Below are 133,144 nucleotides of genomic sequence, written 5' to 3'. Positions count from 1 at the left end.
TATTGCTATGATCAGAGAAATGAAGCGATACAGATGTCTTCTTTTAATCACCGCATTTAGCCCTGAGATTTTTCTGATGCTGGCAGAGCCATCCCTTTTCTCTTTTGGGATCTTAGCTTCCCTGGGTTAATCTTTTTTTTTTTTTTTTTTTTGGTTAATGTTTATTTCTGAGACAGAGAGAGACAGAGCATGAGTGGGGGAGGGGCAGAGAGAGGGAGACACAGAATCCGGAACAGGCTCCAGGCTCTGAGCCGTCAGCACAGAGCCTGATGCGGGGCTCAAACCCACAAACCACGAGATCATGACGTGAGCCGAAGTCATTCACTCAACCGACTGAGCCATCCTGGTGCCCCATGGGTTAATCTTGACTGTGGAGTGGGAGCACTATGGACGTCTGGCCTGACTCTCGAGTGGGAACTGTGTGTATGCGTGCCCTGAACTGTATGGACTTACGATCTTTTCTTTCTTCCCAGGTTGGTCCTGTACTTTGGCGGTGGCGGCTTCCTGGCATTTTATAATTGTCAGATGGCTTGGAGCCCTTCCCCGGTGGTCATACCCGCTTCTGACATCTTGTCCGAAAAGTTCCATCGAGCACGAGCCTTGGAAGCTCTGAGCCAGGAGCAGCCTGTCTGCTATACACTGCTGGACCAAAGATACTTCTCTGGTTTAGGTATGACTGATGGGAGAGGGAGGACACCACCCGCCCCTGCCCCACCCCCCCCCCCCCCCCCCCCCCCCCGCCGAAGCGTGCCAGTACTGCTGGTCTTGAGGCGGTCATTTAATCTCTTCAGCTTCACTTCCCTCATCTTTAAACTGAGGGAGTTAGATTAGGCAATTTCTAGCTTCTCTCCTAGCTGAAGAATTCGTATCCTAATTATATTATAAGCTGGAGTCTGCCGGTGGCCACAGTCCAGTGTAACTTCCTAAGGGGCAGGAGCCCTGTCTTCTTCCTCCTTGAACGCTCCACTGCCTGGTGCGGTGCCTGGCACGCGGCAGGTACTCGATCACCTGATCGGTATCTGCTGGGAACTGAGAGCTGTACAGTTTGCTGAGGGAGAGCACCACGTTCGCTGGTGGGGCCTCTCTTGGGCAGGTGGAGCTACCTGCTGGCCAAAGCACACAAGCCTCAGGCCTCCTCTGGGAGCTTAAAAGACATGACCGAGGAAGCAGGTTCCCTCTCTCTGTGCAAGGGTCATGAGCAATGAAACTGTGAGCGTTTTGAGGCGGGGAGAGCTGAGCACTGTGAAAACTAGAACAGCCTGAACTAGAAAAACTTACTGCTCTTCCTGCTTTAGCAGAAGAATAAGTGCACCTGTGATTGGCTGCTGAGGCAATCGAGCAAGCCGGTGATGACAAAATCACCTCATAGCCCAGGCCTCGTGTTGCCTGCCGCAGCCACAGCTCACCTCATGAGCAGGGAGGAGCCCCAGGGGCTCACCAGACAGCGGCCTCGCATTTTCACAGTAAGACTGTGGGAGTCCCTGAGCCCTGAGGAATAAAGAGACCCTTACAAGTAGCCTTTGGGATATTTATAGCGGGAGCTAATGCTCTACTAACTAGTCATTATTACTAACCACAGTAATAACAGCCAACATTTTTTCAAGTGACTCTAATATGCCAGGCACGTGCTTTCATTCTTACTGTTTCTCTGTAGGATAGTTACTTTTTACTTTTCCCTTTATTCAGATGAAGCAACTAAAGCAGAGGACACATTGCAGATAAATGGTACAGCTGAGCCGTGAAACCGGTTTGCCAGTGAATTGGTCATCCATCCAGTCCACACATGCTGAACACTTGCCTTCCGCCACGCTCAGCTTCCCCTCTTAAGGAGGTTATTAATGGCCCGGTAGGCATGGACTCAGGTCACCACAACTTAAGACAGATTGTGGCAAATGCCTAGTAGAGATTAAAGAAAGTGCGCTGCTGGGACATTTTGAAGAGAATCAGTTAACTGATTCTGGAAGGAGGGCTCAAGGCTGACTTCAGAGAATGTGGCAGCAGTAGAAAAATAATGAAATAATATCTCTTAAACACTTTCTCCTTCAGGCATTATGCTTGACATTTTAAATAATAACCGCTAATATTTATTGAGTATTTTCTGTGTACCAGCCACAGTGCTCGGCATTTGTGCTTGTATGTGTGAGAGAGAGAGAGAGAGAAAGAGAGAATTCTTGTTTACTGCTCACAAAAGCAGGTAACCAAGCCCCATTTTACAGCTGAGGAAAGTGAAGCTTACAGAAGTTAAGGAACTTGCCAGAGTTACATAGCTAGGATCTGGTTGAGCAGGGGTTCAAAGGCAGATGGTCAGGTTCCATAGCCTGTTCTGGTAACCTCTTTGCTGTAACATGGACCATGCCTAAGTTTACTTCATTCCGTCTTCACAGCAACCTTAAAGGTAAGTATTAGCAAACCCGCTTGGCAGACAGGAAGTTGACTCAGGATATGTGACTTGCCCAAGAGCCTCCAGTCCATGGTAGAGCTTGCTCCAGATTTCCTAGAGGAGCCCCCTGCCGCCGTCCGACCAGCTTCAGTTTGCTCTGCTAACTTTGCGGACCGGGCTCCTCATGGATGTGTTCTTTTTCCTTCCCTTGCCCTCTCCCTGCCTCCTCCCAGGGAACATCATTAAGAACGAAGCCTTGTACAGAGCTGGGATCCATCCCCTTTCTCTTGGTTCCCTCCTCAGTCCTCCGCATCTGGAGGCCCTGGTGGATCACGTGGTGGAGTTCAGTGCCGACTGGCTTCGGGGCAAGTTCCAGGGCAAACAGCAGCACACGCAGGTCTACCAGAAGGAGCAGTGCCCCGTCGGGCACCAGGTTATGAAAGAGGCATTTGGGCCTCCAGGCGGCTTCCAGAGGCTCACCTGGTGGTGCCCGCAGTGCCAGCCCAGGCTGCCACCTGATGAGCAAGAGCAGGGCCGGCTCTCCTAAGGCTCTCTAGCCCCTTCTTCATAACACTTTGCCCTACAGGGGCTGATTCCTGAGTGTCAGGAAAACGGGCACTGTCAGTATTTGGGACTGGGCACAGGAAGTAGAGGGCAGCGTGGGTCGGGGTGGGGGGCGGGTGTCAGTACCATTGCTGTCCATCTCTCTGGTGTTCTAAGGCACTTTCTACAGGGTTAGATTTTTTTCTTTTCTCTAGTTTTGGTTAATTCTTCTTATCTAATTCTGCCATTGTGAAAGATGAGAAAACTCATGACAACGGTAAAGGGAGAAACCTCCCAGTGGGGCATTGAAAGTGATAGCATATGGAGAACAGCTATGCCTCCACATTGCTTTGCAGGCCTTTGGTTTTGTTTTTGAAAGCTTGGTTGGTTTTCAGGCCTTCCATTTGGAAAAAGGAGTTGTCTCTCTTTGTTCCCCTAGAGGGATCCAGGGATGAGGATGCAGTAGCACATGAGGGTAGTGACCCACCTGGATCCTTTCCTGTGGGATGGAGACCCCAAGAGAAGGGTGGGAGGAAGAGAGGGACCGGGAATTGGCCACCTTTCTGCCATGCCCAGTGGGCTTAAGAGAAAAGCTGCTTATTTCCTCCTTAAGGTGTTGATATGTTGAACAGTGCAGGAATCGAGGATTGTAGAGACATGTTGTCAGGTTGTTAGCAACATGTCCAAGAAACGAGGACAGTGACGCGAAAATAAAGCTCTTTGTTCTTTTCCGTTGTTGTCTTTATTTGGTAGTCAGGGCTCTTAGGCTGTAAATACCTGAGCTCTCGTGAAGGCGGCTGTGTAGGACTGGCTGAGTTGGTCCGACGGGTCCACTGAAAAGGAGCAGGGCAGGGAGGGGGTGAATACACACCTGCTCTTCTGCCCATAGGTGTGCTGCATTGCCATGAAACATGGCAGAGCACAGATGGATTTACTTCCATTGCACCAACCTCTGGCCTGTAGAAGACAGTGATTTGCATGAGCAAAATGGGAAAATGGTAAATATTTTAAGGCTTTCCTTTACATTCATCTCTTATGTCATCAAGAGTTGTTAACACTGGGGAAAGCCACTTTATGGCAGACCTGTAACCCATAGCACAGTTAACATATACTGAGTACTTTATGAGGAAAGCTATTAGCCCAGTTATTGCCATATAATCTGCAAAAAAACCTTTCATGGAGATAAGTACTCACTGTTACAGTCTTTGTTTTATAGATGAGGAAACAGAACTCTAGACTAGAGGCTGAGGAAGTTGCTTAAGATCACACAGTTAACAGAGTTCAAGGGCACACACATATCACTCACAACTTTGTGGTTCCTTCTGTACAGGCCTCTATAACTGTGCCCCCGTACTGACCCAGGTGATGACTGACATCATTAGGGGTATGTCTCTGAAAGTAGCCAAGTTTTCTTCGATGCAGCACCTCTGAAAATATGACCTTAGGAAGAAGCATCACCCCTGATGTCTCGCAAATGAAGGGTTCTGTCATCAGATAATGCCTTATTCCCCTCGTGGTGATTTGTGGAGCTCATAAAAGGCTCCCAGAAATTCTGCAATGAAGCAAAGTACTCTTACTTTGCTCTGCCCACTGTTTCCAAACCTTATTTTACCATGAGACCCATTTCACCTTTACTCCTCCTTGAAACAGAGTGTGGAAAAGGCAAACTTCTGCAAGCACCATTTGAATCTGCTCTCACATGTGCCTCTCCACTGTCTGTTTTTCCTTTGGATCATTGCCTGCAACCAATATCAACAACCCCATTCAGTCATGACTTTTTTTTAAAGTTTATTTTGAGAGAGCACACAGGCAAGTGGGGGAGGGGCAGAGAGAGAGAGAGAATCCCAAGCAGGCTCCCCACTGTCAGTGCAGAGCCCAATGTGGGGCTCAATCTCGTGAACCGTGAGATCCTGACCTGAGCTAAAATCAAGAGTTGGATGCTTAACCGACTGAGCCACCTAGGTGCCCCTCAGTCATGACATTCTTCTATCCAATCTAAATCATTTCTGCTTTCTTTGTGTTTCTTTCATAAATATCTTACACAATTGTACCTTAGTTACCTTTTATACTTTACAGAAGTGCCATTCTTTCGGCCTTAGTCTGTATACGAGTCAGCTAGGGTTGCCTGACAAAATAGTACGGCGTGGGAAACTTAACAGAAATTTGTGCTCTCATGGTTCCAGAGCCTGAAGTCTACCGTCAAGGTGCCAGCATGTCAGTTTCTCCTGAGGTGTCTCTCCTTGGCTTACAGCTGCCTTCTTGGTGTCCCCACAGGGACTTTTCTCTATGTGCAGGTACTAACTGGGGTCTCTTGCTCTCCTTAGAAGGATACCAGTCCTATATATAGGTTAGGGCCCCACACTTACGACCGCATTTAACCTTAGTAACCTCTTTAAAGGTCCTATCCTAATATCCCACATGGCAGGTTAAGACTTCAATGTAAGAGTTGACTGGGGAGAGAAATGGGGGTATTTAACTTAAATTAGTTTGTAAAACCCAACTTCCAGACTGGATACTGTGAAAATACTATTTGAGTAATAGACTGCTTTTTGTATCTATAAGAATTATTTATCTACTCTTGCATGTATGTGTGTGCATGTATATATATTATATGAAAATGTTATGTGTGTGTGTGTGTATATACATATGCATATACGTATATATATGTTTCCTGAATTCAAATTTATCTTTCTAACTCACATGGGAAAACCTAAGTGTAAAATGTTAGGTATAAGCTAGGGCAGTGACGATGTCCAGACAGACTGTTTCCTCTAAGTCAACATCTTATCAGTACACTTGGTCCAGAGTACAAGAAGGGGAATGGCCTGGGAAGGTTCTAGAGACACGGGAGGGTTGGGCACTGTGGCCTGTGTGTGGGTCTACCTCATTGTGATTGGTAGAAAAGGAAGGAGGAAAACGCTGTGGCTGCTGTTGATAAAAGAAGTGACAGAACTGGAAACAGCAATGGGAATGGAACGGAGGGGAATGTCACGGGGTCAAGCTCCTAGGTGTCTAGATGTGGAGACTCGAGGCCGGGGTTGGAGAGGGAGAGCTGAAGATAGCTCAAGCCTGGCGCCTGAGCTAGAGGAGCTTCCCCGCTGACCGATAAGGAAAATCAGCGAGGAGGTGAGCAGGTTCTGGGGAGAAGATCAGACTTGAGGCATGTTGAGCTGGAGGCACCTGTACGGCACTGGAGCTGGGGAGGACAGCATAGTTTGGAAGTAGATCTGGCCCTCCACAAGTGCGGGCCGGGCTGGGAGGCACGGATGTGAGAGCTTTCCTCGTAGCATGATGCTCAGTTAGAGAAGGTTAACAAGGGCCATCATATATCATGAGAAAAGATGGCAGTCACAGTGGGACCTTAGAGAATGTCTTGTGTTTAAGCGGCAAGAGCAGAAAGAGAAGCCAGTCAATGAAAGATCAAGTATAACAGGAGGAAAAGTCAACTTCAAGTAGAAGCTGATAGTCAACTGGCTCATGCCAAGTTGAAGGAGGAGAATGAGAAGAGGCCTTTGGATTTGCCAATCAAATGTGAGGTCATGAGAGCTTTCAAGAGAACAGTTGCACAGGGTGGCAGCCAGTCTAAAGGGGCTCAGAACTGCACGGGAGCTGAGGAAGTAGAAGTGATGAGGATGGTGTGCCCTTCAAGAAGGTTAGTCTTGAAGGAAATGAGAACAAAGAGGTCAGGGAGGAGATATTAAAGGCTGGATATTGGGGCACCTGGGTACTTCAGTCGATTAAGCATCTGACGTCGACTCAGGTCATGATCTCATGATTCATGGGTTCGAACCCCGCGTTGGGCTGTGTGCTGACAGCTTGGGGCCTGGAGCCAGCTTTGGATTCTGTGTCTCCTTCCCTCTCTCTATCCCTCACTTGCTCATGCTCTGTCTCTCTCAAAAATAAATTTAAAGAAATAAAACATTTAAAAAATTAAAATAAATAAAAGGTGGATATGGTGTGAGGATTTGTACATAATTAGTTGAGAGGAAAAACTAGACAGCACACTAGCGCTGGCACTTAAAGATGACCAGGCAAGGATAGGAAGAGAAAAATAGATCTGGAGGAAATTTGCTGAAGGTGAGATCTCTTTAAGTACAAAGGAGGAGGGGGCGAGTTTTGTAATATCTGTTCTGGGAATTTAGAGCCACTTAGGGTTCAAGGGAAGGGTTGTAGAGCCACACTGAACACGCAGGGTGAATTGCTCTACCTCCCAACTTTCTCCAGCAGTATCCAGTAGCCAAGGCTCCAAAACAATGAAATGGATGTTGTATTAACCCACATCTGAAAGTGGTCTGGGTAAGAATGGTAGAAGGCCAAGAAGGCGAATGAGAATCTTTATTATTTAAAGTGTTTTTGGGGCGCCTGGGTGGCTCAGTCGGTTGAGCGACCGACTTCGGCTCAGGTCATGATCTCACGGTTTGTGAGTTCGAGCCCCGCGTCGGGCTCTGTGCTGACAGCTCGGAGCCCAGAGCCTGTTTCACCTTCTGTGTCTCCCTCTCTTTCTGCCCCTCCCCCTCTCATGCTCTATCTCTCTGTGTCTCGGAAATAAATTAACATTAAAAAAAAATTAAAAAAAAAATAAAGTGTTTTTATTATCTTTTAAATTACAGATATCAAAAGATTCAAGTGATAAAGTTTACAAAATAGGGACACTTCTTCGATGGCTCAGTTGGTTGCATATCTGACTCTTGATTTTCGCTCAGGTCATGATCTGTTTGCTAGATCAAGCCCCCGGGTCAGGCTCTTTGCTTGCTGATAGTGCAGAACCTGCTTGGGATACTCTCTCCCTCTGCCTCTCCACCCCCCCACCCCACCCCCACTCTCATTCTCTCCCTCTCTGAAATAAAATAAAATAATATAAACTAAAATAAGATAAAATAATAAAGTTTATAGAAAAACATGGAAGAATCATCCTTACACCTGCTCTGTCCTCTCAGGAGGACTTCTTATTTCTCTGACTTCACTGACTTACCTAAAGTCTGTAGAATGGGGAAGATACAGCACCTACCAACAGGTGAGTTGTAGGTGTTGCTGTTGGCACCATCAGAACTTCATCAGAATTACACGGGCGGGGGGGAGGGCGCCTGGGTGGCTCAGTTGGTTGAGCATCCGACTTCAGCTCAGGTCATGATCTCGCGGTTCATGGGTTTGAGCCCCATGTTGGGCTCTGTGCTGACAGCACAAAACCTGGAGCCTGCTTTGGATTCTGTGTCTCCCTCTCTCTGCCCCTGCTCTGCTGTGTTCTCTCTCCTTCTCTCTCAAAGAGTACATAAACATTAAAAAAAAAAAAAAAAAAAAAAAACACAGACTGGGTTCTGCATGGAAGAAATGTGGAAGCAGAAACGTGGAGAGCTGACAAACCACAGCTACCATGCTCCCCTCTAAGATTTTATTCATCATGGCAGGAGGGTGTCAGAAAGTTTTATTTGGTCCTGAAAGGAGGGAGGAAGGTGTGGCATAAGTGGAGTGAATGGGAGCTAGAAAAGAGGTGATGGTGGTACAGAAACAACAGCAGGGGTGGGGGTGGGGGGTAGAACAGTGAAATTACTCTTATCCTGTGCCTTTTGGATGGAAGGAGAGGCTTTTGCTTGACAGAATTGCAGGTGAGGGATGGGATTCATAGAGACCAGGTTTCACTTAGAAGTAAGGAGAGGTGAGATTTGTATTCAACAGATTTAGGGGAAAGATTTATTTATCTCATGAGCTGGAGTTATGTGATGACTGACATTGTGAAAAACTTGGTATTTAATGTTGGGTTTCAGTGGCCCTAGCCATTCAATAAATTCTTTTTTTCTTTTTCTTTTTCTTTTTCTTTTTCTTTTTCTTTTTCTTTTCCTCTCCTCTCCTCCTCTCTCTCTCTCTCTTTTTTAAAAATGTTTGTTTATTTTTGAGATAGAACACGAGTGGGGTAGGGGCAGAGAGCAAGGGAAACAGAGAGTCGCAACCAGGCTCCAAGCTGACAGCAGAGAGCCCGATGCAGGGCAAACTCACAAGCTGTGAAATGTGACCTGAGCTGAAGTCGGACACTTAACCAACTGAGCCACCCAGGTGCCCTGTAATAAAGATGTCTTAAATGGCTTCTAAGTGCTGGGTCTGGGAACACAAGGATAAAAAAGACAAGAAAACCCCTACGTTAGTAGCAGGAGGCTGGCTTATTACAAAAAGCATTAAAAGTGTTTCAGTAGGTTATGGAAAAAAATGTTGTGTTGAGGGTGGGGAGGATAAGTGAGTGCTGATCTTGTGTTCTAAAAGTTCCAGTACAGAGGCGCCTGGTAGTCTTAGTGGAGCATTTGACTCTTGATCTTGGGGTTGGGAGTTCAAGCCCCAAGTTGGGTTTGGGATTGCTTAAAAATAAAATCTTTTAAAGGGGTGCCTGGCTGGGTCAGCCAGTGAAGTGTCTGACTCTTGATTTAAGCTCAGGTCATGATCTCACGGTTCACAGGTTTGAGCCCAAAGTTGGGCTCTGTGCTGACAGCGTGGAGCCTGCTTAGGATTCTCTCTCTCCCTCTCTCTGCCTCTTCCCAACTCCTGCACTCTAGCACACACACTCTCTCTCTCCCAAAGTAAATAAATTTTAAGCCGTATATATAAAATATAAAATCTTAAGTAAATAAAAAAAATGAAAATAAAAGTTCTAGTACAGTCCCAATTTCAAGCATTTTTATTCCACAGAAAGTAGTGGAGGTTTTGTTATGTGGCAAGCACTGTGCCAGGTGTTACATTTCGACATGGTCTCTGGCCTTGAGTTCACAGTGAAGAGACAGAAAAGAGATTTTGGACCACACCAATTTCAAGATGAGAGCATCCGATGAACATGATCCAAGTACTAAGGTTTATGGAAATAAAGACTACTGAGATAAGAACAAATGAGGCCCTTTATTCAGAGCTTGCTATATAGCAAGGGCATCAGCCACTGTCACTTGTCATCCGCATTTGGCAGAGACTCAGGCAGGGGAGTGGGAAAGCTTTATAATGAACAAAAAGGAAGGACTCAGGTGTGCTGATTGGAGGAGGTTGGCATAGAGAAGCTGGAAGCAGGCTACCTGGCAGCTGGGTATCTTATGCGATTTCTTTGGCTTTCTGTGGTTGTTCTTGAGTTGAAAGGAAGCGCAATAGAGAAGTTACTGACCTGGTCCTGACTATTCTGGGCCTGCTGCTGCAGAGGTTGTGGGTCAGAGTGTTGCTATGGTATATGGTCTGGCCATTGACTATTTGTATACTTAGTCTCTGGTTGGGCACACAGGTCAGACTCGGGGAGCTGGATTAGGATTCAACCATGTCTCTCATAAATACCAGCACCATTATGCAACCGTGTCTGGTGTGGTGCCTCTGGAAGCTCTTTGGGGTGAAAGCTCATCTTGCTCATCTTTGTTTTTTTCAGTGCCTGCCACATTGCTGATGTTCGGTGGATGCCTGTTGAATCTAAAGAACAGATAATGGTGAGGCCAGGGAACTTCAGAAAAGGATTTCCGAAGGAGGGGATTCCATTTAAGCTGTAATGAACGTGAGGTGGGTGGCTAGGTGAGGAGCAAGGGAGAGCATGCTAGAGGTGAATTACTGGGGCCGAGACTGGGGTATACTGTGGCCTGTTTGGGGTCTGCAGGTGCTGCCAGGGCTGGTTCAGGGCTAGAAGTTAGGGTAGTGATGGGATAGAAGGTGGCTAAAATCCAAAAAAAGGAATGGAGGTGCCAAATGATGAGAGAACTTTCTTTCTTTTTTAAAGTTTATTTATTTTGAGAGAGACAGAGAGCGGGGCAGAGGATCGGAAGTGGGCTCTCGTGAACCTCGAGATCATGACCTGAGCCGAAGCTGGACGCTTAACCGACTGAGCCACCCAGGCACCCCGAGAGAGTTTTTATTTTATGCCAGAATCATTAATATTATTGAAAGGCATTTCCTTTGAGGAATTTAAAATTGAAGAATTGTAGGCAAGAGGGTAATATAATCAAGTGTGTGTTTTAAATAAATTACTCAAGCTGTCACTAGGCATGCATGGAGAGAGAGAGATGCGAAGTTGATTTCAAAATAGTTTGGGAGAGAAGATGGGACTTAAACCAAGATGGATCAGAGAGGAGAGATTAAGACGAGAGATGTTTGTTTCTTGGACTCTAGACTTGATGAATGATTTCAAAGGGGACAAGTTTAGGGAGAGAAAGGAGGAGTTAGGGATGACATCTGGATTTGATAATTTGGCAGCTGAGAGGTTGTTAGTGCTATTCACCAGAAAAACAGTTTCAGTGGGAGATTTCAGTTATGGACATGTTAAGCTCTCACTGTTTGGGGAACACCAAAGAGGGGGTCCGGCTTAGTTCAGTAAACGTTCATTGTGCAACTAGTATGTGTCGGGCACTGTTCTAGATACTTGGTGTGTTAGTGAACAAAACAAAGATCTATCTATCATCTTCCTCCAGCAAGAGGAAACAGACACTAATCATAAGTAAACCTTGTATTAGCACATGATAAATTCTATGGAGAAAACTAGAGCAGGATGGGGATCAGCAGTGCGGTGGGCGTGGGGGGACAAACGCCGTCTAAAATAGAATGATCCGGGTGGGCCTAAATGAGAAGGTGAGATTTCATCAAGGACATGAAGGAGCTGGGTATCTGGCGGTAAGATATTGCAGGAAGGGTGAAGTGAACAGCTATACAAAAAGGCCCTAGGGCCAGAGAAGGGGAGAGAGAAAAGATGGAGGCCAAAGAGGTAATGGGGGTGGAGGGGTAATGATACAGGCCTTTGGACACTTGTAGGGACTTAGGCTTTTACTAAACAGGATAGAGGTTTCGGGGTTTTAGGCAGTGATTGCATCTGGCTTAAATTCAAAGTGATTGCTGGTTGCTGTGTTAAAATAGATTGGGTGTGGGAGTGTGCAAGTCGTTTCTAGGACTGGAGAGATCTCAGATGGAGATACAAATTTCCACATCCCTGTAACAGAGGTTATAGAAACGCCTCAGATTCATTTTGGGGACAAAGTGGGGTCTAAAACACTTATTTAAAGAGGCCCTGTTGTTTAATTTCCAGGAGTGAGTGATATCAGCCAGAAAGAAGTGAAAGGCTTTGTGAAGCGGGCAAAGAAGGGCTGTTACTGCTGGGGGCAGGTGCCCGGGATTCCATGGGGTTGTAAGGGCCGCGGATGACTCTGCCAAGCTTTTGCTCTCCTGTGTTGCAGTAAGCACCTACACCTTGGTGGTGGGCCCACTTGCCTTTTGCTTTGCGCGGATCCAGCACAGGAGGTGCGCGGCGGCGCCCAGAGCGCGGCACTGAAGAGCTAATCTAGCCGACAGGACAAACACGAATAAACAGGTGGAGGGATTACTGACGAAATCATAGCGGACTGTCGCCCTCTGGGCTCTTCTCTGCTTGGTTCTCACCAAACACCCGCGCCTGAGCCAGAATCCACTGCACCTAGGCCGCAGCGTCCTAGTTTGGTTCCCTCTGTGCTCGAGCCCCAAGCTCCACCTAGAGAGAGGGAAAAGGCCCGCCCCCATAGAAGCACCAATCCCGTTCGCCTGTTTCTTTCTCATCTCCAATTAGCTTAGAGGGTGTGGTCGTCACGCCAGCCTCATCCTACCGTCGATTGGCCGGCGTCTGCCTGGTGCGAGTGGTCCTAGCCAATCAGAGACCGTCAGTCCACCCCGCGAGCCCACGAGAAGCGGCGCGAGAGCCAGGGACCCGTTGAGATGGGCGGGATGTGGGCGTGGCATCATGAACTGGGCCCGCCTACGCCCCGCCCCACCCGCCGCGCCTCTTGGCTTTAATCTTTTGCTGTGTGCGGGCGGGTGTCCACCGGAGGTATACCGGGAGGTGAGCACCGATCCCCCGGACCCGCCGCCCGCCGCCAGAATGGAGTTCGTGAAGTGCTTGGGGCGCCCCGAGGAGTTCTACAACCTATTGCGCTTCCAGATGGGGGGCCGGCGGAAGGTGATACCCAAGATGGACCAGGTGGGCCGAGCATCCCTGCATCCTGGCTGGGGCGGGGCGGCTGCGCGCGGCGCCGGGCCTGAGGCCTGGCCGACCCGGCCCAAAATCCTGGGCGGAGGGTGCGGCGAGCGGGTGCCAAACGCCTCAGGCGCCCTTCTTCCCTCGGGGCGGCAGACCCCCGCCCCTTCTGGCGGCCCCACCGGCCCAGCCTAACTCTGCTTTCCTAACCCCAAATGGGGCCCAGGTGGTAGGCCTCCTCTTCCCTCTCCAACCCTACCCCAGGTTGTCTTGATGTTTCTGCTCTTTCAAGACATTGCTTGCCAGGTCGTTTTTCTTCACTTTTCCGTCTGTCCTTGAGCATTGATGTTATCTGTGTCTTAACTGGTGATTGCAAAATTGAGATTGTGTGGGTAGATTAAGTGGGGGAGGACCTGTGAGAGAATTTGGTGAATGTAAAAAGCTATGCAGATATTGTCCCAGTACCTTTTCTGGAATGAAACCTTGCTCATCCTTCCAGTTTTCGGTTACATCACTTCTATAAGCTTCCCTCACTTTCCTCGGGTCTGATCAATCCCTTATTCTCCAGTGCTTCTTAGGGTTTTTTTTATAACACATATTTACTCTTCCAAGCTCTTTAGTTACCTGCATGTCTGTCGTTTAGCAACATTGTTGGTTGCTTGAAGGCCAGACTTGGTTTTATTTATTTATATTTCATCTGCCTCATTCTTGTATCCTTTGTTAACTGAATGCTTACAAAGGTATTTATTCCAACAAGAAACTTACTCTTAAGTGATTAGTGGATGAATAAATACATTCAGCCGAATTAGTGGGTTGTATCAAAAGTTTTAAATTCTTTTTGCCAATGGAAACATCACACATACTATTTTTTGCTTAAATGCACTCTTAATTGGTGTCCTTTATTAAGTAAACACTTTAAATTTCCCATCAGAAAAATTTTTTTCATAACTCAGGATCCATGTCATCCTTCAGGGTCTAGCTTCAGTCAGTGCCACCCCTAGTGACCATTCAGCAGACATTTTTAAACACCTGTTTTGTGCTAGATGTTATGGTGGGTGCACCGTGGCAGGATGTCATGCACAGACAAATAGGACACACAAAATGCTCCCCATCTTGTCAAGTGAATAAGACTTTGGAAGACTGTTCACAGAAAATTTAGAAAAGCACCATAACAGTTACCTGTGAAACTCCCTCAACCATTTTCTCTAGTACTGCTTACCTTATATCGGCCCCACGGTCTTGTATGGTGGCCCCCAAATCCCTTTCAGATCCAAGATTCTATATTTGATTCTGGATTTTTAAGCTATTTGGATGTAGAAATCTTGTTCGATGTACCTTTGGTGAATTAATGAATAAAAGGTGGGTACACTACCCCCAAGAAACCTCTAGTGTTTTAAACAAGATAAACTTAAGTAAATGTGGCAGAATATAGTAAATGCATAAGGACATTTATAAAAGGGAAAAATCACTTCTGGCTGGGACAGGGGAGTCCTTTTTTGAGGGATGCTCCCGTGCCTTGTTCAGTAGGTATTTAATTAGAGATTCTTACTGAGAGTTTTTGGAGCTTTCCTGAAATTATTTGCAAATATTTGTTATTGTACATTTGTGTGTTTTGAGAGAACAGTGTCCACTATTATCCTATCCTTCTGGGATCTGTGACCCAAAACGCATAGTCACTGCTTTACAAACCAGTTTGTACAGTCTCCTGGGCACTACCTGTGACAAGTAGTTCACTGCCTCTGGAGACTTGCCCACTTCACCCCCCAGACATTTTTCGATTTTAGGAAGTGCTACCTTCTAGTACAGTAAGCGGGATTGTTTTCACTCTGTTCTCCCCCTGGAGCCAGGGTCTAATCCATGTTTGTAATCCAGCACTTGACATATTTTAAGAGAACTCTCCTGTTCTTAGTAGGAACACTGATAGCCAGGCCAAATATTCTATGTTCTTCCTTTAGTTATTCATTATATGTTTTTCTTTCCAGATCATTTACCAGCCTGTTCTCTCTCCCTTTAAAGTCTAGTGTCCAAAGTTGAACAGTACTCTTTCGGGTTGGTCTGCGCATTTCAGAACTTTAAATTCCTTCTTTATGGATGCAGTATTTCTATGTAACATAGTTGAAGACTGCTTTCACTTTAAAAAATGTATTTTAATTATAAAATATTTCAAGCAAGTAGAAAAATACTGAAAAAACTCTAACAAACCATTTTCTATTTCCAAGATTAACTATATCGTATAGTAAGTGTTTGCTATATTTGCTTCATCTTTTTTTTCTTAAGAAATAAAAGGGCCATATACAACTAAAGTCCTTTTCTCCATCTTACCTCCCTGTCACATTCACTGTCTTTTTTAGGCAGTCTCATCATGCTGTGGGCTTAGAATTGGGGTCAGTCAGATTCCTAATTGCACTTGTTCAAGACCTTTTATTCCATCTTGATGCCCTGATGAAACACTTCAAAAAAAATACATATATATACACGTGTATGTATATATATATATACGTGTATATATATATATATGTGTGTATATATATATATATATATATACGTATATATGTATATATATACGTGTATATATATATATATGTATATATATATAATGTTTTATTTATTCATTTTTGAGAGGTGGTGAAGGAGCAGAGAGAGAGGGAGACACAGAATCTGTAGTGGGCTCTGTGCTGACAGCAGAGAGCCCAATATGGGGCTCGCGACCTGAGCTGGAGTCCGATGCTTAACCGACTGAGCCACCCAGGTGCCCCTGTGCTGAAACACTTTTTAAACCTCGATCTTTACCTTTTAGATAAAGGGTTTCATAATAATGACTAACGTTTATTGAGCTCTTTGTGTGTGCCAAGCATTATTTTATACACCTCCTTGCATCTATTTTTTAAACCTTCCAGTAATCTTATGAGGAAGGTACTGTTATTTTTACTGTTTTATAGATGAAGAGCAGAGACATAGAGAGGTTAATTAATTGCCCGAGGTCTAGTTATTCAGGGGTGGAGCCTGTCTTTGACTCTGGCTGTCTGACTGCAGAGCTCATTCTCTAAACCCCACCATGCTGCTTATCAGTCAGGTGTTGGACCACAGAGACGCCTCAAACAGAGGATTATCCAGATTCAGCTAAAATTGACCCACTTGAGTGTGATGGACACAGGGTGGAAAATGCCCACTCTGATGTGTTCACAATCTAATGGAGAATAGGTGTACAAAAGTAAGATAGCCTAGGGAGTGCCAAGTATTCTTAAGTACATTTTGATTTCAGGAAATTTTAGTGAAATTAGAAATGTTTTAGAGGGAAAAGTTTTCAGAAAACACAGGAAAAGTACTTTGTAAACCGTTAGATTTAGTTTAGTGGGGAGGATCTTCAGTAAAAGCTACCATGGGCCAGGTTATATAGGACTAAGCATGATGTGTGTGGGATGATGAGGAAACCAACTTGGCTGAAATGAAAGAGTGAAAGCTAGAAGTATAAAATTCATTAAGTGCATGTGGGAGTCCAAAAGCTGAGCTGTGATCAGTAAAGCAGGTGATGGTTAAGAGCAGAACTGTGACACAATGAAAGCAACATTTTTGGAACACAAATTCGACGTGGGTGGGATTGGGAAGAAATTATATTGTGAGTTAGAATAATCAAATTAATAATGATAATAATTACCTAATAATAACAATGGACATCATTTATTGTGTTCTTATGTTTGCCAGGCACTACGCTGAGCTCTTCAAGTCTGTTATCTCAGTGTATTAGGTTAGCTTTTGCTGAGTAACAAACCATTCCAAAACTGAGGGATTTAATTCTGGAGACTGGTTACACACCAATGTGAATGTATTTAACACTGCTGAACTGAACACTTAAAAATGGTTAAGGTGATAAACTTTATGTATATTTTACCACAATTTACAAAAAAACTCAGTGACTCAAAATATCAACAACTTTAGTTTATAGTCATCTGGGAGAGCTCGGGAGTTCTACTAGTCCGGGCCAGTTTGGTTGATTTCTTCTGGGCTTGCTCAGCTGGCTGGCTGGCTTATGGCTGGGCCATCTGGTGGTTAGTAGGCTGTAGGCTGCAGTGTTAAGGGGAGACCAGGCCATATGCGTCTCATCATCCAGCAGGCTAGCCCTTGGCTTCCGCATGGCAGCTGGAGTTTTCAAGCCTCTGTTGGAATCACATTTGCTACTGTTTTATTGACCAAAAATAGTCACAAGGGAACCCAGATTCAAGGATGTGGAGAAAAACCGTATCCCCTGATGGAAAGAGCCATAAACTCCTGTGGCCAGTTTGTAACTCATCACACTTAGTCAATCTTGACAACAGCCCTAAAGTGAGAAGTATTATTATTACTGCTATTTTACAGATTAGGAAACAGTGGCATAAAGCAATCAGATAAATTCAAAGTCACCTGGCTTGCAAGAAGTGGATCCAGGATGCCAACTCAGGCTAGTCTGAAAACCTCCATGCTTCTAGTTTGCCCTGGATGAAGAGCTTAGGTTTGACTGGCCTCAGATAGCTGATTAGATCCCACCACTGTCACTCCTGGCACGTCCCAGATACTCTATAATTCCTAGTTCCTTTCTTCCCTTCTTAATCTGATGTAGATTAGCTTCCTTTCCTTTCCTTTCCTTTCCTTTCCTTTCCTTTCCTTTCCTTTCCTCCCCCCTCCCTTTCCTTCTGTCCCTCTCTCTTTCCCTCTCTCCCTCTCTCCCTCTCTCCCTTCCTCTCTTCCTTCCCAAATATGTGACCACCAATTGCATGTCAGATATCATTTTAGGTGCTGAAGATATAACAGCAAACAAGATAGGTGAAGACCTTGCTTTTATGAGCCTTACTTACATGCTAGAGGAAGAGAGAGAGAATGAAAAAAAGCAAATACAGTTCACCCTTGAACTACATGAGTTTGAACTGCACAGATTTACTTATTCATGGATTTTTTTAATAAATGCAGTACAGTACTATAAATGTATTTTCTTATGATTTCCTTTATTTATTTATTTTACACGTTTATTTATTATTGAGAGACAGAGAGACACAGAGCATGAGCAGGGGAGGGGCCAAGAGATGGAGAGACACAGAATCCGAAGCAGGCTCCAGGCTCCGAGCTGTCAGCACAGAGGCCAAAGCTGGGCTCGAACTCACAAACCATGAGATCATGACCTGAGCCGAAGTCGGACGCTTAACTGACTGAGCCACCCAGGCGCCCCATTAAGTTTGTTTATTTTTGAGAGAGAGAGAGAGATAGTGCTAGTGGAGGAGGGGCAGAGAGGGGGACAGAGGATCTCAAGCAGGCTCTGCTGTGCCGACAGCAGAGAGTCCAGTGTGGGGCTCGAACTCACAAACTGAGGTCATGACCTGAGCTGAAGTCCGATGCTTAACCAACTGAGCCACTCAGGTGTCCCCCCCGACCTTAGGATTTTCTTAATAACATTTTCTTTTCTCAAACTTACACATATGACATACGAAATTATTTGTTAACTGACTTTATGCTATCAGTAAGGCTTTTGGTCATCAGTAGGTTAATAGTAGTTAAGATTTTGGGGAATCAAAAGTTATATGCAGATTTTCTACAATGTGGGGGTTAGCACCCCTTACCCCAGAGTCTAGAGACTTGACTTCTCTCATTCTCAAGTCTCCTCTATAAAATAAGAGTGTTGGAGAAAATGGTAGCCTTGGTTATTCCTAGAGAGAGAAGTGATAAGGAGGTAGGAGAAAGACCTTCCACGCTATTATCTCTTGATTTTCTTTTTAAGTGAGACTCTTCTAGCTCCAAGATTTGATGAACAATACAGTATAATATTATTTGTTTTGTTGCCTGCAGCTTTTCTGAGTCCTTTTTAAGCCCAAAGAGCCATTAAAAAAGAAAATAGTTAAATAGAGGAAACATAGGACCATACGTTTTCCTTAGCTTAACATGATCTTAGTTTCTCTCTTAATTAACAAAGAAACTGGGGGGAAATGTACACTTCATAGATATTGAAGGCTGACTATTTCTGTCACAAAAGGATTTGGCTGTAGGATTCAGGGTTCAGTAAACTTAATTTATACTGAATTTTTAGGAGCATTTCAGTAAATAGGGACTTGCTGCCACCTGCAAGTTGTATGACATCACTCAGAGGGGCACATAGTAGAAAAAGCAGATGTTTCATAATGATTCATTTCTGGCTTCTATCAAGTCTAAATCCTGACTCTTAGCTAAATAACTTTTGGTAACTTAAGCTCCAGGCAGCAGTTTCTTCATCTATAAAGTAGAAATATTGATCATAGGCCGTTGGCCACAATTTCCCAACTGGCAAATGATCTGAAAATGAGGAGCGTTTTCATAAATGTGGCTCAAAATCATTTGGCAGCAAACCTGCCCTGAATCAAAATGATCCTGGCTTAGTATATTCACACTGCTGTGCAGAAGAAATATTAACAATTAATTATGGGACGTTACTCCATAACAACCGAGGCTGTATATGCGTCTTATTGCCTGCTTTCTACAACACTAAAAATTCTGAATTCTGCACACATCTGGCCATGAAGATTCGATGTAGGTGGGTGTAGGTCTGTAATATCTTCCTTAAAGCGTTTTGTACGGGTAAAAGGTAATGTCTGTATTGTGCTTAGCACGTAGTATCTGCCCAACATATGGTAGTTATTAATCTTATTGTTACATAAATTTGGCTCCGTGTGTAGGGTTTCTCCCTATTCTGAGCGATCTGTGTTAAAGTCTTAAGGAAAGCTGTCAGAAAGGTTGGTAGCTTGTGGAACTTGAGGAGGCTGGAGCCCCAGTCCTGGAAGCTCAGTCTTGCACTTCTGGCCACTGCACACTCTTCCTCCAAATGCCCTTCATCCCTGTTTTCTCTTACTTGAGAGTTCTCTGGAGTGTACTTCATCTCAGACAGCAATGGACAATGTCAGGAGGCTCTAGGGACAGGCAGCAGTTAGCCCTAGACTTTTTTCCCACCCTCCCCTGCCTGCCAACTCATGCGAATCAAGCAGTGGAAATTTTTATAGTGAGCAGAGTTTTTTCCAGTGTTTAGTAGTTAGAGCTTCCTATATCTTCTTGATAATTTGAAGAACTTACTGTTCAGAGCGAGGAACTGAAACAAATAGGTGGCCAAAAAAGAGTGATGGAAGGAGATAGGGAAGGGAGTTATTGACTTTGTTATAAGAGTGGAGGAGGTGTTGGTAAGGAGGGGTGGGTAGTATTCTTTAAGGTTGCTGCTGTCTAGCTTTTTAATGGAACTCATGGTTGGAAATCAGCCCCAAAGCCATTAGGTATAGCTGAGGATTAAAACATTTGGCAGTGCGGAGAAAGGCATCATTGTGGCCTGGTAACAACAGTTTATGTGGAGAGCTTGCCATGGAGATCAGTAATAGCTGTTGTTCTGTTTCTTTTGTTTCATTGTGAAGCCTTGCCTCTCCACACTTGAGAGGGAAGGAGTTGGTGAATGGTTTTTAAATACTCTGAATGTATTCATTTATTCATCAAACCTTCACTGAGTATTTTTATATGCCAGACACTGCACTAAATGATTTTACTAATATACAGTACTCAGTAAATATTAATTTTTATTAATAATTAAAGTTTTAAAAAAATGTTTATTTATTTTTGAGAGAAAGAGAGACAGAGAGTGTGAGCAGGGGAGGGGCATAGAGAGAGAGGGAGACACAGAATCCAAAGCAGGCTCCAGGCTCTGAGCCATCAGCACAGAGCCCCACACAGGGCTCAAACCACAAACCACCTGAGCCAAAGTCAGAGGCCTAACCAATTGAGCCACCCAGGCACCCCTTTACTAATAATTTTTTTAATTGAACATTTTTTTAATTGAACTGAAATGAAATTCTCATGAGTATATGACTTTTTTTTAAAGGTTAACTCTCTTGACAGTATGATATGCATCCATGATAGGAAATTTAGTTAATATACACATATGAAAAGGACATGGGTCCGCTGGGGTTCAGGGTTCATTGTTAACATTCCAAAGTGGTATATCCAACTAGTGATATGCCATATGTATATTTTTAACCACTGTCCTGTTTGATATTTCAAATGTTTCCTTCTCTTACAAAGACAGTGAGGAGACTGGGGTTGGGGGGAGAGTAAGTACATGGAAACTCTGTACTTCGCACTGAATTCTCTTGTGAACGTAAAATAGCTCTAAAATTAAAGTCTGTAAAACACACACATACACACACAGTCAGCAATTCTTTGAGATGTGCTTGAATTGAAAACATGGCTTTTTTTTTTTTTTCCTGGAGAAATGATTCTCGTTTTTCTTAGGGAAGAGTAAAGTTCAGGAAGCAGCTCATTACAGCTCACTAGTTTGAAAGAGAAAGAGGATTAGAAATATTAAAAGTAACAGCTAGCTTTCCAGGGGATAGAAGACGTTCAACAGGTGTTAAAAGCCAGAGGTGGACAGTAAAGTGGGAGAAACAGGTTTTATTCAGAAAAACTAAAGGGGAAAAGAGACCCCAGTATAGACTTGGGCTCAATTTTGAATACGACAAGGAAGAGTGGGAATTTCTAGCCAAGGAGCAGAGTGAAGGGGTCGGTGGATGGAAAATGACTGAGATGAAACATCTGGGGTGAGGGGCGTTCTAGCTAAAGGATCTAACCTAAAGGGATTCTTGCTGGAGGCAGGCCAGGGCGATGGGATGATGGGAGATGAGGAACCCTGCAGGACGGTCAAGGTGATCGGTAGCAGGATTATTGCTAAAATTGGGCGTTGCGGCGATAGGCACAAGCACAGAAATGTAAGGTTCAGAGCCCGACTTAAGTTTGGTCAAGGAGAGGTTCTGTCATCAGGAGGAAAAGCCAGCTTGGCAGAGGGGACAGGGCTCCGCCCGCCATCAGAGGGTTCTGCGGACTCGGGGAAGACCGGGAGGAAGGTGGGGGTGGTGGAGGGGTCTCCCGCCTGGGGCCTCGGGGGGGCGGGGCTGACCTCAGGTGGGCGGTGCCCCCCCCCCCCCTCCCCGACTGGGTGGGCGGGGCGGGCGGAGGCGCGCAGCCGCTGGGCCTACCGCTGGCCTGGTGGGGTGGAGGGAGAGCCCGCCCCGCCCTCTGGGGCGCGCCTCCCGGATCGGCTCGGGTCTATGGAGGAAAAATTCTACGCCAGCCCTGCGATTTCCATGGCCGCAGCCGCCTGCGGCACCAAGGCCATGTCCCTGTTCAAGCGGACCTTGGTGCTGAGCCCCGCCGCGGCGCCCCGGGGTACGGGCGCGGGCTCCCCGCCACGCGGCTGCCCCTTGCCTCCCGCCGCCTGGCCCTCCAAGGACTGGCCGCGCGGAGAGGGCGTCTGCGGCAGGCTGCGGAGCCCGCCGGTGGCCGGCCGCCTGCCCCATTCCCACTCCTGCTCCGCCGCGTCTCCCACCGCCGTGTGTCTTCTCTGCCCGCAGGATTCGCTCAGCAGCAGCTTGAAAACTTGCTACAAGTATCTCAATCAGACTAGTCGCAGTTTCGCAGCTGTCATCGAGGCGCTGGATGGGGAAATGCGGTGAGTGGCCAGACAGCTCCTTTTTGCTTGGGGCAAGAAGGCTTTTCCAGGGGACTTTGAGCCACTCGAAGCTACTTTCTGACAGTCCCTATCATTGCAGTCTCCGCTTGTGGCTCAGCTAGAACGTGCCCCACTCATGCCCCACCTGAGTGAAGGCAGTGTCTCGTTGGAACACCCATGTATTTACTTTAGAATGCCCTTCCAGGCAGTTAGCCATCCAGTAGTTGCCCCGTGGGCCCAGCTTCAGGGAAGCGGGGAGGAAGGGGGGGGGGGAGTGGATGGTGGTGTTTATTAACTTTTTTTAGTCCTGGCAGCCGAACCTGTCTCTGAGGAGGTCATGCATTTTTTTTTCTTGGCTTCCCTTATGCTGCTTTGCAATTCTAGTATATGGGATTAATTCTTCCCAAGTTGCTGCTGTGCAGGCTGCATACATGAACCTAGACCAATTGCCTTGGTGTATGATAGCATTTATACCTAGAAGTTACAGCGTCTTTTGACATTTTAATCTGCAAAATATTTGCTCCATGTAAACACTTGGTTTGCTGATCTTTGTATGGTTGTTCTACAGTAGTTAAATGTAACTCATTCTGGGAGTAGTTGTGACATCCAGCTGCTAGGTTTTTTATTTCGTGTTTTATAAATAAACCACTGAAGTCCATTGCTCCCATCTAAGAAAAGAAAGCTGAGATGGCTCATTAAGTACAAAAGGGTTTGGCTCTCCTTTCAGAGTTCTTTAGAGGTAAGGCTATAGGAGGTTTGCATTCATGACATGTTATTTTAAAATACGTATCTTTGGATGTTTATCTGTTACATTAATAGTTCTTCCATTTTTTACAGCCATGCGGTATGCATATTTTACCTGGTCCTCCGGGCTCTGGACACTCTGGAAGATGACATGACCATCAGTGTAGAAAAAAAGGTCCCACTGTTGCACAACTTCCACTCTTACCTTTATGAACCAGACTGGCGGTATATGGAGAGCAAGGAGAAGGATCGACAAGTGCTAGAGGACTTCCCAACGGTAGTGGAATTACAAATGTCTTCTGCCTATGGTTGTGTTGATAACTGATGATATAGTTGGCTGCTAGCCCCCATACCTGGAGAGAGCAGTGAAATAAGCAGTCTGAGGACAGTGTCATATACTGTGCTGGGTAAGAACTCTGGTAGCCAAGACTCTGAAGCCAGACTGCCACCTCTTCCACTTAGTATCCGGTGCTTAGTGATGTAGCCTGTCTAAACGTCAGTGTCTTCATCTATAGAGATAATAATACTACCTACCCATAGTATTGCTGTGAGATTTCTAAGATTTAACACAGGTTAGAATGGTGTTAGCTTCTATTATTGTTACCAGTATGTTGCTCGGAAGTCCAGTATTTCCTTCTTCAGAAAGGTACATTCTAAATCCAGTGTGGTAAAAGATGGATTCTCAGGCTCGTTCACAAAACCCGTTGCCATGTAATACAGCCGAAGGCTTCTGGTACCCTTAACCTGGTAGTGTGGATGTGTTGTTCTTGATGTTGTTCTTGATGGGTAGTCGCCATGGGGTAGGGAGCAGGCTCTTAGCAGCTGGGGTGAGGACTGACAAGCACAATGATGCCCTGCCACTTATGGCCTTTGTCTGTGCCTTGGTTTCCTCATTTGTAAAGTTAAGAGCTCTCAGAATTGATAAGTTCATATGTATAAAGTACTTAGGGACACCCGGATGGCTCAGTTGGTTGAGTGTCCACCTCTTGGTTTCAGCTCAGGTCATGATCCCAGGGTCATGAGACAGAGCCCAGCATTGGGCTCCATGCTGAGGGTGGAGCCTACTTCAGATTGTCTCTCTCTATCTGTCTATCTCTCCTACTCTCCCTCTGCCCCTGTCTCCCACTCACGCTCCCTCTCTAAAATAAAATAAATAAATGAAAATAAAGTACTTAGAAGATTGCTTGCTGCATACTAAGTATTCTATAAATACTAGGTGTTTAGTCCATTCTGTTGGAGTAAAGTGGGTTATAATTAAACTCTTGAGCTTTAGAAAATTGACAAGTTTATGTTACACGTGTCATTAGGTCTTTTCTGGAATTTGCATGTCTTATCACACAAATAAGTGTTTCTTTCATATCTTATAAATAAAGGTTTGATTTAGCGAAGTCTCATGTTCTCTAAGAGCCCAAAGAAGCCCTTCTTTTTATGCACAATTTCTAGAATCTGGGGGGAAGAATAGTCCTCACGTGGCTGTTGCCACTGAAACAGGTCTATATTCCAGTGGGGAGGCGAGGAATCCACCCATTACAGAAGAATGTTTGAGACACTCCTTGGGTGAGGAAGGGCTATTTCAGAGTACTGAGATCATACCTTCACTGTCAAAGACAAAAATAAAATACGGTATGATTCAAACCAAAAGAGAAAGTCTGTGAGGAATTATTAGGTGGAGCTGATCCAGTGCACTGCTATGATACAAGAGAGGAAGAAGAACCTGGGACGCATAATTAGGTGAGGAATTAGAGCTCTCACCTAGAGAGGGTACCAGTGATTTGACTCTCCCAGGATACCTCTCACATGAGCAGAGCTTGGGTTTCCTCTGACTGGAAATCCACAGACATTCACTGATGAGCTTGTGACACTCCACTAATGCAGAGAAAGTGCTGCAGACAGAGTCCCAGAGCCTTTATTTATTTATTTGTTTATTTTTGAGAGAGAGAGAGAGAGAGTGCGAGCGGGGAAGGGGCAGAGAGAGAGGGAGACACAGAATCCGAAGCAGGCTCCAGGCCCCGAGCTGTCAGCACAGAACCTGATGTGGGGCTCAAACCCACAAACTATGAGATCATGACCTGAGCCGAAGTCAGATGCTTAACCAACTGAACCACCCAGGTGCCCTGCTCCCAGAGCCTTTATTATTGATGTGTATTCTCACTTTAAAAAGTGATATTCTAGCTAGAGCCTCCAAAACCAAAAAAACCTTCCAAACTACTTTTGACTTGAGTAAATTCATAACAAATAATTTCTAGTCATGGGAAAATGTCATAGGTATTTTAAAAATCAAGGTGCCCCTATCCACTCAGCAAAAATGGATATGAAAATGTGTGAATGCTAGAATAATTTTGGGGGGGGTAGAGCTGATAAATGTTTAGATAATTCCAATATGCTTAGAAAACCAAAATCTTCTCCTTTATAAATACTGCATTGCAATGGAAAAACGACAGTTTGTTCAAGAAAATTGCACCATTAAATCTATCTTTTCCTGTGTTGGGGAGTAGAGTGAGAGCTGACAGGCACTACTGTCCTGAAAGCAGAGACTAGCCCTGGAAGAGGAGAAGGGAGCAGAGAGTACAGGCCAGGCATCATTATTTTGCTGTTGTTAACCCTTTATATCCTTATGAATGTGAAATCTATGGGAGCTAGGTGTTTTGTGAGAGTGTAACTGTGTTTTGTTTTGTTTTTTAATTTTTTTTTGGTTTATTTATTTTGAGAGAAAGAGAGGGAGTGAACAGGGGAGGGGCAGAGAGAGAGAATCCCAAGCAAGCTCCGTGCTGTCAACCTAGAGCCTGATGCGGGACTCGAACTCATGAACCATGAGATCGTGACCTAAGCTGAAACCAAGAGTCAGACGCTTAACCGACTGAGCCGCCCAGGCGCCCTGTGAGAGTGTAATTTTGAATTGGAGGTCCTTTCAGCCTTTTGTTCGATTGAGATAGAAATATATGGAAATCCACGGTGCCTTACTTTCTTAAGGAAAGGTTTGTGCACATGCTGATCTCTCCCACCATCTCCTTGAAATAAGATGCACAATTTGAAAGGTAAAGCCGTCTGGTTAGGCGGACAGTCAGTTTTGGGCAAGGGCCTAAAGGCAGAATAGATAACTTGGCCTCACTCACACAGTACTGCTCTTTCTTAGACATGGCACACAGCCATTTCTTTTTTTATGTTTTATTATTTACTTTTGAGAGAGAGGGTGTAGGGGAGGGGTAGAGAGAGAGGGAGACAGAGGATCTCAAGCGGGCTCCAAGTTGATAGCAGAGAGCCGGATGCGGGGCTCAAACTCACAAACTGTGGGATCATGACCTGAGCCAAAGTCGGACGCTTAACCGACTGAGGCACCCAGGTTCCCCGTACAGTACTGCTCTTAGACTGAAGCAAGGAGGGCCCTACTCTGAGGCAAAGGGGGGGCTCCTCACTCTCAAAGGGGTGGAGGGGGTGCCAAGAACTGATGCAGCTCCCCTTCTAGACTATGCTCTGAGTATCTGGAATTCCCTACCCTCAATTCCCTGAGCCACCGCACCCCTAGGCCTCCTAGTGCTGGGCAGAGTGGGTGCAGCCTGGGAGTGGGATCAGTGGTCTGCCCTGCTGCATTTGGGAACCAAGTCCTGAGGGAATTGTAAATTCACACCTGAGGCCTTCAGGCTGTTGTGGAGGTATCTCTGTCAAGGCAGGAGAACAGAACGTACTGTTTCACAAGTTACTCGTTTAACAAGCGACTGATAATTTTAAGATAACTTTCATCCCAGGCCGTGTGGATTTTAGGCATAAGCCTAGACAGTTCTAAGTGCACACTTCCTCAGTGTGTGTGCCTTGAGATTGAACCCGGTATTTTATGCTTTAGTGGTCAATATTTGAAAGTCAGGCTTTCTAGAACTCTCATTGTACATTATGGATGAGATATCTTTTTCACCTGGTACTAGTGGAAACTAGCAGTCTTCAAGATAACATGGGGTTATTTTTAAATGATAATAGCAATAATAATATTTATTGAGCTGTGAATTAGTTACAAAGTATATTTCATTAGTGATTTACTATTTGTATGATTTTGTGTTAATGTAGTTTTAATATTTAATCACTGGCATATTTCACTGCCCTTTTATTTTTTTATTATATATTTTAATATTTATTTTATTTTTGAGAGAGAGAGAAAACATGCAAGAGAGGGGAGGGGCAGAGAGAGGGAGACAGAGGATCCGAAGCAGGCTCTGGGCTGATAGCGGAGAGCCCGATGTGGGGCTCAAACTCAGTGATCCGTGAGATCCTGACCTGAGCTGAAGTCAGACGCTTAACCGACTGAGCCACCAGGCGCCCCATTTACTGCCTTTTTAAAAATTGGTCAAAAACAGGACTTGGCAAATAAGCGAAGGTAGAATTACCCGGTGTTTTGATCATAACATCCTGAAATTTATAGGGAATTTTTAGTATAGGTTAATGGAAATGTCTTGCTACCCTTGACCCCTACTTTGGTGTTTGGCCTTTCTCCATTATACTAGCGGATTCACCATGCTATCCTTCCTTCGTGTACTTGAATCACCAGAGTGTGACTCAAGGACCTAGAAATCTGTAGTTGTGAAACACAGTTACCTGGAGGGACAGTAAAAAGTCCTCATGGCTCAGGGCGCCTGGGTGGCTCATTCGGGTGAGTGTCTCAATTCATCTCAGGTCATGATCTCACAGTTCATGAGTTCGAGCCCCGTCTCGAGCTCTGTGCTGTCAGCGCAGAGCCTGCTTCAAATCTTCTGACCGCCTCTCTGCCCTTCCCCGGCTTGTGCTCTCCCAGAAATGAATAAATATTTAAACAAAAACCGTCCTTGTGGCTCATTTCACTCAACAGCTTGCTGTTGCTCCTAGAGAGTATGTGAAACTGGGTGCCAAGCACGGAGGAGCCCCTCAGTGCTCTCCCTCCCTCAGGTGTCTGGGAAAACATAGGGCTCTTCACTATCACCCTTTTTTTTTGTTGTCGTTAATGTTTGTTTATTTTTGAGAGAGAGAGAGAGAGAGAGAGAGACAGACCACGCATGAGCAGGGGAGGGGCAGGGACAGAGAGGGAGACACAGAATCCGGAGCAGGCTCTAGGCTCTGAGCTGTCAGCACAGAGCCGGAAAGCGGGGCTTGAACTCATGAACTGTGCGATCATGACCTGAGCTGAAGTTGTACCCTTAACCCACTGAGCCACCCATGCGCCTCCTAGATATTTTTGTTTTCATTTTTTGAATTCTATAATTAGATAATGATAAGTCCCAAAAAGTTGTTGAAGGGGATGGTTCACAGTCAGCAGTGAAGTGTTTCTTTTGGTGTGCTTGATTTTAAGAATCTAAGCCGCTCCTCTTTCCTCACCTCACTGGTCTTTGTTCTCATAAACAGAATGACTTGGTCAAGGATCTGTTGAAAGAATGGGGTCCCAAGGAGATTCAGGGATTCAAATGCCCTTTGATAGAGTTGCTCATTTGTTTCAGTCCGTAATAGAAATGACTTTTTGGCTTTGTCTTCCAGCTGTTCTGGAAAGAACAGTGTTCTGGAAAGATTGGATTGATTTTATGGACTTTTGGGATTGTTTTTAATTTCAATTTTTATTTTTGGGGGGGAGCGGGAGGTTTTTTTGCACTGACAGTGGCGAGCCTGATGTGGGGCTTGAACTCACAAACCGAGAGATGATGACCTGAGCTCAACCGACTGAGCCACCCAGGCACCCCGGACTTAAGGGGTTTAACAGTTTATGTTATTCAGAGTAATGGTAAAATATCTTAGGCCTCTGAATCCCGTGCTGTGCCACCAGCTGGTTTTCCCTCAGGTCCTTACGTATAGGTGTTTCTTGAACAAGTTTTTCTAACGTTTCTGCAAACGCAGACCAAGTCATTCTCACACTTCTGATGATTAATAAAGTCTGTTAACTGTTTTCAGTATTGTGTGTTGCCTCTATTAATATTTTGTAGCATTTTATGAAGTTTCATGGTGTTTCCATATTGTGTTTTGATCACCTATAAACACTTCTTTGAACTTAGGATGTTTGTATAATAGCAATGAATTTAAAAAATATCAGTATGATTTCTACATTAGAGTTTGGGCTATGGAAAAAATTGTTGGGTAGCATGCCTCAGGTTGGGCTAAATTGAGTTGTTTGAGGAATTAAAATGTATAGCCTTCTAGAGGGGAGACACTATAACTTCAAGATAGAAATTTGGGAATTGATGATAGAAAATGATTGGCTGATCTCCTCAGTAAACTGTACAGGGGCATGAGTTTCTGGTCCTTTCCAAGGCTGTGTATCCCCATTGCCTAGAACAATGCTTGTTGTGGGGGAAGTGCTTGATACATGTTTGCAGGAATGAGTCTCCCATCCCATGAGGTTTGTCTAAAATGGGGCATTCTTCCTAAAATTCTTATGTTTATGCCTACTCTATGTTGAGGCATCTTATCTATTATATATTGGAAAGATGAGCATATTGTGAGATTTTGAATTTTCTTTTGAGTGTAGAAATCTTAGCATTTTTAGACCCTTCTATTTTAATAATTATAAAATTTCTGAGTTTATTATTCAGTATATAGACTAGCATAACCTAGATGTTAGGCTTATAGATGAATCATTTGGGAGCCTTAATGGGTTCCACTATTGCTTTGTTTTACAATCTATAGGTAACCATGTTGGTTCCCAATATACCTACATGTTTCATATTTTCTCTGTTTTTTGTGTGATTTCTATTTCAGATCTCCCTCGAGTTTAGAAATCTGGCTGAGAAATATCAAACGGTGATTGTTGACATTTGCCGGAAAATGGGATTTGGGATGGCGGAGTTTTTGGATAAACACGTGACATCCGAACAGGAGTGGGACAAGGTGAGTGGTTACAAAGCAGTGTTGGTGTGTGGTACGTGAGACAGAGCTGAGGGTGTTCACTGTCAAGTTAGAAAGAGGGATAAAGTTGTCTACCCGTTCCAGGTTTTCTGCTTTTACAACCCATCTGTTTAGTTTGAATGGCTCATCATAAACACTTAATATAGGGGCTTATCCTTGAATACTTGAACTAATCCATGCCCTAGAAGGAGTTTACCAGTAAGTCAGGCCAAAGTAGATAGAACTTGCCCCAGGGGTACAGATGTTAAGCTTCTAAAAGTGTCTCTGACTCGCTGTGATATTTTAGATAAATGGCCAAATTGCTTCATGTAGTATAAAGATATCAGTGATTTTCATATCTTAAAAATGTTTTTTTTTATTATTTTCTTTTTTTCCGTTTCTGAGTACATGTGTATGTGTACACACCTTAGTATCTGAATCCTTTCTCCAGTTCCATCTTAACACAAGATTACATTTATTTGTTTATTTATTTATTCATTCATTTATTTAAAGTTTATGTATTTTGAGAGAGAGAGCATGAGGAGGGGAGGGATGGGGGCGGGGAGAGAATCCCAAGCAGGCTCTATGCTGATACCCAGAGGCTCGATCTCACGAACTGTGGGGCTCAATCTCGCAAACTGTGAGCTTATGACCTGAACCGAAATCCAGAGTCAGATGCTTCACGGACTGAGTCTTCCAAGTGCCCCTACCCAAGATTACTTTTAAACTCGGTGCCAGCTTGATCCCATTTGTTTGGGAGAAGTAGGCATCCCTCAAACTGTTAACTTTGTATGTGTGTTTCCTTAGAAACAAAAACAAGTTTAATGAGAAACCAAAGATAGTGACTTTGGATCTTGGGTGTGTTGTGCTGAGGAGTGAGCACCTCTCCAACACCTTACCTTTTTCTTTCCCATCATCTCCTTACAGAATTAACACAGTATGAGATGTTCCAAGTTTCTTGACCTCCCTCCCCCAATTCCTATGGCGGTTATAAATGGGTATGTGCGGGGATTAGCGGTGGGAGACCTCACATGGATGAGGTTATCTTCTTCAGGAGACAGAGTAGCTGGAAAGGGCTAGGAGAGCAGATGATGTGGCAGATAAAATTATAATGGCTTTTATTTGGCCTGAGTTTATTCCTGAGCAGCAGCTGAGTAGGATATTAGCCAGGGTAGGAGTAGGGGGCAGGGAGAGAGTGCTTTTCTAGACAAAGTGACCTAATTGACTCTGGGGACTAAAGTAAACATCAGAATACAGGATAGAAGGGAGAGGTCTTGCCCATTTTCCATAGGCATGGTGTTTGTGAGCCTTCTTCGTCACCCTAGTGGAGGCAAAGACATTTTAAATCATCTGAATTGTGTACGTATTTTGCATCTTTAATGGTATTTAGGTTGGGATCTCAGAAGAGACACTACTGCATACTTATGCATTGGGTGAGTGTAGATCCAAAGTCCGGCCTCTTAATCCTTCAGTCGTCAAAACTTGCTGGCAACGTCTTTGGAACTGCTGGCTTATGCTCTCCAGATGAGCATGCGTGGAGCATGCGTGTGACTGCTGCTGGGCTATCAGTTGATCAATTTAAAGTTAAAGCTGAAACAACTCCTGGCCAAGAATCAGCACTCGTTAGCTGCATGGTAACTTCCTTTTCTGCCCTGCAGACCTACACAAGGAACCTAATGATCGGTTGTTGAATACAAGTTCTGATTAGATCAGTACTTTTAATGATTTCCCCCTCTCTCTTTAACTGTGGAGGAGGAGGACTGCCTCCATTCTAGGAATATTTCTATCCAAAGAACCATTATCTTAAAATATACTTTTCCTTGGACAGCTCTATGGATGTACTCATGTTTTTAAATTTCTAGTAGTTCTTTGGAAATTTCTTATAGTTTCCCACAGCTCATTTCTGTCTAATTTTAGCATATCTTTACTCTTTCCAGATTCTTCCTTTCCTAGACCGTATTCCGAGTGCATTCTTTTTGCCGTTTCATTGTGCCCCTTGATTGGTCTCTGGCTTTGTGTTACTTTCAACCAAAGACCCTCCTCTGTGGTCTTTCCCTAACGTTTACCCTTCCTAATGTCCTCCCCAGAGTGTACCTTTAACTGCTCTCCACTTCTAAAATTGTCTAATGGACATTCATTTCATAAGAGTATTGCATTAAGTTGTCTTGCAATACTCTTCTCAGGAGAGGATAGCTTTGACAAGCCACTTTTATGGAGAAAAAGTCTTTGACGATTAAGAATGACGTTTGCCAAGATCTCTTTTGAGGAGAGGCAGTTTTATTGAAATTGTTAAAGCCTGCCTTTAAGCCAGACCACCTGGCTTTGAGTCCCTGGCCTCTGACTTCTCAGATGAGTGACCTTGGACAATTAACTGACTTCTTTTCTGTCCCAGCTTCCTAAAATGGTGGTAATAATAATACATGCCTCAGGGTGCTGGGTGGCTCAGTCGGTTCAGTGTCTGACTTCAGCTTAGGTCATGATTTCACGGTTCGTGAGTTCAAGCCCTGCATTGGGCTCTCTGCTGTCAGCACAGAGCCTGCTTTGGATCTTCTCTTTCTCTCTCTCTGCCCCTCCCCTGCTCTTCAGTCTTCTCTCAAAAATAAACAAACATTAAAAATTTTTAAAAAATAATACGTGCCTCATAAAGGTGTTTGTGAGGACTGAATATGCAGAGTGCTTAAAACAGTGTCGAGAACATAGTGGTTGTACTTTGTTCTTCTGTATAATGAAGATTTTGAGACACTGCCAGATCTCTAAATGTCTTCAAGATTAAACTCTACTTAGTATTTTAGTTTCTATTAGAATATTCCTAATTCCCTATGGCCTTCACTCTCAATTTTAGATCTCAAAAAGTTTATTGTACTAGTTTATTTTTTCAGTAACCTTTTATTCTAGAAGTAATGCATGTTCACAGTAGCAATACAGAAAATGCAGGTGAAATAAAAACATCACACCAGCCAGAAATCAGAGATCGCTTTGGTTAAACCTTTTGTGCACATCCTTTTTGGATGTTTTTTTATTCCTTACATGTCCATAGTGTATATTTGTGTCTGAATCAAAATAAGATGTTGTACTTTCTGTTTGGAACCTGTTTTTGTTTTTGCTTTTGTTTTGTAGTTAATGATCTTTACTGTTTTCATGTCAGTAAATACGTATTAAAGTACTTTAAAAATAATCTTTTACAGTACTGTCACTATGTCGCCGGGCTGGTGGGAATTGGCCTTTCCCGTCTGTTCTCAGCCTCAGAGTTAGAGGACCCCCTAGTTGGTGAAGATGTAGAACGTGCCAATTCTATGGGCCTGTTTCTGCAGAAAACAAACATCATTCGTGATTATCTGGAAGACCAACGAGAAGGAAGAGAGTTTTGGCCTCAAGAGGTAACAGAGTTAGGGGATTTGGGAAAAATAATGTCAATTTACTTTTCTGAACACAAAACAAATCTTTTGGTTGCAAGTGATACAAACATGAATCAAACTGCCTGAGACAACGGAAGAGAGTGTATAAAACAGGTTAAGATTTAGTTTGCTTCAGGGTGGACTGGCCAAATCCACAGGTTCAGTCGTGTGTGTGTGTGTGTGTGTGTGTGTGTGTGTGTGTGTGTGTGTGGCTTTTTCCCCTTCTTTCTATCTCTTGGACAGGCTTTCTCCCAAGTAGTAGGTGTAACAACCCATGACTCACAACTTATTAGCTTAACAGAAAAGTCCTTAGGAAGGCCTGCTTGGTGGGGCTTGGTTCCTGTGCCCATCCCATAATCAGCTGCTGTAGCCAGAGGGCTGAATACTTTGGCCAGACCTGGATTATCTCTGCCCAACACACATAGATGGATTCCCCCCACCCACCCCAGGAAGAAATATGCTAAATAGAAACTACAGATGTTCATTATAAGAGACCAGAGTTGATCTTTGACTCAATTTTAAAAAAATAGGGAAAGGAAAGACTTGGATGTTGGTTTTATTCAGAAAGAAAGTTATAAAATATTTTTCCTTATTTTTTTTTTTTTTAATTTAAGTAATCTTTACACCCAATGTGGGGCTCAGACTCACGACCTCAAGATCAAGAGTCTTCTAACTGAGCCACCCAGGCACCCTGGAAAGCTAGAAAATCTTATGACTATTTCCTACATTTGCCTATTGATTTCCATAAAATGGTTTCCTAAAACCAAGTGGTTTTAAAGTGGAAAAAAAGGTGACAAAGTAGGGAAAATATTTGCAACTTATGCCGCAAATAAAAACTGCTAAAAGTTAAGACCAGTTACCCTATAGGAAAATGGACAAAGAGATGAGAACAGATCAAGGAAAGAAAGATCATTAAACAGCTGAAAAGATGATCAATCTTACTCCTAATGAGAAAAATTCACATTAAAACTACCCTGGGCTGAGATGCCGTAGTTTGTCAAGCTTCCCAGGGGACTACTGTGCAGGCAGGGTTGGGAAGCAGCTCTTGTGCACCCTTCCTTTGACACCAATCCTCAGAGAAGGGAAGCGATTCGTGTGAGGACCTACGGTGAATGAGTCAGTGGCCGCTAGAAGGGACGCCCCAGTCTTCTGGATCCCTGCCAGGGCCTGACCACCGTATGACGCTGCTTCTCACACAAGCGCATCACCCAAGTGTGGTTCATGAGTCCCAGCTCTGCAGTCCTGCACACATTTTACTTCCCTCTTTCTGTAAAATTGAATAGTTTATACCACAGGGTGGTGGTGTGCATGAAGTGAGATAAACTGCAGCCCAGGGTGCTTAATGAATGTCAGTTCAAATAGCCTAACCCAAAAAAGATATAAAAGAATCCTGAGATACTATTTCTTGCATTGGACTGGCAGACAGTCAAAAGTTTGATAGGCCTGCATGAAGCAAGATTGGGGAACCAGGCACTCTTGTGTGGCCGGTGAGCGTATACTGGTACAGCCCTGAGGCCTGGCAGTTTGGCAAATGACTCATATGGGAGCATATGGATTCAGTGTTGTTTGTAATAGTTACAATTTATTAACAACCCGGATGTCCCTCTATATAGGACTGGTTGAATGAACCTATGGTGTATTCACCTGGTGGAGCGCAAGAAGAACTATACTATTACGGAGTAATCTCCAGGCTATATTATTAAATAAAAAAAACAGGTGCACAATACCATAGTTCTGTGTTTTTGTTTTTTACTTTTTATTAAAATTTTAGTGAACATACAGTGCAGTATTGGTTTCAGTAGAATTTAGTGACTGATCACTTACATACAACACCCAGTGCTCATCACAAGTGCCCTCCTTAGTTCCCATCACCCATCTAGCCCATCTCCCACCCACCTCCTTCCACCAACATTACAGTTTGTTCTCAATCATTAAACGTCTCTTGTGGTTTGTTTCCTTTTTTCCTCCTTTTCCCGTATGTTCATCTGTTTTGTCAAATTCCACATATGCGTGCAATCATATGGTATTTGTCTCTGACTTATCTCAACAGCAGAGTTTAAATGGAAGGATAAACCAAAAGTAATAAAAGGTTTTCAGTAATCATATTGTGAATATTTTTGTTGAAGTACTGAAACTATTACAGAAACTTGGTAACATAAAGTAAATAGGCAGTTGTGTTCTTATCAGTCTAAGAACCAAGGTTTTTCAGTCTAAAATACAAGATACAAATAGGAAACAAGTTAAGCAAAACTCCCATAATCCTGAACTGAATTGGAAATATCAGTATGAACTCATGATACAGATTCTTTAAAAAAAAAAAAAGTCTACCTCTGTTTAGCAACAATGACCAAACCAGTAGTGATATGTACCTCTGGTGTTCCAATTTGCTCTTTTAATACCATTTCCCAGTATAAGGAACAGTAAGGGCAGAAAATACATAAAAGGAGCTTGAAATATACTGTCATGCCAGAAAGTAAGGGAACTATCAAAGTAAAAAGTACAGGGTAAAGAGGCACACAATCCAATTTGAAGGGGCTTTCACTGGCCACATATGGAACACTTCGAGTACCAAAAAAGAATAAAAATGGCAATGGATTAAAACACATCAAATGTGTTTAAATAAAAATGAGCATGCACCTCTTGATGAAAGATGTTGGTGTGCTCTTTTATCAAGAGGCACGTAATGTCTGATCTTTGCCCACTTTTGATGTTAGCAATCAGGCTTCATCCCTAGTTCTGTTAATTTATTAGGGTTGCGAAATAGTATTTTTATCACAGCTTTATTGAGATAGAGTTCACTTACTATATGCAGTTCATCCTTCTAAAGATTTTAGTGTTTTTTTAGTATGTTCACAGAGTTGTGCAACAATCACAATTAATTTTAGAACATTTTCATTACCCCAGAAAGAAACCACATGCCTTCGAGCAGTCATGATCTGTTTTCTGCTGATGCCCACTCCCCAGCCCTTGGCAACCAACCATCTTCTTTCTGTCTCTGTACATTGGCCTGTTTTGGACCTTTCATATAAATGGAATCCTATAATATGTGACTGACTTCTTTCCCTTAGCGTGATGCTTTTAAGGTTCATCCAGGAGGGAGTATGTTACCAACACATTATTCCTTCTTATAGTCAAACAATATTCACTTATATAGATATGCCACATTTCATTTGTTTATCAGTTGAGGAATATTTGGGTTGTTTCCACTTTTTGGCTTTTATTATTTTTTAATGTTTGTTTATTTTTGAGAGAGAGAGAAAGAGCAGGGGAGGGACAGAGAGAGAGGGAGACAGAGGATCTGAAGCGGGCTCTGTGCTGACAGCAGAGAGCCCGATGTGGGGCTTGAACTCATGAACCATGAGATCATGACCTGAGCTGAAGTCGGATGCTCAACCAACTCAGGTGCCCCCACTTTTTGGCTATTATTAATATGCTGTGAACATTTGTATATAAGGTTTTGAGTGGACATGTGTTTCCATTTCTCTTGCATATATATACATATAGCTTGGATAGGAATTGCTGCTTCATACAGCTACTAACCTTTGAGGAACTGCCAGACTGTTTTCCACAGTGACTACACCCTTGTACCAGTCCTATCAGCAGTATATGAGGGTTCCAGTTTCTCCACAGCTTTGCCAACAGTTCTCACCTTTTTTTTATGTATGTGTTTAACATCTTTTTTTTATTGTGGTAAAGTTTATGTAACATAAGATTTACCATTCAAACTATTTTTTAAGTGTATAGTTCTGTACCCTTTAAACAATAACTCCCTACTTCTCCATATTATCTATCTTTTTTTATTATACCCCTCCTCGTGGGTGTGAAGTGGTTTCTCATTGTGGTTTTGATATGCAATCTGATAGCTAATGATGTGGAGCATTTCATGTGGTTGGCCATCTGTATATTTTCTTTGGAGAAATATCTATTCAGGTACTTTTTCTGAAAACTACTAAAATATTTTCAGATATTTTAATGGTATTGTTTGTTTTTATTATTGAGTTGTAAGGGTTCTTTCTATGCTCTGAATACAAGTCCCTTATCAGATACATGATTTACAAATATCTTCTCCCAGTCTGTGGGTTATCTTCTTCCTTTCTTGATGTCTTTTGGAGCGTAAAAGTTTAATTTTGATGAGGTCCAATTTATCCAATTTTCTCTTTTGTATTGTGCTTATGTAAGAAACCATTGCCTAATCTAAGGTCATGAAGATTTATGCCTATATTTTCTTCTAAGAGTTTTATAGTTTTAGCTCTTAATTGAGTGCTTTGATCCATTTTGAGTTAGTTTTTGTATGTGGTGTGAGGTAGGGGTCCAGCTTATCATTTTGCACAAATGTCCAGCTGTCCCAGTACTATTTGTTGAAAAGATTGTTCCTTCCCCCATTGAATTATTTTAGCACCCCTGTTGAAAATCAGTTGACCCTAAATATGAGGGTTCATTTCAGGTCTTTAAATTTTATGCCATAAAATAAGAACTTTTTAATTCTATATTTGTGCCTTCCTTTATTAGCTGGGCTGATTTTATAGGAGATATGTTCTCTCCTTTATTATTTGCTTATTGAGTGGTACAAATCACGTATGGAAGGCAGTACATATATTTGATTCTTTCCTTTACCTAGCTTTTCAGATAATTTTCTGTCACCCTCAGAAGGTGACCAATTAGTTATCTTTTGCTGTCATTATAAACTTACAGATTAAAACATATTTGGGTTTAATCGGTTGTAATTATTCTCATTATTAAAGCTTAAAATTTCCTTTCTTTGGTCGGGAATAGATTCAGGTTGGCTCTTGAGTCCTCATAACCCTTAATAGTCTATGATAGCTTCCTTGCCATTTGATACGTGAAGATGTTCTAAACTCATTTTGTACATTTACTGTCTAAGATCTGGACTCCTCCAGCTATTCAAGAAGCTCAGGGAAGACACCTGGGCTAATGGAAAATAATAGCCAACACCACACTTGGGCAGGATAGTCATTGCTCTTGGGGTAGCCCGTGTGTGTGTGTGTGTGTGTGTGTGTGTGTGTGTGTGTCTAGTTTTAAAGCTAAAATACCTTGTAATTTATATTGGTAAATTTACAAATACCTTGTAAATTTGTATTGATATTTCCAATTCAAACGCAGGACAATAGAATGGTTATATAATCGTCTCCTCTATATTACATCTCCACCTCATTTTTTCCTCATTGAGATTCATATTTCTCAGGGAAATAAGAGATGCCAGAATTAGTATATGCCATAACTACTCATCTGCTTTTTTTCCACATTACAGATCTTGCAGTCTCTGAATAGTGATACTGATGCTACTACCACCAAATATGCTTACGGAAAATAATTCAAAAAAATTTTTTTGCATATGATATCCTAATTCCCAGTTTTTTATGATTACATTTATATCTGAATCGTCAGATCAGATAGCCATTACTACCGTAATATCTCCCTTTTCTCCTTTATTTTGTCTTGGTTTATGCTCACCACCAGCCTTTATGTTGATGTCTCTAACCATTTTGGTTGTCTGGAGGTCGCACTCTGGTAGATAGGAAAGAGCCATGAGAATAATAATTCTCCATGTTTATACATATTGAAGATAATTTGTGTCCTTGATATTTGAAAGTCAGTTTTTTCTAGCTATGAAGTTTTTAGCTCATAGTTTTGAGTACCTTAAATGTGTTACTCCCATTTTCTTCTGCTTTTACAGACTGGCTGTTGAAAATCTAATGATCGTTTTCTTTTCCTTATAAGTTGCGGGTTCTTTTTCTTCGTGGTGGTTGCTCCCTAGACTTATTATCAGTGAAGAGGCCAAAAGGTGCTATCCTAATTCTGTCATCCTTTCTGCATCTATTAGCAGGAAGTTTGGATTTTGTAAAAATGGTAGTGATGGTGGCAGCAGCATGGTTTGGGGATTTTTCCCAAATTCTCAAAAAGAGATGAAACAACTCGACAAAAAAATCCGAACAAACACCCAAAACCCAGCCCGTGGATAACCTGTACAAAGCACCCCCAGGAGCTCCAAGACAAAAGTGGGCACAGGCAAGATGCCAACGCCACAGATAGAACCTGCATGATGGAACAAGACGGGCCAAATGTCAATAATTGTTGAGGCCGGTGGATGTATACATAGGGGTTTATTAACTATTTTCTCCAAGTTCTGCAGATCTTGTACCATCATTGATCTAGTACCATCAATCTGAGTGTGTTTAAGGTGCAAATTAAGAATGGATAACAAATTTGACTTTCCATAGAATCTCCTAGTCCTCTTAGGCCAGTCATGTATTTGGGGGAGTGCATAAGGTTACAATGAGTGTCATTCTTTGGGCAGCTTAAGAGTTTTCAAAAATGGGGTGCCTGGGTGGCTCAGTTGGTTATGTGTCTGACTCTTGATTTCAGCTAAAGTCACGATCTCACGGTTTGTAAGTTTAAGCCTCACGTCGGGCTCTGTGCTGACAATATGGAGCCTGCTTGGAATTCTCTCTCTCTCTCTCTCTCTCTCTCTCTCTCTCTCTGCCCCTTCCCTGCTCTCACTTTCTCTCTCAAAATAAATAAATAAACTTAAAATTAAAAAAAAAATACTTAAAAAAAATGGTTACCAAAGATGAAAGTAAGTTTTATGTTAGCTTCAGAAACTACTTTATTTTTTTCTGATGTTTAATTTGTGTGTGTGTGTGTGTGTGTGTGTGTGTGTGTGTGTGTGTGTGTGTTTGGAGAATACGAGCAGGGGAGAGGGATTGAAGGAGAGAAAGAGAGACTCTTAAGCAGGTTCCACACTCGGCACAGAGCCCGATTAGGGACTCAATCCCACGATCCTGGGATCATGACCTGAGCCGAAATCAAGAGTCAGACACTGAACCGACTGAGCCACCCGGTGCCCCTAGAGATTCCTTTAAATATTAACATTAAAAATTGTCAAATCAGTCCCACCATTGGAGTTGAAGATGTTATTTCACTTTTGAGTTACTAAGATCCAAGGAGGTAATGTTCTCATAGTACAGACTTAGCTCATTTTCCCCAAATACGATTGTTTGGCAGCATTCTGAATTCTCGGAATTGGGTACGTGATGTTAATCACTAATTACTTGGAGACCTGACCATCATCAGAATTTTACTGTTTAGCCTACAGTATTGTTGTAGCTGGTTTTGTATATATCTGGTTATTTTTTTCAGGAGTAGACTAATGCCTTCTGAATAATACGAGTTTTCTTTATCTGAAGTCATTAAAGTATTGCTGTAGTACATGCTGTACTAATCTTCCTAAAAGGACAATTTCCCAGAAACTTAACTGACTCCCAGGTTGTGATCAGACCCTGCCTGATTGTCACAAATAGCCCCTGTGTGGAGCTTAAAACAGACTTGATCTTGGTGAAAGAGGAGTCCGCAGCTAAGAAAAACTTTACTGTCTATCATAGTTCTTATTCACGAAGATTCTTTCATGTTGCTTGGAAACCTTCTTCCCTTATGCACATTCTGACTTCTTTTTTAAGGTTTGGAGCAAGTATGTTAAGAAGTTGGGTGATTTTGCTAAGCCACAGAATATTGACTCAGCTGTGCAGTGCCTGAACGAACTTATAACCAACGCACTACACCACATCCCAGATGTCATCACTTACCTTTCAAGACTTAGAAACCAAAGTGTGTTTAACTTCTGTGCTATTCCACAGGTATGCAGTGCTGCTGTTCTTGTTGTAGAAGAGAGGTGGAAGCTACAGGCAGTGGTGGTGGTGGTGGTGATGGGGGTGGATAGAATGCATTTACTATTTTGGTTTGCTGTATTCGGAATATGGGTCCTTAAAAAGAGGACTCTGGTCTGTTTTCTTTTGCTGGCGAAGAGGCAGTGTCTCACCATACCTCCCCTTTGCTCTATGACCACCACCCTCAGCTCAGCCTCGCTAGATCCTTATTCTCACAGTTAAATCTAGGGCTTTGGCTTAGATTTATGGGGAGTGCTGGGTAAAATGTAGGTGAAGGTGTTGTCATTACAAAGTCTTAAGCGCCTAGTTTTTGCTGTGCTTTTCCTAGACTCATGAGAACAGAACCTGGCCCTATGGACCTAGCCCCTCAATATCCTAGGAGCTTACACTTTTTAAATGCCTTACCAATTACTGTAACTCCAGTAAATGAAAGTTCTAGGATTTAACTGATTTGGAAACTCGATTTAATCTTTTAATGGCCAATCTTGAATTGTTGTTGGAGCTAAAATCTGTAGGCCTGACATAGGTTTCCGTTTATCCTAGAAATAGTACACCTTTGAGCTTGGGAACTATCCCTCCTTCCCATTTGTGCCCTACCCTCTCCTCCATGTTGGTTTTTTTCACATATGATGGTTTGTTTGTTGTAGGAAAAATAGAAAATTATTTGCAGATATTATTTTGAGATACATTTTTCAGCTCTATGACTCATTATTCTAGCATAGAAAATGTTGTATTGGCTCGTGTTTGTTTTTTCCAAATAAAAAGTTTTCATGGTCAAACCAAAGAATCATTTAAGACTGCAAAGATCACTTGAGGCTGTTGTTGAGGAAGGGAGGAGTGGGAAAGGTACAAGTTTTGATATGCTTTCTTCATGGGTACTTTTTCTTGGTCAGTTACATCTTAGCTCTTTGGCACTTTCTTATTCTATAGAAGATTTTTTTTTACGTTTTCACAATGGTGATTGCCTATAGTACCATTTCTTTTCTTTCATGAAATGAAATGAATTAGCATTTTCTTTCGTCTCCCCCACCTAATATCTGTAGGTAATGGCCATTGCCACTTTGGCTGCCTGTTACAATAACCAGCAGGTGTTCAAAGGCGTAGTGAAGATCCGAAAAGGACAAGCAGTAACTCTAATGATGGATGCCACCAATATGCCAGCTGTCAAAGCTATAATATACCAGTATATGGAAGAGGTGGGTTTCTATTTAACTACCTGGATAATTTCTAGCTATTTTTTATAGTATTTAAATAATGTCATTGTTTAAATAGTTTATATTTGAATATTAGATGATCCTAACAACTTATTGTGTTATGGTATAAAGAGACAGGACAGGAGTTGGTCTCCTTTATTTGGAAAGTTCATGTATGCATGAGTTACTGATTGTTCAGAGTTGCACAGCACCCTGGTGAGAGAGTATAAAGGCAGCAAGCCTTTAGGGTGGAGCTCCTAAGCAGAATCATAGGTTTTGAGCTGGAAGCTGATGTTAGAGGCCAGTCAGGCTTTTTGTTTTATGGGTGAGAAAAATGAGGCTAAGTCTTGTGGATGCAAATGCAGTATCTGACTGAGTAGATCTGGGACCCCAGTCCATCCACACTGCCTCACACCCAATCCAGTACTTTCTATGACTTCATAGGCCTCAACTGAGAAACCACAGTAGGGAATTTTGGCAAAGGAAAACCATCAAGTTGCAATGATATCTAAATTTTTTTTTCTTTTTTTATAATTCTTTTAATGTTTTTATTTATTTTTGAGAGAGAGAGAAAGTGTGCATGCAAGTGGGGGAGGGGCAGAGAGAGAGGGAGACGCAGAATCCGAAGCAGGCTCCAGGCTCTGAGCTGTCAGCACAGAGCTCGACGTGGGGATTAAACCCACAAACTGCGAGATCATGACCTGAGCTAAACTCGGATGCTTAACCATCTGAGCCACCCAGGCGCCCCGATTTCTAAATTTTCTAATGCAAATCTCATTTCAAGTACCAAAACCATCCTATAAAACAGAACATACTTGTTCAAGTCAAATATCTTTCTGTGGAGGGTATAATATATGACTAGGTTCAAAAAAGCCTTTTCTTAGAAGCTAAAACTCTAGGTCCTAGATCAGTGGTTCCTTTGTTTTTTTTTTTTTGTTTTTTTTTTTTTAATAATGTTTGTTTATTTTTGAGAGTGTGAGCAGGGAGTGGGCAGAGAGAAAGGGAGACACAGAATCAGAAGCGGGCTCCAGGCTCTGAGCTGTCAGTACAGAGCCTGATGTGGGGCCTGAACCTACAAACCACAAGATCATGACCCAAGCTGAAGTTGGATGCTTAACTGAGCCACCCAGGCGCCCTAGCAGTGGTTCTTAATTGGAGATACTTTAGTACCCCCTTCCCTGCAGGGGACATTTGGCAATGTCTAGAGATTTTTTTTTTTTTTTTTTTTTTTTGACTATCACACTAGGGAGCTGGGTGGCTCTGAGATCCTTAGGTATGTTCTTACTGAAGATTGAAATACTACAGAAATACATGAAAACATAATAAGATATTCCTCTCCCCCCCCCCCCCCCCCCCCCCCCAGAGGTAACTGTTGCTGTCAATAGTTTTCTGCCTCCTTCCAGTCCTCTGGCTATGCCTTTACAGGGATGCACTTGGTAATAGTGGTTTCCTCTAAATAGAATTCTGCAAAAACAGTTATTTCCTCTGATTTCTATGGCATATTGCACATTCTCCTTGGAGTTACGCCCTGTCTTCTGACGAGCTTTGGACTTCAGCATTTCTACCAGAGGTACCTGTAGAAGGCGTAAGAGAAAACTAAAGAAAAATTTTTTTAATCCTAAAATTCTTTTAGTGACTTAAGTGTTCAGCCATTGACCAAAAAATTGCTGCTTATGAGATTTGGGACGGTCTGGTTCACCATATAGCCAGCACTTACTCTGAGCTTACTGTGTGCCTGGCATAGCAACCAAAAAGGTGGGTGCTATTAATATCAAGGAAACTTGAGGCTGGTGCCATAATTTGGACCCAGATCTGGCTGACTTCAGACCATATGCTGTTCACTACAATTCTAAGGGGGTTGGATTATCCTTTCTAAACTGAGTAGTACTTTATTAGGCACTTTTTCTCTGTTTTGTATCAGTTAGAATCCTTTTATGTAGTGTGTAGTTCAGAGAATATTTTAGTTTTAATACTGACCACCGATTTCAAAAAACCATTTTTTAAAAATGTTGTTTGCTAGTTCCGTTACTATATTAACATTCAGATTTTATCTGGTGTTTTCCTTACCCATTGGAATTAAATCCTGGTTGTGATCAACAGTTTGATTTGGGGCATGGGTACCCACACTACAGCTGACTGACCTCCCCACCCCCACTGCTTTTGTAAATAACTTTTTATTAAAACACAGCCATGCCCATTCGCATATGTCTTGTCTGAGGCAGCCTCAAAATACAGTAGCAGAGTTGAGAAGCTGCAACAGAGGGTGACCCACCAAGCTGAAAAGAATTTCTGGCCCTTTAAGGAACACTGATTGAGGTCATCAGTTTTTAAAGCTACTCTGGTGAAACCCAGCGTGATTTGGAGGAAACATTAATACTTGATCTGATTCAGAAAAATCTCAAGTCTTTCAAGTCCAAAGGAATAAAATGTGATAATGGTTTTAACGTCCTCATGAATGAAATTTCAAGTTAAAACTTTTTGAAGACCGCAAGTTGTCTATTTGCTGGTGTCCAGATATTAACCCTGATCCTACTTCTCACCGACCAAGTCTGTCCTTTGCAGGAAGACTGCAAGTCTTCTGTCAGCTTGGGGAGCCTGGGTGGCTCAGTTAGTTGGTTAAGCGTCCGACTTTGGCTCAGGACATGATCTCATGGTTAGATTGAGTTCGAGCCCCGCATCGGGCTCTGTGCTGACAGCTCAGATCCTGGAGTCTGCTTTGGATTCTGTGTCTCCCTCTCTCTCTGCCCCTCCCCCGCACTCTCTCTCTCTCTCAAAAATAAACAAACATTATTAAAAAAAAAAAAAGGTTCTCAGATTAAAAACAAAAGGTTCTGTCAGTTCCCTGGGCTTAACTGGTGGTAACAAGAATGCACTCGCAGGGGCGTGTAAAGGTCTCCTCATGGGACTCTAATGTTTAAAGGAGGAGTTAGAGGGACACCGAACCTTCCTGAGGAGGTGGGCACTGCTCTTCCACACCCTCTGTCCTCTGGAGCAGCCTCAGCTGCAAACCAGTCTGGATACCTGTCAGCTGGCGAGAAGCTCAACCAGCTATTTTGGGACAGAAACAAATACTCAGGCAAACGGCCAGAAGCTGTTGTTTCCTTCTGTGCCAATGCTCACTCCTCGGCGAGGGCAACCTCTCTTAAGCGGGCACACCTTCCCATTTCACGCTACACTGTGCTTCCTCTAGAGCATCGTCCTGCTCTCCAGGCCCTTTTTGTGCTCACATCTCACAAGTGTTGTGCAGCATCGGCGGCCCTTGGGCACTTGCTAGAGCCTCACCCCTACTCAAACCTGTTGACTCAGAATCTGCCTTTACCAAGATCCCCAGGTGATTCCTGTGAACATAAAGTTTGAAAAGCACTGCTGGGGACGCCTGGTGACTCGGTTGAGTGTCCGACTCTTGATTTCGGTTCAGGTCATGATCCCTGAGTCCTGCCGGCCTCACCGGTCCAGGATCCTGCTTAAGATTCTCTGTCTCCCCCTCTGCCCCTTCCCCTCTCGTGTGCTCGCTCACTCTCTCTCTGTCTCAAAACAAGAAAAGTACTGCTGTACATCCATTCTTTCCTTCTCCGCTGGCTCTGCCGTTAACCACAGGAGGAAGTACGAGATTATATGTTGTGAACTGTCTCCACTTCTCTGTCCGTCTCTCCTGTGTGAGCCTAACCCCTGCAGGTATGCACTCCTGCTCCTGCCTCTCACCCCCTCAAGATCCACCTCCTCTTTATCTAAAGCCCCCTCCTTTTTGGGTCCCTCCTCTAGTTTGTATTTGCACTCTGGCCACTCGGCTTCAAAAAGTAAACAGATCAATACTTGGCTTGACTTTGCTCCTCTCTACCTCGTCCCCATCCTCCTCTCCCTCACAGTTAAGCTTCTCGAAGGATTCATGTACTTCATGTTATTGATTCCCATTTTTTTCTCAACCCACCTCATCCTAGCTTTTGTTCATTCCTTGTCAGAACTTTTCTTACTGAGGTGATTTAATGACCTTCTAATGACCAGTTTTTGTTTGTTTAAAGTTTATTTATTTATCTTGAGAGAGAGAGTAGGGGCAGAAAGAGAGGAAGAGAGAGAACCCCAAGCAGGCTCTGTGTTATCAGCTCAGAGCCCAACACGGGGCTCAGTCTCCCCAACTGTGAGATCATGACCTGAGCCAAGATCAAGAGTTGGGCGCTGAGCCGACTGAGCCACCAAGGCAGTGCTCTAGTGATAAATTTTTTAAAAATTCGACACTGGATCTTTCTCACCATGAAAGCCCTTCCCTGTCTTGGCTTCTGTGCCGCTTACCTCACGTTTAACCTCTTACCCATCTGTCTCCTCCTTTGCCTTTCTGGCTCCTTATCTCCCAGAGTTGTCTTGATTTTTGTTTCTTCTGGCTGCGCAAAATCTTCCTGGCATTCTCTTCTATGGCCAGGCTCTTTCCTCCACCCCATGCTTTTCACTCCAGACTTGATTATTCCAGTTCAGTCCTTGGTCATAAACCTTTTTTTTTTTTTTTTTTTTTTTTACGTTTATTCATTTTTGAGAGAGAGAGAGAGAGCAAGCAGGGGAGGGTCAAAAAGAGAAGGAGACACAATATGAAGTAGGCTTCAGGCTCTGAGCTCTAAGTACAGAGCCCCATGTGGGGCTTGAACCCACAAACCACGAGATCATGACCTGAGCCTAAGTTGGATGCTCAACGAACTGAACGACCCAGATGCTTCTAAACCTTTTTTCTTTTTTCTTTTGGTTAATGACATTAGCTGTTCATACTTGTCAGAATTTTGTGTGCATTAGCCTTTGACCACGCAATTCTAGGACTTTACCTACACAATTAACTAGAAAATGTACAGAGACGCTGATTGTAGCATTTTGTCCTCGGTCCTTATTAGGAGGGGGTTGATTATAAATTATAGTGTGTTCACATTACGTAGGTTGTGTTTAAAAGGAATGACCTCTTTTTCTAGGTTCTGGCATTAAGAAATGTCCATAGAAGCTCCTGGCTCAGTTAAGCGTCTGACTCTTGATCTCAGCTCAAGGGTCATGAGTTCAACCCCTCATTAGGCTCCAGAGTGGTCAAGGAACTTACCTAGGAAGGAAGGAAGGAAGGAAGGAAGGAAGGAAGGAAGGAAGGAAGAGAAAGAAGGAAAGAAAGAAGAAAGAGGGAGGGAGGGAGGAAAGGAAGGAAGGAAGGAGAGAGAGAGAGAAAGAAAGAAAGAAAGAAAGAAAGAAAGAAAGAAAGAAAGAAAAAAAGAAAAATATCCATAAAATATTATGTGAGTGAGACACCTAGGTGGCTCAGTCGGTTAAGCATACAACTTCAGCTCAGGTCATGATCTTGCAGTTCATGAATTCGAGCCCCTCGTCAGGCTCTGTGCTGACAGCTCAGAGCCTGGAGCCTGCTTCGGATTCTGTGTCTCCTTTTCTTTCTGCCCCACCCCCACTGTGTCTCTGTCTCTCTCAAAAATAAATAAACATGAAAGAAAATTTTAAAAAAAGATTAAAGAAATTATGTGAGTGAAAAAAGTCAAATTACAGCATAATATGTTTATAACCTATCTTAAAAATAAAGTGTATAATTTCATATACACAATATAGTCATATTTATACATTATATAGAACAGCCATTCTGTATAGTGTGTAGACTATATAATACGTATATATGACATTTTATATGTTTTTATATTGGCTTATATGCACATGGCAAGAGGTATAAAAGTAACTACACCAGTATATGGTAATACTGTATTATTGTGTATGACATTTCATACATTTTTATCTGAGGTTATAAGGGCATAGTGAGGAAAAGTATAAAAGTAACTATACTGGCCTGTGGCTGAGGGGCAAGTAAGGGAATTCTGTCTCCTTTTTTTACTTTATTTTTGTATTGCTTGTTTTTATAAGCTTAACTCCATTATCTAAATTTTTTTGAAAAGAAAGAGGAAATTGTAGTTTCATTGAAACCTTTTTCTTCTTCTTTCTAGAGCTATTCTTGGTAGCATAATATTAGGTATCAGATATCATTAGCATATTTCTGTAGGCATTTTTTTCCCAGTGAGCTCTCTGCCCATTGTGGGGCTTGAACTCATGATCCAGAGGTCAAGAGTCACATGCTCTACTGACTGAGCCAGCCAGGCACACCTGTGGGCATATTCATTTATTTTCTTGTCATACTAAATCGCAGCTGTGCCCTTTCCATGGTGAGGTGGGAGGGTGGCAAGAATATAATCTGTCTCTGGAAAAAATACCCATTATATCATTCAGTCGGTTAAGCGTCTGACTTCAGCTCAGGTCATGATCTCACAGTTTGTGGGTTCGAGCCCCACATTGGGCTCTGGGCTGACAGCTCGGAGCCTGAAGCCTGCTTCACATTCTGTGTCTCCCTCACTCTCTACCCCTCTCCTGCTTGTGCTCTCTCTCTCTCTCTCATAAATATTTAAAAAATATTTTTTTTAATACCCATTATATAATGAAAGTCTGGGGAAAAAAATTATTTAAAAAATATGCCCGCTTTGTAATCTTCCTCCTTTTTGTCTCTGGGCTCACATCATTGTCCCTTTCCCCCTCAGTCATCTCTAAACTGCTTTGTCAGCTTAGTGAGGGCCTCCTGTGTGCCAGGCTCAGTGCTGGGCTGGAGGCAGAAAGGTAAGACATGGTGCCTTAGAGGCTCGCAGTCTAGTGAGGGAGACGCATAGACATAGATGAATTCAGTGCTAAGTGATAAGGTAGGAGTCTGTGTAGGAGAGTGGCATGTGGCCCAACCTGAGAGTTCAAGGCAGGTTTTCTAAAAGACTAATACCTAAGACTTGGGCAACAGGTCAAGTTAGCCAGGTGAAGGAGTGTGACAGGGGCATTCCGGGCAGAGGGAACGGTGTGAGCAAAGGGGAACACACGCATGCAGAGCATCAGAAGTAGAAGACGACAGCGGGTAGTTGTTCTAGAGTGAGAAGAGACAGGTGGGGAGCGGCAGGCAAGGCCGGAGAGGCCCAGTGGGCCCAGGTCATGGGTGGCCTCACGTTCCACATCACGGAACTCAGAGCTTATTCAGCTGGTGATAGGTAGCCACTGAGGGTGTCAAGCAGAGGTTTTTAGTTTCTTTGGTGACAGCGTGGAGAGCAGGCGAGTGGACTTCAGGGTTCAGGCGGAAGGAGCTCAGGTTGGAGGTTGGTGACAGCTCAGATGAGAGGCATTGAGGGCCTAGCCGGCAGCAGTGGCTGTAAGCATGGAGGCGAGGCCTGGAGGCAGCAAAGGTGTCAGGTCTGTGGAGGTGGAGGAGGGTGAAGGCACCGGGAAGACTCGAGGATAACTCTCTGGTGCCCTGCTTCTGCTCTGGCTTTTCTTCATCTAGCCTGTTGCCCACAGCACAGATTCCATCTTGTTTGGCTGTGTTCGCCCAGTCTTCACGATATCATTTCCCCTTTTCTGTGTTGCTCTCCTCCAGCCCAAACTATGCTGACGTTACCAAGCTCCACTCTGTTCCTGGCTCTGAGGCGTTGGGGATGCGAAGACCAGGGAGGACCTGGGTGGCTCCCCAAGTGCAGGCCTCCTTGCTTGCTCCCTAGGACAGGCTGTGGGATTACCGGGCCTCGGTTGACATCCTGCCTTGTTAGTGGAGTGACTTGGAGTTTCCTTTCATGTTCTCTGAATCTGTTTCCTTGTAAGAGAAACGTGGCTATAAAATACCTACCTGTTTAGGGTTATTGTAAGAAGTAGACACAGAAGATAAAGTTCCTAGGACTCCATAAGTGGCACTTAACTATTTTTTTTTCCTTTCTTTAACAGATTTATCATAGAATCCCCAGCTCAGACCCATCTTCTAGTAAAACAAGACAGATCATCTCCACCATCAGGACACAGAATCTTCCTAATTGTCAGCTGATCTCCCGAAGTCACTACTCCCCTATTTACCTGTCATTTGTCATGCTCTTGGCTGCCCTGAGCTGGCAGTATCTGAGCACCCTGTCCCAGGTCACAGAAGACTATGTTCAGACTGGAGAGCACTGATTGGGTAAGAGTGGGAGCTAACGCTCGCCGTGGAATAGACTGACCTTTCCTTCAAGGAAGGATGTTGGTTTCCCCCTCCCCCTCCATTTCCCTCCTGCTCTAATTCCTAAGAGAACTCTGTGGACTTGGACCTTTAGAAACTGTGACATGCAGTTGAGAAGATGAGGATAAAAGGGAAGGATAGCTCACCCTCGGCTAGCAGGTATTTGTGGGCGTGCTCACATCTGCGCAAGGTGGCCAACAGCCGGGCGCTCCTCGCTGCAGGGCAGAGGAAATGGTTGCGTATGGGGTTGCTGAGAGATCTTATTTCGTGTGAGTCCTGGCTAGAATTCTAATGAAATGTATTTAATTTGAAGCAGCCTCGGAATACATGTCCTAGCAGGAAGTGAATTTTTCTCGGTTTGGTTCTGATTTTTCTCATTTTGTTTTCTCTTCAGTTGATTTGAATGTGGCAGATGTCAGTGTTTGTAGCTCTAGGTGGTGGTCCCATGTTTCCTAAGAATGCAACTGTCTTCTGCACGTGAAGGCTAAGGATTCACTTCTGGGTGTTCTGGAATGGTTTCCTCATTTAAAAGGAGATTAGCTTTCCCAGAGGAACTGCAGGATTGCCTTTGGCCCCATTGTAGAAGACTGGCCTCCAGTCAAGGCTGACTTCTTGAGAAGACACCATATGTAAAGATACGTTTGTAAAAAAGAATGGAATTACTCTGCATTTGTCAAGGGCAGTTCACTTGAAAGCCTGGAGGCACATGGCAGATAAGAAGTCTAGAGCGGAGTTAGTGATCGAGGGCCAGGGGGCTTGGCCCGCTGCTGCCCGCAGAGCGGACCAGAGCGGTACCAAGAGCGAGGATCCAGCTGCCTGGCCCCGGCTCCACGGCGCCCGCCGGAGATGAGCAAGTGACAGCATTGCCTCACTGCCCAGCCCGTAACCTGCATTGACTCTGCCAGCCTACTTTAAAGTGGGCCGATTCTCTTAGCCGCAGCAGATTTTATTACATCCAGGGGGCTTGTGGTTGTGGTGGTTGTTGTTATTGTTTTGTCCTTTGTTTCTGTTTTTAAAAAAAATCACGTTTATACACTGAAGTTTCAACAAAGACAAAAATGTTTTCAGGTGATGGGCTGGGAAGCCGAATGTACTTAGCCTAATTCTTCTAGCATCGCTGTTTGCCGCCTTCTTTACTCCCACGCAGCCGGGGTTGGTGATGCGTTCTCACCCAGTGACTCACCGAGAATCTCAGCCTGGACCAGGGAGGACCCCTCTCTAGGGGTGTTTGAAAAAGCCCCTCAAGCTGAGCAATCACTGTCGTAGGGCATTAAAGTGCTTTCTAGAAGCCATTAATGCTCTCCATGTACATAGTATATAGTCTCTTTTGCTGCTGTCCTTTGTGGATGGTGACTTAATCACCGAAGTTGAGGGTTTTCCCCAGCAATAATATTGGCCTTGCATTGTTATACGCACACCCACACTGATTTTCGTCCTGTGACTGCCGCCGCCTGACACAATGGCTTAGTTTTGGTCTGTGGGAGCTGCAGTTGGTGGATTGGTTTGGGGCTCAGTCCTGGACAAACTTGTCACCACGCTGAAGCCAAAGTCCTTTGCCACCTGGAGTACAGCTGTGAGCCACACTCAACAGTAATTTCCCAAGTAATTTAAACATCGGAATTTGGTTAAAGATTCCAAGGTAGGTTGTTATAAATTTGTGCGTTGAAGTATCAGATTAGTTCTGTCCTGTGTAGAATACAGGACAACTTGGTGGAGAGCCTTGTTCGGAGGTGGATGTACCGGAAGTTTTCCTCCTGGCTCACTTGTGACCTGTGCGACTTTCTAAGCTTCTGTAAGGTTTATTAGATGACCTTCTAGGTCCCTCCCAACTGTAAAGCTGTGGAATTTTTCCTATCGCTGACTTGTGCCAAGGTCTTAGCTCTACTGTCCACTCCTGAGTGCTTTGGAAGACAATTGCCCTTCTGTTTCTCTACTTAAATTGCCACGTAAAATACAGGATACGCAGTTAAACTTGAATTGCAGACATAATAGTGTTTTTTAGTAGAATTATGTCCCCCAAATTGTATGGGACATACTTTTTTTTTTTTTTAATGTTTATTTTGAGAGAGCATGTGAGTGAGAGGGGGAAGGGCAGAGAGAGGAGAGAGAGAATCCCAAGAGGGTCCTGCGCTCAGTGCGCAGAGCCAGACACAGGGCTCCATCTCACAGACCTTGAGATCATGAGAGCCGAAATCAAGAGTCAGACGCTTAACCGACTGAGCCATGCAGGTGCCCTGCACAGGATATATTTCTACTAAAAAATTACTTGATCTGAAATTCAAATCTAATTAAGCATCCTTTATTTTTGTTAAATCTGGCCACCTCACTCTGTTCCACACTTTAATTATTCATCAAATATTTAGCATCTCTGGTCCATAGTCTACTTGATTTCTACTTACAGTGGAGTATTTTTAGCTTTTCCTCAGAGGAGGATCTGACCCATCTGAATCTAAAATTCCATTATAACAGACCTGAGCAGGAACCTGCTCTCCACATTCTGGGAGCTTCTAGAGCTCCAGGTAAAGCCTGTGCAGACACACAGAGCCACCTATCTCCCTTTGGGAAAGTGCTTGGAGCAATTACCCAGAAGCCCATTCTATCAGAACCATTTCTCTGGGTCCGGCATGCACATGTGCATAGGGGAGGAGACATGGCTAGCCATTTGTTAATTCTTAGCAGCTTTGGAAGCAGAGCTCTAAGGCTGTGGTTCTCAGCCTTTAGGATCAGAGTTGCCTGAAGGTCCCAGATTGCTAGGACCATTTGTCTCTCAGGTCTGGGGAGGTACCCCAAAACTTGCATGTTAAGTTCTCAGGTGATACAAATACTGCTGCTGGACAGGAGCCCAGTTTGAGAACCACTGCTCTAAGGCCTTATTCTTGAAACTTGAGTGAACATATTGAATTACCAGGAGTCTTGTTAAATTGCAAACGCAGACTGAGGTCTGGCCCAAATTCTGCATTTCTGACAAGCTAGGTGATGGCCATGCTTTTCAAGTGTAGCTATCTGATGTATGTGAAGAGTGGGACAGGTTCAACTGTGTGCTCAGATGCTAAGTCTAAACTAAAATCACGCCCTTCTCCAGGGAATAAACGAAAAGGCACAGACGGTCACTTCCATCTATCAGGACAGGCACCCCAGGAAAACATGGCACCAATTGAACTGAGGTGACAGGGTGGTGGTCAGTGAGGTAATTTGAGGTTTATGAAAGAATTGACATCGATTCCAATCCTAAATAGACATTGTTTTATTTTCTAACAAAGACTCAAGCTGACCCTGAGGATGCTGTGAAGTTCATTTGGGTACTTCGTTTTAGGGCAGCTCTTTCACCTTCCAGGGGGGAGGATGGGCTGCAGGTGGGCACGTGGCAGACAGGATGGAAACGGGATCATTCAACTCCATTTGGAGAGCAGGTCGAATTTGTTAGAACTACATTGAGGTTATGAATGTCTTCTGATTGCAATTTTAAGAATAAAGCGATTGCAAAATTTGTGGCTTTGGTAGCCTTTGTTAAACACTTCTGAAATATGTTGGGTTTCATAAATTTTCCCTTCAGTATTCACCGGGTGTAAGAGCTTATTTGATGATGCAAATAAGCTTGTTTCGGATTCCTTGTTTTTAATGTTCATTTATTTTGAGAGAGAGTGCGCAAGCTGGGGAGGGGCAGAGGGAGCATCCCAACCAGGCTCCGCGCCATCAGTGCAGAGCCCGATGAGGGTCTCGATCCCAAGAGACACGAGATCATGACCTGAGCCAAAATCAAGAGTCAGAGGCTTAGCTGACTGAGGTACCCAGGTGTCCCTCTGATTCCTAACTTGCAATTCACATCAAAAGTCACACTTTCCACGCTTCTGGAGCGAGTCTACCTCTCAGGGAAAGAAGTCACGTGTTGATAGGCCAGTGGGATGGCTGCAGTTTCTTTCCCCCGTTCCCAAGAACTGGTACGCGTCTTTGCTTAGGATTCTTAACTAGGCCCATGCAAAGCCACGGTTCTTAACCAGCAGTGTAAATCAGAGACCTAGGGAACTGAGAATACGACACACAGGCTCTGCCTCCATCCCGTTCCAACATCAGAGGGGACCAGGGAAAGCCGGTCCTCCACTAGGACACCTGCGTCATGGCATCACCGATACGCCATTGTTTGTGTGAATCCTCACACAGGTCACTGCTGGCCTGTAGCTGGTAAAATGTGGAGTATGGCTTTGTTCTTAGCTCCTTAAGCAGGGGCAGAGTTCATCAGGGCTTGAGGCAGTTTAGGGGATGAATTTACAGAACAGGGTGGATGAAAACGGCAGAGGCCTAAGAAGAGAGAAACTGGTTTGAAAGTGCGGCTGGGGCAGCGAGGAGTTAAAGTAGGCATTTATTTAGTTCCCCCTAATTGAGGCAAGAGACCCCCGGTTAGAGTTTCAAGGACCCCCCAGATGCAGGAAAATGTTGATTCCACGGGATAAGGACAGACAGCAGCTCCGAGTCTACAGACAGCGGGATCCCCACCAGAACACAAGGCTTCGCGTTAAGGGAGCAAACTTTTATTGGCACCGTCATTCCTTTCCTCGTTAAATTAACAGAGTGAAGCAGTGATTTTTTAAATGGTTAAAGCTGGCTTCTCCCAAACGAGCTCCACTGTGTCAGGCTGATAGGCCTGTTTGCTCACGACCACCCGGTTTTGTTGTAAGGAGACAGCCTGTGAAGCAGGCCAGCTCTTCCAAAAAGTTTCCTCGTTCGTCCGTATGACCAGCTGAGGTGCACAAAAAAATTAAAAACCCCTATTTAAAAAGGAGCCATGCCACGGAGAAGACCAGAGAGGGGGTGCAGCACTGCAAAGCTCAAGGGATGCAGGGCCCTGGGAGAACAGCTTTCTCCAGAGAGCTGCCGCACTATTTTCCTCCTCAACTTATTCCAAATCTAGAAAGTTCCTCGCTCAGAAGTACTGCCGCTGGTGGCAATCTGTCTTGTGAGGAACTCCACTTCCTATTCCTGTGGAAGGCCTACAGGCCCATGTGGATGTTTGTCTCGCTCCCTGGTGCACGCGGGTTGGGGGGGGTCGGGGGGCGGCGTGGAGGTGGCGGCCGCAGGAGTCGGAGCAGCAGGCACTACGCGCAGCACTAGTCTACGGGGGAGGCCTCGCCGTGCCTGCAGCGGGCGCTGACGTGGGCTAAGTGTGCACTGTGACAGCAGGTCCACTGAACAGGCCGGAAGGTGGCAGGCTTCGGATGTGTCTCCTTGGAAGACAGTCTGACGGTAGACACGAGGTTTGGCCCAATCCTTCAGGCCCTGTCCAAAACCTCTTGTATCTCAACTGAATGCAAAGAATAAAAGACATTCCTACCCTCCATTACCAGCCCAATTGGCTCGATTTAGGGAAAAACTGCCCCGGGGCTGGCAAGACCAGTGCCATAGCAGATTAGATCCTTTTCCAGTACTGCTCAGTGCATGGGATTCCAGCCACAACTTCCGATTCGATTCCACAGTGATCCCGTCCCCGGAGGATTTTAAAGAAGCCTGGAAAGCAAAAGTAATATGCCTTTAAAGTGTGCCTTGGGTTTTGGTCCTTGTCAACATACTCAGACTCACCCCAGAAACACCTAGGAGCGGCAGACCCCAACCCAGCCCTAAAGCAAGCATCAAATCGGCATCGAGGTGCCCTATCGATGTCTACTGTTTGCCCAGGAGCCTGGCACCACGTCGTGAGGCCTCTGGACACCACTTCCAGTGGACCCCACATAAACCGGCTCTGCGCCTGGGGCGATGGGGGAACTGTGCGGGCACCAGCGACCTGAAGCTGTCACCTGCTTCACACCACCCTCTCAGGATCAGAGTCTACCCTTATGGCAAGGGAACCCCCAGCTCACTAGCACCCAGAAACCTGGAGGCTCACAGCTGAGCCCCGGGCCTAGTGTTAGGAGCTGTGCAGCAGGTAGAGCAGAAAAGGACAAGAGGACCACTACGTCCTGGCTCACCACACCCTCTTAGCAGGAAGAGGGCTGCCACTCACCATTGTCGCCCCAGTCAGTGTTCCAGGAGTTTCCAACCAGCCAGTAAGGTGTGTCATTCTCCACGCCCCAGCCCAGGATGCGGACAGCATGGCCTCCCATCATTTCTCCGGTGACGTGCTGGTACACGCCTAAGGGAAAGCCCATTCAGGTGGAGACCAGGCTGATGTCACCCCATTTCCCACGGCATCCCTGCCCCTCAGCCAGGTACCTGTCAGGACAAATGGGGTCCAGAGGGCCCAACGAGCCCTCCCAAAGAACTGCTTGCAAACAGGGCAGTACAAGAGGCCTGGTGTTCTCCCAGAAGGCTCCAGGGGCTCCCACAACGTTCGGGAAGTATTTAAATAGGTTTTTGAAAGCCCAACACTCAAATATGTTGAAAAAATATTAAAATGGGGGTCCCAACAAAATACGCTTCTTGGTCACCTTTAAAACTAAAGTTACAAATTCTAATTTAAGGAAAAAATGGAATGTTAACAAACCAGTTATCTGTTCTACATACTGGGACTCCACGTAAGGGTTTATTTGTCAAAAGGGTTCTGTAAAACTTAAAAGAGTTTTAACTGCTGCCCTGGGATACACGCAGAGGAGAAGTAGGAGACAGGCCGGATCGGTGGCGGCGAGCACTGATGGATGAAGAAAGATACAGGCGGAGGTGCCCATGGGCCTGTCAAGCAGGCCATCCCCTCATTGGTGAATCACTTTGTCAAATGAAAATGCATCCTTTTGTAATATGGGTGGGGACTGTTAAAAACTGCCAGCTTTCTAACTTTTTCCTTGCCAGGATCATCTTTATCCAATGAGGTTTCATAAAAGTTGAGAGGTTTGAAGTTTTCCATCTGGCACAATGTAAATGAGACCAAAGTGGTCAGCTATAGACCGTTCATCTAGAATGGGGGGTTTCTAAGAGGGCTCTTGGGCCAGGGGCTGTCCTCATGCCCCGGGTGAATCCCCACAGCCTCCCACATGGCCAGGTGCTTCCTGTCTTCTCATCCACTGAATGTGAGGCATGATCTGGGACGTGGCCAGGACAAAATGAGGTCTTCTTCCTTGATAGAGTCCTGGTGGTCCCCCGGAACCCAGACCTCCTCTGCTCCCACTGTCATCAGAGGGGCCAATACATACCAGACTTGTACAGCAAGAAGTCCGAAAACACAGAGAAGGCCGCCTCTACAGGGCCATTTTTGTAGATCTCCGCCATGATCTCTTTCTCATTGTTGGACACGCTGTAGGAATTGCATCCTGGCAAATGAATCAGCCGAGTGGGGGTGAGGCGTGCTTCCCACGGTTCCCTCAGTCAACTATGCACTGACTTAAAGGGGGATTCGCCCAGCCCGGGGGGTCAGGGAAGGCTTCTGCAGGGGAGAATGATGGCACTGGACCCGGAAGCCAAGAAGTGGGAGAGCAGAGCTCTGTATCGGGAGGGGCAGTGAGCAGGAGACCCTGGAAGAAGGGTAGAGTGGCACCCAGAAAGATTCTCGGCCAGATTACTCCTCTGTAAAGCGAGGGGTCTGGTCCCTCCCCACTCAGAGGGTCTGTGACTCTCAAACAACAGGAATCCTGAGGCCAAATTCAGGGTGGAGACATGCAGAAATGCAGCATGCTGCTCCCTCCTTCATAACTTTCCTTTCTCCATCCTGCGTTCCTGACTCAGACTCACTTGCCCTGGCCTCTCCCTTTCTCCGGCCTGGGAAGGGTGTCGGCAGGTCCCCGGGCCCGGGGTGCTGGGTAGTAGCCCAGGCCCCACCTTACCGTAGTGCTTGTCTTCTTTGTAGGATGGGGTGTAGCCGGGCTCACAGATCTTGCTGCACTTGGGGGTGTCCCCCTCTCCTGTGCATGGGGGCCGGGAGCCATTCACGTGGTGCTCACAGGGAGGGATGGAGTAGGGTCTGCAGCCTGGGGGGGACCAAGTGGAAAGGAGGGTGTCAGCCGACAGCTTCTTCAGAAGCCCCTTGAAGCAGAGGGCAGAGCTGGGGCGACAGGAGCAGTAGGTCAAATACACAGCACTCCCCACACTGTGCTAACTCTGCCTTCTTCTCCATCCTCCTGCCCTCCACCCTCAACCGTCACTTTGTAATGCACAATGAGCCTGTTATTGTTCTTTGATATAAAATCCATCTAGCCAGATACACGCTGATGGCAGACACTCACCTACATGGGAATCATAGAGGCCACCAGAAACCAGGCCTTGTTTTGTCCAGAAGTTCCAAGCTTCGGCAGGAAAGCCCCCATTACAGCTGAGAAAAGAGCCATTCATTAAATTCACTGTGAGAGAAGTTGTAGCTGCTCCCAGACCACTGCCTGGGGCCCCAGGGTTGCAACTGGCCCAGCAGCTCTCCTGGGTCCCAGCCAACCCCACTTCATCCCCTCCTTGGCTAGTCACTTCTTCCAGGGAATCACCACCACCATCCTCAACAAGTCGGAACGACTCTCTTCTTCCTGTCTACCCCAAACCAGGCTGTGTCCTTCCCGGAACACGGAATGCACATTGCAATTCCCTGGTGTTTTAATACAGAAAATGCGAAGGCCAAGGACTGGTGTGAGGTGAGGCCTTGGCACTGTTTTTTAAACTCCCAGGTATTTCTAATCTGCAGCCACATCTGAGAACCACGTTATAAAACCAAGGCCAGAGCTGGCAAAAAGGCAGGCACCCATCATTCTTAATTACAGAAAACAGACCCCAAGGCTATTACATTTCCTTCAGCAAGAAGAGGGAACAAAGACGACAAAAACCAGGCCTGAGATCTGAAACTTAATCACATATTCCAAGACCATCTGTGTTGTGCCTGGACCCCACCACCCACACCCAGCACTGTGGGGTCAGCCTGGTCTTAGGCGGCTCCCAGAAAAGAGCAGTCACGCCAGGCCTGCTTCTGGACTCCCCAGGTCCCCAAGATGTCCCAGCAAAGGACTGTTATCTGACCTGGAAGTAACACTCCTGTCCTCAGGGAGCCCTCAGCCGCCATCCAGGAGGCCTCGGCCTGGGGGCTCCCAGTGCCATTCCCAGGGGCCCGGCTCCCACAGTGGAGGATGCTGCTTCAGACTCACCCATCCCCACACTGGTCACCACAGCAGGTGAGCATGTCCTCGGCGGACACCTCCACATTGACGTGGCCATTGGTGAGGATGCAGATCCGGTCAGAAATGGCTTCCACAGCCCCAAATGCCTGCAGGAAAACAAGCCCCACGCAGGTGAGCCCCACTCCTGGACTGTGGGCCCCACCGGCCACCGCGTCAGAGGACCACAGCAGGAGGCTCAGACCTTGCTGACTAGTCTCTCCCAAGGTCAGTGAGGGTCTTGGTGCTCAAGCTGGTCTTTAAAGTTAGGAGACCCATCCACCCCACATCTCTATCTGGTCACTCAGCTCATTTCTAAAATGTGGTTTCTGTTAACAGAAAAAACAGCTCACACAAAGGACAAATACTGTATGATTTCACTAATACAAGGTATCTAGGCTGGTCAGTAAGAGACAGAAAGTAGAGGGGTGGTTGTTGGGCAGGGAACGGAGGGGCAGTGTTTAATTTCCACGCTTACAGATGACAAGAGTTCTATGGATGGACGATGGTGATGCGTTCACAATAATGTGAATGTACTTAACGCCAGTGAACAGTACACTTAAAAATGGCTAGGATAGGGGCGCCTGGGTGGCTCAGTTAAGCATCTGCTTCAGCTCAGGTCATGATCTCGCAGTCCGTGAGTTTAAGCCCCACATTGGGCTCTGTGCTGACAGCTCAGAGCCTGGAGCCTGCTTCAGATTCTATGTCTCCCTCTCTCTCTGCCCCTCCCCTGCTCGCACTCTCTCTCTCTAAAAAATAAATGATTAAAAGAAAAAATTTTTTAATTAAAAAAATGGCTAAGGTAGCTCAGGTCATGATCTCACAGTTCATGGTTTTGAGCCCCAGCTCAGGCTCTGTGCTGATGGCTCAGTGCCTGGAACCTGCTTTGGACTCTGTCTCTCTGCCCCTTGCTGGCTTGTGCTCTGTCTGTGTCTCTCAAAAATGAATAAACGTTAAAAAAAATTGCCGACCAAAAATGCCTAAGATGGTTAATATACCACGTGCACTTTACCACAGTTAAACAAAATTAAGACAGCTCATTGACAGAGATGGATGTTTCTCCACGAAGCAGAGTAGGAGTCTAATGGTGCTTGCTGATGGCCTGGGACAGCGCATCAAACAGAAAAATAGACAGCCTCACAGCACACACACGGGCCACCCAGGGCACTTTGTGTATCTATCTATCTATCTATTCTTCCACCACAGATCTTTATAATTTTTATGTTGACAGAAACGAAGGCTCAGCAAGTTCCCATAACTTGCCTAGTCACGGCTGATCTGACAGCTGTCCCCCCGCCTCACTCCAGCCCCTCTCACCCAGCAGGAACCACAGGAACCCTGGTCTCGGATCTCTTTGATGGTTGGGCAGTTAGGCCAGTGTTCCCGGGCATCGAAGTTTTCAGGCAGAACCATGTCCTCGGCAAACGAAACTCTAGATAAAAGGAAGGCTTTCGGGACAAGCTCGAATGTCACAAACCACCCCCACCCCTAAAGAGGCCAGTGACTTCGGGCCAGGCCACGGCCTGGCAAGGAGACACAAGGGAGACAAGCCCAAGATGATGGCTGCAGGGCTGTCCCCTGGGAATTCTGTAGAACCAAACCAGGAATTCTACTGCTCAACACAGCTTCTCATTCCCTATGCTGTTTTCCAGTCTTATTTTCTGGGGTATCTTTCAAGAGTTTTGGCCACAAAGTCCACATAACTGTGTTTCGCCCTCCCCTAACCCGCCCCGCACAGGGTCTGCCCAGGGTCCTTGCATCAATTTTAGTATCTTCACCACCGTGTTAAGTCTCATAGCTATTCCATCTGTGTTGTCAGAGATTTCTAATGCTTCTTACAAGAGTAATGTCTACATGAAAATGCCCACTGCAGAGTTCTCTAGAAAAAAATGGAACATTAATGGAGATCGTATGACTTTTTTTAAATTCTCCTTAAACCATTTAAGACTGGGTCCATCCCGGTCATGCAGAACCAGACCTGGGGCCTTTTCCACTGGGGCCCTGAGACACCTGCAGCAGCACAAAACACGGGCACCGGGGGCTGAGCCCTGTCAGGTGGCGTCCTTGCAGCTCTGGGAGGGGGAGACCTGTGGGTGCCAAGGCCTCCTTTCTTCCCTCCTTCCCGCTGTGCCAAACACACACCTGCAGTTCCCATGGCAGCGGGGCAGGTGCAACAGAGTATCTATCCCCCAGGGAGCAGGCACTCACCTCTGGGGCAACTTGGGCCCACCCAGGATGGTGCCACACAGCCTCCTCAGGTAGCTCGGCTCCACATGGTAGAAGTTGTGTCCAGCCTGGAAGAGAGCCCCGCCCACAGCAGTTAACAGAGGGGGTGTCTAGGGATGCGGGTGGATGGAAGTATGCATACCGCCCACATGCAACGCCTGACAAGGCCAGGGCTCCCATCCAGCTCAGCAGAGCAAGGGGGGTGGGGCCCTCTTAGAGAACACGTGTCCCCAAATTCATGGTGAAACCTAACCCTTGATGGCACCTGGAAGTGAGGCCTTCGGGAGATGATTAGGTCATGAGGGTGGAGACTTCATGAATGAGATTAGTGTCCTTATAAAGGAGACCTCAGAGAGCTGGCCTGCCCTTCCCATTAAGCGAGGACACAATGAGCAGTCACCCATCTGCAACATAACAGTGCCCTCCCTAGAGCCCAATCATGCTGGCGCCCTGAAATTGTACTTCCAGCCTCCAGAACCACAAGCAATACTTTTCTATTTATAAGCCACCCAGTCTGTGGTATTTTGTTACAGCAGCCTGAAAGGACAAGACAGGTACCCTGCGAGCAGGCCACGACCAGCCCAGAGCGAGCCACACGGGCAGCGCACAGCTCCGAGGCCAGTGGGTGTCTCCTCTGATCTGCTACATTTACCGATGTCAAGAGAGACGCTCTGCAGCCCTGAACGTGGCTTATTCCTCATTTCTTAATTCCTGCAGCCCCAGGGCTGCGGACCGGCCAGAATCGAGGTGCTGCCACTACTGATGAGCACTAACACCTACCACGGTGGGGTTCAGGGTCTTCCTGATTGTGAACCCTTCCAAAGCTCGTTTATCACCCAGTGCACTTCTATGGGTGCACGCGCGCGCGCGCGCGCACACACACACACACACACACACACACACACACACACACAGAGGGAAGGGAGCAGGTAGGCATGGGCCTGAGTGGCCAGGACTCTCAATCAGACCAACTGTCCAGGACAGAGTGTCCTGTGGACCACAGCTGCAGCCACCTCCCTTGGGAGTCAGAATGCACAGACCGATCCCCAAAAGGGACATGCACAGAAGTCCCCACAGCCCACCTTCCACGTAGTGTTACGCTTGTTAACATAGTCGACCAGCTCATCCGACAGGAGCTGGAGAGGCGGTCTGCTCTGGGCATTGGTCAGCACCACCAGGCAGCTAAGAGTGGCCAGGAGCTGCCACATTTTGGATGCTGGATCTTAGAGTCACCTAGAAAAGAAAACACACAAGACATCAGGACACTTCTTTCAGTTCAAGTGTTTAACATACACAAGGGTGCCATCTCTGATGGCATGTTTCCAGGGCCAGAAACAACCCAGTAGTCAAAACACCCATGTCCCCTTCCCGGCTCTGCCGTCTCTGCCCCCTTCTGTTCCTCAGTGTCCTCTCCTGGAAAGCTTGGGTGTGGTGGCAGAGAGCCCTCAAGGCCCATGGGCTCCCAGGCCTCGTATCATCAAAATCCCAACCTATGCCCACATCACAGGGCCGTGCCGTGGACTGAACGTCCGTGCCCCCCAGGCCCCCAAATTCATGGTGAAATCCTAACCCCAATGTGGTGGGATTACGAGGTGGAGCCTGTGGGGGGTGATCAGTCAGGAGGATGGAACCCTTGTGATGGAACTAGTTTCTTATAAGACACCCCAGAGAGCTCCCTTTCCCTTCGGCCATGTGAGGACTCCACAAGAAGTGTGGTGACCTGGAAGAGGGCCCTCATCTGACCATCCTGGAACCCTGACCTCAGACATCCCCCCATCATCCAGAACCAAGAAACAAATTTCCGTTCAGAAGCCATCCATCGTGCAGTATGTGTCATAGCAGCCCACGGGCTAAGACGGACTGTATTTGCTTCTCCTCCAGATGCCTGGGAGACAGGACAGAGAAAAACACATGGCTGCATTGCAAGCAGCGAGGCCCTTTTGCAGCTGCGTCCTGGTGATGCATGTGGCCTGGGTCTCAGGGGCTGTCCTCAAGCTGTGTCTGAGTCACTGCTGTTCCCTGGATGGTCTGTGGCTATCTTGGGAGCTGAGAGGATGGGGCGTGCACTGACCCGCTGCCTGTCATAACCCCAGGGCCCAGGCCACAAAGCAGGATCGGTGACTCCACGAAACAAATCAATGAACGCAGATACTAAGGCTAAATTGAGTTCAGTGCCCTCCCTACTATTGCCAAACTGCCTCTCCATGGGTCTGTAGAACCAAGTCTTGGAGACTTTTTTCCAAGTCAGTGCTCTGAAAGAGTCAACAGCCTCTGAGATTAGGTCCCAAGTAGAGGCCCAATGAGAAAAGAAAACTACAAAAGAAAATACATTTCATGAGCCACATTCTGGATATACAACAAGCAAAACACAAGCGAGCCAAGCCCAGCGTGTGCCAAACTCAGCAGAACCAGGGAAGCAGGGCTGGTTTGGCCAGTGGCACAAGTCTGAGATTTTTCTCTGGTTTTTCCAGTCAGCCAAGGGCTCTGTTTCCTGGTTCAAAGCGGGAGCTCCCGAGAAGGGAAATCATCCCATTACAACCACAGTCCTTAGATCTTGGACTGGCTTGCAAGTCAGGAGACGGGCAGTTTCCTGCTCGACCTCTGAATCACGCTCTTAGGCAAGCAGCTCTAATGAAAGCAAGAAATGCTCTTCTGGGTGTCACAGCACCATGGGGCCTTGTGAGATGCCCACACAGTGGGGAGTGGCGGCGGTGGAGAGAGGGGGAGGATTTCCTGTCCCTGACCTCTGGGGCTTCCAGAATGACCCATCTCCTCCGGGGTCATGGGGTTACAGGAAGATGCACTGAACATGCCACCTCCCACAGTGAAGTACGTCCGAGGGAAGATTTAAACTTGACGGCTGCCTCAGCAACAATTCATCCCAACGAATAACTATGATGGCAGCAAACGATTCTGGAAAAGAGCACTGATGGAGGCTTGCTTTCTGAGATAGTCGGTATATAATAAAACCCTGGGTGACTCCTGCCTGGGAACAGTCTGGTCAACAAAACAGACCGACCATTCAGAAGCATCTCCTATGTGTGGGTGCTCAGCGTATGTGGTATAGGTGGGTGAGGAAACAGCACGTGTCATAAATGGTGCTTGCACATCTGCATCTTGGAAAAAATAGTAAGGCTGAACGTTTACACTTGGTTTCTCACACACGAGAAGCGCTACACGGAACAAAGTTCTTGAATTAAAACAGAAACTGTATGAAGAAAATAAACGCAGTTTAAACAACCTGTTATCAGAGTAAGATACTTAAGACTGACGTAAAACCAAGGGACAAGGCTTGCTTACGTAAAAATAAAGCCACTCTTCTAGAAAACAAAATAAAAAGTGACCAACTACAAAATAGTACTTACATATACGCAAAGCTTCATTTCCTTAATATGCAAAAGGCGCCTAAAAATCTGAATAAAAACAGGGGTGGCTCAGTCGGTTGAGCATCTGACTCTGACTTCAGCTCAAGTCATGATCTCATGGTTCGTGGGTTTGAGCCCCATGTTGGGCTCCACGCGGGGATTCTGTCTCTCCCTCTCTCTGCCCCTATCCCGCTCATGCTTCCTCTCTCCCCCTCCTTCTCTGCTTCTGTCTCTCACAAAATAAAAAACTTAGTAAACTTGAAAAAAAAACCTGAAAAAGCAGAATAAAAAAAGTGGCAAATGGACACACACAATGAAGTATAGGAAAAAGAACTACAAATGGCCAGCAGATATTAAAAGATGCTCCACCACAGGGAGGTACAGATAAAATTAAGGACTGGCAAAGGCAGACAGCTGGACAGCTCCTGGGGGGTGGATTAGGTGTGGGGAGGCAGAGGTGCTGCGCTTATGAACCCCATGGAGACGATGGCCTGGCTTTTTGTTTTTTTTAAATGTTTATTTATTTTTGAGAGAGAGAGCATGAGCAGGAGAGGGACACAGAGAAGGGGAGACAGAGAATCCAAGGCAGACTCCAGGCTCTAAACTGTCAGCACAGAGCCCGAAGCGGCCCTCGAACTCATGAGCCGTGAGATCATGACCTGAGCCCAAGTCGATGCTTAAGCGATACCACCCAGGCGCCCCCCCGCCCCCGACCATTTCTATTAATTTGGCGATCTGCACACGCTTTGACTCAACAATTTGACATTCAGAAATGTATCCTACGAGCTTCAAATTCACAGATATAGGTATACAGATGTTTACTGAATATTCTTTGTATCACAGAAGACCAGAAACAAAGCAAGTGTCTACTAACCGCAACTGTGAAGTTACAGTAAATGATTAATAGAATACAAAGTAACCATTAAGATAGGAACTAGCTGAAGCAAGAATCACATTGTACTGATAAGCAAATAAGCCCAAGATACCCGTAAGTGGAAAAAAGCAGGCAGCCGGTGAGTCATGGTAAGCGTGTGAGACCATGAAGCAATATACATTCACATTACTGTTACCACATGTAAAACATAAGGACAAACATATGAAAGCAATATCTGTGGCGGGGAGATTTATTTTCCACTAACCCCCCCCCCTTTTTTTTAATTAAATTGACATATTATATTCAAAGTTTTGGTCTTTTAGGAAGAGTAGCCGGAGCTACCAAAACCCCTGAGCCCAAAGGCACTTCCAGTTGATTTCCAGTCAACAGTGAGGCCTTCTCCCTAGTGACTTTCTGCTCAAAACACAGAACACCTTCTTTCCAGTGACTCACAGGGAGGCTGGTGTTCACCAGACCACATCAGGGACCCACGTGACCTCCAACTGTTAGGTGAATGTCTATGTCCTCACATGGCGGAAGGGGCAAGGGAGCTGAGGTCTTTTTTAATTTTTTTTTTTTTAAGTTTAATTTGAAAAAGAGAGAGAGGGAGAGAGAGAATCGCAAGCAGGCTCCATGCCATCAGTTCAGAGCCTGATGCGAGGCTCAGACACACCAACCTCAAGATCACGACCTGAGCCAAAATCAAGAGACGGATGCTTAACCGACAGAGCCACCCAGGCGCCCCTGAGGTCTCTTTTAGAACTTCTGGGCAAAGAAGCAAAGCAGTCAGATTCCTTTCTTTTTCACGGCACCCTCTGAATTACAGCCGGTACCTTAACATTTTCCCCAGATGTAAGAACCTGGCGCACAAACACTGGAGTATACACTCTGGGCATGTGGGCATTGAGACCCATGCCAGCAGGTTGAGACCTGGCTGAAGAGCCCATCAGAATCACACCCTATCCTCGGCTTTCACTGTGACCTGTCAGGCAGGGGTGACGGGAACATGGCTGGGTCCTGAGCCAGGCCCAGGTGAATGCTCCCTATATGTCTCCAGGTGGCCCCTGGGGCTTAGCCATCTGCTGAGATATTACATCATAGGCAAGTGGAGAATGGGAGCAATTCCATGGTAGCTTGGACTTTACACAAGATTCCTCTGGTTTTTCTGGTGGCAGAGACCACAGCCATGACCCATTTATTGGACGGTTCTCAGTTCCTGCACTGACGGCTGCCATGGCCATACCCGGGCCCAATTCCTGAGGTCTGCCAGGCCCCCCAGATGTGACGCTTTGGTGCAGTTGCCCTTTTCTGTTGGTTCCACAGGCCCTCCTCCAAATTTCCTGTTAACTTCATTCTCCCTACTCACAACCCTGTGTCAGGAAGAACCAGGGGCCCCAGTGAACTTCAGAGATGTGAGTCTGGAGGGCGGGAGCTCATCTTGAACCAGATTCCCAGCCCCACTAGGACTGAGCACTTGGGAAACTCCTCTTTTCAGCCCAGCCCTCCAGGCACAGCGCTGTGGCATTTGGCGGAAAGTCGGGGTTGAAGTGGTTAATAGCTGCGGTAGCCTGTGGGGCGGAGGAGCACGGGGCTTGGAGTCAGGACACCTGGATTCAGATCTTCCACTTACTAACTGTGCACCCTTGAGTACCAACCTGTACTGAGCCTCAGTTTCGCCACCTGTAAGACGGGGCTAATGACCATTCATTGCTCCAGGTGGAAATCAAGAGTGTCATGAGGGTGGGCAGAAGCCCCTGGTACAGCGCCTGCTCTACAGTAAGAAAGCAATAAAGGGCTGCTCACGTGGGCACGCTTAATGCCCAGGTCCAACTCACTGCCCTGCTTCCTTCCCTCCTCCGTCTTCCCTTCTTCCCCCTACTTCTAGCCTGTGCCAGAGAATTCCGGTTCACTCCAAACCTGTCCACAATACCCCTCTATCACAAAGAGTCTGAATTAAAAGGAGGTTTTAACCTCAATGAACCTCCAAGTGGGTTTCCATTTTGAGAGTCTGGAGACTGTTGAGCCCAAAGAACATTAAGTCAACTTTCTCCTCCTTGAAGGGGACACAGATGTCCTGAGAGCAGTGGCGATTTGACTTCAGTGAGCGCCAGGCATCTCTCTCTGCATCCACACAAATCATGCACACTGGACAACCTATGTGCAAATGGTTAAAATAAGCTTGTTAACGTCAGGCTCTGTGCTGACAGCTGGGAGCCTGGAGCCTGCTTCGGATTCTGTGTCTCCCCCTCTCTCTGACCCTCCCCCACTCACTCTCTCTCTCTCTCTCTCTCTCTCTCAAAAATAAACATTAAAACAAAATTAAAACATAAATAAATAAAATAAGCTTGTTAACATGTTGGTCATGGGTTCCCTGGCCTGCGCATGAAACAGAGCCAGCTCTCACTTCCCTTCTTTTGTGCAAATACTTCCCTTTTAATTTCTCAGTTCTGTGGTCTTTTTTTTTTTTAATTACAGCAGAGAACGAACAGCAAGTCCTTATTCTGTGAGAAAAGAGGGGCCCGAAGTGGATAAGCACTTCCAAGTCACCAGACTCCCTCTCAGGGCGTGGGCTGGTGGAGGGAACAGCTGCGGGCAGATGGTGCTTCTAGCCCCGGGTCAGCTGGTCCTCCTGGGTAGACCTGGGGTTCCACTACACCCCTCTGCCATTTTGCCAAGACAAACTCCGGCTGAAAAAGGGCAGACTCTCACATTTCTTTCCTCTCCAAACCCTGCGGCACTTAACGGTTTACATGAAAGCACATCCCACTGAGGGTCTATAGAATGTCGACATGGGCACAGAGGGGCCTGGGGCCAGCTGATCCCCCACCCTCTTATAGCAGAACCATTCCCCAGACTCCTTTGAAGCCATTCCTGGGACTAATGCAGACCTTGGGACTCTGGAAGGTGCTGGAATAAACACAGGAGAGGAGCTGATGCCAAGTCACAGAAGGCTGAGAGTCCTGATATCCCTAAGGACATGCAATCAGTTTGGACTGTCACCAAGCTTGATTTTTAAAAAAGCTTTCTCATGTGACTGTAGAGCCCCTCAGGTAGACTGGATTCGAAATCTGTACTGAATCTAAGGAGACAGGTCTGCAATTTCCACGTAAGCCAGCGGCCATCTTGTGGCCACACAGAGGAGGAACGCGTGCCTAGCACGCCTTCCTTCCCATACGTGGCTCGTGCCTGACCACCGCTGCTGTTCGTATACTGCCAACCTCTTGCACAGTGGGCTCTAAAGAATCAAAAACTGAGTGCGCCTAGATTTTACCAACAGTCACAAACTAAAGTTGTACCTTGGCTACAGATTAGGGGGAAGGTGGACAGGCAGGAGGGATATGAAGACTGAGTGGCACCTTGCTAGAGAACTTCGTCAAGCTTCTTTCTCTCCCACAAAGACTTATCTTGCCTCCTGCCGTCACCACGGACGGTTGTTCCTGAAGTTTCGACCGCTTCGGTACACCTACACATCGAAACCAGACAGCTCTTCATTTCCTCTGACTTCAACTTGCCCAGTCACACTTCAGCGTTGGAGCGGCTGTGATGCTGACACAACGTGCCTTCATCTCAGATACGCTCGGACCTTGCCTTTGAGTCTGAATCACAGCCTTGATGTGTCTTTCGTGTTTCATGTCTTTGCTCCTGATGGAAACACGGTCAACTACTTCATGGCTTACGATCTTTAAATTAAAAATAACACAACAAAAAGGACTCCTAGTCGCCATCCGTCTCCTTAAAGCTGTGCGGGTGAGCAGGCAGCAGTTGGCAATCTGTCCTCTAGAGCCAGGCTCTGCAGCTGAATGCCCCAAAGCAACTCCTGGGTGACCCAGAAAGGGGGTCCACTGCAGTCAGCCACCAGCTGTGCAGCTAACAGCCCTGCAGGGTCGAGGGGAAGCAGCGAGAAGGCCCCATCTGCCTCACCCACCTAAACAGTTTAGGCCACTCACAGGTACTTCCCTTGCAGCCCACTTGCCAACCATCTGTCCAAAATCAGTGACTAATTCCCACCAGGTTGAGCAGGGCGGGCCTGCTCAACGCTAGTCTCCCACAGGGCCTGGAAACCATCTAGCTACACGGCCCACGATGGAACATCGCTTAAGATCGGCCATGGCAGCCCACATCCTGCAAACAGAAGAAGAGAATTACTACCTTAGGCTTAAAACAATGGACCCCAGGAAGGCCCTCAGCAGCTGAAAAAACTTGTATCGCTGAGAACCAAGAGAGTTTGGGCAAAGTCCTAGAAAGTTCTGGAAGCTTTTGCTCACCAGTTTTGCTCCACAGCCCTGATAGTGACTTGCTGAGATGCTAAAGGGGGCACTGCATTCTCATGTCTCTGTTTCTCCCATGGACATACTGCCTGGATTCTGAAGGACCTCAGGACCGCTTTGCAAAAGCTTTCAGAAATCCTTGGAGATTTAAATGAGATTAGGGTTCTGTGCCTCCCCAGCCTGCAGGGGCACAGCAGCTCCGTAATTCGATTGCAGGCTAGATCACATCTCTCTGCCGGCTGGGTACGGAGGTGGCTAAGACTTCGGCAGTGCCAAACACAAGTGACAGAAAGGCCTTGCCTCTCTGCTTGATCCAGGTTTCTCTCAAGGCTCCAGGAAAACATACTCACCTCACAAGGCTGTTGGGAGACATAAGGAGATGGTCTTTTTGAAAGCGCCTTCCATGCAGCCTGGCTCGGAGCGGGCAGCCCTTATAACGAACTGCCACCAGGAAACGGCTGTGGGCTCACTAGTGAGGGGAGTACACATCTCTCTAGTCACAGGCCAGTTAACTCTTGATGTCCCAGGCTCATTCTTTTTACTCTCAGAAGTAAATGAAAAAATGGGATGAAAAATTATGATCGCCCTACTTGCAGCAACGGGTCCCCAAACACTGGTTCATTCTGCTCTCTTGACCACCAGAACAAAGCACTCCCAAACACCAACCAGGTTAAGTGACTGAGAAGGTGGCTCCCGGCTGATGTCTGACAAGGCCTCCGCTCTGGAGTGGCGGAGGCCTTTGGCTGGCACGGCCTTCCCAGGTCTTGCACAAGCCTGGAAGCCGCGTGACTTACACATGTGTGAGCACATCCTGCCCAAGTCCAGGTCAGCAGGTCAGAGGGTCATGGGGAAGCCCAGCCCCTGCTGGGTCTTTTGGCAGAGTATCTAGGTGCCTTACACTGGATCGGTTTCCTATTTTGGTGGGATCTATCCCACCCTCCTCCCGTCATCCTTCCTGGTAACTAGGTTATCTTGATGACCAGACCAAAGTGAGTTACTGGCCTGGTGGAGACAGATTACAACAGTCAAGACTGTAGGCGTGCATCTTTCTCGGTGTCCAGCATTCATAAGACAGTAACGCTGGAAAGGGACCTTTGGTCTTGTATGAAACCTTTGTTTTATCACATGTGAGGGAAACTGGTGCTTGAGAAAACAAGCAAGCCCTGAGGAGTATATCTGAGTAGGGACAGACAACTGGCAAGAGATCAAACTCTAGGAGAAATTCCACCTCAGTTATTTTAGTGACCCCTGTCATGTCACCAACTTGCAGGAGCCTCAGTTTTCTCATCTGTAAAGGGGAAGCGTCAAACTACAGTACCCTAAACACACATGCATTCTGAAAGTTAAAAAAAAAAAAAATTAGAAAATGCTACCTAATTACAGAGAAGTCCAGATACCTGTTAGGATGTAGAGAAACCTTAGTACGCTCTCGCTGTTAACAGACACATTGAAACTACAAACACTGTCAGGGATCAACAACGAAAATAGAAAACCTCACTAGGTCAATGGTTTCTTGGGCAAGGAATTAATTTGAATTCCTGGAAATAAAAATTAAATCAGCGACACCATTTCAAGCCCATCAGTTTGGTAAAAATTAAAGTCTGGTGATAGCTAGTGGTGGTAAATGAGGAACAGGAACTCTCAACCCCGCTAGTAACACATAGTGATAACACTTACTGGACAGCGCTATCAGCATCTAGCAAAACGGAAGTGCACACACACCTTATGACCCAGCAATTAACGCGACTTCTCCTGCTCTTGCCCTCGAGAAACTCTTGCAAGTGCCTGAGATGCCGAGGGTTTACTGTAGTGCAATGGTGAATAATGCAAAAGTGAAAACTAACTGTAACCTTGGTAAATACTCCGTGCTTTGGAGAGGAACTAGATCTTCATGGAGAGGAACTAGATCTTCATGTATCAACATAAATAAATCGCACAAACACTAGCGGGAAGGGATACACCGCAGCACAACTACAGTAATATCAATTTTAATAACATTGTTCACAGATTGATACAAAGTATTAAAATTACAAAAAAAAAAAAAAAAAAAAAGTGTGCAGGAGAATTCTAAAGAACAGAACGGACAGGAGCCAGGATGTCTCCCAGGAAGATCAGAGGCAGGCCCCGGTGGGTAATGGATTTGCAGAGCCAACAAGCTGCAACCTGCCTCCTTCAAAGGGGAGCTGTAACCAAGAAGTGCACTCACCCTAGGAACCCCACACAAGCCTGAGACTTGGAGGCCGCAGGGGCTGTGGGAAGGGTGTGGGCATGAGGCTTGAGGTTAAAAATGAGACTGGTTGAAGTCTAAATATATAATGGCATTTGGTTCCTAGGTCCCCTTCCCTATCCAAACGAGGGTGGAATAGGAACATTAATTAACAGCCACGGAAGGAGGCTTTATCGCCCACACACCCTTTCTTAGGCAGCCTCGGGAGTGTGTGCTGAGCTTAAACCAACAGGTGACGCTATATATGGGACCAGATGCAGACACTGCTGTCTATCCCGTATATACAATACATACTACATGTGCCTCACCTAGATTCATCTCCATGTCAACCCCCACCATCTCTCTGCAGGTGAGGCTGAACCCTACGAAAGTGCCCAATTTCAATCCTTCTTGATCCAGAAAAATTCCCATTTCTTTAACACCTTCCTTATGTGAAACTATCTAAAATAGGCGGCAGACGTCATGTCATGAGCCCTCCCTCTGAAATACTTCAGTTTTTCTCTCCCTATGACAGGGAAAGTCTACACAACCACAAGTCATGACCACATTTAAGAAAATGACCCGACAGATGCTCGACAGCTCCTCTGGATATGCTCTCCATTGCCTCTCAATCCAACAGCCAATAGCAACACAAAATCTCTTATCCCTAAAATGTGTGCAGCTTCCTACTCCAATTCCCAGGTCCCGTAACTGGGAAAAGAAAGAGCCAGTCTAGAAGAAAAGGCCTCAGCTCAAGCTGCGGAATCAGCAGCACACCGGCGGGTTCATCCTGGAGCCAAAAGGCCTCACCGCTTGACCAGTTCAGAAACAGAGTTGTCCTGACCCAACAGCAGGGCAGTTACTAGAGCCAGGGCTGGACTGGCCTTCGAAGCCCCCAGATAAGGGATCTACAGCTTTCCACTGCTGAGCGGCAGTATCCCAGCTGTGGGACAGATGCCCAGAAAGATCTGAGCAGAACCTTTCCCCAGGGCACCTTCAGGGTTGTTCTTTGGGAAAGCCACTGCCTGGGGGGTGGGGGCAGGGTGCGGCTCAGTCCCCTTTTCCCATAAGTTCAAGGGCTCTGGGTCACCATCAACTGTGCCAACAGAAAACAATTCTCCATTAAATTAAGGATGTTAGGGCAGAAAAGCAGCCCTTACTAAAACAGACACCCTTCTAAGCCTCGTCACCTGTCACATTCTTATCGTTCTGAATCTATTATAAAGTCAACTGAACGCATGTATCTCAGCTGTGTTTGCCTCTGGCGGAGGCACTTGAGGATTTGTTTCCCAAGGTAACAAAAGGAGCTAGGTCTGCATTTGAACCCCACTTCCTCCCCTCCCACTGGGGATGAGGGACTGGTAGGATGTGGGCCTAAGTAATTGTCCTGTCCCCGTCCCCATTCCCCCCCCCCCCCCCCAGCCTGTTGGCCTCCTCCAGCCTGTGGAAGAGAATGTTCTAGGCCCACTAAGAAGGCAAATCCAATTTACATCTACCAGGACGGGCTGCTGCTACCCTCCGACTCCCTCTCCCAGGCCTCCAGGGTCACTAGCTGAGGGAAGAGGTGATGCCCCAGAGACTCTGGCCTGCTTTCTCCTCTTGCACACAACCCTGGCCTGTGGAAGGCACCGCCTTCGCACCACTGCAGTAGGGAGTGGCATCTTCCCCTCCACCCCCAGCCTCCCAGGGAGAGGTGGACTGGAGCCCCCATGCCCTTCACCCAGTCTCCCAACCTTCTCTCAGCTTAATGTCCCCTTCCATGGTTGAATTAGCTCAACATGTGGCCTCCACCCGACTCCACCCAGTTCCAGGCTCGTGTTCTGGTTTCTATCTTCTGGGGTCCCTGGAATCGTGTGTGGTCGTGTGCAGAAAAGTTGCCCAAGCAAACCCTTTGGAACAAGAAAACACCTGCAGGGAGACACTATTTTATCAGCAATTTCCTGAGGAAACTGAGGCCCAGAAGCTCACAAGGGGTTGGGGAGGTAGATCCTACCCGGAAAGTCACCAGAACCCAGGCCAAGCGCTTCCCCGCAAGCTCCTCCCCCGGATCTCCCCCGCAAACTCCCCAGCTCCGCCCGGGCTGCTCCCAGGCTCGACCCTAGAGCCGGGCGGATCATGGGGTCTGGCTGAGCCGACCCGGGGCCGCGAGCACAGCCCTAGGGGACGAGCCGGCGGGTGCCTGCTTTCTGGCCGGAGTTGGGGCGGGTGCCAGGCTGCCCTCGTGGGATTTTTTGCATCTCTCCCCTCACGGACTTTGAGAAGTGTGCGGGCTGCCATCCCTGCCCGCCCAGCTATGACAGCCCGAGGGTTCCCCCCCTCCACTTCCCGCCCGCCCCGGGATATCTCGGGACCCAGCCTGGGCCTGGCGGGGGTGCAGAGGGACCCGGTGTCCCCGTCCCATCGCCAAGGTCACTTCCATCGCGCCGGCGCCGCGTCTCCACCGCCCGCCCGCACTCACCGACTCCGCAGCCGAAAGCCTGGGCCTGCAGCCTGCGAGCTGGGGTGCCGATGCCCAAGCCGCCGCCGGAGCTTCCCCGAGCCGGCCCCAGCGCCTATTTACAGCGCCCGGCTGACTCGCCACACCCTGCGCGCCCAGCTGACTCGCCACGTGACCGCTGCGAGCCCCGGGCCCGCCTCTCCACCCCCTCCCCCACCCCGGCCCGCCACCCGCATCCCCGTCCCCGGCCCCCCCCCCTCCCCCAGGGGACCCTACACCCGACACGGCTCCGGGAGATCCCGCGGCTGGTGGGTAGGGGGAGCTTACGGATGGGGGCCGGTGGGGAGCCGAGGGGAGATGCCGGTGTCCCTAAGGGCCTCCATCCAGCCGGGAGAAACTCCCCAGGGGCCGCCGGAGCCTGAAAGCAGCCATTCAAAGCCTGATGGATCCCCGCTGGGGGGAGGGGTAACTGTCCTTCATTTCATTCATTCAGAAACCACTGACTGAGTGGGGGGTATCATGATAGTAGGCCTCCCAGAAGAGCCTTAAAAGGCTCTTTTGGCGTTGATATTCTGAGAACGTGCCTGTAAAATACTCCGGCTGTGTAATAATAAATGGGTATGAATTTCAGGACCTGCGTCAGGATGTCAATGGAAGAGAAGGGGCAGAAATGTTTGAAAGAGGGGTGCCAGGAGACCTTTCCTAAAGGGGACACTTACAGCAAGTACGCTATTTTATTTGGAATTTATTTGGAGAGTGCCTAGGGAGGCTGATGTAGAAGGTGGGGTGACTCAAGACCCACCCCCTCCATGAATCCCAGTGCTTCTCATCCTTTTGATGACTTTGCTAGGTCGGTATTGTCTCGATTTTATTCGAGAGGCTCAGGAAAGTCCAGTATTATCTAGGTGCTTCTGATAATTAGAAAACTCTAGGTCTGTAGATCTTGTCCCCAAGAGGTCCTAGCTGATAGCTGCCGCATCTTGGAGATGCCTGGCCTCCAGCTGTCAGTCCCTGTGCCTGCCAGGGCCCATCAGAGAGAACCATCTGGACACATATACTTCTACCTGTTTGGTCCCCATTAAAGATCGGAGTGGAAGGAAGGAAGTCTCAGGGTCCACCCACGGTTACTAAACCTTCAATTGAGTGGGATAGCTGAGGAACTCACAATAGTGGGGAAGAAGACTGGCCACCAAGGTGGTCCCACTGCAAGCTTCCCCAGTCATATCTTGAGAACCAGGGACTCTAGACTGCAAATCAGTGTTTTTGATGGGGTTTGGGGGTGATGGTGCGGTTTGGAGCTGACGGTCAAGAAAGAATTCTTGAAGACATATTTGGTGCAGAAAGGTGATTTTATTAAAGCACAGGGACAGGACCTGTGGGCAGAAAGAGTTGCACCGGGGTTGTGAAGAGTGGCTGGTTATATACTATGGAGGTGGGGCAAAGTCAAAACGGAAGTTTCCGAAGAGATTTTCTTATGCTAAAGATTCACAGATTACTGGAGGCCTAGCTATTGTCCAGCTAAGGTTGTTTTTCCCTCTAGCAAAGCATTAACGTCAAGACAGTATGGAGTTCCTGGACAGTAGGCTATTAATTTTTTTTTTTTTTTTTTTTTTTTTTTTTTTTTGAGACAGAGAGAGACAGAGCATGAGCAGGGGAGGGGCAGAGGGAGAGGGAGACACAGAATCCGAAGCAGGCTCCGGGCTCCGAGCTGTCAGCACAGAGCCGTACGCAGGACTCGAACTCACAAACCGTGAGATCATGACCTGAGCCGAAGTCGGATGCCCAACCGACTGAGCCACCCAGGCGCTCCGGACAGTAGGCTATTGATGAGATTGCCTTTTTCTGGTAAACTAGTGGAGATTTTTTTCAGTTTAACCATTTGTAGGGTTTTTTTGTTGCTGTCGTTTTTTTGTTTTTTGTCCTTTTTGGGTAGCTGGGAGTGTCCAGGGAATATCATACATATCCCACCTGGGGGCGGCAGGTGTGCTGGCTTGTGCTTTGCTCTCAGCCTGCCTTATGCTCCCTCATCATTTTGACATGTCACTTTCCACATGGTGTCAGTCATTTTCAAACCCCATAATGGAGCTCATAAAAGGAAGCCAACATGGGAGTGACACGCAGATAAATATGAAAAATCTCTCATCGTAACAGGAGTGCTCAGTTCTTTACACTGTCTCATTTGTATGATGTTTTGAATGGTGCCATTATAGAGCTAGAAATCACTTTTGAAATAAAAAAGAGGTAAACAAGGACTACCAGAGTAGAATTTGACCCTTCCTACCACATCTGCTTCACGGGGAAAGGAGCACAGCACATAACTTACTTGTTTATTCTCCCCGCCGCCCTCACTGGATCTTAACTCCGTGAGGACAAGCATTTTTGCCTATAGTTAAAAAGAAAGCCACAGGGCCACAGTGGAGTCATTTGCCCCAAGGACAGCAAACCAAGACTTAACTGCAGGTTCCACCTACCCAAGAGTGGAATTTTAAACTAATCTATCTGGAATTTCTGGTCAGCATCAATGAGGTCATCTGTCCCACGGGCCCTTTCCGTGCCCCCTCCCCTCCCCTGGGAAGATGACATTACCCACCTAATAAGACCCCCTGCCCGCTGTCTAAGGGAAGGCAGCGGTGCCTGGAACGGTCTTCTTTTGCTATAACTTTTTGCCTCAACCTCTTTCCCACAAAAACTTTCCATTTTGTACAGCTCCTTGGAGCCCTCCTTACTTGCCACATGGGGGGTGCTGGTCAATTCACAAATTGCTTAATAAAGCCAATTAGATCTTTACATTAACTTGGTTGAATTTTGCTGTTTAATGCTATGTTGTTCTTTCTGCATCCCCAGCATGTCACAGAGTGCCTGGCACCTGGTACAGAATCAATAAATATTTACTGAGTGACTATATCAGTGAATGAAGTGGGCCTTGAATCTTAATCTACCAGGTTTGAGGTCAGGCTCAGGGAATACCCCTCAGAGCTTATAAGGGCCTGGGCCTGTATAGGCAGAAGCCATTCGGCTGCTGAACCTCTGGAAAAGAGGCCTAGGTATATACTCAAAAGACATGAAAACATATGTCTTCACAAAAATTTGTGCTCAGTGTTGATTGCAGCATTATATACAGTAGTCAAAAGATGGAAAAATCCAATGTCCATCCACTGATGAGCAAAATGTCATACACACATACAATGGAACATTTTTCATTCACAAAAAGGAATGAAACACTTGTGTATGCTACAACATGAATAAACTTTCAAAACATTTATGCTAAGTGAAAGAAACCAGTCACAAAGGCCACATAGTTATTAATTCTATTTATATGAAATGTCCAGAATAGGCCACTCTATATATAGAGTAGACAGGTTCGTGATTGAGGCTGAAATAGGAGATTTGGGAGGTGAAAGATAAAAGATACAGGATTTCTTTTCAGAGTGATAAAAGTGTTCTAAAATTGTGATGATGGTTTTATACTTTTATTTATTATGTTTATCTATTTATAGATAGTATTTATACATTTTTAAGTTTATTTATTTTGAGAAAGAGAGTGGAGGAGGGACAGAGGGAGAGAGAGAGAAAGAGACAGAGAGAGAGAGAATCTGAAGCAGGCTCTACACTGTCAGTGTGGAGCCCAATATGGGGTTCAAGCTCATGAACCGTGAAATCATGACCTGAGATGAAATCAAGAGTTGGACGTTTAACCGACTGAGCCACCCAGGTGCCCCTATTTATATTATTATATTATTATAATAAATAATATATTTATAAATATGTATGTGATTTATAAATATATGTTATATAAGTTATGTTATATATAAATACAAATTTACATTTATATTTATAATATCTTATAAAATTATATATAAGCTATTGAATTGTACCCTTCAAATGGATAAATATTATAGTATGTCACTTATATCTCAGTACACCTATTACCAAATAAAAGAAAATTGAGGAGAGAAGTACAGGAAAAGGCTAAGGTAGCAATAATTTATTTTTTCTTTTTGGGACTGTCCTTTTTTTTTTTAAACTATTCTTTTTTTTTAATAATTTCTTTTTTTTAATGTTTTTTTATTTATTTTTGAGACAGAGAGAGACAGAGCATGAGTGGGGAAGGGGCAGAGAGAGAGAGGGAGACACAGAATCTGAAACAGGCTCCAGGCTCTGAGCTGTCAGCACAGAGCCCGATGTGGGACTCGAACTCAGGGACCGCGAGATCATGACCTGAGCTGAAGTTGGGCACTTAACCGACTGAGCCACCCAGGCGCCCCTATTCTTTTTTTTTAATGTTATTTATTTTTGAGAGAGCGAGCAGGGGAGGGGCAGAGAGAGGGGTACAGAGGATCCAAAGCGGGATCTGCGCTGCCAGTGCAGAGCCCAATGTGGGGCTCGAACTCACGATCTGTGAGATCATGCCCTGAGCTAAAGTTAGAAGCTTAACCAACTGAGCCATCCAGGTGCCACCCCTTTTAAAAAATGTTTTTATTTATGTCTTTATTTTGAGGGTGGGAAGGGGCAGAGAGAGAAGGAGAGAGACTCCCAAACAAGCCCTGTGCTGACATGGGGATCTATCTCACAAACTGTGACATCATGACCAGATCTGAGATCAAGAGTTAGATGCTTTAAGGGCACATGTACCCCAGTGTTTATAGCGGCACTTTCAACAATAGCCAAATTATGGAAAGAACCTAAATGTCCATCAACTGACGAATGGATAAAGATGTGGTTTATATGTACAATGGAATACTACTTAGCAACGAGAAAGAATGAACTCTGGCCATTTGCAGCAACGTGAATGGAACTGGAGGGTATTATGCTGAGTGAAATAAGTCAGTCAGAGGACAGATAGCATATGTTTTCACTCATGTATTCATCTTGAGAAATTTAACAGAAGACCATGGGGGAGGGGAAGGGGAAACAAATAGTTACAAACAGAGAGGGAGCGAGGCAAACCACAAGAGACTCTCAAATACAGAGAACAACCTGATAGGAGGGGGAAGGGGAAAGAGGGGAAAATGAGTGATGGGCACGGAGGAGGGCACTTGGGATGAGCACTGAGTGTTGTATGTAAGCCAATTTGACGATAAATTATATTCATAAAAAAAAAAGAGTTGGATGCTTAACTGAGCGATGAAGGTGCCCCCTTTGGGCTGTCTTGTAAGAAGTCCTTTTTCTGAAGAAATGCCTGATTTATTTTCATTTTATTTGTAAGTGCTTGTAAATTTGTTTTCCTCTGGCTTCTCTCTGCCGGCTTCTAAATCCCTGGGGAGTTAGACTCTGTAGTGGAAAGATTTTTCACCAATGGTCTGTTGCTATTCAGTGGGTTCTTTAGTAGTTGGCAATGGTTTCTGGTGGTATTGCAAGCAGAAAGAGTTAGGGTTCCCCAGAAGAAGAAAGACAGACATAGCTCTCTTGACATAAGAAAAATCATTTTAGGCCTCCAGCTGTCTTGTGAAAGAATGTAAGAACAAACAGCCACTGGCAGGTCAGCAGGTAGCCTAATCATATTCAGAAGTGAAAATTGACCTGACACACACTGAGCACTGGTGAGTTATCTTCACAGGATCTAAACCCCTGTGAGCACTCAAATACCAGACCAACTGGAGTCAGAGAACTGATAATGCTGACCCTTGCTGGCCCTAGTGATTTTGACATGGACTCCTTGGCTTTAAGATGACCTTTGGCCCAGCCTCATGCTGTATTCCCATTACACAAACCCATTTGTGAATATGTATGCACCCTTAGCTTAAAACTTCCCCAGGTCTGGGGGTGTCTGGGTGTTTCAGTCGGTTAAGCCTCTGACTTCGGCTCAAGTCATGATCTTGAGGTTTGTGAGTTCAAGCCCTGCATCGGACTCTGTGCTGACAGCTCAGAGCCTGGAGGCTGCTTCAGATTCTGTGTCTCCCTCTCTCTCTCTGCCCTCCCCCGCTCATGCTCTGTCTCTTACTCTCTCTCTCTCTCTCTCTCTCTCTCTCTCAGAAAGAAATAAACATTAAAAAAAAAAACAAACCAAAAACAAAAACAAACACTTCCCCAGAACTGTTGTTCGAGCAGACACTGATTTGGGAAAGATCCTAGGTGTTCTTCTGTATTTGTTGCAAGCAAGACCCTTCCTTTTCCTATTCTTTGGCTTGGTTGTGACTTGAGGCCCAAAATCCACCAAGGGGAGAAACCAGGTTCGGGTAACAATTTTAGCAGTGGTCATGGTCTCAGTTCCTTCTCCCAGGTGTTGGCTCAACAGTGATGAGTGAATCCCCTCCCTATCTTTCCTTTCCTCCCAGTTAGTGCTCAAACCTGTTAGTTCAAATTCGCCTGCAGGCTTAGAGTTGCAAGGGTCTTCCAAGATCAGACCAACCTTCCTGCCCAAATGGACTTAAAAGGAGAGCAGCTGGACAAGAAGGTCATAGGCCCAAGGCAAAAGTGTGACAGCATGGAAGTCTTTTCACAATCCCCAAAGGAATAGGATCATATTTAACACAATAGAGCAAGTTAACTTTCTTTTTAACCATCTATTTGGCCAAAGACCAGAGGAAAGGAGAATAAAAAACAGTTAATTGTCTATTCTGTAGTACACTCTATTATACAATACATGCCTTTTAAAGAATATTCTCAACCACCGCGTGATGAAAGGAACAGTTTTTACAGATGAAGAAAAAGGGACTCAAAGACAACTTGAGACAATTTATTGGGAGCAGAGCAGCGTTTATAACAGCACTTTGTGAACCCGCAGACTCAGCCTTTCTCCTGCTTCAACAGGCAATAAGAGAGGCCACAACTCACACACCTGTGAGCCACAGAGTCTGTGATGGGATTTTAGGAAGGGACAAAGAGTGGCTTTTTTACTGGCCAAGGTACTGTGTCCTTAGGAGATTGCTGCTAAAATGCAAATAGGTAACCTGTAGAAATAAGTGCCCAGGATCCCATGGCACACTTTCTACTAAGAATTATTCTCCCTTTACTGGGTCTGCTGGGGAACTTCCTTCCCCCACCAGCTTCAGGCTCTAGTCCCTACTAAGACTACTTGGAAGGCACTGCCTTCCCTCAAGATCCCCACGCTTCAGCATTCTGTCTCAGAGGTGGGGGTCTCAACACAGAGCGGGTGCAGCAGAAGCTGAGGCCGTCTTGTTGAGAATTTCACCATAGTATGGATTCTTACGGGCAGTCTGGCGGGTTATGGAGAGGGTTCTGTCAGTCCTTCAGCTCCAGGTCTGTGATTCTACAGCCCCTGCATCAATCCTTTCCTCTGGGAGGTGGAAGACGTTTGGAATCTGCCATGTATGACTTTAGATAAGTGACTCAGAGCCTCTGACCCTCAGATTTTTCATCTGGCTAATGAAGATATTTATATTTACCTCATACCATTGTGGGGACTGGATGGACAGGGCTCCATGCATTCCATTTCCTCTCCATTTGTATCCCAAATCCCAGCAATGATATATTTCCTCAAAACTGGAAGCTCCCCAGGGACATAATTGGCTCCCACTGGGTCAACCAGTCCATTTTGGAGGATATTATATAAGCAAGGCAGAACTTTAACTGGGATTAGAGCTGCAACCAGAACCCTGTAGCCCCAGAGGTTCCTTCTGCCAGAGGCTTAGGGATGTAGAAAAGACTTTTGGAAGGTCTCTCTAGGCCCCTTATTCTTCCTTCAGGCCTTTTATGAGCCTGAGAGCTTGATTTCCTAAGACCTCTAGCAGGTGGAAGGAAGTGAGTGTTTGGAGAAGGATTTCTTTCCCCCCTTATTCTCTGTCCCCAAGTCATCCAAACCTACAGGGCCAGAAGCATCAGCTTCCAGTGTGAACCGGAATCTTCTGAGCTTCCTGATGGGCTCTGACTAATGGGAAAAGGTTGACAAACACTCCTTTGCACAGGAGTCTCCCTTTTCAACACCTTCTTGTTTCTAATGAAGCCCGGGGGGGGGGGGGGGGCGGGGAAAGAGCCAGAAAAACCTGGGTTTGAAGCCCAGTTCTACAATTATTCCACTTCTCTCAGCCTCTGAATAAGTTGCTATGAGGAGTAAATTTAAATTAGATCCTGTACAGTGCACCAACCCCAGCGCCCACTGATACATACTTAGGGATGGCAAGCCCCTCCCATGTCCTAATGTCCAGAGCCAGATATATAGGAAGGTCTAGTTTTCTTAAAAACACTGACAACACCAAATGTTGGCAAGGACGTGGAGCAATGGGGTAATTGGACATCGTTAGTGGGAAGGTAAAACGGTGCAGGCACCTTGGTTTAAGAAACACTCTGACACTTTTTTTTTTTAAACAAAACTAAACACGCCCTAATCCTATGACCCGATGATTCCATTTTTATGTATTTACTCAAGAGAAATGAAGATACGTGGCCACAAAAATGCTCATACAAGAGTGTTTATAGTGGTTTTATTCATAATAGCCCCAAACTGGAACCAGACCAAGTGTGCATGTGTAGGAGGATGAATCAACAAGCCCCAGTATATTTAACCATACTTCCCAAGCAGAAAAAGAGGTCAACTTATTGTTACACTCAACCAACCACAGGATCAGTCTTGAAAGCATTATGCTGACTGAAAGAACCTGTAAGCAAAAGAATGCATACTGTATGATTCCTTTCAAATGAAGTTCTAAGGCAAGCAAAACTAATCTATAGTGGAATGAAAGTTACAGTAGTTGCCTCTGGGGATAGTGAGAGTGGAATTGACTGAGAAGAGGCTTGACCACTTTCTGGAGTGATGGTTATGTTCTACAGCTTGAGAGGGGTTTGGGTCACACAGGTGTGTGAGCAAGACTGATGCCATCTTGGACAAATCTGCCACCTTCTTGACCTTGAAACCTTCTCGAGCTCAACCCACCCTCCCCCCATTTTTTCTTTTTGTTTAACCACACCCTTAAGCACACCCTCAAGCACACTGTCAGGGCATAATATCCATGTTCTTCCCTGGAGAGAAGACTGTGACACACACCTATTCCTAAACATTCTCTTTTTGAGTGGTCCCCCAGGAAGGGCTCCCAGCTTCTAAGGGCTATAAAAAGTAGATTTTCAGGGAGGTGGGATTGCAGAAGTCTACTAGTCTTGCATCCACGCAAGACATGTGTCTTTCCTAAGTTCCCTAAACAGATCATTTCTTGCCTCAATAAATTTGTCAGCCTTTTTCTTTGGTCACGGGGATCCTTTGGCCTTTGGAAGTCTTTTTGAATATACTTCCTTTTCACAGAACAGCAGATGTATATCCTTGTCAACACTGGGGGAATATACACTTCAGCTTTGTGAGTTTCCTCATTGTTGATACATTTTACATGAAAAGAAACCACTGAAAACAAATACTGGATTCTGGTTAGTGATGTAGATGCTGAAAGGGAAGTTACAGATACCTGCAACTTACTTTGAAATGCATTAGGATGATGGAAGGATGGAGAAATTGAAGGAGGGGAGCAAAAATGGATAAACGTGCGTGAATGCAGTAAAATATTAATGGTAGTATACTGGGTATACATATCAGTGTTCATCATAAAATTCACTGTAAAATTCTTCCAGTTTTGTTGTTTTTGAAATTTTTCTTAATATCACATTGGAATAAAGTTCTGGTCTTAGAACTATATGAACCAAAACATAATCTAAGTTGAAAACAACTCCACAAAAACTATACTTAAACAATGGGTTCAAATACATCTTTTTTTTTTTTTTTTTCTTTGCACACACAATCCCTGGTGTCTCTTTTTGTGTCCTAATCTCCTTTTCTTACAAGGACACAGTCATGTTGGATTAGGCCCTTCCCTAATAGAATCATTTAACATAATCACCTCTTTAAAGGCCCTATCTCCAAACACAGTCACATTCTGAGGTCCTGGGTGTTAGGACTTCAACACAGGAATTTTGGAGGGATACAGGCCAGCCTGTAACACTGTCGTAGTGTACAGGGCTGCTTTGGACTTTCCCAGAAGAGTCCCCAGAGAAAAACCTGGGGACATTCTGGACTGTATGTGTAGTGAGCAGAAAGCAATGAGGGAGCAAAGGCCAGTCATTCTCAACAAATGTTAATTGACAGTCTCTTAAGGGACAGGGGCTACGCTGGCTCCTGAAAGTTAAAAGGAAACTTTGCTGTAGAGCGTAGTGGATTAGGTTGCACGAGTGTTGGTAATCAGAATAAATTTCCTTGAAGACAAATGCCACAGTGAATGAGCTTTCCTATATTCCTTTTAAAAGTATCATATGATTTCACTCATATGTAGAATTTAAGAAACAAAACATGGGAACGTAGGGGAAGGGAAGGAAAAATAAGATAAAAAGAAAGGGAGCAAACCATGAGAGGCTTTTAAACCCAGAGAACAAACAGAAGGTTGCTGGAGGGGTGTTGGCTGGGGGGATGGGCTAGATGGGCAAGGGATATTAAGGAGGGCATTTGTTGGGATGTGCACTGGGTGTTATATGTAAGTGACGAATCACTAAATTCTACTCCTGAAATCATTATTACACTATGTGTTAATTAACTTGGATTTAAATAAAATTTAAATATTAAAAAAAAAAGGATCTTTGTGTTGTTTCCTGGTTTACAATCAGAGGTGGTATTCAGGTTTTTACATTACAAACGAGTATCTTCATCATTTTTATATAAAATACTGGTTTAGTTACCTTGGTGTTTAGAATTCACCTTATATAATTAGAATTCACCTGAGGTAATATGAGCTTCTATAACAAATAGACCTATCCCAACAGCAGTTTCTTTCTTTCTTTCTTTCTTTCTTTCTTTCTTTCTTTCTTTCTTTCTTTCTTTTCTTCCTTCCTTCCTTCCTTTCTTTTTCTTTCTTTCTTTTTCTTTTTTCTCTTTCTTCCTTCTTTCATTCTTTTCTTTCTTTCTTTCTTTCTTTCTTTCCTTCCTTCCTTCTTCCTTCCTTCCTTCCTTCCTTCCTTTCTTTCTTTTTCTTTCTTTCTTTTTCTTTTTTCTCTTTCTTCCTTCTTTCATTCTTTTCTTTCTTTCTTTTTCTTTCTTTCTTTTTCTTTTTTCACTTTCTTCCTTCTTTCATTCTTTTCTTTCTTTCTTTCTTTCTTTCTTCCTCTTTCTCTCTTTCTCTTTCTTCCCCTTCTTCCCTGTCTTCCTCTTCCTCTTCCTCTTCTTCTTCTTCTTCTTCTTCTTCTTCTTCTTCTTCTAACATTAGTTCATCTCCTATTACAGTTGGAGACCAGTGAGGGTTGGTTGGGGGAAGGTGCTCTCCTTCATGATGTCACTGAGGGACCCAGGCTGCTCCCTTCTTGTCGCAGGGCCATCTCCTACACATGGACTCTGAGTTCCCTGCCAAAGGAAAGGGAGAAAATGGTGGAAATGTCCATGTCCTCTACACCACCCTGGCTTCTGAGCAGTATACAATACTTTCACATACATTCCACTGAGGAGAACTCTCCCGGTACCAAGGCTGGGAAACATGGTTTAGCTGTGTGCCCAGGAAGAAGAAATGGTTTCGGTGAGCTCCGGGTAGTCTCTGCCATGAATTCATAATCCTGGTTCCACCACTTCCCAGTTGGTGGCCTTGGCCTTGGACAAGTTTATTCAATTCTCTAGGTTCCTTTTCCCTCATCTGTAGAATGGCAGTGATGATAGAGGTGATCTCAGGGTTGTTAGGAGATCAAGGGAATGTCTTAGTCAGCTTGAGCTGCCATAACAAAACACGATAGACAGGGTGGCTTAAAGAACAGGACTTTGCTTCTCACAGTTCTGGAGGCTGAAAGTCCAAGCTCAAGGTGCCTGCAGGGTTGGCGTCTGGTGAGGGCTTTCTCAGTGGGTTGCACATGCTTTTGCCTTCTTGCTGTGTCCTCACATGGCCTTTCCTCTGTGAGGACAGGTGGAGAGAGACAAGAGGCAACCTCACTAGTGTCTCTTCTTATTTCAGGAGTGACCTCATCTAAAGCTAATTACTTCCCAAAGGCTCCATCTCCAAATACTGTGCCACTGGGGATTAGGGCTTCAACGTATGAAATTTGGGGGGACACAATTCCATCCATGGTAGGGAGCTAGTACCTGTACAGCGTTGAGTGCCCAGCACAGAGCAAGCTCAGTAAACAGCCTGCTCCAAATCAAAGCACTGGCAGTACACGTAAGCATGTTTGCACTCATATGGCTTCTTACAGTTTACAACATATTCTCACCCTCAACGTTTTCTACTTGGAGCCTCTTAGCAGCCCTGTGAGGTAGGCTTTTTCCGGATGACAAAACCAAGGAAAGGCTGGGCAATTTTCCAAAGTCACATGCGCGTAAGCAGCTAAGCCTCCTGACTCAGTCCGGTATTCTTCCTGTCTCGTTTTCTGAGATTATAGTCATCACCTTCGGCGCCACATGGTCCCCTGGACCTACTCCAAGGCTGCTGAGAAGCTCGCAAAGAGGGTCTGAGGTAGGAGAATTGATGAGTCTACTTCGGGTCTCAGACTTTGGGCTCTCATGGAATGTTTCAGGGCATTTTTGTCTTAGGTGCTAAATTTCCCCTCCGGGCAGACTTACTGACTTAGGTCTCTGTGAAAAGGCAGCCCTATGCCACCCGCAGTGAATACTCACTGTCCAATAGGAAGAGTGACAATAGGGACACACCCCAATTTAGAGTTTCTCAATCATCGGCCATAATCCAAATGAAGGGAAGGAGAAGAGTAAACTGTTCCCATTTAAATGCATACTCGTTGCTCGGGCTCATTTTAATACCACTGAGATGGGCCATGGAGAATGGTCTAATTTCTCTATCAATTTAGAAACATTGGCTCATTTGCTATCGATAGCCGGTGAGCAATTTTCAAAAATTAACTAACCTTTAAAGAAGTGTTTTTATTTTTCATAAATTCTGCATTTGCTTGAGAAGGCCTTCAGATTTTAGAGATCCATGGTAAGGCATGAAATCCTTTGTTTCCTCCAGATGTTTACACGTGTGTGCTTTTCATCCTTGTTTGTTTATCTAGAGTTATGTGTGGATGAGAAGACCTCCTCTAATTGATGTGTGTGTTTGTGACTAAACGTAGAAAGCATTTTTTAATTGTTAATCATCTCATTTGTGTGTGTGAAGGGAAGTGGTAGATCAGTCATGGATCAGGTGGGGGAAGTTGGTGAATTTTGTACCAAGGGCTGAGAAGGGGTTGGACATTCAATGGAGGCAGGGTACAGCTTACTCCAAACTCCGTTTGCTGCCTTTCACTCAGCCAGACATGGCCTTCGGTCCTGGAAAGGAGCTTCCTGGAAGGTCATCTGGACTTATGGGCTGTGAATTTGTAAAAGAATGGAGCCTCCCGCCAACAGAGGGGAGTTGACATGTAGGAGGCAGGGTTGTAACGTGACCAGACCCGTCATCAGAGGGTGCTTGTAGCACTGAGCCAGATGTGGGTCAGGTAGCCTAGGGCAGGAGGACAGTCTTTCCTCAAGCCTGAAGCCAGCCTTCACGGTGAACCAGCACATCAGCTCAAGACCATGGGACAGGAGGGGAAGCATGGTCTGTGTATCTAAGATTAACCTGAGTCAGTCAAAACAAAAACATCTGTGTTCTGTCAACTTGTTCCTTTTATGCTTTTCTATTTTGGTGCTTTTGCTTTAGGTTTTCAACTGGGGGCTTCCCCTTTCTTTAGAGCCAGGTAATATGGATGGAAACCTTCCATTTTCATGGCCCTTTGGATGTTTAAAGCTGTCCCTTTCACGTTTGCCTATTGTGGGTGGAGGAAGCACACTGGGGGAGGGGTGTGTTTGCTTTCTGAGGACATAGAACTCCACGCCATGCTTGATTTTCATACACATCTGCCCAAATCTTGGGGAGTTTCGTAGACCCTCCTGGAGATTTGGGAGTGCGCAGTGAGGTGGGCCGGAGGCGGCCAAGAGGTGGAGGAGGGTTTCACTTGGCCGAAGAGGGGCCGAAGAGGGGTGGCTCAGTCGGTTAAGCGCCCGACTGTGGCTCAGGTCATGATCTCACGATTCGTGGGCCCGAGCCCCATGTCGGGCTCTGTGCTGACAGCTCAGAGCCTGGAGCCTGCTTCGGATTCTGTGTCTCCCTCTCTCTCTGCCCCACCTCTGCTCATGTTCTGTCTCTCTCTCTGTCAAAAATAAGTAAACATTACTTTGCAGAAGGGCGTCCAGAACATGAGGCATCTCCTTTCAGATAATGTTCTTTAGTGACCCCACCTGTGCTGGGTTCCACTTAGTCCCCACCTCTCCATCTTTTGGGCTCTCTTGCTCCTTTACATATCTCTCCCCTTTTCTTTCAGTGGCCAAACAACTCATTTCTTCCCTCTCTCCTCATGCACAGCAGCCTCCCCATTCTCTGAAGTTCCTCAAGGCTTATCTACCCCAACCTGGCCTCTGGAGGTCCTGTACCAGTTAGAGCTCTGGGACCAGTCTCACGCTATCTTTTCAATTTCACTTCTCTGCAAAAGTTCCTTTAGGAAATTCCAAACTTGCTCAGTTGAACTAACTGCATCAGGGCAGGATTGCTGGTGGGATTGTATGTGCCTGGAAACCCAGTGTTGTGCTGATCTCCCAGTTCTGGGGTCTGGCTGTGGAGAGGACAGAGAGGATGAGATGGCTAGCAGGGGGCCCAGCCACTGGACTGGGGGTGGGGGTAGGGGTGCAAGTCCTTCCCAGTTGGTATAATGGCTTTGCTGGTGCTCCAGAAACTCTCCTAGGAGAGGGAACATGTTCTAGACACACCTACCCAGACCACAAACTTGCCCGGAAGTTTTTTTGTGTTTGTGTTTTAGAGCCATTTTGGGTTCACAGCTGAATTGAGAGGAGGATAGAGACATTTCCCATATACCCCCTGCTCCCACACATGCACAGCCTCCCCTACTATCAACACCTCCCACGGAGTGGTACATTTGTTACAATCGATGAATCTACATTGACACATCATTATCACCCACATTCCAGGATTTACATTAGGGTTTACTTTTGACTTTGTACATTTTATGGTTTTGGGCAAATTTACAATGACATGTATCCACCATTACACAGAGGAGTTTTGCTGCCCTAAAAAAAACTCTATGCTCCACCTGTCCGTGCCTCCATCACTTTTGCCCCAAAATTTTCATCTTAAAAATGCATGTAGGGGCACCTGGGTGGCTCAGTTGGTTAAGCAGCCGACTTCGGCTCAGGTCATGATCTTGCGGTCCATGAGTTGGAGCCCCGCGTCGGGGTCTGTGCTGACAGCTCAGAGCCTGGAGCCTGTTTCAGATTCTGTGTCTCTCTCTCCTGACCCTCCCCCATTCATGCTTTGTCTCTCTCTGTCTCAAAAATAAATAAATGTTAAAAAAAAATATTTAAAAAAATGCATGTAAAATTTGACTTGCATCTGTAATTTCATATTCATGTTTGTATTAGTATAAAAATAATGTATTCTTCAGGCTTGCACTGTTTATTATGTATTTATTGTGCCTACCATGAGCCAGGCACTGTACTGGGCATTGGGCATTGAGTGGCAAGCATGACTTGTGCATAACTTAGGACCTAAGTGGAGAAACAGATGTTAATCAGTCAGCCCCCCAACAAAAAACACCATGGCTGTGGTTTTTATCTAGAGGCTGCATATTTTTTGGGGTCTGGTAAGCCAGGTTACCAAGTGCTATTTTACTCTTTTCCGATGATTTTCTGTAGCTATTCCAACGGGTGGCTCACAGAAAGCACTTAGTAGATGTTGGTTGAATGATTGAGTAAAGGGATAAATGTATGGATTATAAAGTTTGACTCTGATTCTTATCTAGGAGTGTGATGGTTAATTTTATGTGTTAATTGGACTGTCCTGAGGGATGTCCAGGTAACTGGCAAAACATTATTTCTGGGTGTGTCTGTGAGGGTGTTTCTGGAGACAGTTAGCATTTGATTCAGTTGACTGAGTGGAGATCAGGCCTCATCAATGCAAGTGGGTATCATCTAATCCACTGGGGGCCCAAATAGAAAAAGGCAAAGGAAAGGTAAATATTTTCTTTCTTGTTGAGCCGGGATGACCATCTTCTCCTGCCCTCAGACATCGGAGCTACTGGTTCTTATTCTTTGGACTCCCGGACTTATACCAGTAGCTCCTTGATTCTTGGGACTTTGACCACAGACTAGGAATTATACTGCAGGCTCGCTCCCCTGGTTCTCAGAGTTTTGCACATGGACTGAATTATACCACAGGATTTCCTGGGTATTCAGCTTATAGCAGATTGTGAGACTTTTTGGCCTTCATAACTGCATGAACCAACTCCTGCGATAAATCTCCTTTCTCTCTCTCTCTCTCTCTCTCTCTCTCTCTCCCCCCACCTCTCTCTCTCCCTCTCCCTCTCTCTCTCTCTCTCTCTCTCTCTCTCTCTATATATATATATATATATATATATATATATATCCTATTGGTGTGTTTCTCTGCAGAATCCTGGCTAATAATAAAGAGCTTGGTACAGCCAGACTGGGATAGAGATGAAATCCAGGGAATGAAATCCCAAAACTCTGGTGCTTTGATGATCTACTGAGATATATGTACATGTACATGTACATGTGTATGTATATGTATATGTATATGTATATGTATATGTGTATGTATTTATCTTCTGAGATGATTTAGCTTAACCCCTTAATTGGGGCTTGAGGAGGATAAGATGTAGAGAAATAACACAGACATGAAACTATCCGAGGTAGAACAGATAAGCACCCGAGTTCCTGGGCGGCACTGTGAATGTGAATCTGCTGTCCATTCTTCCGGACACACACAGATGATGGCACCCCTTGACCCAGATGTCAACAAACAGGACGTAGGCATTCACCTGATAGGGATCATCATTGTGCTGGTGTTTCCAGAGCCGGAGTTAACAAACACAAAGATTATAGTGTGGATGCTGGCTGCTTCCCCGCCCTCATGGCTGTCTCCTGCAGTGTGGGTCAAGGGCATGGGGCAGAGAGACACAGGGTGCTAGAAGCTAGGGATACGGCTTGGTGGGAACGTGCTGTCTATAAACCATCTTTGATCTCCTCCTGGCTGAATTCCCACTTTATTAGGTGGATGATGAGGTCGCCATCTGTGGAGGTCTCCTGTCTCTTGTGGTGAGGCTACAAGAAGAGGCTTCTGTGGGCTTTTGAGTGTGTCTTCTTAGGGGTCTTGGGACCAGCACTCATGGGAGCATAAGTGTGTCTCCACATGCCCTTTGGTTTCTGTCAGCATGAGGCAGGGTGGTGGAGAGGAAGGACAAGTTTTTGGAAACTGTGACGTGGGCTCTGTGCCTTTCTAGTCAGTGCCTCCTTGGGCAAGCTACTCAGCTTTCTAAGCCTCAGTTACATCCTCTGTGCGCTCTGTAATAGGGGATAGTATTCACCTCATAATACGGATGCCAAGTGCCTAGCATAGTGCTTGGGAGACAGAAGTTGTAGGTGGTGGTCATCATCCTAATTGGTAGGGAAGGGGCCTGACTCTGCTATCCATCAGAGAAGGGGGCTGAGGTCAGGGTTTGTAGAATAATGTCTCTTTGAGAGAGTACAAAGGAGCCTTCCCCTCTCCCAACTTGCTTCCCATCAGGTCCTGTTGGACACCACGTGGCTCTAATACCATGAGAGGAGCCCACAGAGCTTCTCCTGTCAGGTTGTCCTCAGCTCTGCGGGTGCACGTGACCTTTGCCATGGGTGGTGGCAGAGCGCGTCCAGGAGGTCAAGTTGAGGAGAGCCCAATGTCCCTATGGTACCGGCAAGAAATCCCTTCCACCGGAGCATCTTGCTTTGATTGGTCTGGTTACAGGACTGGTTGTAGAGTGTTTTCAGTAAAACATTAATTTTACTAGACAACTTGATGCGATAGAGACAATGTGGGTTTTGCAACCCACAAACCTGATACAAAATCCTGGCTCTGCCACTCACCCACTGTAAGAATTGGGGAAAATTAAGTGACTTTTCTGAGCCTCGATTTCTTCTGCAAAATAAAGAAAATAAGTTGAGTAGTTCTAAGGGTGAAACGAAATATCCCAGGTACAAATGGTTTGCTAGGGCTACCATAGCAGTATACTGCAGATTGGGGAGCTTAAAGAGCAGAAATTACTTTTCTCACAGTTCTGGAAGCTAGAAGTCTGAGGTCAAGATGTCAGCAGGTTTGGTTTGCCCTGAGATCCCCCTCCTTGGCTTGTGATGGCCATGTTCTCTCTCTGTCCTCTTGTGGTCTTGAGCACCACTGAGGTTTCTCAGTTTCCAATTTCCTGGGATTATAAGGACACTGGCCATCTTGGATCAGGGCTCACCCTAATGACCTCATTTTAACTAGATCACCTCCTTCAAGACCCTATCTCCCAAATACAATCACATTCTGAAGTACTGTATTTTCATTCATTCATTCCACATATGAATTTTGTGGGGACACATTTAGCCCATAACACCAGGTGAAGCTTCTAGCTAAGTCCCGGCTCCCATAGATGCTCACTGTGATGAGACTCGACATCTTGTTCCCAGTCTCTTTCTCCTGGCTCCCGTTCTGGAATGTTTCTGTGGTTTGGGAGTTGGTAATTATGCAGGGGGTGATCGTAATATTTTGCACAGAGTTCAATAGTAAAAGCTAATTAGTGGCAGGAAGAGAATCACAAAAAACCTCCTCAGCATTGCTCTTTAAGCAAAGAGTCTACCCTCAGGTACTTTTCTTGGGATGTATTACTGAGAAATCATTGGCTAGTTCTGGAATATTCAGAAGTGTTGTGACCAGCTCAAAAACATGATTGTGGTCACCGCCCACCTCTTGTTCCCTGCATGAGTGAAGAAAGGGTGTTTAGTGGATATTTATATACACACATAAGTGGACCCTCTTTGGTGAGAAGGTCTCTCTCAGTAGCATTATTATTTTGTTATAGTTCTTGAAAGAATCTAAATAATCTTAAAACTGAAAGGTACCTCAAACCTGATTGTATGTGCCAGGTACTGTACTGGATACTGGGGATAAGATTGTGTCTTGACAGGCTCTCTGCTCTCAAAGAGATCTTTTCTTTCTTTCTTTCTTTCTTTCTTTCTTTCTTTCTTTCTTTCTAAGTTTATTTATTTATTTTTGAGAGAGAGCATACAGGAGGAGCAGGGGGGGTGGGGGGGGGGGCAATCCCAAACAAGCATAGAGCCCGATGTCAGCATAGAGCCCAGTGCAGGGCTCAAACTCACGAACCCTGAGATCATCAGTGCAGGGCTCGAACTCACAAACCCTGAGATCATGACCTGAACTGAAACCAAGAGTCAGTCACTTAACCAACTGAGCCATCTATGTGCCCCAAAGAGATCAACAATATCCCACACATAGCTTGTCAAAAGTTTACATAGCACTTTCCACACATAAGGTGAACCCAAGCCAGTGATCCCTGGCCCAGTGCTTGCACATATGGGATGCTGGAATCCTTGCAACCTCACAAATCCTCTCTGATTGTGGAATTTCCTGACATGAAGTTGGATCTCCGCCCTACCTTCCCTACTCCTCAGCTTCAAATATCACTTTCTGCCCAGGCAAGGCTGCCATATCCTTTGGTGTAGAGCCAAATGGCTTTAGTTCCATTAGCTCATGCTCCTGGGATACAGTTCCCAGACCTGATATCATTCTGGTTGGGTCTCTACCATTTGCCCCTATCTTCCTAAAAGCAGAGCCTCTAGAATGGACCCAACCCTGGAAGAGTACAGCAGCTGGGGGTGGAATGAGGATAGCACTCCCCACTAGGACCGAAGTGCTACTTCCTCTGGGAGCAGTGAAGTTACAGATAGTTTTCCTAAGGGCAAGAGTCTTTTTTCTCAGTTTTCTAATGTTCAGACTCTTCATTAAATCACCTGACTTCTCTCTTCTCCACATTAGGGTAACATAACGAAGCCACTGTCTCTCACCTTCGTTATTATTGTGAACAATAGTGTTCATTTATTTATAAAAATGTTGACCAGCTAGGGAAAGTTGGGTGTCACAAAAGCCCCGTCCTAAATATTGATGGATTTCTAGAAGCCTGACCCATGGTTTGAGCTGCAAAGAGGACGAGTCCCAGGTCGCTGTGAGCTCAAGGACAAGTCAGTCTCTTTTGCTCATTTTCAGTCATTGAAGGAAATTCTTATCTCTGGACTCAAGGTGAAAAGGATCTTGGAATTCTCAAAGAGAGATTTAAAAATATATGTGATATATACATAACAAATAAGTATAAATGGTAGTAATAGTCATTATGCTACTTTCAGTGTACAATGTCATTCATTCTTTACATCAACCTTATAAGACCTCTTAATGGATGAGGAAACTGAGGCACGGGGATTGAGGTAATCTGTTCAAGCACCCATAGTCAGTCAGCAGTAAAACCAGGATACAGACGGAGTTCATCTGGCCAGGATTCAGCAAATCAGTCAGGAGCTGTAATCAAGACCAACTGAGTGCGGTTGTGGGGGGTGGTGCAGAAAGCAGAGGGACCCCCAGTGACCAGCCCAGGGGGGTATTCTACCTGGGGAACCACATGAGTCACACTTCAGCACACATACAGAGACACACACTCCACACATGCACGTGCGCGCGCACACACACACACACACACACACACACACACAAATACACACACACCGTCAGACAAAGGATGGGGAGAAAGAAGGCATAATTGGAATTGTGACTTGGAGAATCAGGGAAGGCTTCACCAAAGACCTCTGAATTCAGACCTCTAAAGACAGTAGAATTTCAACAGGAGGAAGAGTGGGGAGCAAATGCCTCAGATCCTTCTAAGCCAGGAATCAGCATGAACACTTGGGGAGGAAGGACATGGCGGGCACATCCCTGAAGACGGCTGGATGTGGCCAGAATGTTGGACCTGTGGGAGGGGGTTAAGCACCCGGAAGAGGTAATAATAGACTCTGCAGCCTTGTGAAATTTGTTTTTGCGGTGCCCTGTGCTTTATATTCTCTCCCTCTCTCCTCTTCCACCTTGGAGTTCCAGGCTAAGAATAAATGCATCTTTCCCCTGAAGTGTTTATTGATCACCGTGGCGGGAAGTGCACTCTCCCTCTCCTGCAGCTGCTGGAGTCAGTTCTCAGTTCTCTGTAGTCACCTTGCCGGCTGCCTTGTGGTTATTTGGTGGTAAGCATCCTGGGGAGCCCCAGGAGGGAGAGGCTCATCTCTGCCCCTTTTCTGGACCCTGTTTTTGACCTTACACATGGGCATCTCAGTGCAGCTCATGGCAGCCTCCAGCTTCAGTCCTTCTTCCCAGACCCCTCCTGCTAAATTCATACCTAGTCTTGCCCTCTCAGCCCCTCAGCCAGTCTCAAGAGGCCTTGGCACTCACTGGGCAATAAATTCATTATACTCTGGGGAGCAGGTGGAACTAAGCTGGGGCCATAGTCTAGTCTTGACCGCTCACGAAGGTTTATATGCCCTTCTCTCAGAAAATGTGCCAGGTAGAGAAAGGAGAAAGTCTTGAACCTGCAGAACATTTTGAGTCTATAAAGTAGGCTTGCTTTTTAATGTTGCAGTTTGCGTTTAGAAAAAATCAAAGCACTTGCCCCTCATTATTATAAATGAAGTAAGTGACTTGTGATCGCAGGTCTTGTGAGCCCACATTCATCCCTAGGGGAGGGAAAAGGAGGCTTAAAGCCACTACCTGGTGGCTTTCCCAGACTTGGCTGCAGGACCCATCAAAGGTCCCATGGCTAAGGGAGGGCCGCCCAGTGGTGAGGAAATAAAGGGAACACAAAATATTTTGTCTAGTCTCTGTCTCTTAGTGTCTAGAAACTTCTTGTTTACTACAATAAAAAATATCAAGTTGAGACCAAATCTAGAGAGGTCAGTTATGCCTTGTTTGCCCCTGAGATGGGAGTCCTCTGTAAGTCCCAGCTTCCAGCCCATCTGACAAGGGCAAGGTGCATATTGCTAACCTTGGACTTCAGAGGCCTCCTCATGTTCGCTTTGTGTTCTCGCCTTTGGGGATCATGTACTTTCCTGAAGGTGAAAGCAGGAAGGGTTAAGTGTGTCCATGTTCTTCTGAGGTCTGCCATCATAATCAATCCCAAGCCTTCGTCATTTCTCTTCTCTCTTTTAGTAAAGCTGAAAGGGCTCCTTCTGTGGACTTAGTGTGCTCTCCCACCCCATTTGGGGCCATACCCTGCCTGCCCTATTCTCACCAGTCTGTGCCATATCTGTACCTTTCTCATGCCTCCAGAATGTACTGAACAGCTGTGCAGATTGCTCACTGCACAACCTTAGGGGGCACCATTCACAGAGGCAATGAGACGAATTGCACAATGGTACAAAACGGCTCCGTGGGCCCACTCCATCCTTCATACACTGCTTTTGTCATGTCAGAGTCCATCAGAGGCTTCCTGGAGTTGGCAGCTCTGAGTTCCTTTCCCCATTTTTGAGAGTCTTGCCCAGAGAAATATTTCTCTATTATCAGGGAAAAAAGTTCATTATGATGAATGGTAATTTTTGTGTGTCTTAGTAGTAGGGAGAAGCTTGGGGAATGGTGAAGAGAGGAGAACCATGGAGCACATAGGCCTTACGTAAAGGGATAACTTCTACTCAGTTCCAGCAGATTCTTGCCATGCAGGGGATGCCAACAGAATGTTGCTGTATCTTCTGGTTTATTTGATAGAAGTAGAAATCTGGAGTTTTAGGGGTGCCTGGCTAGCTCAGTGGGCAGAGCCTAGGACTCTTGATCTCTGGGTCATGCATTCAAGCCCCACATTGGGTGTAGACATTATGTAAAATAAATAAACAGAATTTAAAAAAAAGAAGAAATCTGGATTTTTATATTTTTACTATTTTATTTATTTATTTTTTAAATTGAAGATTTTTATTTTATGTACAAAGAGGTATCAGCATTAAGGTAGAAATCTTGGATGACCCACTGAAGGCAGTTCACTTAGCCCAACTTAAGGGAGCCTCTATCCTTTGCATACTGACAGAAACACCAGAGGCATACGTGGAGGCTGTATTTCTGGATCAGACCGTGCTGGTATGAGCAGATGAGGCAAGAACGACAACCCTAGCTGACTTTTCTCATGCGGCTACAGCAGAGCTGCTGGTGACCCCACCCCCCCCCCCTTCTTGGATGCAACCAGGCGAAAAAGGAAGAGCCCCCAAATTTTAGTTGGGGAGGTGGGGGGGAGAGGCACAGTTTACCCAGAATATGGTGCTGACTGCTTTGGGCTGTGTGGCTAACTGCTTTGCCCATGAGAGTGAGAGAAATCTGAATTTTTAGAGGAATCCTCCAGCTTTAAATGCTGGCTCAAATGAGGAACCAATACCAGATGGGACCAAACAAAAACGATTGTGAACTGTGTTTGTCCTACAGGCTGCAGATAGTAGTAATTTCTGCTTTGCATCCCAAAAGGCAAAATTATGGCAGAGAAGGAAAACTGTTATCAGAGGTTCTGCCTCAAGTGCTGGAGACTTTCTTTTGGGCAGCATTTTGCAGTCTTGAAGGCTATCTGACCGGGTAGTGCCTTGGGGATCTGCAGGATTTTCCTCTTATGATGGCACCTCGCTCACCTTGGTTCCATAATTTCCCGATGAACACTTCTTTGTCATTATGGCAAGGCGGAGACATTTGATCTCCAGGGATGACAGTCAGTTTGGATAGAGTGGTGTGCCCTTACTGGTCATAAAACAGCGACATAAATTGTAGTGGTGAAGGGTCCCCGAGTGCCTCCCCAGGTTTCAAGGCCTGTTTGGAATGCTTTAAACTAACGAGTACTAAAGAGTTAACAACTAACACAGCAGGAAACCTCCAGGCACCGTGTTGGTCACTAAATATTTTGAATATTATCCACATGGTTTCTATTTTTAGACTGAGAAGGAAAATCTAGAGGTTTTCTCAGTGTGGCCCATAACCTCCTGCCTGGTGAATGGTAGGACTAGATCATCAGTTCGGGTCTTACTTTGGCTCTCTCTTCAAGAGACCACATGACTTTCAGATATTTAACAGCTTTGCGTTTGAAATTTCGAAGACCAGTGTAGTACTTAGGTCCTCACAAAAGGCAAAGGAGCACTGCTCTGAGTGAAAGGACACAGGTCGGAAAGGGCGCGGTGTGCACACGAGAAGGGCCTCCAGGAGAGTAAGACCCTGATAAAGAACATGCCCCTGGGAGTCTCTGCCTCTTCCACAGGGGCCTCCGAATGAACATGGAGGTTACCTGAACAACACGTGCAGCCTGCTCCTTGAAACAAGTCGCCCAGCGGAAACTTCTGGATTGCCAGGTCTAGACCTGCCAAAGTAGTCAACCTGAAAACCAGTAGGCAGGAGACCAAATAGTCGTGACAAGTCACCCAGGTTTGGGGTGGTTTGTTATACGGCATTGTTGTGGCTGTATTGACATACAGAAAATGTGACTCACACAGGAGTTGGTTAATATTTTGACATGAGTCAGACAGGAGTTTGGCTTGGCTTCTGCCTCCACATGTGCAATCCTGACCAAGTTACTTAACTTCTCACAACCATAGCCTAGAGCTTATTTTTGCAAAGATTGAATGAGGCAACATGTGTCATTTGCTTCGAATGTGATCTGGCACATGATAGGTTCTGAATATCCTCATTAATAATAATGCCATTTGGTTTTTTTGAGGAAAAACGTACTCCCATTAGTCTAACAACATTTCTCATTTTACACCTTTCTTTCCACTCTTGCCCACGTGGATTCATGTTCTAGATCCTTGCAGTCATAATGTGCGTAGCCACCATTTTGATCATAAACATTTCCCTTTGTTTCTACATAGCTTTCATGATCTCACTTTTGTTACTGTTTACAGAAGATTTGTGGAGAAAGACCGTAAGTTTTTCATGAATTTATAATATTTCTGGTTTAAAAAATATTGCCAAGGCCACCATAAATATGAAATCAAACATTTTATTGGGCACCTGCTATGTGCCAGGCACTGTTCTAGGAGCTGGGGGTGCAGGAGTAAGCGAAAGCAGACCAAAATCTCAAGCCCGCAAAACTCACGCTGCAGCGGTAGAAGACAGAAACTAAAAAATACAAATAAATAATGATATATTGTGTCCCTTGATGATAAGCGATGGAGAAAAATAAAACAGAGAAGGTGGATGGTAAGTACCAATGGAGTGCAGGGTGTGGCTTGCAATTTTAGATAGGATGGTGTGGAAATGTTGTCTCACCATGAGAGGATGAGGAGGTGGGAAGTTGAGCCATCCACATATTTGGGGAAAAGCATTTTTCCTTAAGATTTTATTTTTAAGTAATCTCTATGCCCAATGTGGGGCTCCAACTTACAACCCCGAGATCAAGAGTCTCATGCTCTGCTGACTGAGCCAGCCAAGCGCCCCAGGGAAGAGCATTTTTGACGGAGAGATTAATGAGGGCAAAATGTGGTGAATGCCCTGTGTGTTTGGAGAACAGTCAGGAGGTCTATGTGAGCAAAGTGGAATGTATGAGATGGGAAATGGTAGGAGATAAAGTCAGGAAAATAAAAGGGAGTCAGAATGTGTAGGGCCTTGCCTTTTTTTCTTTTTAGGCTATCTATCTTTTGTTAGATCGCTGGGCAACCAGCACCACCATCCACCTCCAGAACTTTCAATCATCCCAAACTGAAACTCTACTCATGAAACACTACGTCCCCCTCCCCCTTCACCCAGTTCCTGGCAGCTCCCATTCTACTTCCTGCACCTTGGCTTTTACTTTGAGTGTTATGCAAACTACTGGTGGGTTTTGACACAGAAGTGCTGTGATTTGACTTAGGTTTCAACAGGCATATCTGGCCGCTGTGTTGAGAGTGATTGAAGGGGAGGAGGGACAGAAGCAGGGAGGCTAGTTAAGTGGGAGAGACAGTGCCTTGAATCAGGGTGGTTGTGGGGGAGGTGGTGAGAAGTGGAAATATTCTCAAGGCAGAGCCCCCAAGACTTTGGATGGATTTTATGTGGGCTATGAGAGAAAAAGAGAAGTCACGGATGACTGCAAGATTTTTTTGGTTTAAAAAGCTGGAAGATGTTGGGGTTCTTGGGTGGCTCAGTCGGTTGGGCATCCGACTTCGGCTCAGGTCATGATCTCAGGGCTTGTGAGTTCAAGCCTCACGTCGGGCTCTGTGCTGACAAGTTGGGCTCTGTGCTGACAGCTCGGAGCCTGGAGCCTGCTTCAGATTCTGTGTCTCCCTTTCTCTCTGCCCTTCTCCCGCTCATGCTCTGTCTCTCTCTCTCTCTCTCAAAAATAAATAAACATTCAAAAAAATTAAAAAAAAAAAAAGCTGGAATATGCTATAAAGTTAGGTGGGGAAGACTTCAGAGGAGGAAGTTTGGGGGGGAAGGTGGAGATCAGGAGCTCACTTTCGGACATGTCCAGAATGAGATACCTTATTAAATGTTCAAGCTGAGATGTTGTATAGAGAGCTGAGTCTGGAGTTCACAGCCACCAAACTGAGGGTCAAGATTTGCAAGTGAGCAGTGTATAGATGGTGTCTAATGCCATAGACTGATTGAATTTACCAAAGTGGAAAGAATAGCCCCAAAAAACAAGTCCTGGGAGTGAACTTGAAGAGTCTCCAAGGTTAGGAGGTCAGGGATACAAGGAGGAATCAAGAGGAAAAATGAAGAGAAGCAGCTAGAGAAGGACAACCAGGATAGTGTATCTTTGTGGAATTCTAGTGAAGAATCTGCTCCAAGGAGCAGAATCAGTGGTGGTTTGTTCTTGATGAGATATGTCCACAAACCTGTTGAGTGTGAGGGCCACTGGTAGGTCAAGGAGTGGAGTTTATGACTCAGCATTTAGGAAAGGGGATTGAGGCACATTTCAGGGAGGGCCAGGGTGTGGGGTTAGAGGGCTTTGAGGAGTGAGAAGAATTTATGGATTAGGGAAAAACAGCTGTCCAGAAACATCCATTGTGGGCTCCAGATGCTGAGGTTGAGCCCCAGAGTAAGGAGACTGGGTTGGTGGCAAGACATGGGAACACAGCAATCCCTGAGGGCCCTGGACCTTCCCCCCGTAAGAAGGGTCTCCAATGGGGGCGCCTGGGTGGCTCAGTCGGTTGAGCAGCCGACTTTGGCTCAGGTCATGATCTCGCGGTCTGTGAGTTCCAGCCCCGCGTCGGGCTCTGTGCTGACAGCTCGGAGCCTGGAGCCTGTTTCCGATTCTGTGTCTCCCTCTCTCTGACCCTCCCCCGTTGATGCTCTGTCTCTCTCTGTCTCAAAAATAAATAAACGTTAAAAAAAAAAATTAAAAAAAAAAAAAAAAAAAGAAGGGTCTCCAATGAACTCTGAGGCTGCTGGTGGAACTATCCTCAGTCAGATGCACTCAGAGGCTACCAGTGTGATGGTGAGAGCCAAGGAGAGTAAAAGCTGCTAAAATAAGGTCAGGTCTATGTTATGGGCTTAATTATGTCCCTCCCCAACCCCAGTTTCCCTAACCCCCAGTATCTCAGAGTATGACTGTATTTGGAGATAAGTTCTTTGAAGAGGTGATTGAGTTAAAATGAAGCCTCAGGACATCCGGGTGGCTCAGTTGGTTAAGCATCTGACTCTTGATTTCAGTTCAGGTCATGATCTCATGATCATGAGATTGAGCCCTGTGTCAGGTTCTGCACTGGGCACGGAGCCTGCTTAAGATTCTCTCTCTCCCTCTCCCTCGGCCCCTCCCCTGCTCATGTGTTCTCTCTCTCTCAAAATAAATGAATGAATGAATGAATTAATTAATTAATTAATTAATTAAATAAAGCCATTAGGGTGGGCCCTAATCCAGTCTGACTGTTGTCTTTATAAGAGGAAATGTGATACCAGACAAGCACACAAAGAGGTGACCATATGAGGACACAGTGAGAAGGTGACAGTCTGCAAACCAAAGAGAAGTCTCAGAAGAAACCAACATTTCTAATACCTTGATCTTGGAGTTCCAGCCTCCAAAACCATAAGAAAATACATTTCCTCGTTTCAAGTCACCCAATCTGTAGAGGGGCCCATAAGGCAAGAAACTGAGGGTCACCTCCAGCCACAATCCAGCTAGGAACAGAGGCCCCCAGCCCAACAGCCCAAAAGGAATTGAATCCCGCTGACAACCACATCAGTGAGCTTAGAAGTAGATTCTTCCCCAGCTGAGCCTTCAGATAAGAACACAGTCTTGGCCAACACCTTGAATTCAGCTTTTCGAAAGAGGTTGAAGCAGAAGACAGCAAAGTTGAGTCCAGATTCAGCCCATAGAAGCTGTGTGATAATAGATGTATGCTGTTTGAAGTGTTAAATGTGTGCTAATTTGTTCCTCAGTGGTAGAGAAATAATATAACCTTGGAAAGGTCCTTGAGATATAGACTGGGCCCAAGATATACTCTTGGGCTCAAGTTGCCTTGGCCTGAGATGGCCTCCTTGAATGTAACCAGAAATTTGAGTCTCCTAGGATAGATCTCCTTACCACTAACCCCCTCAAATTCCTTATGGTGAAATGAGAAGTTTGCACAGATCTCCAAGATCTCTTTGAGTGCAAACTCTCTACAACTTGGATTAAGAGCCCACAGCCAGTACACCTGGATTGGTTGGCTTGTGGCCCCTTTTGCCTTAATTATTTATTTATAAAGTTTATTTATTTATTTTGAGACACAGAGAGGGAGAGAGTACAGAGGAGGGACAGAAAGAGAGAATCCCAATTAGGCAGGCTCCGTGCTGCCAGCACAGAGTTCCACACGGGGCTCGAACTCACAGACTGTGAGATCATGACCTGAACAGAAATCAAGAGAAAGATGCTTGACCAGCTGAGCCACCCAGGCGCCCTTCCCCTTTCACCTTATTTAAAAGCCAGTTTTTGTTTTCAGATTTTTGCAAAAGGCAGCTGGAGCGGGTCAGATAGTGTCTCCCAAAATTCATGTCCATCTAGAACCTCAGAGGGCGACCTAATTTGCAAGTAGGATCTTTGCAGATATAATTAAGTTGAGATCATACTGGACTAGGATGGACCTTTTTTTTTTTAATGTTTATTTTATTTTTGAGAGAGAGAGGCAGAGCATGAGTGGGGGAGGGGCAGAGATCAGAGACACAGGACAGGAAGCAGGCTCCAAGCTCTGAGCTGTCAGCACAGAGCCCGATGCAGGGCTCGAACCCATGAACCCTGAGATCATGACCTGAGCTGAAGTTGGCGCTTAACCGACTGAGCCACCCAGGCGCCCCATGGACTAGGATGGACCTTAAACCCAATAAGTGATGTACTCACAAGAAGAGAAGAGGACACACAGAGACAGAGAAGAAGGAGATATGAAGACAGAGGTGAGAGTAGAGTGACCAGCTACAGGCCAATGAATCCCAGGATTGCCAGAGTCGGCAGAAGCAAGGAGAGAGACAATGAAGGAAGTTTTCCTAGATAAACTTGGAAAGGAGAGTGGTCCTGCCAACACCTTGATTCAGACTTCTGACCTTCAGAACTGTGAGAGAATAAATTTCTATTGTTGTAAGGTACCTGGTTTGTGGTAATTTGTTATGCCAACATTAGGAGACTAATAAAACAGCATTACTTATTTTCTTTTAAACTCACATATACCATACAGAATCACTAGGGTTCTTAGAATTTTCACAAAGAATTATAGAGATCCCATTATGTGGCCATGAAAAAGGACGATTTTGAAGATTTTAGAAAATTTGGAAAACTGCTTATAATTCAATGTTAAGAGCAGAAGCAGAGGTATATACAGTATGATTACAACTAGTTAAAAAAAGAAGCCATGTACATAGGGAAAGAGAGGAGGCTGTGAGCTGAAATACAAATAAAGGGGTAGGACTATGGAGGAATTTTTCCCTTTTAATTTTTCAAAATTCTTAAAAAATTTTTTTAAATTTATTTATTTATTTTGAAAGAGACAGAGACAGCATGAGCAGAGGGGCAGGGATAGAGGGAGAGAGAGCCAAGCCGTCTCTGCACTGTCAGCACAGAGCCTGACACAGGGCTCGAACCCACGTACCCTGAGATCATGACCTGAGCCAAAGTCAGACGCTTGACTGACTGAACCACCCAGGCGCCCCTCAAAATTCTTTAATGTGTTTGTATTCACTTTTGCAGCTAAGATTACAGGAAAAGTGAATAAAGGAAATGTAGATTTTGAGAGAGAATCTGCGAAATATGCAGGTTATGGACCATGATAATGAAATGAAGTAACACTGCTATCCAATGTAAGAATAACAACACTAGTCACCAAAGTGTATCACCTGTATCCTTCCCTATCTATCCCCCCACTTCCAGAGGTGACACCTATTCAAAATTGACTATGTATCGCTGTTTTGCCTTTTGAAACAAACAAACAAACAAACAAATATTTATTTATTTGCTTGTTTATTTTGAGAGGGAGAGAGCTCAAGCAGGGGAGAGGGGCAGAGGAAGACAGAGAGAGAATCCCAAGCAGGCTCCACGTTCAGCACGGAGTCCATCACAGGGCTGGATCCCATGACCATGAGACCATGACATGAGCCAAAATAAGTGAGACCATGACTTGAGCCAAAATCAAGAGTCATACATTCAACGGACTGAGCCACCCAGGCGCCCCTTTATTGTAAATATTTTAAAAATTATTTTTAAGTCATCTTTATGACGTGGTTTGAAGTGTTGGGGTTTGGAGCCAAAGGCCAAGAAAGAATTTGGTGCAAAAAGGTGTTTTTGTTATAGCACAGGGAAAGGACCCACAGGCAAAAAGGGCTGTGAGGAGTGACTGATTACATACTTGGAAGTTGGGGGTGGTAAAGACAAAGGGAATTTCCAAAACGTTTTTCATATGTTAAAGACGACCTACAGGATCCTGGAGGACTAGATATTATCAAGCTGAGGTTGTTTTTCCCTCTTGCAAAGCATTAAGACAGTTGGGAGTTCCTGGAGAAATGTCCTTCTCTGCCTATCTCAAGTATTTGTCAATGGGCTGCAGGTTATAAGGAAATTTAATTTTATCTATGTTTCTTTTGCCTTTGTCCTCCAGATCATTCCCCCTTAAACAATTTTGACCCAGTCTTTAAGGTTGTTGAGGGTAGATAGGTCTTATCTTCTGTAACCTCATTGGCTGAATAAAGTTGTAGAGATGTCCCTACCTATGCGTCAACATTGGTCAGTTGGGGAATTTATATTTAGGAATTACCAAAGGCAGAGGGAGCCAATCCAAGGTAGACAACACACATGAACCTCCGTGAGGAGAAAGGATCATCTGTCAGCTGGAGGTTACGGCAGTAAAGGAGTCTTAGCACCAGGCAGGGAGACACCAGAAAAGACAAGGTTAGTATTATTATGAGAAAGAGAAGTCTGATTAAAAGACTTTTTTTTTTTTTTTTTTTTTTTTTTTTTTTGACAGAGAGAGAGAGAGAGAACGAACGAGAGAGAGAATGAGAGTACGGGAGAGGAGCAGAGGGAGAGAGAATCTTAAGCAGGCTGCATGCTTAGCACAGAGCCTGGCACCAGGCTTGATCATGACCGTGAGATCATGACCTGAGCTGAAATCGAGTCGGATGCCTAATTGACTGAGCCACCCAGGTGACCCCTGAAAAAAAGACTTCTGAAGGTTGACCAAAAATTTCGTCCAGTCCAGGAGTTTAACCAATCACTAAAAGAAAGCGAGAGACCGTTTAAAGTACTGATTTGAGTGTTTATATCTTTTAGCAATCCTGTTACATTTTTGTGATATCTGGAATATATGCACAACATTCTGTTTTTTTTTTTTTAATTTTTTTTTTTTTAACGTTTATTTATTTTTGAGACAGAGAGAGACAGAGCATGAATCGGGGAGGGTCAGAGAGAGGGAGACACAGAATCCAAAACAGGCTCCAGGCTCTGAGCTGTCAGCACAGAGCCCGACGCGGGGCTCGAACTCACGGACCGTGAGATCATGACCCGAGCCGAAGTCGGCCGCTTAACCGACTGAGCCACCCAGGCGCCCCACAACATTCTGTTTTTATGATAGCACATGTTCCACCTTGTGCAGCAGTTAAAATATCTAATGCCGCTTTGAGAGTCATTTAAGGCCTTACTTGTGTAGCAAGTGGTGTTAGCCGTCATGTACTGTTTTAGTTAGCAAGCAACCAGGTAGTTAATGAGTGGCACTTCTATAGAAGCAAAAGAAAAAATATAGGTTAATGGTTAGAACAAATCACAAATCCAGTGTCTGAGTCTCCAGGGCTGCCAGTGAGAAGAGTTTTAGATGCCAGGCTCAGGTGGAGTGAGAATCCATCATGCCTCGGGAATATGATGGGTTTTTCCAGTTTGTAATTCAAGTATCTCCGGTGAACTTTCTGAATGGCCCATTGTAAGAAGGAATTGCCAGTATAAGTTGGGGAAAGGAGAATGAAAAAGAGAGGTACAGCCATCATGTTTGTTCGAAGAGAAGTTTGAGGTCTTCCTCAGGTTCACAGGAATAAGAAGGCATGTTAGCTGGCACACTGGGTTCCTGTGAGGAAGGTGATGTGGGAAACAAAGGCAAAAGAAGAAATGAAATTTTCTTGTACTTCCAGCCCATTGACAAGTCCTTGAGATAGGCAGTGACCTTGCCCTAGGAACTCAGCCGCCTTGATGTTAATTAACACTTTTGCTAAGGGCAAAAGGCAATCTTAGCTTAATATCCCGAGGTCGAAAATCCTGTAAGTCTACTTGAACAAGTAGATATTTTTTTGGAAACCTCCTTTATCTCCCCCCAAGATATATGCTAGCAATCATCCTCCAAGTATATGGCCCACTGATATACATAGGAAGAGTCTCATGACTAAGTTATTACTAAATAGTGATAAATCACCTGTTTCTAAAAATAGCTAGCCCCCTCAAGATTTCTAAAATACCTTGGAGTTTTATGCTGTCTCTAACCCCTTCCTAACTTGAAAGTGTATAATCAGTCACCTGTCACAACCCCAGTGCAGCTCTTTCTGCCCATGGGTCCCATCCCTGTGCTTTAATAAAATCACCTTTTTGCACCAAAGACATTTCAAGAATTCTTTCTTGACCATTTGCTCCAAACCCCAACATTTTCACACCAGAAGGTACAGGTTTAATTCTTGATATATGAGTCCATGAGGAATGTCCTAATTTTATGGCTGTGGGGGTACATAATATGATCTGGTAGGGGCCTTTCCATTTTGGAGTTAAATCCCCTGCTGTACTAGAGTTTCACTCCTTTAAATAAACCATGTCACCTGGGTTTATACGGGCTGGGTTGCTAGTGATGTTAGGTCAGGTTTAGGGAGGATATGGTTTGCATATTCATTTAGAGATTGATGAATTAACCGGGCCTTAAGTGAATAATTTAGTAAAGCACTATAGTCTTCATCTATTGATAGGTCTACAGTGAGAAAAGGCTTTTCATATACAATTGTTAGGGGAATACGTCCCATTTTCCAGTTGCTCAAATAATCACATGCCCATGGAGTCTTTGTTAGTATCCCCACAGAATAACAAGCAACAAGATTATCTATACATGATCTATTTCTCTGACATTTACCTTAAGTTGTCAGTGTCAATTTTTATAGGGCTTTTAGGAAAAAGGCAGTTTTGGTTTTTAATGACTTTAAGTCAAGTGAATGGAAGAAGATTGGAAACCTTAGTTGGAAAGCCATGGTCAACTATTTGAGGAAACCAGAAGAATTTAGGGTCTAGCCTAGTTTATAATAAATAGTATTCAACTGTAATAAGTACAAAGATGTGTTATTGAAACATAATTTTTCTCTATGATTACCCTCATTCCAGAGTTAGCCAAATCAAGGCTAATTTGTTTGTAAAACAAGCCCAGTTTTAACAAATTTGGCCTAATTATTTACATAGACTCAGCAAGAATAGTAGCTGATCAGCAGCACCTGGGTGCCTCAGTCAGTTAAGCGTCGGACTTTAGCTCTGGTCATGATCTCCAAATTCATGGGTTGGAGCACAGGCTCTGTGCTGGCAGCCCAGAGCCTGGAGCCTGCTTTGGATTCTATGTCTCCCTCTCTCTCTGCTCCTTCCCCACTCACACCCTGTTTGTCTCTCTCTCTCAAAAATAAATAAACCACTTAAAAAAAAAGAAAAAGAATAGTGATTGATCATATAGATCCTTTAAAATCTGCTTTGCTGGAATTTTTTATAAGGAATTTCAATTGAACTTTTAGTAGCCTCTCTAGACCAGAAGCCAAGCCAAATTCTTCCATCAGACATGACTGCAATACCTGTAGATTTGGGCAAATTCCTCTTCTTGAGGTCCCCAAATATCCTGAGGTTCCTCACCTGCCAGGAAGTGACATTCTTTACTCACCTGGTAAGGCTGCTGGGAACTCTGCAAGGTATTAGGCCAACATTTCCAAGGGGCTCTCTTGGCTTCATGCTTCATTAAGTCAACTTTAGTTCCTTAAAGCTGTGTGGTCATAGCTGAGTCTATGTATGCACGTCTCTCAAATAGGACATTCCAATCAACGTCTTGGTAAAATGAGAAATATTTCCAATGGTTTCCTGTTATAAGGAGAGCAGATTCATATTGAACCTATGCATGTAATTATGATTGCCAAGAAAGAAGGAATATTCACTGAGGGTTTGTGAATTTCAGAGGGTTCAGGTAGAGAGAAAAGTCAAAGGCTTCAATTTGTTTACTAATCAATACTTCTGTACGTCATAGATATCTTAAGAGAAAGTTGCCTTAATCTGGAAGGGCAAACATTAGAGAACCAGCAATATATCAAACAAGAATCTCAAATCTATAATCATCTTCCTTACTTTATTTAATCCCACATTACTAATTCTTACTCAGTTTGGATGCAACTTTTTTAGTTAGTTCTTTGGTGAATTTTTACCAATTTCAAAGAGATCAAAAAGCCTGTATTTGTCCAAAGCCCTATTTATGAATCTCCTTGAAGATGACACACGTTTCACAAGAGAATAAGGACAATAAATCGAAATGATAGAAGGCTCAAAAATGGACATGGTTAAGGATCTGATGAGAGGTCAGAATAATATAGCTGACAAAGAAATCTAGTTACTTGTGACACACTCCAGTAATCAGAATATTGAGCGAAGACCTCATACCAAAATACATTTAAACTTGAGGAATTGCATATAATCTTTAGAATAGTTAACAGCGTTTACCCAAACATGACCTAAGGCTTATTATTTAACTGTAAGTTAAACAAGTAACTTAACATACCAAATAAACAAGCCTAATTGGTCAAAAAGACTTCCTTTGCAATTTGAATCTCCAGAAAGTTGGTTAAAAAAACTTCAGAAAGTTATAAAACACATGCCTAAATAGGATTACAGACTGTTACAAAAGTTAAAACGTAATTATTCAGAGGCTCCTGGGTGGCCAGTTAAGCATCCGACTCTTGATTTCAGCTCAGGTCATGATCTCACGGTTCGTGGGTTCAGAGGCCAGAATCAGGCTCAGCGCTGATGGTGTGGGGCTTGCTTGGGATTCTCTCTCTGCCCCTCTCCCCACTGTGTCTTTCTGTCTGTCTTCCCAAATAAATAAATAAACATTAAAAAAAAACTCAATTATTTATTTAACCAAGGTAACAATAAGAGATGCCAAAGGCAAATATGCAGGATTATATAGTTAGCAAAACTGAGCTCCTTCAACATTGAGAAGTAGTCAAGGACCTGATAAAGACAAAACATAGAAACTGGTCTCCTGGGCAGATAAAAAAAAGAAAAATGTTGTTTATATTTTCTTATCAAGAGCACACCAACAATCCAAGAAAACTTTGTCTTTTTAACAGAGAGAAAGCAGACTTTCAATCTTATACCAGTGTACTTTTAAAATCCATTATTTCGGGATGCCTGGGTGGCTCAATCAGTTAAGCGATTGACTTCGGCTCAGGTCATGATCTCGTGGCTCAAGAGTTTGAGCCCTGGGTCGGCTGTGTGCTGACTTAGAGCCTGGACCCTGCTTCGAATTCTGTCTCCCTCTCTGCCCCTTCCCTGCTCGTGCTCCGTCTCTTTCTCTCTCAAAAATAAATAAACATTAAACAAAAATTAAAATCCATGCGTTTCAACTTTAGTCCATCCTGACCACACATAAAATTCCTTTCCAAAGATTTCCTTCATAAGCCCTCCATAACTTTCCTTTGCATTCAGATTTCGTCCCAAGCCATTTCTTTCCAAACAACCAGTTTCCTTTTGGGACAAAATTACTTTCTTTTACCTTCGACAAAAATGTATTCTTATGCCTTAGATCTTTCTTGCACATCTCCTACCTTTCTACATGTTGAATTGCGTCCCTTATTTCTATCAGTCTTGGTTACATTTAGCAGAATTTTAACTCTTAGAAACCCTAGTTGCACCTCCAGTGAAAACTAAGTAGCAATCAATTGTGAACTGTTATACCAGAATTCTTTAGATCTGAAATTTATAAATACATTCCATAATTTTAAAAACATGTTTCTCTATCGTGTCATCTTTCAATAAAGCACAAAGCATTTTCACCAACAGACTCAAACATCCTTAGGTTCTCTGCAGTAAGAAGTCAAAAGCAGGGGCATTTTGGTGGCTCAGTCGGTTAAGTGTGTGACACTTGATCTCAGCTCAGGTCTTGATCTCAGGGTTATGAGTTCAAGCCCCATATTGGACTCTGTGCTGAGCATTGAAGCCTACTTAAAAAAAAAAAAAAGTCAAAAGAAGATAAACCTTGTGCTTAGTAATCCATGCTTTAGCACTCCATTATATTTGGAAAAGTACTAGATGTCTGACAAATTCGATCCCAATTTATCATCCAAGCAAAATGTTAAGGTTTTAGGGGTGCCTGGGTGGCTCAGTTGGTTGAGTGTCAGACTTCTGCTCAGATCATGGTCTCATGGTTTGTGAGTTCAAGCCCTGCATTGGGCTCTGTGCTGACAGTTCAGTTCACAGCCTGGAGCTTGCTTAGGATCCTGTGTCTCCCTCTCTCTGCCCCTCCCAAGCTGATGCTCTGTCTCTTCTCTCTCTCTGTCTCTCTCTCTCAAAAATAAATAAAAATATTTAAAAATTTTTACGGTTTTAGGTTACCAAAGACCGTCTTAACAATTACCTATGAAAACTTAGAGACAGACAAAATTAACAATCATTTTAAGTCATCCTTTTGTTAAATTGCAACAGAGATAACACGAGCTTGTTTGACCTTCAGCAAACCTTGGTAGAATAAAAGTTTCATATTTAATGCTTATAATTCTAAAGACACATCTATCTTAATTAAACCAAAAAGCTTAAGTTAGTTTACATATGGACTATGTTTCACCTGGGCCCACTTAAAAGTCAATCAATTTGTTCCCCATTGTCAATTTTACCCAGGACACTGGTGGGAAAATCTGAAGTGGGTGGTGTTAAGTCTGAGGGGGTGCTCTTTGCCCTTGACAGTGAATATTGGAGGAGGAGCCAGTGGGGCTCCAATTGTGCAGGCCTCACCCAAGGTGGTGCAGAAACAGGAAGAGGGGGAAGGGAAGGCAGAAGTAATGAGGTGCCACCAGAAGGCAGGGAAAGAGGGTTCCTGGTTCTAAACCTCATCAGCTTGGGGGCACCTGGGTGGCTCAGTTGGTAAAGTGTCTGACTCTTCATTTCAGCTCAGGTCATGATCTCACGGTTCCTGAGTTCAGGCCCCTCATTGGGCTCCGCGCTGACAGTGTGGAGCCTGCTTAGGAGTCTCTCTCTCCCTCTGTCTCTGCCCCTCCCCTGCTCACACTCTTTCTCTCAAAAATAAATATATAGAAAAAAACTTAAAAAAATAAACCTCAATAGCTCGGACAGATGAACAGATGCCATGTTTTTTCCATCGAAGTGGAAATATGCAGTCCACGTCAGGCTGGAGAAGACCGAGAACTTCTCTGAAACAAAATGAGTTTTGTCACCTGCTTGGGAATATTTCTTAAAGTCCCCATCCCAAGGTAGATTTACCAAAGACAGTTGACTCCAACTATACCCATTAGCTTGAGAAATGAATGAGGGAGAAACCCCCACATCTATTCAGAGGAGGAACTATGACAGAGAGAGTCAGTGTCCCCTTTGTCAGGGACAGCCTGTGTTTCCTTCAGCAACCTGGGTTTATTCAGAGGCCTGTTTAGACCATTATCATCCAACATATCAGGAGGGAGTTTACTGGTCTTGTTAAATGGCCAAACACATTCTGTCTAGAAGCCCCTAGATCTGGGTTCTGATTTAGAGAAGGCCTGGGCCTAGAGTATCTCTGTCCATTTGCTGTTTCCTGCAGAAGAGATCTAACTGATAGATCCTACTAAGGCCAAGCAGTGCTACAGGAGATCAGTCCTTTCTTAAATTTTGCAATCTGAATTGTTTCAGGTGGGTTAAAAGGCGTCCCAAAAGACAGTCCTTGGGAACTAAAGAAGCCTAGAGAAGGTCCATTACCAAAAATCTCCCTTGACTCCCGACTGGCCTCCCACACAGAGGTTCCAGATGTCAAAAATGACCTGGGGCACCAGTTGGTTGAGTGTCCAACTTTGGCTCAGGTCATGATCTCACAGCTTGTGGGTTTAAGCCCCACATCAGGCTCTGTGCTGACAGCTCAGGGCCAGGAGCCTGCTTCTGATTCTGTGACTCCCTCTCTCTCTGCCCCTCCCCCTCTCACACTCTGTCTCTCCCTACCAAAAATGAATAACGTTAAATTTTTTTTTTTTTTTTAAATAACCAGAGACTTCCCTTGAAGAAATTGCCCTTAATCACCGTCCTGCTGTAAAATCCTGTAGGTGGGATTGCTGGCAATGCCCCCCCTTCCTGATTCTCCATTGTATTCTAGACTACAAAAGGATGCCTGTGTTTGGATGGAGATACCGTGCCTTGCCTTGCCTTGCCCTGCCGTAGAGGCGGTAAGAACCCACTATTTTAAATCCATGGAAAACAATAGAAGAGTTTTACAAGGGGAAATTACCCAATTTTGTAACTTAACTGGTCAGTAGGGGACACTGATGGAAAACAGTAAAGATAGAAATCCATCATGATCTAAGTGACATTCCAACACCTGTAATCTTTATAGACAATTTCCCTGGTTGGGTTTTAATTCACTCAGGTACTGGTTTCAGCCGGCTCCCAATGGAGGGTTCATGGCCAGAGGCAGCTAGACCAGAGATGTGGAGGGGATCATGTTAGATCAATGAGGAGGAAACCTCAGATGGGAGTCTTAAGATCAGCAGCCCTCTTGGTGACTTAGGTGGCTGTCCCATGCCCAAGGCACGCAACTTTGTATAAGGACAGAAATGAAGAGAGGACATCAAGTTTCTGGGTCTATTACCATTCCAGCCAAGGTACTGACTTCCAGCTAAAAGGCATGCTTTCTCCTCCTTATAGAGTGAACACAGGACAGAGGATTGGAGGCTGAACAATCAACATGAAAGTGTTCCAAGAAGATCATACTCCTTAAAAAAATTTTTTTAATGTTTATTTTTGAGAGAGAGAGAGTCAGAGCATGAGCAGGGGAGGGGCAGAGAGAGAGGGAGACACAGCATCAGAAGTAGGCTCCAGGCTCTGAGCTGTCAGCACAGAGCCTGGTGCGGGGCTTGAACCCACGGACCACAAGATCATGACCTGAGCCAAAGTCGGACTGACTTGACCGACTGAGCCACCCAGGTGTCCCAAGACCATACTCCTTGAAAAGCCCCTGAAATGAAAGTAAATGGGGAGGAGACAAACTACTCACCAAGTTTGTACCAAAGCTCAGAGTTCAGATAAGAAGACTCAGGCTACACATTTGGGTGCCAAAATGATGTGGTTTGAAGTGCTGGGTTTAGAGCAATCGGCCAGAAAGAATTCTTGAGACAGTTTCGGTGCAAAAAGGTGTTTTTATTCTAGCACAAGGACAGGACCCCTGGGCAGAAAGAGCTGCACTGGGGTTATGAGGAGTGACTGATTTTATACTTGGGAGTTGGGGGAGATAAGGCCCAGGAGAAATTTCCAAAAGTCTTTCCATATATTTTTTTTAATGTGTATTTATTTTTGAGAGAAAGGGTAGACAGAGCATGAATGGAGGAGAGGCAGAGAGAGAGAGGGAAACACAGAATCTGAAGCAGGCTCCAGGCTCTGAGCCTAACACAGGACTCAAACCCAGAGAACCATGAGATCATGACCTGAATGGAAGTCAGACACTTAACCGACTGAGCCACCCAGGTACCTTTGGTTTTTCACATGTTAAAAAAGACCCACAGGATCCTGGAGGCCTAGCTATTGTCAAGGTAAGGTTATTTTTCCCTCTAGCAAAGCATTCACATTAAGACCATTGGAAGTTACTGGAGAAATGTCCTTCTCTGCCTGCCTCAAGTATCTGTCAGTGGGCTGTAGGTTATAAGGAAATTTCATTTTATCTACATTTCTTTTGCCTTTGTTCTCTATATCATCTACACCCAAGGTGGGGCTGGAACTTACCACCCTGAGGTCAAGAGTCACATGCTTCACCAACTGAGTCAGCCAGGTACACCTATTTTACCTTGAAAAAGGTAGTATTATTGTGGGTTATGCACCTGTAAATAATCACTAGTGGGTTCTCCTTATTTTGAGGTTTATTAAAAATGGTTGTATGTTCTTGTTCTGTGACATGCTTTTTTGATCCAGTGTTAAATACATAACATCTATATGTATTGGTCTATAGAGTTATACCTCGTTCAGTTTCCCTGATGTACATAGCCTGGTCTTAATATGTATTTGTTCATAGCTTTGTCGAAATAAAGGAGGAGGGGGGAAAATCCATTGTGAGGCAAAGTTATCGGACAGTGAAACTTTCACAAATAGGAATTTGCCGGCACGATTTGAGCAAGTCATGGTGTTTTTTTTTTTTTTTCTCTCTTTCTCTTCACCACTGTACGTATTTCCTCGCCTGCTGTCAGGCGTGATTTATGTCAGGCACCCCCAGGCCAGTTCCTATTCCAGGAGGTGGTGAGGGCGGGGGGGGGGGGGGGCGCAGTCCTTGCTTGAGGGACACCTGACAGCTCAACACAAGGCACAGACTTCCCAACGCAGCAAAATTCTGCTGGTTTCTTGGAAGTCCTTACGAAGGATCTTTCATTTTTGGCATTTTGGCTTCCTCCCTGGGTCTTCGGTCCATGCAGTGACCTCAGTGTCTCCTGACTGTGGAGTCACATGCCTTTCTCTACTTTGGAGTTTGAGCCTTATAAAGCCTCAACTCTTTGGCAATAGATAGCTTGTGGGCCTGATGTCAGCAGCTGGCAAAAGTCTTTCTGTGACTTCCCATCCACATCCACATGACACCAATGACTCCTGGTGGACCCCTGATCTGACCCTCTGATAGAGGAAGCCCCACTAAGCAGATTCTCCTGAGATAGGCTCTTAAATGCTAATAATAGCATATGTGAAATACTTGACAGTTTATAAAGCCTCTTCAAATACACATTCCCCAGAGGTGGGCAGTTCAGGTCCATTGGACAGAGAAGATCCGATGTTAATGGAGAGAATGAGGAATAGTGTGGTTAAAGAAGCAATGGGCACGTACTACGTTTCTTGCCCATGCCTCCTGCTGTACTAGGTGCTTTATGCACATTTGATCCTTTGAACAAACTTGGGAGGCAAGTAGTATTTTCATGCTATTTTTTTTTAAGATAACTGTTATGAATTGCATATTTGCTCCCCGCCCCCCATTCATATGTTGAAGCCCTAACCCCCAAGGAGGATGTTATTAGGAGGTAGGACCTTTGTGAGGTAACTAGTTTTATAGGAGGTTATGAAAATGGGGCCCCCAGGATGGGATTAGTTTCTCCACCACGTGAGCATATAGCAAGAAGGCAGCTCTCTACAAGTCAGGAAGCAGGCTCCCACCAGACACTGGATCTGCTGGCACCTAGGTCTTGGGCTTCCAGCCTCTAGAACTATAAGAAATTAATGTTTGTTGCTTAGGCCACCTAGTCCATGGTCTTCTTGTTATAATAGCCCGAGTGGACTAGGACAATCACCAGGCTCAAAGAATAAAGTGACACAGCAATAATGGGAAAGCAGGAACTGAAACTCAGCTCTGTTTCCTGTTCAGTGCTTTTGCCCATCACTGCTCACGTTATTCTTTGCTGAGCAACTGATTAACCCAAAACTTAGTAGTTTAAAACAACAGCAATCACTTATGATCTCACAGTTTCTATGGTTTAGGAATTTGGGAGCCGTTGTAGCTGGGCTGCTCTGACTCAGGGGCTCTCATGGAATCCCAGTTAGGATGTCCCCTGAGGGGTCACTTGAAGACTTGACAAGATCTGGAGGATCTCCCTCCTGGAGGATCTCCAGCCTTTCTGGCTAACTCACATGGCTGGCAAGTTGGTGCTGGCAATTGGCAGGTGGCCTATTTTCTCTGCCTCTGTGCTGTGGAGTGTCCCCACAACGTAGAGGCCCACTTCCCCAAGTGAGACACCCATGAAAGAGTCAAGACAGAGCCTCCATGTCTTTTATGACTTTGCCTCAGAAACCACAACTGTCATATCTGTAATATACTATTGGTTGCAAAGGCCAGCCATATTCAATGTGGGAGGGGACTACACAAGGGTGAGAATACTGGGAGGTAGGAATTATTGGGAGTCATCTTGGAGTCTGGGTACAATGCTATGACATTGCCCAGAAACATGGAATGTTGGTGTTGGTTAAAACCCAATATGGAGATAGCATTTTCATAATGTTAATTGAGTTCCAGAATCTGACTGTATGAAACTTTTAGGTTTTCATGATTTTATGATAAAAATTGGACTCGAGAGCTTTTGCTCACCGATAATGTAAACATGGGAAAGGATTAATGTAAACACAGATAGTATTTGGGGGGGAGGGGGTATTTGATGAATTAAAACAAATTAAAGAATTTTTTTTAATGTTTATTTATTTTTTTTGACAGAGAGACAGAGCGTGAGCAGGGGAGGGGCAGAGAGAGAGGGAGATACAGAGCAGGCTCTGGGCTGTCAGCACAGAGCCTGATGCAGGGCTTGAACTCACGACAGTGAGATCATGACCTGAGCTGCAGTCAGACGCTTAACTGACTGAGCTACCTGGGCACCCCTAAAACTTTTAAACATTCAATATATGTTTTTTAAAAAAGAACGTTTCCCAATATACTCAAGTTAACATGATCACACTTAAAAAAACAATAATTTCTTAATATTGCCTAATCTCCAACCCAAGTAGTCTCCCAAATGTCGTAGGCCCTTTTATCATGACCCTGACTTGGGAAGTTCCCGAGCCAATAGTTCTGCAGAAAGTCCCATTTTCCGGGCTTGTCTAATTGCTTCACTGCTGTGAAGGTTAGCCTGTTTCCCTATCTTCTAAATTTCCCATAATTGAAAGTTAGGTCTAAAGGTTTGATAGGTTTAAGTTAACTTTCTTAACTAGAATACATCATAGGAGACAGATTTGGTGTTTCTGCATTTCAAGAAACACATTAAATCTGTCTGCTCCTCCATTGGTGTATGTGATATTGTAATATAATAAGAAATATATATTTGGTCTGTGATAAAATAAGAAATATATCTTTGGTCTTCTCCCTGGCTCCTGGCACAAGGGCTTCTTAAACCCTTGGAATTTCCCGAGTGGTATGGGTAAAAGGATTGTCTTTTGTTATTAATAAAAAATCCCCTTTCAACCTTCCCTGGGTTTATACGAATGAGGTGACTCTTGGTGGACCCTTAGATAGCTTCAGCATAGGGGCTGGTTGCCAGTGATCAACCATGCGATCAGAGAGTTGGAACTTTCTGCCCCATTCCCTGGCCTCCAGGGGTATGAAGAGCTTCCCGGTTGATAAAGACATCCAGGTACTGGGAGGGTGATGCACCCCAACTCTACTGGGACAGAGGCTCCTGTACTAGTGAGCCTTCTGGTCCTCACCCTATGCACCTCTTCACTTGGCTTTTCATCTGTATTCTTTGTAATATCCTTTACACTAAACCAGTAAATGTAAGTCCATCTTTTCCTGAGTTTTGTGAACCATTCCAGAAAATTACTGAACCTGAGAAGGAGTTTTGTGGGAACCCCTGACATATAGATGGTTGGTCAGAAGTATGGGAGACCTGGACTTATGACTGGTGTTTTTAAGTGGGGACAGTATAACTTGTGGGGTCTGGGCTAACTCTGGGGAGTTAGGTCAGCATCGAATTAAATCATAGGACACCCGGTTGGTGTTTGCAGAGAATTGGAGAATTCGTTGGTGTGAAGAATCCTCTCTCTTCCCACTTGTCCCGTATACACACATAATAAACTGCAGGGTTAGGGGTTGATAGCCTGGTCATTCTGCTGGGCAGCTGTGCTATTCCTCTTGTGGCTCGGCAATAATGACTGGGTGTTACTTTGTCACACAAAGTCCAGTTCCCCGCTTAGAACTCACGCCACAGTTTCAACATTAAGGAATAAACCTCAGTGCATCAGGAGTTTTATTAAGATTGGAAAATAATGATTTTCCCAAATCAATTAATCCTCTTATGTTTATAAGACAGCATTTTTCTGGAGGGTAGAACTTTCTGTCATCAACTGAAATACAGTTCTTACTGGAAAAGTAGAACCAAGGCTAATTCCTTCCCTTTAAATGACTCATTTTCAAAGTAAGGGGTTGGTTTTATAGTCCTCTCAAATCATAACAAATGAATTTTTTTTATTGCCTTGGATTACTCTTCTTGGATCATCATCATGGATTTGTGGATTTTTATTAATTCATGTGCTTCAAGCAACTGTATTCATAATTTTTTGATGCTCTAATGCATTTTTAAACAATTATTTTGAAGTATAATTGCGTGATGGTAAACTACACATACATATATATAGTGTACAATTTGATGAATTTTGACATATGCCCATATCAATGAAACCATCACCAAATGAAGATAATGAATACTTCCAACACCCCCAAAAGTTTCACTACGCCCTTTGTGATCCACTGATATACTGTCTGTTACTATTTGTTTTCATTTCTAAGAATTTTATTTTTATTTTATTTTTGAAGTTGATTTATTTATTTTGAGAGAGAGTAAGTACGGGCATGAGTGGGGGAGGGGCAGAGAGAGAGGGAGAGAATCTCAAGCAGGTTCCTCACTGTCAGCATAGAGCCTGACACAAGGCTAGAACTCATGAACTGTGAGATCATGACCTGAGCTGAAATTAAGAGTTCAATGCTTAACTGACTGAGCCACCAAGCACCTTTCATTTCGAAGAATTGTAAATAATTGGAAACACACAGTGCCTTCTAGTTTATGTCTGGCTTCTTTCATTCAATGTAAGGATTTTGACAATCATCCATATTGTTATGTGTATCAATAATTTGTTCCTTTTTAATGTTTTATTTATTTATTTTGAGAGAGAGAGAGAGAGAGAGAGAGAGAGAGAGTGTAGGGGAGGGGCAGAGGGACAGGGAGAGAGAGAGAGAATCCCAAGCAGCCTCCACACTGTCAGCACAGAGCCTAATGGCAGGGCTTGAACTCATGAACTGTGAGATCATGACCTGGGCCAAAACCAAGAGTTGGACACTTAACCAACTGAGCCATCCAGGCATGCCAGTTTGTTTCTTTTTGAAAATTAAAAAAATTTAAACAGCGGGGCACCTGGATGGGTCAGTGAGTTGAGTGTTCGACTCTTGATTTCAGCTCAGGTCATGGTCTCAGTTTGTGGGTTCGAGCCCTGCATTGGGCTCCACACAGACAGTGTGGAGCCTGTTTGGGATTCTTTCTCTCCCCCTCTCTCTGCCCCTTCCCTGCTCATGCTCTCTCTCTCTCTCTCTCAAAATAGATAAATAAACTAAAAGAATTTAGCAGCTTTACTGAGGTATAATTGACATACAATAAACTGCATGTATTCAACATGTACACTTTGATAAAATTTGAACCATGAATATACACCATAAAACCCTCACTGGAATCAAGATAATGAAAGCATACATCACTCCCTAAAGTTTTCTTGTGCCCCTTAGTCATCCTTCCCTTCTGCTTTTCTGTCTCCATCCCCAAACAACCATGGATCTTGCTTTCTCTACAGATTTGACTATATTTTCTAGAATTGTGTATAAATGGAATCATAGAGTATGAGCTCTTTTTTTTTGGAGCTGCATCTATGTAGGTGCATGTGTCAATATTTCACTTTTTTTTTTTTAATTGTGGAGTAGTATTTTGTTAAATAAATAGACCACAATTTGTTCATTCATTCATCTATCAGTGAAAATTTGGGTTGTTTCCATTTTGGGGGCTATTATAAAGAAGGGTGCCATGAATTTGAGTACAGTCCTTGTGTGAATGTATATTTTCATTTCTTTTTTTTTAATTTTGTTTTTAATGTTTATTTATTTTTGAGAGAGAGAGAGAGAGTGCGAGCACAAGCGGGGGAGGAGCAGGGAGAGAGGGAGACACAGAATCCGAAACAGGCTCCAGGCTCTGAGTTGTCAGCACAGAGCCCAATGCGGGGCTCGAACTCACAAACCGCGAGATCATGACCTGAGCTGAAGTTGGACACTCAACAGACTGAGTCACCCAGGCGCCCCTGTATATTTTCATTTCTCTTGGGTAAATACCTTAAAGGGGAATGGCCAGATCATCTGTAGGTGACTTTTAAAGAAAACTGTCAAAACTGGTTTTAAAGTGGTCACACCATTTTACTACCCCCCCCCCCCCCCCCGCCGCCCCCAGCAGTGTACAAGAGTTCCAGCTATCCCCCATTCTCACAAACACTTGGTGTGGTCAGCCTTTTTGTGTAATTATTCCAGTGGGCGTGCAGTGGTATCTCATTGTGGTTTTAATTTGCATTTCCTTGATGACTAATGATGCGGGGCATCTTTTCACGTGCTTATTGGCCATTCATTTATCTTCTTTTCTGAAGTGTTTATATAGGCCTTTTGCCCACTTTTGAAATAGGGCTGTTCATCTTCTGAGTGTATAAAACACAAAGTATATAGAGTTATAAACACATAAGGTATTTGCGCAGGGACAGTGAGTTCTGCCTATAGCTTGCGCTCCTGCTATGACCAGGAAGCTGGAAGGGAATTGTAAGGTCCTGGGCAAATGCAGCAAAGAGGGTCACATAGCAGAGGAGGAGGGCAGGTGAAAGAGGGGGAAAGGTGAAGTTGGCAGGCATCCTGTGGCACTGTAACCTTTGAGATGGGGCCCGTGTGACTGGGAGGTTCATTGGGTCTGGGCATCTCTTTCTACTTTTTGGTCTCAGCCCCCATATGGCTCCAGGTCAAAAATCCTTCATACCACAAATTACCAGGGAATTTGGCTGCAAAGTATAAACACTATAGATTAATCCCATTTCCAAACTGGTGTGTCTGTGAAGTAGAAGCAGCCGGGAGTGCAGGTTTGGTCATCTTTGCTGCCTCAGAGGGGTTTTGTAGATCACTGGGCAATGGCTTTGCCGATAATGATGATTACGATGGCGGCTCTACCCTTTTCTACCCTGACTGTGCATGTGACAATTTTACAAAGTGTGCCCTTGCCTAGCATACTTCTTCCTTTTGTGATGGGCAGAGCATTGGTCAGTGCACCCATTTTACAGTGAAACTAACTGAGGTTTTGCCAAGTTGGGAGTAGTGGAGCCAGGACTCCTTCTCCAGTCCAGAGACCTGGGTGGAGTCTTTCCCCAGGGCAGTGTCTAGCATCACCTGGTGGTGACCTCCCACACGTTTACCAGCTCTGAAATCACAGATCTGGCCCGTTGCATACCAAAAACTCAACCGAGTACATTTCAAAGATTTAATTGCTTTTCTTAAACAATTCATGAATCAGGCAGCATGCCGTCTAGCAAGTAGAGGTCCTTGGAGGAGGGGAACAAAATGTAAGGTTTCTGTAGAAGGAGGGCAGGGCAAGAAAGTTACCAGCAAAAGAAAAGAATCCTTCCAGGCAAGGCTGCTTTTCTTCAGGGAAAAAAGCAAGAGGTCTCATCTGGCAGCTTACCTCATCTTTGGGGGAAACAGAGAGCCCATGTGGTGGACTCATTGGCACTGATTGAAAAATTCCAACTGTCTGGTTAAGACTACCTTTCTGGGTACTGACGCTGCAATTCTGGTTTGGGAACTTGGCTGAAGTGACACCTTTGGGGGCATATGGTTTTCTTTTTAACAGACCTATCTTCTCTTTTCCCTGTCAATCCCCCCGCCTCCCATTATGATTTATTGCGCAATCGTGCCCTGTTCACAGAGCAAACAACAGAAAGAGAAGCACCTGTGCTTACTGCACCTCCCAGCGAAAGAAACTTGGGTAAGTCCTGTAACCCCCAGGGGCCAGTTTCCTCCACTTTATAGTGGATAGTCACCATTCCTGCCCTCTCATCTTAGTACATTCGACAGACCCTCTTCTGGAGCCCCACTCCGAAACCAGCCAAGAGCTGGCGGCCCAGGCCGGAATTTGTTTCTAACTCAGGCCCGCAGTTGGGCCCCTTGAAGTCACGGAGCCTTGGTTTTCCCTGACCCCCGTAGGGAGCTTCTCAGACATCCTTACCCCGGGCTGCGCAGCCCGGCGGCGCCCTCCATTCTTGCGGACAGCGCCACCCAGCGGCCAGCCTGACGAACAAGCAGCCGTCCCCAGGAGCCGGTGAAAGATGCTCAAGGGCAGAGAGGGTGAGCAGACCCCGGCGCGGGTCTGGTTCTGATCCGGTGGAAACCACCCGGGGCAGGACGGTGTCTTCTCCCCTCGGAGGCTGGATGGCAACACATATGCTAGTTGGAGCCACCTCTGTGGTTTCTGCTATTGGGACTGAAGCTTTCCCCCCTTTCTCGTGCTCCCGGGAGTGAGATCTGTGCACAGGGTTGTGCCTGGAGGAAGCCCCCTCCTGAGGTCTGTTTTGGGGGCGCTCTCGCGCGTGCCTACATTTACAGACGGGGTGGTGCATGCAGGTTTCCATCTTCCCCTTCCCCCCCAGGTCTCCCTGGGAATTCCTCCCTCCTCCTGCCTCTCCTGCAGCTTCGTCCTACCTCTTTTTCTTTAAACGCCTCGTGTTTTTGGACACCCAGGTGTCTGGCGTCTGGATGACCAAGCATGGGGTCAGGAGACTTGGGATTCAGATGCAGCTGTGCGACATCTTCTCACCATTAAAATCAGAGCCTCCTTTGGGGCGCCTGGGTGGATGGGTGGGTTAAGCGTCGGATTCTTGATTTTGGCTCGGGTCACGATCTCGTAGTTCATGAGTTCCAGCCCCACCTCGGGCTCTGCAGAGCTTGGGATTCTCTCTCTCCCTCTGTCTCTGCTCCTCCCCTGCTCACTCTGTCTCAAAAATAAATAAACTTAAAAAATAAAATAAAGTCAGAGCCTCCTTGATTGGCTCCTACACTCGGGACCCTGCTGTGGCCTATAGATTAGAGGACAAAAGACTGCAATTCCAAACCCCTGTTCTTCCAGCCTAACTGTAACTATTCTCTCTCTACCCAGGCAGATGGGCTCGCTGTGGCCACAAACCATCCCCATGATTTCCCGTTCCCACACCACGGGCGGTACCATTTTCTTGTCCTGGAAGGCATGGACCCCAGCTACAAGCCGTGCTTGCTCTGCCAGCCATCAGGGGCATCCAACAGGAGTCTGCCACCTGAGCTCCAAGACCAAAAGCACAGGTTGGGTTGTGGATGCAGTTGGTTAATTATGCTATTGGTTTCTACCCAGAGGGGCAATATATACATATATGCTGTTTTACACAGAAACAGTTTAAAGAAAAAAGAATCGTCCATTACCCTACATAATTACTATTTATTTAAAATCAATCTTAATTAATATATGCCTCTAGACTTATAATTTGTTTTCTCTGCAAATACATGTATTTTACAAACGTAAGATCATATATATTAAACATCTTTTAATGTGTAAAAGGGATGCTTCGGTGGCTAGTGAGCTTTGAGAAAGCAGGAACTCCTACTCACCCCTTCAAAGGCCAGCCCATGTCACTCTTCCCCGCAGGACTCTGACTGGCCCAGGCAATGGTAACTGCTTATCTCCGTGTTCATGACACCTTGACCATACTTTTATATCAATACTTATTATCTTGTATTTGGCTATTGGTTTATGCATCTGAATTCCCCATTTGATTGGAAGTCTTTGAGGCTGAGGGCCCTTCTGAAATCTAGATTTTTTGTGTTCCTAACTGTTAAAAAGAAATGATCCTGACAGTTGTTAAAATGGTAAGGAAAACTCAATTCAAGAGTATTGCAGTGGGGGTCTGTGGCACTAGGGGAGAGAGGTGGGGCTAAATTCCGAATACGACAAGCACAAGTGGTGATTCATAGCCAAGGAGCAGGGTGGGGCGAGTGGATGGAAAATTACTAAGAAGAAACATCAGGGTAGGGGGATTCTTGCTGAACTGATCTAACAGGATTCTTACTGAAGGCATGCCAAGGACTTAGATGTCAGTGGTGCTGTGTGAGGAACTTGATCAGATATTCAAGGTGATCAGATAATCAAGGGTGGGGAATTCTTGCTAAATTGACTTAGCAGGATTTTTGCTAAATTGAGCTAGGTAGTCTGAAGACAGGCTGGGGGCCAAGGTCAAGGCCTCACTGAAAGGAGTACTCAGAGGAGCCTGACCGAAGTCAGGAAAAGAGGGAGTTTTTGTCACACTACATATTCACTGAGTGCATATATACTGAAGTGAATGTCAAGCACGTAATTAAAATACACCAGTGTATCTTTCTAGCTCTCTTCTAAAAAAGCGAAACTCTTAGTTCCTCTCTAGGGTTTGTTGGTTTGGAAAGAAGGAGTTTGCACCATGCACCGTATCTCCCTGGTCCTGGAAGCCGTCTGTAGAACAAAGAAACTTTGTGAAGACAAGGGACGCCCCCCCACCCCCCGGCCTGGCTTCTATTCTGGCATTTCGATGCCCCAATTCCAGTATTTATTCACCAGATATTTATTGATCACCTACTATGTGACAGATACTGTTATAAGTACAGAGAATATAACAATAATTAAAACAGATCCTTGCCTTCTTTAGGGCTTGCAGTTTACTGAAGGGAATCAGGCAATAAGTTAAACAAATACGGAAAATACATAGTATATCAGATGGAGAAAAATTACACAGGGAAGGGACAGTCCCATCCTTAGACCTGGGCAAGAGGGACCCCTACCCTAAGCTCCACACTTTAGAGGCCTGCCCTGGTCCTCTTCCGGGGTGATGAGTATACCAGGCCGAGGGGCTATGCCCCTGGGAGCCTGAACCTCCTTCCTAGACACACACTCTGGTTACTTAGGACCTCAAAAGTTCCTTCTCACATGGCACTGAATCCACGGCCAGGGCTTGCATGGATTTGCCTTGGGTCTGATCTTAGAGGGTAGAGTGGAGCACACGTGTATGGCCCTCTAAGCCTGAGGGACATAGCTGGGATGTTCACATGTATGTGTGAAGCTCCTTGAGGTATTGGTTGGAAAAGGGAGGTGGGCCATATTTGGGGGACCATCAGTTTTACTCTTGTTCCAGCCTCCACAAATGTTAAGGGCAGACCTGAGAGGATAAGGATAGGAACTTTTTCTTGGGTTAAACAGGATGGATCAAGGAAGGCATCATGGAGGAGGTGACATTTTACTGAAGACCAGAGAAAGGTGAGGAAAGGCATGATGTGAATATCTCTGGAAGAGTATTCAATGCAGAATAAAAGGTGAGTGCAAAGGCCCTGTGGCAGGAATGTGCGTGGTATGTTCAGGAAAAGTAAGCCTGGCTGTTCCCCAGGCACCTCAGCCCCTGGGGACCTGCCACATTTGTGTTTGTGCAAAACATAGAAGAAAGAGGTCCTCCAAAAATGTCGTGTTGAATGAATGAATGAATGAATGAATGGGCCAGCTTCCTTGAGGAGCCTCTCCCAACAGCACACAGATGCATCTTCCTTTCCTGCTCTCTGCCAAAGGGTATTTCTGGGCCAGCTCTCATATCCTGATGACCAGGGACTGCTACTCTTCAGGCCAGGATTTTCCCAAACCTGCTGTTCTTAAAAGTTTTTTCCCAGTTCCTTCCAGACTCTCTCCTTATCACTTTCACCTTCCTGTTTTCCTCTCCCAGCCGGCACCCCTGATCCCCCCATGGTGTCCCCATACGTCTGCCTGTCCTCAGGGACACCAATGTCTCAGATGCGGCTGCAGACACAGAGCTGAGTGGGGGCAGCGGGTGGTGGCGGCGTGTGGCCAAGGCCCCCCTGGCTGAGGGGATGAGGTTAGGGCCCGAGGAAGGAAAGACTCAGAGGTCAGAGGCTTGACCTGGTCTTAGCCCAGGGGAACAAGTGTGGGTATTTACATGATAAGAGGAAGAGGAAAAAAAAAGTCCCCTTATTTTTATTTTTAGGGACAGGTCCTGAGGTTTTAACTTAACATAGAGCCTGGGTCTCAGATTTTCAGCTGGTGGCTTCTGAGCTTTGCTGTCACTGCTCTGAGCTTCTATCCTCAGTCCCCGGAGATGGAGGAGCTCCAGGTGGGGGGAAGGAGTTGTGGCCTCCCTTTCAAAACCGCGAAGATGACACCCCTCCCCCAGGTCTGCCTTCAGTGCTTCCCTTCTCACAGGCTGCTCCTCTGAGCCTGCTCTTCCCTCCCTGCTTTGTTCAGGCACCGCCCACTCATGGAGGACTCTGCTCAGGCCTTCCTCCTCTGGGCAGCAGGCCCTGGCCAGTGAGGCTGCGTGGGCACCCCCTCCGCCCCACCCCATACTCCTAGAGACCCCACACTTCTTTGTTTTGCTTCCTTGATCACTCCTGGCCTGGCCCCCAAAAGCTCCTTAACTTTCCTTGGTGGCAATGGCCATTCTTATTCTATGTCCCCGGGAGCCGGAATGGGCTGGAATGGGCAGTAGGTGTTCAGACTGTTAGTTTGGCGGATGAACGGGTAGAAAGTGAACCCTTGGAATATGCTCGTTGGAAATTTAGTATGTCTGACGAAACATCTAATGGTGAAGGAGGGTGCCATGGGAAGAGACCCTTGTTGGGGGTCCAGTGTTTTTCATGCAGTCTCTGGAGGCCGAGGAGGGTGTGCCTGCTGCCTGGGTCGGCGGGGAGCAGTCAGGGAGCTGGGGGAATGCTTGAATTATGTTTGTGAAATGCTTTAGATACAGAGAGTTCAAATTTACCATCTAGTCCGAGGTCCAGTCCACTTGGGAGGTAAGCGGGGCAAGGACGGTGTGCTCATTACAGATGGGGAAACTGAGGCTCGGAGAGGTGACTTACTTGCTCTGAGAGGCTCAGAGAGGTGACTTACTTGCTCTTGGCCAGAGTCGAGCTCAGTCTTGGGTTTCCTGGGACCCCGTTGGTGCCTTCTTGTCAGCTTCTCGTCCCTCTGCACAGCCTCCTCCCAGAGACAAATATTGACCCAGCTGGTGCAGGGAGGCCTCCAGGGGTGTGTCAGCTGGTGCCTTCCATAAGGGGTGGGGCTTCTGGTTTGGATCAGGTGCTTTCCATGGTCTCTTGCAGCTCTGTGGTCAAACCTCTGGCCTCTTCAGGAGACTTGTAAAAAGCACTCTTCACATCTGCCCTTGAAAGGTCCCCTTTGAAGGGGTCTGTGTGACAGAGCTGGCTGGGGCTGCCAGGGGGTGGTGCTGGGAAGCAGGAGTTTGGCTCCCATTCCCCATTGCTCCTCCATCTTCTGGGCCCCAGTTGTGACAGGTTCTCTGGTTTTGTAACTGCCCTCATCTCTCCAGCCTCACCATCACTCAGGGGAGGGATGAAAGATGTTTGTAAAATGAGACAATTAAATTGGCTATCTTGCATGTAGCATCAGCATTTTCTCATACATTTTGAGGTAGATATTGTTGTTCCCACTTTGCAGGTGAGTCAACTGAGGCATGCTTAATAATTATAATTGGACACTTATGAAGTACCCAATACTTTATTTGGATTATTTATTTAATAGCAGTGGCTTTTGTTTATTGAATACTTAGTATGTGCAGATACTGTCCTAAGCTCCGTGCATACACGAACTCATTTGGTCTCCATGAAAACCCTAAGAGGGAGCCCACATGAGAAAATGAGGGCCAAGAGAAGGTTAACAAGCCCCTAAGGCCAGAGCAGGGACGTTAGATCTGGGATTCACACCAGGTAGTCTGACTCATATTGAAAAACCCAGCCCAAGCCACATGGTTAGTCACCGTGGAGCTGGGATTTGAACCCAGGCAGTTGGACTCTTAGTGTCATTGGCAGAATCGGGGCTGGGATACAGACGCACTCCTCCAGATGCAAATGCTAAAGCTTCCTTCTCTACCTCATGCTCTGGGCTGTGCCAAGCAGTTTACCTGCATGGTCTTGGGAAGCAAGAATGCTGTTTTCCCACACCTGGTTTCCACAAGGAGAGCTTTTCCCTCAGTGCCCCCTGGGCCTGCCCTGGCCCACTGCTGGCTGGGATGGGACAGGTGAGACCATCTCATCTGGAGTTCCATTTACAGATCAACTGGGTGAGTAGGTTCAGAGCAGGATCTCCCATTTCACTTGTTTATTTCTCAAAAGAGTTCATAACACAAACAGGAAAGTGAGGTTCTGTGTATGGAGTTTGTCTCAGAGACCTCAACATTTATACAGTACCTACAACCAAGGGTGATGTTAAGAGCATTTTACCTTTAGGATGGGACAAAATAAAAAATGGTCTTAGAGGCCTGCTGTCGTGCCAGATGTTGTTCCTATGATTGCCGAATTGGGTGTGGTTCAAGAACTTTCCAAGGAAAACATCAGGAATACTGGCGTGGCCAACGGGCCTGCGGGAGGTACAGGAGAACAGCTATTTTACAAACTGTGTTGGAAGTATTTTAGTATTTGAAGGCCTGGTTGGCATGCTGGCTAAATATTAAATTGCATAAGCCCCTTGAAGATATTCCTTACCTTAGCTTATAGATTAGGAAACTAAGGTACAGGGAACTTAAGTAATTTGTTCCAGATCCATCAACTACTATGTGGTAGAGCCAGGATTCTCACCTGTTTGGCTGACTTTGAAGCATGGGCTTTGGAGCAAAGTGTTTTCTAGATGGAGAGGGGATGTCACCCCGAGCACTTCCCGGCACCATGCTTGTGTCCACACGTGAAAGTCTACTGACAGGATGTTTAGGTAGACAGCTTCTGGGAAGATCCTCATTGATGCCTGCTTCCTGGTATTCACACTTCTGCAATTCCTTCTCTTTGAATAACTTTCTTCTCACTAACTGAACACCTCAACGGGGGGAGATGTCGCTCCCGTGATTAGATTACAAAAGGTTTTGACTGTGGTCTTGCTAGCTGACTTGCCCTTGCTGGCTTCGATGAAACAGGTTTGGAAGGCCCACATGGCAAGGAAATGAGGTCACTCTTTATCCAACAGTCAGTTAGGAAATGAGGCCTTTAGTCCATCATCCAAAAGGAACTGCATTCTGCCAAGAACCACAGAAGTGAGCTGCTCCAGTTGAGCCCTCGGATGAGTCCCCAGCCCAGGCTGACATCTTGATGGCAGCATTCTGAGGGAACAGGAAGCAGAGGACTCAGACAAACCATTCCTGGATTCCAAACAACAGAAACTGTAAGATCGTAAAGATGTGTTATTTTAAGTCCCTAAATTTGTGATAATTTGTTATGTGGAAGTAAGTAGCCAATACACATGGACATCAAATAACATAAAAAACTATGAGAATTATATTATCCAGGTGAGTTAAAGATCAAAACACAATACTTTTAGTTTTAAACATCTTGGTAGAAGTCACAAAAACTGTCCTTTCAAAGCTGCAACAGTTATCTGTCTTTATTCCTCTGAGACAGAATGTTCCTGGGTTGAGGGAAACCACCAAACCATTGGCAACATAAATGTTAAATAAGCTCACGAGATCAGACCATGGAAGGTTAGGTTATTTTGACCAAATAACCCCTGGAGAAAACAAGAAATTATGGAATTAAAAAAAAAAGATGTTAAAAGTATTTAAGTATGGGCATACCAGTATCAAATTATCTGGTCAACACTGGAGGGTAAACAAGTACCTAGAGATGTAGGCAGAATCTAGAAAACACTTTTGCATTGAGAGCATTTACTGATCCTGGAAAATTTGGGTTTTCCTTTGACATCCTCATGGATTGGATGGTAGGGGACAGACATAAAAGTCCAAGAGCATGTAGGTTGGGAAGTGAAACAGCAACTTTCTCCCACAATATGCTGGCATCACAAAGCACTACATCCCTAGAATAAGGGTGAACCAACTATACATCTGTCCTACTGGGGGTTGGCAATGGCAGTTTTCATTGCCTGGGTAGGCCAAGGAACCCTAAGCTTTGAACTTGGTTTAAGGCAGCTCTGGGGGTGCATAGCCCTTAGATACCTGATAGAAGCAAGCAAAATCCTCCTTGGAGAAAGGTATCTTTATACTGGATCTGAAATTGTTGGTTTAAATATTTTTCTCAAGGATAAGGAGTAGCTCACAATAAGAGATAACCTGGCAGCAAAAGAAAACAAGGTACCATGAAAAGAACAAGCAGAAAGAACAGACAATAGATGCAGATTTACAAATACTTTGATTATTGGAATAATCAAATAGAGATCCCTCTCTGATTATTTCGAGCATATCCCCACAAAAAATGTACTTACTATGCTTAAAGAAATAAAAGAGAAGCTTGAAAATATCTGCAAGAAACTTTCCACAGTGACATGAGAGGTCTTAAAAAAAAAAACAAATAAAACTTTTAGAAATAAAATGTATAATAACCCCAAATTAGAAAGCTCAATGGCTGGCTTTAATAGCAGATTAGATACAACTAAAGAAACACTTAGTAAATAGGAAATTGGCCAGAAAAAGATCTCCCAGATTGCAACACAGAGAGACAAAACAATAGAAAATGGAGAAGAAAGGACACAAAATATAGAAGATAGAATAAGAAAGTCTAATGTATGTTTAGTTAGAGTCCTAGAGGAGATAAGAGATACTAAAATAGAGACAATATTTGAGGAATAATAGCTATAAATTTTCCAGAATTTTGATAAAAGACCCCAATCTACAAGTTCAAGTATAATAGAGTAAGTCCCTAGATAAATAAACACTAGGCATATCTTAGTAAAACTGCAGAAAACCAAAGACAAAGAAAAGAATCTTAAAAGTTGCTGAGGGCAGATGGCAATACCAATAATAATAGAATCAAAAAGGTGAGTATTTCAATGTGTTGAAGGAAAATAAGTGTTAATCTAGAATTCTATGCAGTGAAATATTTTTTAAGGAATAAGAGCAAAATAAAGATATTTTCAGATAAATAGAACCAGAATGAATTTTATAGTATTAGAGCCATGTATAAGAATTATACAGGATGTGCTTTAAGCAGATAGTAAAATAATCCCAGATGGATGGACTGAGATACAGGAATAAAGATCAAAGAAAATGAGTAAATATATGGGTATACTTAAATTTTGTCCATACATAGTATGAAACAACAACAATAATAATTTGTGGGCTTTAAAAGAGAAACTGGAAAAATTGAAATATATAGCAATAGCATATAAGCTAGAGGGTAAGTGGAATTAAAGCTCTATAAATCATTATATTATCTCAGAGCAAGATAAACATTTATTCAACCTTAGACTTTGAACAAAAGTTAATGTTGCATGTTGTGATTTCTGGGGTAGTCATGATAAAAATAGGGCTTATGACTTCCAAGGTAGTAGAAGGAAAAAAAGAGCATGATGAAATTCGTCAAGTTCAGTGATGGCAAGAAGAGAAAGAAAAACAAACATAGAGCAACCAGAGGGCAAGAAAGTCACAAAAGTGGTAGCCTTAACCTCAAATATGTCAGTAATTACATAAAATATAAATGCACTGAGTTCTCTTGTTAACAAAGATATCTATTATCTATCTATCTATCTACCTATCTATCTATCATCTATCTATCTATCATCATCTATTTTGAGAGAGAGACAGAGAGAGGGAAAGAGAGAATCCCAAGCAGGCTCTGCACTGCCAGAGCAGAGCCCGATGCGGGGCTTGATCTCATGAACCGTGAGATTGTGACCTGAGCCGAAATCAAGAGGTGGTTGCTTAACCGACTGAGCCACCCAGGTGCCCCATAGACAAAGATTTTAAGACTGTGTTAAGTAACTCTGTATGGGCTGGAGAGAAGTAACCTGCCCAGGGTCCTCTAGGGAGTTGAGTCAGGGCCAGCAACTGGGTGACCTGCTTCCTAGTCCTGTGCTCTGTCAACCCTACCCGATCCCATTCAATACGGCCCGTTTATTTTGAGCAGCCAACTGTTTGTCAGGTGGTGTCAGATTTTGCAATGGATAGATGAGAGCAACAAGGTTTCTGTCTTTGCAGCATTTTCCTGAACGAAGAGAAAGTATGTTTTAGCATGAATTTTCGGGTACAGATTTCTCTAGGGATTTATGGTGACACTATATCCTCGTGGTGGGGGCAGTGGGGGTGGTGGCAGTTTTGAGGCTGTGCCTGAGAAAAGCCCTGCCTGTGTGCCTGAGTGTCCATTCTAATAGCACCACATGAAGTCAGAGGGGAGGGAGGGAGGACGTACTTTTCTGAATGGAAATTCATCAATGTATTTCTGTCTGCTGCAGTTATCAGTGTTGCTATTTCCGTGAGTAATGGTGGAGCCTTCACCGGGCTCATGCCAGACACTGGGGGTGGGGGCACAGGGCAGCGATATGGCAGGGGTCCTCTCTTTCGTCAGAAAACATGAGCTCATGCCAAGGTTTCCACAGGTCACAGAGATAGCACTGGCTCTCTGGAGACAGGCGTGACCCTCAGGTCGGCTCCTAGTCATTGAACTAAGTGGGCTCAGATAAGGGCCGGATAATGGTAGCCAAACTCCCACGGCCTCTTCAGGCCTCCCCCAGAGCCCTGAGGCCAGAGAGAGGGCAGGTCAGGGAGGGGCCAGCGGGAGGAACTCGG

General features: G+C 45.1%; 3 protein-coding genes across 8 annotated transcripts in view; 2 read left to right on the top strand and 1 right to left on the bottom strand.

The window, feature by feature from the left end:
• Positions 1-3,654, top strand: part of NEIL2 (nei like DNA glycosylase 2) — a 15,576-nt gene extending 11,922 nt beyond the window's left edge. For all 4 annotated transcript variants that reach the window (XM_060653733.3, XM_060653732.3, XM_078445594.2 and 1 more), the window contains 2 exons: positions 474-670; positions 2,614-3,654. In XM_060653733.3, the coding sequence (XP_060509716.1) occupies positions 474-670; positions 2,614-2,927 (511 nt within the window). In that variant the 3' untranslated portion in view covers positions 2,928-3,654. The remainder of the gene's footprint in view (positions 1-473; positions 671-2,613) is intronic.
• Positions 3,655-12,628: 8,974 nt separating this feature from the next.
• On the top strand, positions 12,629-53,694 carry FDFT1 (farnesyl-diphosphate farnesyltransferase 1). Of its 2 annotated transcripts, none has more exons than XM_060653740.3 (8): positions 12,629-12,863; positions 22,238-22,335; positions 23,173-23,356; positions 29,782-29,910; positions 33,093-33,284; positions 40,778-40,954; positions 42,028-42,180; positions 49,939-53,694. In XM_060653740.3, exons 1-8 carry the CDS (start codon positions 12,765-12,767, stop codon positions 50,158-50,160), a joined length of 1,254 nt encoding a protein of 417 aa, XP_060509723.2. In that variant the 5' UTR covers positions 12,629-12,764; the 3' UTR covers positions 50,161-53,694. The 2 variants fall into 2 exon arrangements, with proteins under 2 accessions (XP_060509723.2, XP_060509721.3); XM_060653738.3 differs by lacking the exon at positions 12,629-12,863 and having other exon boundaries at positions 21,791-22,335; positions 49,939-50,164; positions 50,598-53,694.
• Positions 53,695-54,713: 1,019 nt separating this feature from the next.
• CTSB (cathepsin B) lies at positions 54,714-74,776 on the bottom strand. Of its 2 annotated transcripts, none has more exons than XM_078445595.2 (10): positions 74,648-74,776; positions 62,559-62,709; positions 61,459-61,544; positions 60,568-60,682; positions 59,242-59,360; positions 58,345-58,430; positions 57,946-58,089; positions 57,319-57,435; positions 56,196-56,324; positions 54,714-55,702 (listed from the first exon to the last, which is right to left on the bottom strand). In XM_078445595.2, exons 2-10 carry the CDS (start codon positions 62,682-62,684, stop codon positions 55,605-55,607), a joined length of 1,020 nt encoding a protein of 339 aa, XP_078301721.1. In that variant the 5' UTR covers positions 62,685-62,709; positions 74,648-74,776; the 3' UTR covers positions 54,714-55,604. The 2 variants fall into 2 exon arrangements, with proteins under 2 accessions (XP_078301721.1, XP_078301722.1); XM_078445596.2 differs by lacking the exon at positions 74,648-74,776 and adding an exon at positions 70,334-70,524.
• Positions 74,777-133,144: the final 58,368 nt, after the last annotated feature.

The sequence above is a fragment of the Panthera onca genome, chromosome B1, assembly GCF_046562875.1.
Source record: "Panthera onca isolate mPanOnc1 chromosome B1, mPanOnc1 haplotype 2, whole genome shotgun sequence".
Taxonomy (NCBI): domain Eukaryota; kingdom Metazoa; phylum Chordata; class Mammalia; order Carnivora; family Felidae; genus Panthera; species Panthera onca.
This window is presented reverse-complemented; position numbering and strand designations above follow the sequence as displayed.

Bases quoted from the DNA above. Each gene is read 5' to 3' on its own strand.
- FDFT1 (XM_060653738.3), top strand. From the start codon at position 21,935: ATGGAGGAAAAATTCTACGCCAGCCCTGCGATTTCCATGGCCGCAGCC. The intron at 23,357-29,781 runs GTAGTGGAATTA...TTTCTATTTCAG, and splicing joins TGCTAGAGGACTTCCCAACG to ATCTCCCTCGAGTTTAGAAA. The intron at 42,181-49,938 runs GTGGGTTTCTAT...TTTCTTTAACAG, and splicing joins TATACCAGTATATGGAAGAG to ATTTATCATAGAATCCCCAG.
- CTSB (XM_078445595.2), bottom strand. From the start codon at position 62,684: ATGTGGCAGCTCCTGGCCACTCTTAGCTGCCTGGTGGTGCTGACCAAT. The intron at 61,545-62,558 runs GTGGGCTGTGGG...GCTCTCTTCCAG, and splicing joins AGCGTAACACTACGTGGAAG to GCTGGACACAACTTCTACCA. The intron at 57,436-57,945 runs GTAAGGTGGGGC...TTCATTTGCCAG, and splicing joins CAAAGAAGACAAGCACTACG to GATGCAATTCCTACAGCGTG.